The 144,179-nt window shown below is 37.3% G+C and overlaps 1 long non-coding RNA gene and 2 other non-coding genes across 3 annotated transcripts; 1 reads left to right on the top strand and 2 right to left on the bottom strand.

The window, feature by feature from the left end:
- Positions 1-23,329: 23,329 nt before the first annotated feature.
- Positions 23,330-96,435, bottom strand: LOC129641810 (uncharacterized). Its single transcript, XR_008709457.1, has 3 exons — positions 96,300-96,435; positions 50,334-50,505; positions 23,330-24,310 (listed from the first exon to the last, which is right to left on the bottom strand). It is a non-coding gene; the product is annotated as an uncharacterized LOC129641810 (long non-coding RNA).
- LOC129642507 (U6 spliceosomal RNA) lies at positions 86,551-86,654 on the top strand. The gene has a single exon (XR_008709776.1). It is a non-coding gene; the product is annotated as a U6 spliceosomal RNA (small nuclear RNA).
- Positions 96,436-130,482: 34,047 nt separating the features above from the next.
- TRNAE-UUC (transfer RNA glutamic acid (anticodon UUC)) lies at positions 130,483-130,555 on the bottom strand. The gene has a single exon. It is a non-coding gene; the product is annotated as a tRNA-Glu (tRNA).
- Between the last annotated feature and the right edge of the window lie 13,624 nt (positions 130,556-144,179).

The raw sequence follows: 144,179 nt of genomic DNA, 5'->3' as shown, positions 1-144,179 counted from the left end.
GTCCTTTCATGGCTTGTGCCTGTTCAGGATGTGAACTAGCCTTGCACTGAAGGGTATTCTGCCTGGTGCACTTAGTCATTCAGTCATGTCTGAATCTTTGCGACCCCCCAGGCTCTTTTGTCCGGGGAATTCTCCAGGCAAGACATGCCCTCCTCCAGGGGATTTTCCCAACCCAGAGATCAAACCCAGGTCTTCTGCTCTGCAGGCAGATCCCCAGTCTGAGCCACCAGGGAAGCCATTCTGCTTCTGTGATAGGAAAATATATCAGGGGGATAGAAGCTAACAGAGAAAACCTAGATTCTGTTATAAAGAGAATATACATTTTCCAAGTGTATATTGCAAACATCTAAACTAGTTCAGTGAACACAGTATTAGTAGGAAATGATTTGTTGTTAAATTCAACTAGATGATGGCAGAGTAGAACCTGAGCTCATCTTCCACTCTGAGAACTCCAAAATTGCAACTTGCTGCTGAACAACCATCGACAGGAGAATGCTGGATCTCACCAAAAAGATACCCCACATCCAAAGGCAAAGGAGAAGAGCCAACAAGATGGTAGGAGGAACAAAACTGTGTTTATTGCAAGCCCCATACCAGCCAGAGATGCCTGGAAGGAAGGCTCAAACAAAACCTTGTGTGCACCAGGACCCAGATACCCAACAAAAGACTGAGTCAGACCTGCCTTGGAGTGTTTGAGTGTCTGCTCAGGAGTTACGGATCAGCAGTGGCCACCATGGGGACAGGGGCTCTGGATGCAATAGACCTGGAAGGTGCTGCACATGTCCTAAATCCTCTTGGAGGATGTCACCATTAGGCCCACCATAGAGCCACCGAGCAAATGACTCACAAACTGGAGAACAATTGTATCAAAGAAGTTCTTGCACTGTTGCAAAAGTTCTATGGTCCACAATAGATTCCCAAACTTGGGGATCCAGCAAAGGGACTGAGAACCCCCAAGGAATTTGACTTTGAAGGCCAGTGAGATTTGATTTCAGAACTTCCACAGGATTGGGAAACAGATTCTTGGAGGGCATAAACAAAACTTTGCACACACCAGGACCCAGAAGAAAGGAGCAGTGACTGCACTAGAGACTGAGCCAGACTTGCCTGTGAGTGTCCAGGAGTCTCTGGTGTGGGTATGGGTCGACAGTGACCTGCTTCGAGGTTAGGGCACTGAATGCAAAAGTCCTGGGGGCTGCAGGGTGGTGCTGGCATAAATCTTTTTGAAGGAGGTTGCCTCAGGCAAAACCAAAGGGAGAGAACAGAGCCTGCTACATCAACAGAAAGTTGGATTAAAGATTTACTGAGCATGGCCCCACCCATCAGAGCAAGACTCAAATTCCCCTATAGCCAGACCCTCCAATCAGGAAACTTCCACAAGCCTCTTATTCTTATCCATCAGAAGGCAGACAGATGAAAACCACAATTAAAGAAAACTAACCAAATTGATCACATGGATCACTGCCTTGTTTAACTCAATGAAACTATGAGTTATGCCATGCAGGGCCACCCAAGATGGACGGGTCATGGTGGAGAGTTCTGACAAAATGTGGTCCACTGGAGAAGGGAATGGCAAACCACTTCAGTATTATTGCCTTGAGAACCACATGAACAGTATGAAAAGGCAAAAAGTTATGACATTGAAAGATGAACTCCCCCACTTGGCAGGTGCTAAATATACTACTGGAGAAGAGTGGAGAAATAGCTCAGGAAAAAAATGAAGAGGCTGAACCAATGCAAAAACAACACCCAGTTGTGAATGTGACTGGTGGTGGAAGTAAAGACTGATGCTGTAAAGAACAATATTGCATAGGAACCTGGAATGTTAGGTCCATGAATCAAGGTAAATTGGAAGTGGTCAAGCAGGAGATGGCCAGAGTGAACATTGACATTTTAGTAATCAATGAACTAAAATGGACCAGAATGGGTGAATTGAATTCAAATGACCATTACATCTAATACTGTGGGCAAGAACCCCTTAGAAGAAACGGAGCAGCCCTCGTGGTCAACAAAATATTCCAAAATGCAGTTCTTGAGTGCAGTCTCAAAAATGGCAGAATGATCTCTGTTTGTTTCCAAGGCAAACCATTCAGTATCGCAGTAATCCAAGTCTATGACCTAATCACTGATGCCGTAGAAGCTGAAGTTGAACAGTTCTGTGAAGACTTACAAGAACTTCTAGAACTAACACCAAAAGAAAGATGTATCGTTTCCACCATAGGAGACTAGAATGAAAGAGCAGAAAGTCAAGACATACTTGGAGTAACAGGCAAGTTTGGCCTTGGAGTACAGTATGAAGCAGGGCAAAGACTAACAGAGTTTTGCCAACAGAACACACTTGTCATAGCAAACACCCTCTTCCAACAACACAAGAGACGACTCTACACATAGACAGCAACAGATGCTCAAGGCCAAAATCAGACTGATTATATTCTTTGTAGCCAAAAATGGAGAAGCTCTATACTGTCAGCAAAAATACACCTGGGAGCTGACTGTGGCTCTGGCCATGAACTCCTTATTGCAAAATTCAGACTTAAATGGAAGAAAGTACGGAAAACCACTAGACCATTCAGGTATAACCTAAATCAAATCCCTTTGAATATACAGTGGAAGTGACAAAGATTCAGGGGGTTAGCTTTAATGGACACAATGCCTTAAGAGCAATGGAAAGAGGTTTGTAACATTGTATAGGAAGCTGTGATCAAAACCATCCCCAAGAAAAAGCATTGAAAAAAGTCATAATGGTTGTCTGAGGAGGCCTTACAAATATCTGCGAAAAGAAGAGAAGCAAAAGGCAAAGGAGAAAAGGAAAGATATATCCATGAATTCAGAGTTCCAAAGAATAGCAAGGAGAGATAAGAAAGCTTTCCTAAGTGGTCATTGCAAAGAAGTAGAGGAAAACAATAGAATGGGAAATACTAGAGGTCTCTGCAAGAAAATTAGAAACACCAAGGAAACATTTCATGCAAAGACAGGCACAAGAAAGGACAGAAATAGTGCAGACTTAACAGAAGGCACAGATATTAAGAAGACATGGCAAGGATACACAAAAGAACTATACAAAAAAGATCTTAATGACCCAGATAACCATGATTGTGTGATCACTCACCTAGAGCCAGACATCCTGGAATGTGAAGTCAAGTGGAAGCATCACTATAAACAAAGCTAGTGGAGGTGATGGAATTCTAGCTGAGCTATTTCAAATCCTAAAAGATGATGCTGTTAAAGTGCTGCACTCAATATGCCAGCAAATTTGGAAAACTTAGCAGTGGCCACAGGGCTGAAAAAGGTCAGTTTTCATTCCAAGCCTAAAGAAAGGCAATGCCAAAGAAAGTTTAAACTACTGCCCAATTGCAGTCATCTCATTCCAGCAGAGTAATGTTCAAAATTCTTCAAGTGAAGCTTCAACAGACAGTGAACTGAGAATTTCCAGATGTTCAAACTGGACTTAGAAAAGACAGAGCAACCAGAGATCAAATTGTCAACAGTTGTTGGATCATAGAAAAAGCTGGAGAATTCCAGAAAAAATATCTATTTCTGCTTCATTGCCTATGCTAAATCCTTTGTGTGAATCACAACAAACTGTGGAAATTTCTTAAAAAGATTGGAATACCAGACCATCTCACCAGCTTCCTGAGAATCCTGGAAGCAGGTCAAGAAGCAACAGTAAGAACCAGACATGAAACAACAGACTGCTTCAAAATTGGGAAAGGAGTACGTCAAGGCTGCATATTGTCACCCTGCTTATTTAACTTATATGCAGAGTACATTATGCGAAATGCTGGGCTGGATCAAGCACAAGCTGGAATCAAGATTTCCAGGAGAAATATCGATAACCTAAGATATGCAGATGACACAACCCTGATGGCAGATAGTGAAGAACTAAAGAGCCTGTTGATGAAATTGAAAGAGGAGCGTGAAAAAGCTGACCTAGAACTCAACGTTCAAAAACCTAAGATCATGGCATCTGGTCCCATCACTTCATGGCAAATAGATGGGGAAACAATGGAAATGGTGACAGATTTTCTTTTCTTGGGCTCCAAAATTACTGTAGATGGTGACTGCAGTCATGAAATTAAAATACACTTGCTCCTTGGAAGAAAAGCTATGACCAACCTAGACAGCACATTAAAAATCAGAGACATTACTTTGTTGACAAAGGTCCATCTAGTTAAAGTTATGGTTTTTCTGGCAGTAATGTATGGATGTGAGAGTTGGACTATAAAGAAATCTGAGCCCAAAAGTTCTGATATTTTTGAACTGTGGTGTTGGAGAAGACTCTTAAGAGTTCCTTGGATTTCAAGGAGATTAAATCAGTCAATCCTAAAGGAAATCAGTCCTGAATATTCATTGGAAGTTCTGATGCTGTAGCTCCAATGCTTTGGGAACCTAATGTGAAGAACTCAGTCATTGGAAAAAACCCTGATGCTGGGATGATTGAAAGCAGTAGGAGAGGGCATGACAGAGGATGAGATGGTTAGATGGCATCCCTGACTTGATGGACATGAGTTTGAACAAGTTCCGGGAATTGGTGATGGATAGGGAAGCCTGGCATGCTGTGGTCCCTGAGGTGCAAAAAGTGTACACACTTGAGCAACAAAACTGAGCTGAATTGGAATTCAACTAGCATTATTTTCAAATCCCGACAGAAGTTAGAGTCAGAAATTCATTAGATATTTTACTTTTTTAAAATTTTTATTATTTTTATTTTATTTAACTTTACAATATTGTACTGGTTTTGCCATATATCAAAATGAATCTGCCACAGATATACATGTGTTCCCCGTCCTGAACCCTCCTCCCTCCTCCCTCCCCATACCATCCCTCTGGGTCGTCCCAGTGCACCAGCCCCAAGCATCCAGTATTGTGCATCAAACCTGGACTGGCAACTCGTTTCATATATGATATTTTACATATTTCAATGCCATTCTCCCAAATCATCCCACCCTCTCCCTCTCCCACAGAGTCCAAAAGACTGTTCTATACATCAGTGTCTCTTTTGCTGTCTCGTACACAGGGTTATTGTTACCATCTTTCTAAATTCCATATATATGCATTAGTATACTGTATTGGTGTTTTTCTTTCTGGCTTACTTCACTCTGTATAATAGGCTCCAGTTTCATCCACCTCATTAGAACTGATTCAAATGTATTCTTTTTAATGGCTGAGTAATACTCCATTGTGTATATGTACCACTGCTTTCTTATCCATTCATCTGCTGATGGACATCTAGGTTGCTTCCATGTCCTGGCTATTACAAACAGTGCTGCGATGAACATTGGGATACACTTGTCTCTTTCAATTCTGGTTTCCTCGGTGTGTATGCCTAGCAGTGGGATTGCTGGATCATAAAGCAGTTCTATTTCCAGTTTTTTAAGGAATCTCCACACTGTTCTCCATAGTGGCTGTACTAGTTTGCATTCCCACCAACAGTGGAAGAGGGTTCCCTTTTCTCCACACCCTCTCCAGCATTTATTGCTTGTAGACTTTTGGATCGCAGCCATTCTGACTGGCGTGAAATGGTATCTCATAGTCGTTTTGATTTGCATTTCTCTGATAATGAGTGATGTTGAGCATCTTTCCACGCACATATGGACACCTTATCTTTGACAAAGGAGGCAAGAATATACAATGGATTAAAGACAATCTCTTTAACAAGTGGTGCTGGGAAAACTTGTCAACCACTTGTAAAAGAATGAAACTAGATATTTTAGAAAAGACATCTCTAAATACTTCTATAGGGCAAATAACTGCATTTCAGAAATTTTATAAATGCAGTAAAAGCTGTTTTCCTCTTGTATGTGCATTTTATTCAGGGAAAGGAAGATGATGAGCTTATATTGAACATCTTACTGAGAACCTTGAACTATGTTAGGTGCTTCACATACCTGTTACTTGATTCTCTTCACAAACCTTTCCAGTATTTTATACTCTCTCCAATTCAAAGATAAGGAAATTGTCATTATTTATTCAATCTGTCAGGAAGATAAGTAAAAAGTTCTGTGTACTGGCATGGTGCTAATTTCTAACATCCTATTGTAAATAACATGAAAGCAGTCTCTTGGCCTCATGGAGTTTACAAATGTCAGTGAATAAATATATTGTACAAATTAGCATTGTTTTAAATTTGTTCATTGTTTTTTTTACAAGCTTTGTATGTTTTGAAAATGTCCAGAAGAGATAGTTAAGAAATACTACAAAAACAGACATAAAGACCACCTAATTGGGTTTGAAATTTCCTTCATCATCCAGTGGTTAAGAATCTGCCTTCCAATGCATAGGATATGGGTTCAATCCCTGTTCAGGGAACTAAGATCCCACATGTCACAGGGCCAGTAAACCCATGGTGCAACCACTGAGCCTGTGTACTGCAAATGGAGAGCTTGTGTGCCCCAAACTACAAAGCCCAGATGCTCTGGATCCCTTGCACCGCAAGTAGGATACTGCATGCTGCAACTAAGACCTAACACAGCCAAACACAAACAAACAAATAAATGAATAAATATTTTTTAAAAAGATCACCTAATCTGGTTTAGATGATATGGAAAATTGTCCCATAGAAAATAATTTTAAGACTTAAAATAGTTAACCTGCCTTAAGTCAGACAGCAGTGTGTGGAAGAAACACCGTTTGAATTTCCATGTCTGACTCCACAGTTTTGTTGTTGTTTTTTTTTTTTAATGTAATTTGTTGTATTACATAGTTACTAAGGTAACTAATTAGTTGGCTGTTCAAAAAGAGTGAGTGTACATTTGCTACAGAGCTTCTCATGCCCCAAAGCTACCTTAACCACAACGCTGTACCAGCGGACTCCCCCTCTACCCACCCATGAAAAGAGAACCTGGGGAGACTCTCATGAGAACACCTGATGAATGAAAATATGATCAAGAATCTGGGAAAATCAGATAGTTCTCTTTTCAAGTCAGGTGTGTTTGTGGTTATTTTGGGAAATGTGAAGCTACAAGCTTCAAAGGCAGCAACTGACAGCCAGATGGCAACTGGACACCTTCCTCCTTTGAGACTACGCATGACTCTTCTGTCTCATTCACCCAGGAACTCAATGACCTACCCTGGTTTGTCAAATCTGAACTCAATATGATAATTAAGTGTGGCTTGCCAAATTCAATTTCAATCTGTATCACTTGCCTTTCAGACCTACTATGTGTTATATCTAAGTAGAGTTATATTTGTTTGAGTGTAAAGATTGCTTTTTATCACTAAATAAGTCCTACTTGATGGAATGAATGACTGCCATTTTAAATGAAATGGTTAATTAATACAGAACAAGAGTTTTTCTTAACATTTTTTAAAGAGATTTTTTGAGGTGGACCATCATTTTTTGTCTTTATTGAATTTGTTACAGTATTGTTTCATATATATATATATATATATATATATATATACACACATATATATATATATATATACACATATTATTATTTTTTTATTAGCCCTGGGATCTTGGCTCTCAGACCAGCGATGGAAACCACACACCATGCATTGGTAGGCAGAATCTTAACCACTGGACCACCAGGGAAGTCCTGTAGAAGACTTGTTTAAAGTTACCTCAAATTGTTGTTGATGTTCAGTCGCACAGTCATGTCTGACTCTTTGTGACCCCATGGATTGCAGCATGCCAGCCTTCCCTGTCCTTCACCACCTCCCAGAGCTTGCTCAAACTCATGTCCAGTGAGTCGGTGGTGCCATCCAACTATCTCATTCTCTGTCATCCCCTTCTCCTGCCGCCTTCAATCTTTCCCAGCATCAGGGTATTTTATGAGTCAGCTCTTCCAATCAGGTGGCCAAAATATTGGAGCTTCAACTTTAGCATCAGTCCTTCCAATGAATATTCAGGACTGATTTCCTTTAGAGTTGACTGGTTTGATCTTGCAGTCCAAGGGACTTGCAAGAGTCTTCTCCAACACCATAGTTCAAAAGCATCAGTTCTTCAGCACTCAGTCATCTTTATGGTTCAACTCTCACATCGGTATATGACTACTGGAAAACTCATAGCTTGGACTATACAGACCTTTATCAGCAAAATAATGTCTCTGGTTTTTAATACATTGTCTAGGTTGGTCATAGCTTTTCTTCCAAGGAGCAAGTGTTTTAATTTTCTGACTGCTGTCACCATCTGTAGTGATTTTGGAGCCCAAGAAAAGAAAATCTGTCACTGTTTCCATTGTTTCCCCATCTATTTGCCATGAAGTACCCAAGTAAGATGGTAGGTGTTGTGAGAGGGCATCAGAGAGTAGATGCACTGAAACCATAATCACAGAAAACTAGCCAATCTGATCGCATGGACAACAGCCTTGTCTAACTCAATGAAACTAAGCTATGCCATGTGGGGCCACCCAAGATGGGAGGGTCATGGTGGAGAGGTCTGACAGAATGTGGTCCACTGGAGAAGGGAATGGCAAACAACGTCAGTTTTCTTGCCTTGAGAACCCCATGAATGTATGTAAAGGCAAAATGATAGGATACTGAAAGGGGAACTCCCCAGGTCGGTAGGTGCCCCATATGCTACTGGAGATCAGTGGAGAAATAACTTCAGAAAGAATGAAGGGATGGAGCCAAAGCAAAAACAATACCCAGTTGTGGATGTGACTGGTGATAGAAGCAAGGTCCGATGCTGTAAAGAGCAATATTGCACAGGAACCTGGAATGTCAGGTCCATGAATCAAGGCAAATTGGAAGTGGTCAAACAGGAAATGGCATGAGTGAATGTCGACAGTCTAGGAATCAGTGAACTAAAATGGACTGGAATGGGTGAATTTAACTCAGATGACCATTATATCTACTACTGTGGGCAGGAATCCCTTAGAAGAAATGGAGTAGCCATCATGGTCGGCCAAAGAGTCCAAAATGCAGTACTTGGATGCAATCTCAAAAATGACAGAATGATCTCTGTTCATTTCCAAGGCAAACCATCCAACATCACGGTAATCCAAGCCTTTGCCCCAACCAGTAACGCTGAAGAGGCTGAAGTTGAATGGTTCTATGAAGACCTACATGACCTTTTAGAACTAACACCCAAAAAAGATGTCCTTTTCATTATAGGGGACCGGAATGCAAAAGTAGGAAGTCAAGAAACCCCTGGAGTAACAGGCAAATTTGGCCTTGGAGTACAGAATGAAGCAGGGCAAAGGCTAATAGAGTTTTGCCAAGGGAACACACTGGTCGTAGCAAATACCCTCTTCCAACAACACAAGAGAAGACTCTACACATGGACATCACCAGATGGTCAACACTGAAATCAGATTGATTATTTTCTTTGCAGCCAAAGATGGAGAAGCTCTACACAGTCAGCAAAAACAAGACAAGGAGCTGATTGTGTCTCAGATCATGAACTCCTTATTGCCAAATTCAGACTGAAATTGAAGAAAGTGGGGGAAAACCACTAGACTATTCAGGTATGACCTAAATCAAATCCCTTATGATTATACAGTGGAAGTGAGATAAAGATTTAAGGGACTAGATCTGATAGACAGAGTGCCTGTTGAACTATGGATGGAAGTTCTTGACATTGTACAGGAGACAGGGATCAAGAGGATCCCCATGGAAAAGAAATGCAAACAAGCAAAATGGCTGTCTGAGGAGGCCTTACAAATAGCTGTGAAAAGAAGAGAAGCAAAAAGCAAAGGAGGAAAGGAAAGATATAAGCATCTGAATGCAGAGCTCCAAAGAATAGCAAGGAGAGATAAGAAAGCCTTCCTCAGTGATCAATGAAAAGAAATAGAGGAAAACAACAGAATGGGAAAGACTAGAGATCTCTTCAAGAAAATTAGAGTTACCAAGGGAACACTTTATACAAAGATGGGCTCAATAAAGCACAGAAATGTAATGAACCTAACAGAAGCAGAAGGTATTAAGAAGAGGTGGCAAGAATACACAGACTGTACAAAAAAGATCTTCATGACCAAGATAATCACGATGGTGTGATCACTCACCTAGAGCCAGACATCCTGGAATGTGAAGTCAAGTGGGCCTTAGAAAGCATCTTTATGAACAAAGCTAGTGGAGGTGATGGAATTCCAGTTGAGCTATTCCAAATCCTGAAAGATGATGCTGTGAAAGTGCTGCACTCATATGCCAGCAAATTTGGAAAACTCAGCAGTGGCCACAGGACTGGAAAACCTCAGTTTTCATTCCAATCCCAAAGAAAGGCAATGCCAAAAAATGCTCAAACTACCGCACAATTGTACTCATCTCACATGCTAATAAAGTGATGCTCAAAATTCTGCAAGTCAGGCCTCAGCTGTACATGAACCTTGAACTTCCAGATGTTCAAGCTGGTTTTAGAAAGGGCAGAGGAACCAGAAAGCAAATTGCCAACATCTGCTGGATCATCAAAAAAGCAAGAGAGTTCCAGAAAAAAACATCTATTTCTGCTTTATTGACTATGCCAAAGCCTTTGACTGTGTGGATCACAATCAACTGTGGAAAATTCTGAAAGAGATGGGCATACCAGACCCCCTGACCTGCCTCTTGAGAAATCTGTATGCAGGTCAGGAAGCAACAGTTAGAACTGGACATGGAACAACAGACTGGTTCCAAATAGGAAAAGGAGTACATCAAGGCTATATATTGTCACCCTGCTTATTTAACTTATATGCAGAGTACATCATGAGAAATGCTGGGCTGGAAGAAGCACAAGCTGGAATCAAGATTGCCGGGAGAAATCTCAATAACCTCAGATATGCAGATGACACCACCCTTATGGCAGAAAGTGAAGAGGAACTAAAAAGTCTGTTGATGAAAGTGAAAGAGGAGAGTGAAAAAGTTGGCTTAAAGCTCAACATTCATAAAACTAAGATCATGACATCTGGTACCATCACTTCATAGCAGATAGATGGGGAAACAGTGGAAACAGTTTCAGACTTTATTTTTTTGGTCTCCAAAATCACTGCAGATGGTGATTGCAGCCATGAAATTAAAAGGCACTCCTTGGAATGAAAGTTATGACCAAGCTGGATAGCATATTGAAAAGGAGAGACATTACTTTGCCAACAAAGGTCCATGTAGTCAAGGCTATGGTTTTTCCAGTGGTCATGTATGGATGTAAGAGTTGGACTGTGAAGAAAGCTGAGCACCGAAGAATTGATGCTTTTGAACTGTGATGTTGGAGAAGGCTCTTGCGAGTCCCTTGGAGTGCAAGAAGATCCAACCAGTCCATCCTAAAGGAGATCAGTCCTGGGTGTTCATTGGAGGGACTGATGCTGAAGCTGAAACTCCAATACTTTGGCCACCTCATGCAAAGAATTGACTCATTGGAAAAGACCCTGATGCTGGGAGGGATTAGGGGCAGGAGGAGAAGGGGATGACAGAGGATGAGATGGCTGGATGGCATCACCGACTCGATGGACATGAGTTTGAGTGAATTCTGGGAGTTGGTGATGGACAGGGATGCCTGGCGTGCTGTGATTCATGGGGTCGTGAAGAGTCGGACATGGCTGAGCAACTGAACTGAACTGAACTGAACTGATTTGACTGGATGCCATGATCTTAGTTTTTTGAATGTTGGGTTTTAAGCCAGCTTTTTCACTCTTCTCTTTCATCTCCATCAAGAGGTTCTTTAGTTCCTCTTCACTTTCTGCCATCAGGTTGGTATCATCTGCAAATCTTAGGTTATTGATATTTCTCCTGAAATTCTTGATTCCAGTTTGTGCTTTATCCAGCCCAGTATTTTGCATAATATACTCAGCATATAAGTTAAATAAGCAGGGTGACAATATACAGCCTTGATGAACTCTTCTGCCAATTTTGAACAGTCCATTGTTCCAGGTCTGGTTCTAACTGTGGCTTCTTAACCTGCTTACAGGTTTCTCAGGAGGCAGGTCTGGTATTTCAGATGGTCTGGCATTTCCATCTCTTGAAGAATTTTCCACAGTTTATTGTAGGCCCCACTGTCAAAGGCTTTAGAGTAGTCAATGAAGCCAAAGTATAGGTTTTTCTGGAATTTTCTAGCTTATTCTATGATCCAACAAATGTTGCAATTTGATCTCTGGTTCCTCTGCCTTTCTAAATCCAGCTTGAATATCTGGAATTTTTTGGTCACATTCTTTTGAAGCCTGCCTTAGAGATTTTTGAACATCACTTTGTTAGCATGTGAAATGAGTGCAATTGTGTGGTAGTTTGAACATTCTTTTGCAATGCCCTTCTTTGAGATTGGAATGAAAACTGATCTTTTCCAGTCCTCTGGCCACTGCTGAATTTTCCAAATTTGCTGGCATATTGAGTGCAGCACTTTAGCAGCAGCATCCTTTAAAATTAGAAATAGCTTAGCTGGAATACAATACCTTCACTAGCTTTGTTCTAATACAATATTGTATTTTGAATACAATAACTGACTTCTGCATCTTTTCAGACATGAATAAACCTAAATATTTATAGCCAAATGAATATTTGAACATACTATAGACTCTACATTCCTCCTAAATGAGGGGGTTTTTCATTTTTAATTCAGTCTTGAATTTATATTTCCTACCAGCAGAGAAAATATAAATTTCATCCCCTGCCAAGACCTGTCAGCATCAGCAGGAAGGGGTGAAGTGGATGAAGTTGAAGGCAAGAAGGTGAAGGCCAGAAAGAGAAACACTTCTAGGAACTGAGAAAATAGTTTTGGGGATTTTATGAATGCCACAACTTTGAGATAACATCATTCAAGAAAAAGCAACATTGAAACACCTTAACTTTGAATAATTCCCCCTTGCAGATGGGTAGGTAGTTAAGAAAGGTGTTTCTAGCAAGTAGAAACAACCAGTAAATAAAGGTGTTTCTACCAAGAAGAAACAACAATGACAAATCTGATGAGGGCAGCAAACAACACAATGCACCCCAAAGAGGATAAGCAGCACTCATGTCAAAATAAAGTACAATCATTGCAGAGGATCCCTTTAGCCACAGGCAACCAATTACTATCAGAAAACTTTCTGTTAAGACAGGCCTATCTCTATATTATTTATAAACTTGTACAAAATTATATTTGGCAATGAAATCAACTTTATCTATTTCTCATTCCAATGTCAGCATCTACATGTATGGCATTTTCAATATTGAATTCTTTTATGTATAACAATTATTTATGACAATGATTGAAGTGATTGGGTTGAGGTTAACCCAAATGACAATTTTGATAAAAATTGTTATGCTGGGAGAGTGCAGAACAAATAAACACTTCTCTTAAAGAATGTGAAATTGGCCATACCTCTTCCTGTCTAATTTGCCACACATGACATTAGCATAGGATACCCCATATTAACCAATTCATTCAGAAAGAGATCCTACTAATGGGATGTGTGTGTTGACATCTTAATAATAACAATAATAACTAATTTGAAAGATAAGATTGTATTTAAAACAGCCACTGAGTAGATTCCACATATGTAAATGATTATAAAAATTACAAATCCAAAAACTGAAGAGGGGTGAAGACCAGTCAGTTAAATGAGAAATTCAGAATGTTTTGGAGGGGTCCCTAGTGAATTGGGGAGAGGTGCTCTAATGTGTATCTAAAAGCATATTATTAAAAATCTTTAATTTTTAAATTTTACTTATTTTGGCTGTGCCTCCTGGCTTGCAGGATCTCTGGCAAGTTCCCTGGCCAGAAGCAGGGACTGAAGCCAGGTTCCAGCAGGGAAAGCATTGAATTCCAACCACGAGACCAGCAGGGAACTCCCATAGCATACATATTTTTAAAAAGTAGAATGATATGTAAATCAAGGAAAACATGCCAAACAAAAGCAGTTTGTTTTCTATGCTTATGTTACTTAAGAAGGTTTAAACAACAAAATAAAGAGCATGTTCAGGGTACAACATTCAAGAGAACATAAAGACTGCTGTCTTACCTACAGGAGACTAGAGATGACATAGATTTGTATATTTTATGCAAATTTTAATGATAGTAGCATGCTGTATTGTAATAAATGCTGAGTTCACAGTTAAATCTTTAATGAGTTTGCCAGTGACAATGCGTTACTTAAAGGTAGTTATTCTACATAGTATCTGAATCAAACTGTTTCTCTGAATATTAAGAAGACAGAACCATTGTATGGTTGTAATTGAGGCTTTTTCCATAATAAAATAACTTTTAAAAAGGGAAAAGATAGAGCGTCACAGTATAATGAAAGTCTCTGAAGGGTAATTCTGTAGGGAGACAACTGATATTTAATTTAGTGAATCCTGATAATTGCTTATCTTTAAAGTTTGAACTGCAATTATAATTTACAAGATATAGATGAGCATCTCCTTAAGCAACTGGAGAAGTGATGATCACTGGCAGTTACATTCATTAAGTCTGACATCACCTTTGTTTTAATGAGGTATAAATTTAAACAACTTAGTCTTTAAATGTGCAAGTAAGTTTATTTATGTCTAGTAGATATTTAACTGGACATGGTGGTTAATACTGTTTACCACCTAATTTACCAGAGAGTGGAAGTCAAAAACCTTAGCTGTCTAAGCAGTTAGTCATTTGTATTATTTTTTATGCTATCTCAATTTTCCACTGATAAAATGATAGCAATTTAAAGTAATATTGCAGTTGGGGAAAAGCTGTCAAGTTCAGTTTGTATTGTAATAGAAAATATTCAATTAGAAATGCCCAGAGAGAAATCCTGATAGGTTATCTGTCTGGGTCATTTGGAGTAGTGAAACGTACAGTGTATAGCTTATTAATAAGATGCTTTACACACTTTTTATCAGAGCAAAATAAAAAGTGGAACAGATAGCATAAACCCAAGGAAAGATGATCCTCAATATTGCATTATGTTTTAAATCACATCAATAAACAAAATTTGATTTCCAAATCATTATCATGATGAACAATAAACATATATTGTTATATGAAATATAACCCTTCATCTTAGGCCATTAGTGAGATCTTCTATCCATCCCATAGTTTCTTTCCCAGTTTTTGTTCTTATTCTTCTGGGATATAATCATATCTATAGCATTTCAATCTCTATCGCTTTGATGTTGACTCTCAAGTGCAGAAGTTCATCTCAGTTCAGTGCCCTGAGATCCTGAATCAAACATCTCAATGCTTATCGAACATTTCCATGTGAATGGGACACAAGAATCTTACATTTTTATGCCCCCAAGTCAATTTTCCCCTCTACCCTGTCTCCCAACCAGCTTTTTTCCAATGCTTCCACCCTCATCATCTATTTATTTATTCTTGAATCACCTTTGACACAATTCAATTTTTCTTTCACATATAATCTACCACCAAGTTCTTTTGGATCTACCTCCAACATATACTTCAACTACATTTTCTCCGTACCACCTATGCTATTATTGCGTTTCATATCCTAGTGATTATTTGCTTTTGCCTACAGAGCTGTAATGGAGCACTCTTGCTCCCTTCTTTGGCACTCTCCACAATTAAGCCAGAGCAATAGCTATGGAAAAAAAAAAAAAAAATGTCTTTAAATGTGCTTGAAAACCTTCATTGTTTCTCATTAATCTTGAGTGCGATTTGAAGGATAGACTTCATTGCTCTCAACAAAGTCATAGTGGGTCAGATATGATTACAAACAAAAATAAAAGTGTCCATCGGGCCTCAGGTGTGCTCTTCTGTGTTTATCAGGCCTCTCTTCTGTGCCTCATGTACAGTTCACCTTTGCAGCTTCTATCCCACTGACCAAGAGCAGCCTCAGGTCCTTCCCTGTACCCCTAGATGTGTTCCCACAGAGGGAGTAGCTTCACAGAGGCAGCAGTTCCCACAGTCCTCTCTGCAGTGGCTACACCTGCTTCGCTTCTCAGATATTCTTATTATTCACCCCTTGAAAACCAAAATAAAGGGAAAATCTTGAGAATCTCAAGGGGAAAAAATGAAATATTACAAATAAGAGAACAGTGAGCAAATTAATAGCTTATTTCTCATAAGAAGTCATGGAGGTTAGAACAGATTAAAAGAAAAAGAATCCATCCAAGACTCTATAGCTTAGTGAAAATATTCTTCAAAAACTAGGCAAAATGAAGCCATTTTCATATAAAAGAAAACTGACATAATTCTTTGCCAGCAGATCTGCTTTATATGATACTATAAAGGAGGTTCTTCAGGATGAATGGAAATAGTGTCAGACAGAAACTCACTTCCACAGAATAGAATGTACAATACTAAAATTGGTAAGTGTCCAAGGCAAAAAAAAATTAATTTTTTTGGCTTTTATTCATCTTCATTTCTATATAAATGATATAACTATTATATTTCAAGCAAATATTATAACATTTTCTTATAGGGTTCATAGTCTATGGGGAACCAGAGATCAAACTGCCAACATTTGTTGGATCATCGAAAAAGCAAGAGAGTTTCAGAAAAACATCTACTTCTGTTTTATTGGCTATACTAAAGCCTTTGACTGTGTGGATCACAACAAACTATGGAAAATTCTGAAAGAGATGGAAATACCAGCCCATTTTACCTGTCTGTTGAGAAATTTGTATGCAAGTCAAGAAGCAGCAGTTAGAACTGTACATGGAACAACAGACTGGTTCTATATAGGAAAAGGAGCACGTCAAGGCTGTATATTGTCACCCTGTTTATTTAACTTATATGTAGAGCTGGGCTGGAGGAAGCACAAGATGGAATCAAGATTGCCGGGAAAAATATCAATAACCTCAGATATGCAGATGACACCACCGTTATGGCAGAAAGCCAAGAAGTACTAAAGAGCCTCTTGTTGAAAGTGAAAGAGAGTGAAAAAGTTGGCTTAAAGCTCAATATTCAGAAAACTTAAGATCATGGCTCCTGGTCCCATCACTTCATGGTAAATAGATGGGGAAACAGTGGAAACAGTGACAGACTATATTTTGGGGGGCATGAAATTAATAGATGCTTGCTCCTTGGAAGAAAAGCTATGACCAACCTAGACAGCATAGTGAAAACAAGAGACATTGTTTTGTCAACAAAGTTCTGAGAGGGTAACAGGCAGGAAGGCCAGGGGTCTCCAAATGGAGGAAATAGCCTGCAAGTGTCAGACATTTTTCTCTCTCTTAAGCGGCAGGAGGAAACAAACTAGCAATATTTTTTTCCTTCTCTACACAAATTTAAAGGGAGGTTTCTCTTAAAATACTGTGTTGTCATAATGACACCTGGTTTCGCCTGAAGTTAGCTATTCTTGAGCCTAGAGATAACCAATGCCTTTTTCTTATGAAAATGTTTGTCTTAAGCTATGCTAATGTACTACGCCTTTACCCCAAACTCTGTCTCCAAGTTGGTTCCGCCTCTTGGCCCAGAACCTACTTGACAAACCAGTATGTTATACTCAGATATTGTTCCCCTAATCTATGTAAATAAAACTATTTATATGGTGGTCTGCCCTTCTTTAAGATTCAAGTTAATTATTTTATGGCCCAGGATAAACCATTTGGTGCCATTCTGAATTTTAAGACATTCCTTTCTTTCATTAACAGACTGCTAGTGACTATATAACATCCAGCTGAAGACTAGCAAGGGGGTACTGTTTCTGCCCCCTTCTGATGCCTATGTCAGAAGCTTTCTCTATCTCCTTTATACTTTAATAAAACTTTATTACACAAAAGCTCTGAGCAATCAAGCCTCGTCTCTGGCCCTGGATTGAATTCTTCTCCTCCGGGGGCCAAGAATCCTGGTGTATTCGCGTGATTCAAAAACAACCTTTCAGTTCCATCTAGTCAAAGCTGTGGTTTTCCACTAGTCATTTATGGATGTGAGAGTTGGACTATAAAGAAAGCTGAGCACCGAAGAATTGATGCTTTTGAACTGTGGTGTTGGAGAAGATTCTTGACAGTCCCTTGCACTGCAAGGAGATCCAGCCAGTCCATTCTAAAGGAAATCAGTCCTGAATATTCATTGAAAGGACTGATTTTAAAGCTGAAGCTCCAATACTTTGGCTTCCTAATGAGAAAAACTGACTCATTGGTAAAGACCCTGATGCTGGGAAAGATTGAAGGCAGGAAGAAAAGGGGACGACAGAGGATGAGATGGCTGAATGGCATCACTGACTCAATGGACATGAGTTTGAGTAAACTCCATGAGTTGGTGAAGGACAGGGAGGCCTGGAGTGTTGCAGTCCATGTTCATGGGGTCACAAAGAGTTGGGTATCACTGAGTGACTGAAATGACTGACTGAGTCTATGTGGATATGATACATGTAATAATTTTAAGATGAAAATTTAGAGAGTAAATAAGTCAGTAAATGAGATACAAGGAATTAAAATTTTTTTAATGTATATGTAGATAAGAAATAAGAAAATGATAGGTCTAAAATCAAACATATGAAAAATTATATTATGTACTGGGCAACAACTAAAAGAGAGAGGTTGTCAGAATGGATTTAAAAACTAGACCCAAATGTAGTGTCTACAAGAGTAACACTTCCCAGCTTAAAAAGTAGAATGAAAGTAAATATATGGAAAACATATACCATATAGAGAGATCAGTAGGAAGACTACAGTGACTAAAGTAATGGCTGTTATGGCGACATTTGGGGCTTCCCTAGTGGTTCAGATGGTAAAGAATAGTCTTGCAATGCAGGAGATCCATGTTTGATCTCTGAATCAAGAAGATCCCCTCAAGGAGGGAATAGCTACCCACTCCAGTATTCTTACCTGGAGAATCCCATGGACAGAGGAGCCTGGCAGGCTACAGTCCATGGTGTTGCAGAGAGTCAGACATGACTGAGTGGTTAAACACAAACAAAAATACACAGTCACTTTCAGAAGCAGATGAACCCAATCTTAAATTTGGGTCAAGGTCAAGACTGATGGAGGCCATATGTGCACACACCTAAAAGCTAGAAGAGGTTTATTACTTATATAATTGAGGTGTTGCAGAAGCAGGAAAGACACTAAAGCAGGTCCAGAAGGGATGGTCTAGATCTATATTGTATCAATAGTTAGGCGCTAGTGCTGGGGCTTGAGTGAGAGATGCTGAGTACAGGCAGACACTTGTAAAGATCTTGTAATCTCCCACCTACACCAAGATGAATCATAAAGCAAAATATGAAAGCTAAAACCAGACTATAAGACAACAAAGGGGAAAACTTTTGTGACATTGTGTAAGGGCACATTTCTTAAGCAAAATACACACAGAATCCCACAATCTATAAAAGAATATAGCAATTAACAAATTGAACTTTGTTAAAAAATTAAAAATATTTACTCTATATATTGGTCAAGGTTTTCCAGAGAAATAGAAGTCACAGAATACAGATGGAAGATATATTCAAGTTTTTGGCCCACCAATTTAAATGTCAGTTGAATTCCCTTCCAAAGCAAGAAAACAAACAAAAACACCACAGAAATATCCAAAACCATGTTTGACCAAATGTCAGTGTACTGTAGCCAAGGTGACACATAAAATTAAATATCACACTCTTTAAAAAATGAGCTTCCCTGGTGGCTCAGATGGTAATAAGTTTTCCTGCAATGCAAGAGACCTGGGTCTTTTCAATCCCTGGGTCAGGAAGAGCTCCTGGAGAAGGAAATGGCAACTTTATCCAATATTCTTCTCAGGAGAATTTCATGGACAGAAAAGCGTAGTGTGTTCTGGTCCATGGGGTCGCAAAGAGTCAGACACGAATGTGCAACCAACACTTCACTTCACGTCACTCTTTCTTTTCATGTTTAGGTAAGCTAAAAGACAAGCCAGATTTGGGAGAAAGTGTTTGCAAAACCCGAATCTGGTTTGCATCCAGAACAAAGAACTCTTGCAACTCAATAAGACAAGTGGTCCCCTAAAAATAGGCAACATGTTTGTATAGACAGTTCAAAAGAATGTATACTGTGGCTATTGAACATATGAAAAGATGCACAAAAGCACTACTTATTAGAAAAAAATACATTCTAGAACTACCCACTAGATTCTTAAATTCTAAAATTCTTAAAGAGATGGGAATACCAGACCACCTTACCTGCCTCTTGAGAAATCTGTATGTAGGTCAAGAAGCAACAGTTAGAACTGGATGTAGAACAACAGACTGGTTCCATATTGGGAAAGGAGTATGTCAAAGCTGTATATTGTCACCTTGCTTATTTAGCTTATATGCGGAGTACATCATGAGAAATTCTGGGCTGAAGGAGGCATAAGCTGGAATCAAATTGCTGGGCGAATTAGCAATAACCTCAGATACGCAGATGACACCACCCTGATGGCAGAAAGTGAAGAAGAACTAAAAAGCCTCTTGATGAAAGTGAAAGAGGAGAGTGAAAAAGTTGGCTTAAAGCTCAACATTCAGAAATCTAAGATCATGGCATCCGGTCCCATCACTTCATGGCAAATAGATGGGAAAACAATGGAAACAGTGACAGACTTTATTTCTGGGGCCTTCAAAATCAATGCAGATGGTGACTGCAGCCATGAAATAAAAAGACGCTTGCTCCTTGGAAGAAAAGCTATAACCAACCTGCTGCTGCTGGTGCTGCTAAGTCACTTCAGTCGTGTCCGACTCTGTGCAACTCCATAGACGGCAGCCCACCAGGCTTCTCCTTCCCTGGGATTCTCCAGGCAAGAATACTGGAGTGGGTTGCCTTCTCCAATGCATCAAAGTGAAAAGTGAAAGTGAAGTCTCTCAGTCGTGTCCGACTCTTCACAACCCCATGGACTGCAGTCTACCAGGCTCCTCTGTCCATGGATTTTCCAGGCAAGAGTACTGGAGTGGGGTGCCATTGCCTTCTCCGATAACCAACCTAGACAGCACGTTAAAAAGCAGACATTACTTTGCCAACAAAGGTCCATCCAGTCACAGCTATGGTTTTTCCAGTAGTCATGTATGGATTTGAGAGTTGGACTATAAAGAAAGCTGAGCACCGAAGAATTGTGCTTTTGAATTGTGGTGTTTGAGAAGACTCTTGAGAGTTCCTTTGACTGCAAGGATATTAAACCAGTCAATCCTAAAGTCTTGAATATTCATTGAAAGGACTGATTCTGTAGCTGAAACTCCAATACCTTGACCACCTGATGTGAAGAACTGACTCAATGGAAAAGACCCTGATGCTGGGAAAGATTGAAGGCAGGAGGAGAAGGGGTCGACAGGGGATGAGATGGTTGGATGGCATCACCACCTAGATGGGACATGAGTTTGAGCATGCTCAACTCATGCTCAACTCCAGGGAAGCCTGGAATGCTGTTGTCCATGGGGTTCTAAGGAGTTGGACACGACTGAGCAACTGAACTGAACTGAACCCTCCAGAAGAACTAAAGCTGAAATAACTGATATTACCAAGTGATGGAAAGAACGAAGAACTATTAGAACTATCACACTTGCTAGTGAGAATGATAACCACTTTGGAATCTACTCTGTCAGCATACTAACTATATCTCAATATAACTAAAACAAGTGTGCATGTAAACACACACACACACACAATTCCTGCACACACACTTACCAAGCCACTCTATCCTTCTTCATTTACCTGAGTTTTGCATTTTCAAGAAAGAGAGCAACCACCCACATGTATGATACATTAACAAAGATGTCACTGTAGTGTGGGAAGGATTTTTCAAAATAAATGTTGATGTATCAAATGGATACAAATTTTGAAAAAAAAATTGGATCTTGATCCAAAATTCACACCACTCATTGCATATCTAATTGAAAAAGTTAAAACAACAAAATATTCAGAAGAAAACAGAAAAATATTTTCAGGACTTTGGAGAAGGCAAAATTTTCTTAAACAGGAAGGAAAAATAATCATAAATAATAACAAAATTTGATGAATTAGAACACATTATAATTGAGGACTTTTATTAATAGAGAGAAAAAGCCATGCCATAGAGTTCAAGAAGATATTTGAGATATCTGACAAAAGACTTGTATTCACAATATATAAATATTTTTTTGCAAGTTAATAAGAAAAAGTCAAAATAAAATTAAAATCTGGACAAAAGTTTGTTCAAGAAATTCATCATGAGTATATTCAAATGGCCAAAATATATACAAAATATACTTAAACCTCATTAGACATTAGGAAAAACCACAAAGTCATATAACTCTATTACCATTAGAATGGATACAATTTAAAAAGAAGAGGAAGGGAAAAGAAAAACAAGAAAATGTAAACCCAAATTTAGGTGAGAATGCAATACAACTATTATCCATACAATGCTGGTGGTGTGTATACTGATTTATTCACTTTGGAAAGCTCTTTAAAAAGACTAATGAACCTAAATATATGTAATGCCTATAACCCAGCAATCCCATCCTTAGGTATATATCCCATAGACTCACATTCACACTTACCAGAAGACATGCACAAAAATGTTCAGGTATCTGTGTCCACTATTTGTAAAAATGTTCCCTATTTTTAAAAACAAAAAACTAAGAAACTCAAGAGTTGAGTGAAAAAATAACCTATATTATAATCAGACAGTGAATCTCTATAAAGCATTGAGAATGAAAAAATTATAACTATATGCAATGAAATGAAAAAACACCATAAACTTAATGACAAAAAAGACTGCCTAGTTTATATTTCCGTTTATAAAAATTTCAAGAAAAGGCAAAACTATTCTACGCTATTAGAGATCAAGACAATAGCTCCCTTGGAATGGAAAGTCACTAGATGTAAGGATAGCTTCATGTTTTATTTCTTTATCTGAATGCTCTTTATACAAAAGTGGGCAATGTCATTAAATGGCACAACTTTTTGAATATTTATTATATTTCAAGAAAAGTTGTTTCTAAAATAACAACCCCAGGGAAAAAATGGTGGCTGGTTATTAAAAGCATGACAGCCAAAATTTGAAGGGCTAGAAGTAGGACAGAAGACAGAGATTTCAAGCTACTCAGAGAAATGTTATTTATGAATATACGAAGAGTGGTTTTCTAAATAGTCATCCCAGCTTCCCCAGAGATGTATTATAGAGTTGAATAGCATCATTTATTTTGCTTTGATTTTTGTTAAGTTGGTCCTGAATATTATAAGAAATCTGGATCTTCTCACTGCAAAAATACTCGAGATGCCTACCCATTACTAATACATGGCTGGCAACATGGTGTTGTGCAGGAACCATTTTCCTTAATAGCCAATATCTTGGTGTGAAATGCTAGTAAATACCTGTTTATCTGTCTCTTTTGTGCAAGGTGTTTTCAGTTCCTTACCATATCTTTCCAAATTGGAGTTTCCTTTCTGAAAGAGCCTGGCAAAACCTAGAGAAAAGTTCAAAAACTTAAATTTTTGAAAGTTGAAACTTTTAAAAGTTTTAATTGTTGAAAGTTTGGCTTTCAACAAATCAGAAAGAGATGAGAGGACCCTACACAGTAAAGAAAGAGGGGGAGAAATCTGCCTTAGATTGAATCTCTTGCTTGATGTTATAAAGAGAAAACTCACAATCATACTCATGAGAAGTTAACCAGGATCATTGCAAATATTACGTTGGTGCAAGTGTACTTGAGGTTTTGGACCATGTATTTTAAATCATTATAGCTTGGCTCAAACACATCTTTATTAATCAAAATAAAAACCATTACAATCAACACTTTTTTGCCAATGAGAAATAAATTCGTTTATTCCTGAGCATAAAAATTCATGCTTTGGGATTCGATGAACTCTTGGAAAGCATTTTCTGCCTCCTGCTGATTGAGGAAGCATCTTCCCAGCGAAAAGTTGTCGAGATCCTTGAGCAAGTGGTAATCTGTTGTTGAGAGGTCAGGTGAATATGGCAGACGAGGAAAAACTTCACAGCCCAATTTGTTCAACTTTGAAGCATTAACCAATCCGGTGTTGTTGTGGAGAAGAATTGGGCCCATTCTGTTGACTAATGCCAGCCAGGTGCAGGCATGACAGTTTTCAGTGCATCTCATTGATTTGCTGAGCATAATTCTTAGATGTAACAGTTTTGTTGAGAATAAGAAAGCTGTAGTGGTTCACACGGGCAGCAGACCACCAACAAGTGACCATGACCATTATTTTGGTGCAAGTTTGGCTTTGGGAAGTGCTTTAGAGCTTCGTCTCTGTCCAGCCACTGAGTTGGTTGTCACTGGGTGTCATATAAAATCCACTTTTCATTGCAGGTCACAATCTGATCAAGAAATGGTTTGTTGTTGTTGCATAGAGTAAGAGAAGCTTCAAATGCCTAATGACCATAGAATGCTCGACGCTGAGTTCTTTGGCAACTTCTCACATAGTTGTAAGAGGATCAGTTTCGATGATTGCTCTCAATTGTTGTTGTCAACTTCTGATGGCCAGCCTCTATACTCCTCATCGTCAAGGCTCTCCTGACCTTTACAAAACTTCCTGAACCATCACTGCACTGTACATTTGTGAGCAGTCCCTAAGTCAAATGTGTCATTGATGTTGCAAGTTGTCTGCACTGCTTTACAACCTGTTTTGAAATCAAATAAGAAAAATCACTCAAATTTGCTTTTTGTCTAACATCATTTCCATAATCTAAAATAAATATAAGATGAACAGCAAGTAATAAATCATTAGCAAAAAATAAAGTGAGAAATGTGCATTAAAATGATGTATAACATAACCACATTTATTAAGAATATATTCTGATATCAAATGGTGAAGTTCAACAATGCAAAACTGCAATTACTTTTGCACCGACCTAATAAATGAAAATGAGATGCAAATAATGTGAGCATGGAAAACAGTATGAAAAATATTAATCAAATACAACAGTTCCTATAAAAACAAAGCCAACTACATTCTCCCTTTGTGCAATTGATATCGCCAATTTTCAACACTCCTGGAAATCACACAAAATTTTATTGTCTGCTTTAAGTTGGTGAATAGGACAAATAAAGTATTAAAATAGGTAATCTGTAGTAAAAACCAAATGGCAATGCTATTTCTGTCAACATAAACATCTTCCAATTTACATGCTAATTCCTGGTAGTAAGAAAGGGAATTTACAAAAAAAAAAAAAAAAAATTACCTTGGTCCCAGTTTATTTGCAACCATCCTTCCTGTTAAATCATATAAATATTTACAACAGTTCAAAGTTTAATTTGAACATGTTCCAAGCATCTAAAATTCTTATATTAATGTCTTTGACAAACACCCCCCACTCAGTATTCAATATTTTAAACCTGCTTCAGAAACAAAAATGGTAAATATAATTTTATCAAAAAGATTTCCCCATCAAATGATTTTCTTCCATCAGAAATTTAGCACTTAAATCTTTGGAAATTATTTCTTAAGTCTACTGAAAACGAATTTTGTAAAAGAGATGGAGACACATTACTCCTGAGTTTCTTGAAGAAAAAACAAAAGTGAGTAGTAAAAGAAATCTCTGAGAGAAATCAGGGTGAATTTTATAGGTCACATATATGAGTCTTTAAATTATTGTATACATACACACACACACACACACACATACTCACACACACACAATTTTTCCATCTTAGTGACATAATTTTTGAGAGCTAAAAACTCAACTTAAGTGCCCTTGGTTCAACTTTATCAGTTTAAACAAATGGGAAAATGGATGCCTAGCAGAGTTAAACAAATTGCTCAAGGCACATAATAAACCTGTATCAGAAGTTGTCCTGGAACTCCAGCCTCCTGATTGTCTTATTCATTCCCCATTTACTCTTCTGCACCACCTCTCTTCATAGGTGCTCCTTTCAATCTTGAGCTAAGTGGCTAGACTTGCTAGAGGACACTAGCTATACACTGCTACAAGAAAATGAATGTAATTTATCCCAATCTCCCAGTGCCCTGGATCAAACCTTGTGGAAATAAAAATCAAATTATTCTCCCCAGGCTTTGCCATCATGCCATTGACTAGCATCACTGTGTTTTTTTCACTGTGATCCATGGAAGGTCAGTTTTCTTTCTTGTAAATAACTTTCTAAATATAAGAGTTCTATATCTTCAGTTTGTCAACCTACACTATAATGCCTTTAGTAGTACATTAGTTAGTGCCTATGAAATCCCTGTTTTTAATTACTAAGAAGACATGACTGAGTGAATAAACAACAACAACTCTACCATAAATTGAGTAAGAAAGCTGACAGAAGGATAGAGGTTAGCTGACAATATTTGAGTTAGGTTAATTGAAAAAGAAAACCATCTACTGGATGGAAAATTGTATTTGAGATCTATTCTCTCTCTCTCTCTCTTTTTTTTTTTTGAGATCTATTCTCTACTTACACTCACTGTGACCGATTCTGCATAGCAGCTCTTTTGCCTCCTTCCTTCCCCAGATAAATGAGACTAAGTAATGGGAGATCCAATCAGTTCATCCTAAAGGAAATCAGTCCAGGGTGTTCACTGGAAGGACTGATGCTGAAGCTGAAACTCCAATGTTTTGGCCACCTGATGTGAAGAGCTGACTCATTTGAAAAGACCCTGATGCTGGGAAAGATTGAAGGCAGTAAGAGAAGGGGATGACAGAAGATGAGATGGTTGGATGGCATCACCAACTCAATGGACATGAGTTTGAGTAAACTCCGGGAGCTGATGATGGACAGGGAGGCCTGGTGTGCTGCAGTCCATGGGGTCACAAAGAGTCGGACACTACTGAGCAACTGAACAGAACTGAATGACATTTGAGAGCAGAATGGCAAGAAGTAAAGAAGAAAGCAGCTCCTTTAATATACTTTCCATTTATCAAAGACACAGGGTAGCTAGCATAAACAGGAAAATTTATGGATTCATTTCACCTGAAAGATGAGCAGAAGGGAACAACAAATATATGCCATTTTCATTGCAAACTGTTTAATCTCTCTTCCCTAGATGTCTGGAAGAACCTATATCTTGGCTTCCCTAGTGGCTTACCAGGGAAGAATAGTGAGCCAGGAAGAATAGTGATAGTAAAGCATCCGCCTGCAATGTAGGAGACTCACATTCATTCCCTGGGTCAGGAAGATCCCCTTGAGGAGAAAGTGGCAATCCATTATAGGATTCTTGCCTGGGAAATCGTGTAGATAGAAGAGCCTGGAGGGCTACAGTCTATGGAGTTGCAAAGAGTCAGACAGGACTGAGTGACTGACCACACACACATCTCAAAATTTCAAACCACCTTTCTAATTGAGGTGACTGTCCTTCCACTCATCTCCTAAGTGTAGATACTGCTCAGTATTCTTCCGTAAACAGGTTCATGTTATGAAGGTCAATATAATTTCCATGCTCAAATTTTACTGAAAGTTTCCTCACTACAGAACATAGAGCAAACTCTGCATGGCAGTCAAATTCATATACCAACTGGCCCCAATATCTCTCTTTCTGACCCTACCTTCAACCCACCATGGAAATTCACACTATTTTACAAGTATAACACACATCCATAATACTATTCTTTTCCTTTTATTGAATTCTTTTTTTCTTTTTTTTTTAATTTTATTTTATTTTTAAACTTTACATAATTGTATTAGTTTTGCCAAATATCAAAATGAATCGGCCACAAGTATAGTAGCCCTTTCCCAACTTTTAACATATAAAGTTCCTATCCCCTACAAAACTTTCCTACACCTCTCTAGTTCAAGTATTTTTCATTTCTATATGCACTGCTCTGTTATGCCTCTCATGTTATTTCAATGTCCATCTTATATAAGTTGTGCACTTTTTTATCCTCCCACAGGTGTTCTTGTAGCTCCTGAAAATTACTCATCTTATGCTTTATTAGCACCACAGACAATGCTTTTCATAAATAGTACACACACTGGGGCAACCTGAAAAGTTTATATGTTATGTTAAATTGAGAAGTGAAAAAATAATGTCCTTTCTGACTCAGCAAACACAGAATAATCTAGTCTAGGAGGAAATTTACCATTTTTTTTCTGAAATGAAGGAAAGTATTATATCAATGTTTCATTAGGAAAAACATGCAGATAATTCAAGAAGGAAGGCATTCAATAAAGAAAATTTAGCAGCTCTCAAAACAATCTGGAGACTGAGAAATGAATGCCAGGAAAACGCTACTTACTGATGTTCAAGAAATCAGGTATCATAGCAGAAAACAATCAGTGAACTCAACTACCGTTTGCCCTGTGTGGGACAGCTGTGTGCATGCCCTGCACAGGGGGATGTTAAGAGTCACTGGAACTGACTGAGTCTTGCCCTTTTACCTGAATCTGCCAAGAGGTCATAATGGCTTCTGGTGTCTTCCACCTACCAAATTTCATGTAAGTACATCTAAACAAGTCCTCTGAGTTTTGGCAGAGGTTCTGAGATGTGCATTCATAGTTACAAGGATTGTAGGTGCTATTATGCAAGGAAACATTGAAAAGGGAAAAGATTGTTGATATGTAATAGCTAATTGGGCACACCAAGGACCAGAGGTCACCATGAATCAGGACTATTTTTCTGAGCTGTGGAATTCAGATACAAATATACACAGCTGAGTGAAAAATTATAAATTTGATTCATAAAGCATGTAACTGCCCAAACGTTAACCCTGCTGAGCTAAGTAAGTTGACCTAGGATGTCAAAGTCTAGTTATGTAGCTGACAGGGACCCAATTAAAGTCTCTAGAAAACTATGTATTTCAAGCTATGTATTTCTCAAAATGTTCCATATTGCAGATTCTGTTTGTAACACCATTTAAAATGTAAGGAGGAAATAAGATTAATTGATAAGAAGAAGAAAACTAAAAAAATTTATTACTTTCACATGAAATAAAGAAAAAAAATTTGACATAACAGTGATCACGGTATTTTGAGAGGCTGAGAAAGTTGCCAAATCAGTAATAAAAACTGCTATTTCTGTGTGGAAGAAAAATACAGGCCCTGATATGAATTCCACCAGAAAGTCACTAATGTTCCATAAATGGTTAGATGTAGGCAACATTTCCTTGCTTCTTTCTCTCAAGTAATGACAATATGCTTATTTTGAACAAATGCAACCAGTTCTGAATCATAAATTCAGTCAATTTTCATTCATTTCTTCAACCTGTCTATTTCTCTCTTCTTCAATACTTGCATATGAGAATGTTTTAGGAACCAATAAAATTTGGATTATGAGAATAGCATGAAATCCACAACTGTGAAGTTAAACACGAGTAACATTTAAAGCAAATAGTGCCAACAGAAAGACTAGTACATTTTTAGGAAAAATGTCCTCTTGTCAAATAGAATAGGGTGGGACAGAGGAGAGGGAAAAAAGATATATTACAAGGTGTATATAAGTCTGTAAAACATCATGAGATATTCTGGCTGCATCACTGGAGGTTGTGTGATATTTGACAAATTGTGTAATTTCTCTGTGCCTCTATTTCTTTTGTTTATTCTTTTTTTTAATTTTTTCTTCTCAGGGCTTTTATTTTATTTTTTATTATTATTTTTAATATAAATTTATTTATTTTAATTGGAGGTTAATTACTTTACAATATTGTATTGGTTTTACCATACATCAGGAGTGTAAAAGTGAAATTCCCTATAGCCCATTCAGGCACTTCTCTGACCAGGAGTGCTAAAATCAGTAAGACTTGCGGCTGTTACTCTGCTTCAATTTGAGCAATTGTTCTCCTGGAAGTCGTCATAGGATTCCTTTTGAAATGAGGATTTCTAGCTGAAGAATAGGTGTCCTGGGTAGCTCAAATGATCAAGAATCTGCCTGCAATGCAGGAGACTTGGGTTCGATCCCTGGGTAGGGAAAATCCCCTGGAAAAGGGCTTGGCAACTCTTCCAGTATTCTTTCCTGGAGAATTCCATGGATAAAGCAGCCTGGTGGGCTACAGTCCATGGAGTCACAAAGACTTGGACATGCTTGAACCACTAATACTCTCCCTTTTTCAACTGAAGAATATCTGAGATTCCACTAGTTTATACAAACTACAAGAGGTGAGAATTTAGGGATGTGATGTTTTCTTTTTGTCAGGTGCTGTTAGACAAAACTTCTCAAGGGATATAAATATCTTTATAGTTTAAACGTAGGTATGGGAAGGAAGACTTCATTATGGTTTTCTTGCTATATTGCACAGTTTCACCTTTACCCTGCATTTCTCTTTGGTGGATTTAATACACCCCCACAATAGTCAAATAAATTAATATATATACAAAAGATCATTTTTTTTATCATATGAGAGAAAACTTTAAAGGAGTAATGAGGAGAACATTTTTTTACAAACAAAATTTTAATGAGGAACATAAAGACTTGAACAAAAGTCGACAAAATTGTTCCTCTTCACGGCAAGATCCAATGTTGATAGGATGTCAGTTATCTCCAAATTATTGTAAGGTTTAAAAAAAGGAATAATGTCTTTAAGAATATGTATAGGCAGCAATTTCTCACGCCTCAAAAGTGTTTGTAAATTGAGAAAGACTTGTAGGAAAGAGAGCAAATTGGCTATATATATATATATATATATATATAAAATAAAGGATTTCTGTTCTTTGTATTCATATTTCACTTCTAATAATCTAATTAATAAAAATTATTTGCATATATAGATATTTTATGCATTATTTATGGAAATATATCATAACCAATAAAAATGAGCAATGATTATATGAATTGTGTTATATACATGCACATATTGGGATGCTATGTGGACATTAAATACAAGTTCTTGAGACTTAATGACATGGGAGACTTTTTTGTGATATAACATTAATTGCAAGTAAAGAGAAAAAATTTGGCAGAAAACATAAAATATTAACAGTGACCAATAAAGGGCAGTGACTATATGTATGATTTCCCTATTTATAATGTCTTCTCAGAGAAAAAATATTAAATTCATCATAAGCAAAATAATATTATGTGGAAAACTGAACCATTTTATACTCAGTGGAGTTGGGAAAAATGTTCACTCTCTCAGTATAATAAACTTATATTTAGATGGCTCATATTTTTGAAAGCCAAAGTGGAGAGCATTGTCAATATTTTTTATATTCTCTCAATTATCAGTATGATGCATATCATTTTTACCTTCTGCTATTCCTTATTAAATTTGATCCCTGGGTTGGGAAGATCCCCCAGAGAAGGGAAAGTCTACCCACTCCAGTATTCTAGCCTGGAGAATTTCATGGACTGTATAGTCCATGGGGTTGCAAACAGTTGGATATGACTGAGTGCCTTTCACATTCCTTATTAAACATTAAAATTGATGTTTCACTTCAGAGTTAACTGACTAATCCAGATTTAATTTCCTAGTACCTAGGTTAAAGCATATGTAAACGATTGTCAAAGATAAACAAAGCTGGATACTAGTTACCATGGGTAAGCACAGATTTTCAATCAGTAATAATTACTGCAATACAGAAACAAGCCCAGTGTCAAGTTAACTCAACTTCAAGTTGTACAGAGGTGACTGCATGTTTTAAAGGAAGAATGAAGGAATAGGGAAGGGATAAGCATGGGCTCAGTAGAATCAGGAAAGTAAAAATGCCAAGAGTCTATCAATATAAATGTGATTAAACCAGCTGTCTCTGCTAGTTGGCAATGATCAACTTCAGGATTCTATCCATCTAAGAGACTAAGAGACAGACACTATGCTTGCTGATGATGACACTTCAAAGGATGGTGTTCAGATCACTGAGAAAGACACTCCTGAGTTGTGGAGATACATAAACATCCCAAAGGGACAAAGGAAGGATTCACAAGCATAATTGTTTTTAGTAGACACTTTAATAAAGGGTGATTGAGGGTCCATCCTCAGGTGTTGGCTGAAACAATCAATTCTTTCAGTAGTCTGGAGCTTTCTCAGGGAGACACTTTATTATTATTTTTTTTAATTTTATTTCATTTTTAAACTTTACATAACTGTATTAGTTTTGCCAAATATCAAAATGAATCTGCCACAGGTATACATGTGTTCCCCATCCCGAACCCCCCTCCCTCCTCCCTCCCCATTCCATCCCTCTGGGTCGTCCCAGTGCACCAGCCCCAAGCTTCCAGTATCGTGCATCAAACCTGGACTGGCAACTCGTTCCATACATGATATTTTACATGTTTCAATGCCATTCTCCCAAATCAGTAGTCTGGAGCTTTCTCAGGGAGACACTTTAAAAGGGGTTGGGTCATTCAAGGGATGAGGCCTTGAGCTATCAGAAACTATGTTAGTGTTCAAGTCTTTATAGACCAGAGTTGAGACCTAATGGAGAAGATGACTCAGAGGTACCTGGCTAGAACTTGATTAAGGAGAGAATCTTTGTCAGTATCAACATCTTCCAAGTGCAGTCCAACACCATCATGCAAAACTACACAAGAATTAAGAAAGTATGTGCAGTTTCAGAAAGCCCATCTATATATTTTGACCTTATACCTACCTGGCACCTCCTTTCTGTTTTAGCTCCCAATGAACTTAAATAATTCTAGTTGATTACTTTTTAGAGCTTGAGTATGATCCATTTAAGTAATTGTTATGCTGTTTTTGCTAGAGCCCACATAAATTGCTAAGAACAATCAATAACATGAATTAATTAAGTACATACTACAAGTTCAGCAATGTGAGAGCAATATTTACATGCCACAAGCAGTTTTAGGAAAATGTCAAAACTTTTAACTCACATTCTCATGCACAATTAATCCATTATATTCAACTCAATAGTAATTTATTGAGAGTCTGTTTACAATAGGTGCTATTTCATAATTCAATCACTAACTACCTCAACAAGCTCTTTTTCTGTGGCTCCTGTAGTTGACTGAAAATGAATGTTTCAGAGAACAATGTTTCAACTGTATTCTAGAGCTAAAATGCATAGAGGAACAGGATTCATTCTGATCTTTTGTATGAATATTCATATACTAAGCTTAAGTGCCATAGCTGTTTTTTAAAAAAAGATAAATTAGAAGTTGACTAAGCTATTACAAAGGCATGTATAATTTACAACTCTCTAGAAATAGAGAGTTCCAGTAGTCACATATGGATGTGAGAGTTGTACCATAAAGAAGGCTGAGTGCTGAAGAATAGCTGCTTTTGAACTGTGGTGTTGGAGAAGACTCTTGAGAGTCCCTTGGACTGCAAGGAGATCAAACCAGTCCATCCTAAAGGAAATCAACCCTGAATATTCATTGGAAGGACTGATGCTGAAGCTGAAACTTCAATGCTGGTCACTGACATGAAGAGCCAACTCATTGGAAAAGAACCTCATACTGGGAAAGATTGAAGGGAGGAGGAGAAGGGGAGACAGAGAATAAGATGGCTGGATGGCATCACTGATTCAGTGGACATGAGTTTGAGCAAAGTCCAGGAGATGGTGAAGGACAGGGAAGCCAGGCAGTCCATGAGGTCCCAAAGAGGTGGATATGACTGAGAGACTGAATAACTAGAATTAGGAACATTTTAAAGGGGATATATACTACTGTGTTTAATAGCAAGTCTTTAGAGTCAGGTAAAGCAGGCTTTGTTTCCTCATTTGTTCTCTAGCTTTGTGACTTGAAACAAGTCACTAGGCTTCTATGGGACTTCAATTGTCCTGCAAAAGAAGGATAATGATTCCTACCACATAGAATGTTGCTCTGATTAGATACTGCATGTACAACTCCTGATACATAATAACCTCTCAATAGTAATTATTCTGAATTATTATTTTTCTTTAATTAATAGAGTTTCTGTGGGAGTCCTTAATTAGATCCATATCATGAAGCAGAAGAGACAGAACAATTGAAAAATTAATATATGAAAACACACTAATGTGCTAAATGTTCAAATGGAAGGCAAAATATGAGAGAGTATAGTTACTTTAGGGACTTCTCTGGTGGCCCATTGGTTCAGGTTTAACCTTCCAGTACAGAGGATATGGATTTGATCCCCAGTTGGGGAGCTAAGATCGCACATATTTCCCAGCCAAAAAGCCAAAGCTTAAAACAGAAACGATATTTCAACAAATTCAATAAAGACTTTAGAAATGATCCACTTCAAAAAAAAAAAAATCTTTAAAACAATAGTTAATTTAAATCTAATGCTGCCTAAATAAATTCAAGAATAATCATAGAAAACCTAACACTTGAATTTGGTCTCAAAAAATAAATATATTTTCTAAGTAAATTGCAAGAAAAATTTATGTGTAAGAAGCAGCATTTCCAAGATAGGAAGCTAGAAAAAGAATTCTGGGGAAAGATGAAATCAGTGAGGTTGGAGTATAGAGTTGGTTGGGGTTTGAGAGGGTGGGGGAGATTGAAGCCTCTTTGGGGTACATTTTATGGGTATTGATATAGGGTTGTGAATCCACTTTTTGGACAGCATGTTCCCAAATGGACTATTTATTTTATGCACATCTATATTTTCTAAAAGTGTATTTTTTAAATAAAATTCCCATTTTTTTCCTTTTGAGTCATAAATATATTGAATAAGTTCCTGACTCACAGAAAGGCATGAAGATCTTTCATTTTGCAAATTAGCAATGATAAAGGAGAATGTTTTTAATTGTTTGCTTTGAAATTTAAAACACCCAGCCTTAATTTGGGAGCTACAAAAAGTACGAGTTTCCTTTCTTTCATACTCCAGCATATAATCCACAACAAATAGACAACTGAAGATTTCTGACACATATTCAGGTATGCCCATAGAGAAAGATCCCCTGTAGAAGGGAATGGCTACCCACTCCAGTATTCTTGCCTGGAGAATCCCATGGACAGAGGAGCCTGGTGGGCTATAGTCTATGGGGTCACAAAGAGTTGAACATGACTGAGCCACTAAGCACATAGGGAAAGAATGAACATCTACAAAGGCACAGTCAATGCTGAATCTGTTTCATATTAGAAACTGTGCCATTGGTACAAAAGTTGGAGAAGAAATTTCCATGTCCATGTGAGCTGTGTTGCTGCTCTTTTGAACACTTGTGTGTGTAAGGACTGTTTCTCCATTTAAATTGTCCTTTTATTATTGCACCAAAATAAGTTGTCAAGTGGCTGGCAGTTCTATACTGTGTTCTATGTTATGAAGTTTATTTCTTATATAAAAATACGGTGATCTTTTCTACTTTTCCGAGATTTTACGTTCTTGAGAATTAATGGTTTTGTAAACCAACTTGTTCAGTGTCGGTTGCCTTGATGATCATCACAAAAGCTAGTGTGAAATTTCCAGTCCAGGTTTGATGCATGAGACAGGGCGCTCAGGGCTGGTGCACTGGGATGACCCAGAGGGATGGGATGGGGAGGGAGGTAGGAGGGGGGTTCAGGATGGGGACACATGTACACTCATGGTGGATTCATGTCAATGTATGGCAAAGCCACTACAATATTGTAAAGTAATTAGCCTCCAATTAAAATAAATACATTTATATTAAAAAATAAGAAAAATAAACTGCAAGAAGATAATGCTACATGTAATTCTAATAGTAATTTTCAAAATGTAGGTTAATGAGAAGGATTGATTTGATGCATTATCAGTTCAATTCAGTTCAGTTCATTTCAGTCGCTCAGTTGTGTCCGACTCTTTGCGACCCCATGAATCGCAGCACGCCAGGCCTCCCTGTCCATCACCAACTCCCGGAGTTCACTCAGACTCACGTCCATCGAGTCAGTCATGCCATCCAGCCATCTCATCCTCTGTCGTCCCCTTCTCCTCCTGCCCCCAATCCCTCCCAGCATCAGAGTCTTTTCCAATCAGTCAACTCTTCGCATGATGTGGCCAAAGTACTGGAGTTTCGGCTTTAGCATCATTCCTTCCAAAGAAATTCCAGGGCTGATCTCCTTCAGAATGGACTGGTTGGCTCTCCTTGCAGTCCAAGGGACTCTCAAGAGTCTTCTCCAACACCACAGTTCAAAAGCATCAATTCTTTGGCGCTCAGCCTTCTTCACAGTCCAACTCTCACATCCATACATGACCATAGGAAAAACCATAGCCTTGACTAGACGGACCTTTGTTGGCAAAGTAATGTCTCTGCTTTTGAATATGCTATCTAGGTTGGTCATAACTTTCCTTCCAAGGAGTCTTTTAATTTCATGGCTGCAGTCACCATCTGCAGTGATTTTGGAGACCAAAAAAATAAAGTCTGACACAGTTTCCACTGTTTCCCCATCTATTTCCCATGAAGTGATGGGACCGGATGCCATGATCTTCGTTTTCTTAAAGCCAACTTTTTCACTCTCCACTTTCACTTTCATCAAGAGGCTTATACTTAACACCTTATCAGTAAGAACTAGTGATAAGATGACAGCTTTACAATGTCCAAAATAAAAATCTGCCAATCACACAAATCTGACTGTGCTTCTGTTGCTTTTATCTCTTTTAATGGTACCGTTAGATGATCATCCTCCTTGATGTCCTCAAAATTGTGTTTAAGTTTCTCTTTCCCCTATCCTTGCAAAATATCATTAGTCACAAAGTCCTGTAGATTTAAATAAACTACTTCTAAAACTATATATGTGTGTGTGTGTGTGTGTGTGTGTGTATATATATATATCCTTCTATTTTATTCATACTGCTACTTCACAAGTTTAAATCCTTATTACTTTACTTTATCTGGACTATTCCAATGACTTTTAAATTGTCCTTTTGCCTCCAGACTTTCTCTCTTCAAGGCAAACTGCACACTGTTGCCATAGGAACCTTCCTCAAGAATAACTTTAATCTTTTTCTCACGGGATGAAACAGGTTCCATGAGCTCTCTTTTGCCTACAAAATACTCATTAACATAGCCTATCGAACTGTCCTCCTCCCAAACCAGACCCTACCATTAGTTTAGCAATCATCAACAGCATTTTGAGATTTTTTTTTGTTTGCTTACATTGATGTATATCAATGTGTGATAATGTTTCCTTCTTGAACTGCCATAAAATTTGCTTCTAAGTATTGCTGCACTTGACTTGACATGTTTTATTTTGCATTATACACACATGTATACATACACACACACATACACATATATATGTAAATTTATGTTTAGCTTTCCGTAATAGACTTTCTAAAACCTTTGTTCATTTGGTCAGAGATCATGGAGTTTACCATTGTGCCAGGCAGTAGCCTGGAGAGGACTGACTGCATAGCTCTTAAATCCCAATCCATCACCTCAAAGAGAATAGCTTGGACTTTGTTTTATTTAATAAAGTATCATATGGTATTTAATTTTATTTTTTAAGATATTGTCCACTGCTTTTTAAAAAAGTCTGAATTTTTGTTTCCAAGTTTAACAGATTTCCTACAGTTATCTCTTATATACCCACACTGACTTGAGATTCAAAGCAAAATGTCTTCCAGATTCAGCAGAACCAAACCACATCACGAAGGAGACTGTTCTCCCAAGAACTTCACATCAAGCATCTAATGAATTCCTTCTATTCAAGACCTTTAGATCAAGACCCTAGGCCTCTGACTGCCAGTCTCTTTAATCTTTTTTTTTTTTCCTTTTCCCATTGCTATTTCCCCTCTTCTCTCCCATTTTAAAATGCTGATGGCTAAAATAATACTCTTAAAGTTTCTCCTTTAAACATTGGTTCTGTAGACAAATCTAGAGGATGAACACAAATCCACAGATATTAAATCTGCCTTATCTATAAAATCCAGAATGGATGGGGTCTATTCTTTCAGACCCCAGGTGGGGCAGGATTTGATCTAAGAGGCATTGTCTCAAGCCTTTTGACAATTCTCATGTGAGTGCTTGTTTTCACTACTGTTCACTGTGTGGTCTCATGATTCTTAAACACTCCTGCAAAACTACAACTCAACAAAAGATTGAAATCCAACTACAGTGACAAACACTGCAAGAAGTCCTGTTGGCACTGAATTCTATTGAGACTGAGGAGACAAGGGATGCAGGTGAATAGCTGCATAGAGTCCAAGTAGAGCTACAGTTTTCCTGCTGACCAAGAAGAAGGCCCAGAAGAGACCTTATAAAACTTAAAGTTCCTCCCATGGTCCTAACATTGCTTTGATCCCTGCCATTGTTCCTTTACAGCACTTTTGTAAATGACTAGTCCCTGCAACAACCCCTGCTCCACCTTCTTGCTAAACCTAAACTGTCCAACCAGCAATCTCAGAACTGCAAGAATAATTCCTCCCTTTTCCAAAAATCATTTTGACCTGCTATTCCTAAAACTAGCTGAACTTCAGCTTTATTTCTGACAAAAACTGTATAAAATCTCTTCCTTTCTGTAAAGTAGGGCATTGCTTTGGAGTTCTTCTCCTGTCCCAATATTACAAATAAAAGTGTTAGTTGCTCATTTGTGTCTGACTCTTTACGACCCCATGGACTGTAACCCTCCAGACTCCTCTGTCCATGGAATCCTCCAGGCAAGAATACTGGAGTGGGTAGCCATTCCCTTCTCCAGGGGATATTCCTAACCCAGATATGGGACCTGGGTGTCCTGCATTGCAGGCAGATTTTTTACTGTCTGAGTCACCAGAGAAGATTTGTTTATTACAGATAAATATGTGTGCTTATTGTGCCCTGGATAATCTTTTTCCACATTACCTTGTTCAACTCATTTAAAAAATAATAGAACACAAACTCACACCCAGCTTTTCTGGTGACCAATAGCCTGCTTTTACTGATATGTGAATAATCATGATCATAAATAATTATAATCTCAATTGCCATATTAATTCAAAGGGGAGAGAGATAATTTTTTTCCTGGTAGTGTGTGGTTTTGTGTGGTGGGAGGTGCTTGGTGGTGATGGTTTAGTCACTAAGTCATGTCCGACTCTTGCAATCTCATGGACTATAGCCTGCCAGGCTCCTCTGTCCATGGGATTTTCCAGGTGAGAATACTGGGGTGGGTTGCCATTTCCTTCTCCGGAGGATCTTCCCCACCCAGGAATCGAACCCGGGTCTCCTGCATTGCAGGGAGATTCTGTATCGACTGAGGTCATGTGTGGTTGTGTGTGGTGGGAGATGCTTAGGGTAATACAAAAATCAGGACTGAAACTCTGAACACTAATGTGTGAGAGATACCCTTCTTAAACAAGTTTGTGAAACAACTAGAAGAAAAAATGACAGTATTTAGTAAGTAAGCTATAAAAATGTCACTGCAGCCTATTCCTATTTGCACTCATGGAGGATGGACTCAAAATTCCTTTGTTTAGGAATTGTGGTTCTTCATTTTCCCATGTGTAGAAATAAGGGAAAATTTGCCCTTAGTATCCAAAATATGGCAAAAGTATGTCAACATTTCATTTCTTCAAGGATTAACAATTTAAGCTCAAAGCAATGTAAATAAAGGCTAGGCCACTCCCACAGGTTGCTTGCTACTCCCAACAGAAGCTGAGGGTAAACACTGTCTAGAATCCTCTGCATTCTGCCTCCTTCCTTCCCACCCTTACAACAAACATGTGATAAGAAATGCCAGTTGTAGAGTTCAGGACTGTTAGGTCAGTTACAGTCTCCTAACTTCAGGAGGCTTGCTAGAGGCATGGCAAAATAAATATTAGAGTGATGGAATAGGTACTCTTTTATTTTTGGATGCATTGCTTTACTGTAGAAAGAGCTTTGCCTGGTTTCCTGGCTTTTGGTCCCATCTTATCATATAATTTCAGAATGAAAGCGCAGCACAGTTCAGAGAATATAAGTGCTAAATTTGACACACTACACAAGATGTGGTTAGAAAGAAAGCATCTACAGAAGAGATGAGAATGGTGCTTGAGCCTTGGTTGGCTGTAAGGCGCAAGTAGTTCAGCTGAGTGGTTTGTCACAGTCAGATTTAGAGTAACAAGTCTGAAATTATGAGATGCACAAAAAGGATAAGCATTGTTTATCACCACTGTTTGGAACTACAAATCAGAAAGCAGCCATACTGGATACCCATCCCTCCTCAAGCTCAAAACTTTCCTTCATCAACTGGTGAATGAGAAGTCTCATGTCTGAGTCCCTTTCTGGGTAGGGCCCTCAGAGTAAAGGTAGCTGCCATGCTCAAGGTTATAGCTCCATCCAGGGACACCCAGCAGGCAGTGATTGATAGATACAAAAGGGTGAAGACCAGATATTATCTCGAATTACAGCAGTTCTGAAATTGCTGAGACCTCTGCTTTAATTTTATTGCAGGTTAGATTTTCTATCAGCCCAGTACTGTTTCTTTCACTCCATTACAGTGTTACAATTGCTAAGAAGAGTACTCCAAAATAAACCTCTTGCACACAGTCTCCTTTTTGGAGTCTATTTCTTAGGAAACCTGACTTAAAACAACAAGTTCCCTATGGACATAGTTCTCAAATGACCAGTTCTTTGTAGGTGTTATAAAGCCAGCAGCAGGAGAATCTTTGATTAAAAAAAAAAGTGAAAAGTGTATGAATCATCAGAATATATTAACTTCAACAAAAATAATTGTATTCTGGACTTGTCTTGATCTTACTTTGGACACTCTGGAAGGAAGCCCTAGTTCTATTTTTGAAGCCCACTATTTTAGATAAATGTGCATAATTTGGAGAGGTTTTAAATAAAGGCAAGTCAAACGATTAAATAATGAGAATAAAATTAGTATAAAATGTGCTTGGAACACTTGCCCTTTAGAAAGGAAGGGGATGGGTTCATTTTAACAATATTCTTCAAATAATGCGTGTTTATTCAAGTGAGTAATAGATGTGAAAGATGGTTGAGAGCTCAAGCTGTGAGGACAGGCAAAGATTGGATCATCATAGACCAGGATTCCTTCCTTAGCCTCCAAAATCCTCTCCCAGTCTCCACACTTGACACCGTACAATCCAATCTCCTTGGTTCTTTCAAAGTAGTCCACCAGGCTCCTGTCCATGGGATTTTCCAAACAAGATACTGCAGCAGGTTGCTATTTCCTGCTTCAGGGGATCTTCCCTACCCTGGGATCAAACTTTCATCTCCAGTGTCTCCTGCATTGGGAAGTAGATTCTTTACCACTGGGCCACCTGGGAAGCCTGTTTGTGTGTGTAGCTGTGTGTGTAAAAATCTCCTATTTTAACAAGTGTAGCTATTGACTATACATTCATCTTTAAATACACCAATACACCTCAGGAATTTGTATACACAATTTTATTTTTTTCAATTTTAACTCCATTTTGACATCCACTCCTATCCATGGATTATTTTCAATAACTTGTCCCTTCATAATATATAAGGCATTAATATTTTCATATTGTATTTTAATTGTGGTGAGAGAAAGTTGTCTGCGTTATATAATTTCTTTGATATTAGCTGAGACTTCCTTAACTTTAAATATAATATGCTTTTAAATGTCTTCTGTTTTCTTGAAATAAATACAGAATTTCTATCTATTGCATACAATGCTCTGTATATAGTCACCAGATTAAGCTTTTTGATTACACACAATTCAAGTATGTACTTATAATATTTTTATTTCTTTGACCAGTACTTGTAGATTAATATTAAAATCAATAATATGATAGTAAATATGTTCTCAAAATTCTGTAAGATTTTTTATTTAAAAAATATTTTACTTCTTAGCACTCTGCAAATATTATCTCAAAGTCATGATCATTGAATTTTCTTGGAGGATTTTTCCAAATGTGACAAGTACTTTCCCTACCAGTTTAGGCTGAAATTGTTTGATTTTCAGTTTGTGCGTGCTCAGTCACTCAGTTGTGTCTGATTCTTTGTGACCCCATGGACAGTAGCCTGCGAACCTCCCCTGTCCATGGAATTTTCCAAGCAAGAATACTAGAGTGGGTTGCTATGCCCTCATCCAGGGAGGAGGCGATTCCACAAGTTCGAATCAACATTTCTGGGAGAAATATCAACAACCTCATATACACAGATGATACCACTTTAATGGAAGAAAGTGAAGAGAAACTAAAGAGCCTCATGATGAAAGTGAAAGAGGAAAGTGAAAAAGCTGGCTTAAAACTCAACATTCAAAACCCTAAGATCATGGCATCTGGTTCTATCACTTCATGGCAACTAGATGGGGAAAATATGGAAGCAGTATCAGATTTCATTTTCTTGGGCTCCAAAATCACTGTGGACGGTGACTGCAGCCATGAAATTAAAAGATGCTTGCTTCTTTGAAGAATAGCTGTGACAAACCAGACAGTGTATTAAAAAGCAGAGACATTACTTTGCCAACAAAGGTCCATATAGTCAAAGCTATCATTTTTCTAGTAGTTGTGTACGGATGTGAGAGTTGGACCATAAAGAAGGCTGAGTGCCAAAGAATTGACAAAGAATTGACACTCTCGAACTGTGGTGCTGGAGAAGACTTGAGAGTCCCTTGGACAGTTAGGAGATCAAACCAGTCAATCCTAAAGGAAATCAACCCTGAATATTCATTGGAAGGACTGATGCTGAACTTGAAGCTCCAATACTTTGGCCACTTGACGCAAAGAGCTGACTTATTTGAAAAAGCCCTGATGCTGGGAAAGAATGAGGACAGGAGGAGAAGTGGGTGACAGAGGATGAGATGGTTGGATGGCATCATCGACTCAATGGACATGAGTTTGAGCAACCTCAGGGAGATAGTGAAGGACAGAGAAGCCTGGTGTGCTGCAGTTCTTGGGGTTGCAAAGAGTCAGACATGACTTAGCGACTGTACTACAACAACAACCTCCAGAGGATATTTCCCAACCAGGGAATGAACCCATGTCTATTGTGTCTCCTGCATTGACAGGTAGATTCTTTTACCATTGCCACATCCATGATATCTACAACATACAATTATTGTTTTATCCATGAAACAATATTTTAGTAGTAGTAGTTTTAATGTCTTTGGGCATTTTAATCTCTTTTTTTTTCTGCCCACATTCTTAAAGAGTATTTTACCTGTGTTTAAATTTCTAGGTTAAACATATAGTTCTATTGCTTTTATGTCAAACCTACTATATGTCCTATATGACACTCATGTTAGTCAAGCTATTGTTGTATAAAAACAATCAATCCCAAAACTCAGTAGTTTAAAAGAGCATTCATTCATATTTATGAATCTACCGTTTGTTTTGGATCAGCTGACCTAGTTAAAATTTGGAAAAATATATTAATAGCACTGAGCTATAGGTCTACCCAGATGTAACACTCTTGCTTTTCTGCATGTACAACTGGGCAAAGCTAGACACATGCCCAAATAAAAAGTCAAGAGTTAAGAAGTATACTTTTCCTCTAAGTGGAGGGACTGTATAGCCTGATAAAGGGAGGATTTCAAGATACAGGAATAAAATTCATTCTATCTTAGTTTTTGTGGTTACTTCCAAGCTGAACACTCAGTATACTTATCATAAAAATTCTCAGACTTCATCCTTTTGAATATTGTTTCACACTAGTCTCTCCATTTTCATTTATTCAGAAATATGTTGCAGACTTTCGATCCTTTAAGTCTCAATTCCATTTTTGATCATTTTTTCTACTGACTTTTTTCTACTTCTTGCAAGAAAATAACATTCTGTCAAGAATTTTCCTTCTAGTTTTTAATATTGAAAGTTAGCATTTAAATTTCAATTACATAAATTATATAGTAATAGGTACTCATTCTACGGAAAATTTTAATGTATACAAAGTTAAATCTTCTTCAAATTTTTCTAGCCTCAATCCCAAACTCTGAAAGTTAATTTCCAACTCTAAAAATAATCACTCTTGTGCATTTACTGTATAATCTTTTGACTTGTTTGCTGTATATAGACAGCAATTATAGACATATATGTATTGTGAAAAACTATATTACATATGTGGTATTATAATGTACATATTTTCAGGGACAGATCTAAGAATTCGACAGTCCTTCAAGTAAAGAGCTCTGCATCTTATGTTTCATTAGCTTTCTGGTAAACTGGTCTGTCCGTATTTATACCAACTTCGTTTTTATCACCAAAAAATTTACACTGGCTATGTTTTCATTAAAAATAATATATAACTTACATAATTCATTTTACAGATTTCATTTAATTAATTTAGTATCAAATTATCACATTGTATCTTTAATCAAAAATTTTGAACCTACGTCTGTCCTAATGTGTATTTCTCAGCATAGGCAGCAGGAGCCCCACTCTTTGCATGAAAAACATACATATTTTTAACTTGAGCATAGATTGTGAAATTTTCCTACAAAGACAGTGTTATAATTTACACATTTTCAAAAGCTGATATGATTTGTCACTTTGTTTATTTTGAGCACTGCATTAACTGGTTTATCTTAATGCTCTGAATTCTATATTGATGAACTTACGGTAACAATAAAAATATAAATATTGATGGAACACAGTATCATATTAAAAACACAGCTCTTGCAAAATTAACAAACCTAGGAAGCAAAAGTGTGCTTGCATTTGTGAGTCATACATAATGTATAGTTGCATCCAAACAAGATGTACTATCCCAGTGACCTAGATAGAAACTGTGGTTGTCAAGTTTTACAAAATTAAACAATTTGAAGAACTGAACCATAAACTTTTTAAGATAAAGTTGATGTTGAAGACAAATAAAAAGTAATCCTTCAACACAGTGGAATGCACCACCCATTTGATTTTAGAAAAGTCTAAGCTTCAGAAAAAAATATTTTGTAAATCAATATAAATATACTACAATTGTATTAAATTATTTTCTAAATGGGTTTTCTAATGTTGGGCGTGTATGAACGCTAAGTCTCTTCAGATGTGTCCAACACTTTGTGAAGCCAAGGACTGTAGACTGCCAGTCTACAGTCCTCTGTCCATGGGATTCTCCAGGTAAGAATACTGGAGTGGATTGCCATACCCTCCTCCAGGGGGTCTTCCTGACCCAGGGATTGAACCCGTGTCTCTAATGGCTCTTGCACTGGCAAATGGGTTCTTTACCACTAGTGCCACCTGAGGAGATCCAAAGTTGGATATCCTTTGTTTTACTAACACCAGTAAAACATATTTAATCAAATTATTTAGTAAATATAGTAGTAAAACTGATTGAAGCCTTTTTTTGAATGTTGTTGAAAAAAAGATGCATTACAAGGTCAAGAGAGAAACTGAACAAATTAAATATAATTTAATTTCTAAAGTAGATAATTCTTTTCTATAAGATTTGGACTTGCAGAAGGACATTTTTCAGGAGATTTCTATTTTTAACAGAATAAGTGCATTTGTCATCAAAATGGAATGAAATTAAGAAGGTCCATAATATTACAGAGGATGAGATGGCTGGATGGCATCACCAACTCGATGGACGTGAGTTTGAGTGAACTCCGGGAGTTGGTGATGGACAGGGAGGCCTGGCATGCTGCAATTCATGGGTTTACGAAGAGTCAGACATGACTGAGCGACTGAACTGAACTGAACTGATAATATTACATCATGAACAAAATAATTTATTTAAAGAATTTATTTTCTAATGAAATTATTTGAAGGAAGAAAGTACTCTTAGTGGAAACCAAAAACTAATATGACTGAAAATATATAGGCTAAAATATTGAAAAAACTAATACAAAATATTCTCCAGTGAGCAAAATTTGCTCTGAGTATAGATTTATGTTAACTCCTATAGAAAGAATATTTTTTCAGTTACAGAAAAGAGTGGAAAATTAAGATTAATTAGCCCACAAAAAATAATTTTAAAGAATACATATGGCAATTTTATGGAAGAAGTTTGAAAATATGAAGATATTTTAAAAATACAGCATATACCTGGAAATTAATTAATCAACTGATTAATAAAAGTGATTATATCTAAATCTAAAGTTATTTTGCTTATTTATTTAAATGAATAAATAAAATATATAAAGTATTTTCCAATTTTGTTCATTGCACACAGATGCTGTTTCTATTTTTCAGATACAATTTTATTTCTAAAAAGCACTTTCAGTTTAGGACTATTTAATCTTCCAACCAACATACCTGTTAGTCAGTAAATATCAATTTAAAATTATATAGAGACTTCCATGATGGTCCAGTGGCTGAGACTTTCTGCTCCCAATGCCGGAGACCTGGGTTCAACCCCTGGTCAGGGAACTAGATTCCACATGCCACAACTAAGAGTTTGAATGATATAATGAAGACTCAACACAGCCAAATAAATAAATAAATATTAAAAATACAATAAAATTTTATAAATTACATAATTCATAAATTTAATAAAATATTAAAAATACCATAAAATATATATAACAATAAAATTATATCATGTGGCTGGTTTTAGAACACCTACAATAACTTATATGGTAACACTGCTTATGATTGAATAATAACATTCTTGTTATTTACCCAGAAGGATTTATGGACAGGAATTCTGAGGGACAAGCTCAAAAATGTCCACAGGTATAAGTGTTTAAAAATAGAAGCAATTTAATTGCTCAAAACAAGAAGGATGAGTATATAAATTATAGTTTTGTTATAGAGTCAATTACTATAGAAATGAAAATGAAACAATGCAACAATATGGATGAATCATCCAAATGTTAAACTATGGAAAACAGATAGGCAGAAGGGTTATATATGAGTACACAAACAAAAACTTCAAAAACGGACCAAACTATCATTGCTATGCAGACATCCATAGGTAGTAAAAGTATAAAGATATTTCAAGATCATTGCTATCTGAAAGGAGAGGAAAGAATAAAACATTTTGGGGTTCTATTTCTTTGATTGAGTTTATAGAAATATCTCCTTTATAATTCGTAAAACCTACATTTTGGTTTCATTTGGGTTTTTTTGTATATGTGTCAAATTTTTATCAAAAAATGTATATGGATGAACAGTCAGAAATATTTTGAAGATATTTATTGTAAATTCTCCTTTTCTCTTTTGCTTGTTGATACTTGTGAAATATGAGCCTGTTGAAAAACAATTATAAATCATATTTACATCAAGGCAATTCTTCTACTCTAAGTGAGGATGTGTGTATATCTGCTTGTTTATTTTTGTAGATGTATGCCTGTCTCCGTGTGTGTTTGTGTGCCTGAATGTGTACGTTCATGTGCATTAGCAGGAGAGCATATGTATGGTTTGGGGGAAGGTAGAAATATGTTTTTTGGCATGGGAGAATATGATTATCATGGAAAGATGAACTGAAATGCTGAAAACAGAAACTCCAAAACAGAAAGAAAATATCAAGTAAATGAAGAGACATAAATGTATTGTTTTCATCAAGTCACACATTTTAAAACACATACTTTAATATTAGTTTATTCCCAGCCATTTGTTTTTTAGTATGTGATTCAAGCAACTATAACACCTTAGTGAAAATAATGCCGTTAATTACAAGAGAAAGCACTCCCCATGTTATTTCCAGGTTATCTTCAATTCATAATTGTTTTTGTGAGTATCATGCCCAAACAAAAAGCAAGAAAAACCTACTATATTGTACACAATTTTCAGTCACTTCATCAGTTGTTTTAGTGTAAAAGAAATAAGTCAGGCAGATTACTAGTCCACTTGGGATCTGTGAGAACAGATTTAAAGGATGTGAGTATTTTCATTTCAAAGTAATTTGGCTTCTTCACTTTTTGTAATTATGGAACACAGAATTCTTTTTGGCTGGTTGCTTACACTTTCATCAATGCCTCTTATAATATTTACTGAAAAGGGGTATTCAAACATTGTGGACCGAAAAATACAAAGGCACATATACATACCATACCCTATGTGCACACATAACACAGTCCAGCATTTTATAAGAGATTCAAATTTCTTTATAATCATTCTGCCGTTCTCTCAAATTCCAAATTAACTCCATTAATCCTTTCAGCTTATAATTTGACACTTTGATTCTCAGGTAGAAAAATTCACTTAAACAAAGTTTTATTGACTGACTGTTACATAATATATTGGATAAGTACTCAAACTCTGAAGCTTACAGACCTGACTTTGAATAATAACTCAAGTTATAATTTATTATGCATGCTTTGGGCATATTAGTTAACCTCTACACAATTCCATTTCCTCACCTGTGGAATAGTCATAATATCCTGGGGTAAAACATTAGTTATCAAGAAACAAGCCATAAAAATAAAGGAAAAATGAAAATCTCAAGGGAAAGACATTTTCCTCTACCTTTCTAGGTTTTTCTGACTGTACTAAGAGTTAGACTGACATGAGACAGATTAAAGAAGAAAATCAAACAAGTTTGTTAACACATATATGTGAGTTAACAAAATAGCTGAAACCCTCACCTTAATAAGGTCTTCGGCTAAAGACAGAAAAGGATGTTTTGGGACTTCAAAAGGCAGAAAGGGGAAAAGCAAATATTTGGTAAATAAACGTTTGCTGTTTCATGGAAAGATAATGGGACACAGAGTGGAACTGGAACAAACAGACATTGCTAGGTTTCTCCCTGTCTACCTCAGCTGGCACGTAATAGAGTTATATACGGTGATAGCCCCTCTCCTGGGACAGATCTATCACCATTCTTTTAGGCAGTTGTGCAATATGCTCAGTTGCTCATTTACGTCTGGTTTTTTTTGAACCCATGGACTGTAGCCTGCCAGGCTCTTCTGGCCGTGGATTTTCCAGGTAAGAATACTGGAGTGGATTGCCATTTCCTTCTGGAGACTTCCTGACCCAGGGATGGAACCCATGGCTCTTGCAGCTCCTGCATTTGTAGGTGGATTCTTTACCATTGCACCACCTGGGAAGCCCCTTTCAGGCAGTTAGTGAGAAGGTCGAAGTTTCTTTCTGAGTAGCCTGCCAGACTACTCTGTCTAAGGATTTCCCAGACAAGAATACTGGAAATTGAAAGTGAAATCATGTCCAGCTGTTTGGTATCTCATGGACTGTAGCTTACCAGACTCCTCCGTCCATGGAATTTTCCAGGTAAGAATACTGGAGTGGGTAGCCATTTCCTTTTCCAGGGAATCTTCCCGACTCAGGAATTGAACCTGTCTCCCACATTGCAGGTAGACACTTTTACCATCTGAGCTACCACTGGAGTGGGTTGCCATTTCCTTCTCCAGGGTATCTTCCCAATGCAGGTATCAAACCCACATCTTCTGCATTGGCTGGCAGATTCTTTACCACTGAGCCACCAGAGAAGCCCTATTTTATGTATGCTGCTGCCGCTAATTCGCTTCGGTTGTGTCTAACTCCGTGGGACCCTATAGACGGAAGCCCACCAGGCTCCCCCGTCCCTGGGATTCTCCAGGCAAGAACACTGGAGTGGGTTGCCATTTCCTTCTCCAATGCATGACAGTGAAAAGTGAAAGGGAAGTCACTCTTAGAGACCCCATGGACTGCGGCCCACCAGGCTACTCCATCCATGGGATTTTCCAGGCAAGAGTACTGGAGTGGGGTGCCATAGCAGTCTGCTAACTTTATACTGTTAATCCCATACTCTGAATGTATCCCTCCCTCCCTTTCCCCTTAGGTAACCATAAGTTTTTTTCTATGTCTGCGTGTCTGTTTCTGTTTTATATGTACATTCATTTGTATTATCACATATAAGTGATATAAGATAATATTTGTCTTTCTCTGATGTGGTTCACTAAGTAACTATTGTCTAGGTCCATTCATGTTGCTGCAAATGGAAATATTTTATTCTTTTCTGTGGCTGAATACTCCTGTGTATAAATATACCACATGTTCTTAAGCTGTCTGTTGATAGGCATTTGTGTTGTTTCCATGTCTTGTCTATTACAAATAGTGCTACTATGAACATTCTGGTGTATATACTTTTTTAACTAGAATTTTCATGTTTTCCAGTTATATACCCAGGAGTGGGATTTCTGGGTCATTTAGTAGCTATAATTTTAGTTTTTTAAGGAACCTGCATACTGTTTTCCATAGTGACTACATCAATTTACATTCTGGGGTGCAAGTTTTGTTCTCCTATAAAGTTATTATTAGAAAGTTAATCAATTCAGATTACCAAGCAACTTTCATATCTCCAGGTTTGTCTAGTAATGCAAATATTTGGTGAAAACTTTTTTGCTATTGTTTAATTTCAACTTGAATGGACTGCAAATCTTAATATTTCTAGGATTACATGAAACTTTGCATATATGTATATTTCAGTAAGTTGAAAAAATAATAACTAGTGTCACTTTTCCACCAAAATAAGTTGTTTGCACTTCAGTTTTACACTGTCTAATGTACACATTATTTAAAGCCATTTTCTAATTGTTAGTGTATAGGTTTGGATATTTGAAAAAGAAAGTGAATGAAGGAAAGAAGTAGAATGAAATGTTTTACTACACCATCATCACTGAATAACTGTTCTCTATTTTTTAAGATGTTTGGAGCTTCATTTTATAAGTACATATCATCATCTCTCTACAACATAGTAAGGTTAAATAAAACAATTTATTGTGGAGTATATGGTCATATTCAAGGTCCATACTGAGTTTAAAAAATTTGAATTGATATTTCTAGTCATGAAGTTTATTTACTACAATAATATAAGCTGACAACTCTGAATATTCATTGGAAGGACTGATGCTGAAGCTAAAGCTCCAATTCTTTGGTCACCTGATGTGAAAAGCCGACTCATTGGAAAAGCCCCTGCTGCTGGGAAAGACTGAGGTCAGAAGGAGAAGGGGGCATGAGAAGAAGAGATGGTTGGATGGCATCACAGATTAAATGGACATGAACTTGGGCAAACTCTGGGAGATGGTGAGGGACAGGGAAGCCTGGCATGCTACAGTCCACGGGGTTGCAAAGAGTCAGAAAGCCTTGGTGACCAAACATCAACAACATAAGGTGTCAGTACCTTGTTCCTTGAGTGAGTGAGTTCAGTCGCTCAGTCACATCCGACTCTTTCCTTTGTACAATACAAATGATCCATCAGATTTTGCAAGATTGGGTAGCAGGTAAAGACATTTCACTGGTAGGAGAGCAAGAAGCCATCTGAATGAAGACTGTAATGCACAAACCCTGTAATGCTGGGGGCAAGGAGATAACTTTTAACTTCCACAGATCCCAGAAACAAGTCCAAACTAATTCCCCAAAGGCTGATGTTTTTCTCTGCAAAACACATGGAGGAAATATAATGGCAGTAATGTGGTCTGCGTTCTTATTTGGAAAGTGAATTTGCTACTTTTAAGGGAATTATGGGCTTGATACTTGGAACTGTGGACACTGAGGCCCCAGTGTAGACACAAATTAATGGTTTGTCACAGTCTGGGGCATTGCTGAATGACTGACTTGACCTGAGGGCTTGGGAAGGTAAGAATGGATGTGTATTAAGGGAAGAAGAAAGCTCAGTGTGAGGCAGTTTGGAATTCAATATTCCAATCCCATAACTGAAAACAAAAAAAGAAAGTAGCAGCAATACACCAACACTGTTGAAATTTTGGCAAAGGAATACTACGAGTGTCTCAATTGTTCCTTAAGGATCCTGTAAAATATACCTCTAGCCTCAGACCACAAGAGCTACAACATGCAAGAAAGATATAGGATGTGGCTGCTGTGACTGGTGTCCAGTTCCTTGAGACCAATGTGTCTTAGATCATCATAATACAAAGGCTCATCTATTTCACTGAGAAAAATACCAGCCATCAGGGAATTAGTCTAGACTTGCCTTCAATAATGTATAGAATTGAAAAGTTGTCTCTTTTCTCTCAAGTACTGGTTGGTTCCAGTCCTTAGTCAATTATTCATAAAGTAATATTTAGAAATATCTATACCCAAGGCTTTGATATAGGTACACCATTGCAAATGAAACAGACATAATCTTCTTTCTTAGAGCTATTGTCACATACAAGTAACCAATCAAACACAAATTTGAAATAACCTGGGAATGATAATATAATGGAATCAAATTATAAGGCAGGTAATCAGAGGGATTAATTAAATTCAATAATTAATAATAAGTTATTTAATAAGTTAATTAAATCAAGGGGATTAATTAAATTAAATTAATAAAAGAAATGCAAAAAAGCAAAATGGTTGTCTGAGGAGGCCTTACAAATAGCTGTGAAAAGAGGGAAGCAAAAAGAAAAGCAGAAAAAGAAAGATATATCCATTTGAATGCAGAGTTCCAAAGAATAGCAAGGAGAGATAAGAAAGCCATCCTCAGCGATCAGTGCAAAGAAATGGAGCAAAACAATAGAATGGGAAAGACTAGAGATCTCTTGAAGAAAATTAGAGATACCAAGGGAACATTTCAGGCAAAGATGTGCTGAATAAAGGACAGGAATGGTAGAGAGCTAACAGAAGCAGAAGATATTAAGAAGAGGTGGCAGGAATACACAGAAGAACTGTACAAAAAAGATCTTCACGACCCAGATAATCACAATGGTGTGATCGCTCATCTACAGCCAGACATCCTGGAATGTGAAGTCAAGTGGGCCTTAGGAAGTATCACTATAACAAAGGTAGTGGAGGTGACAGAATTCCAGTTGACCTATTTTAAATCCTGAAAGATGATGCTGTGAAAGTGCTGCACTCAATCTGCCAGCAAATTTGGAAAACTCAGCAGTGGCCACAGGACTGGAAAAAATCATTTTTCATTCCAATCCCAAAGACAGGCAATGCCAAAGAATGCTCAAAATACTGCACAATTGCACTCATCTCACACGCTAGTAAAGTGATGCTTAAAATTCTCCAGGCCAGGCTTCAGCAATACATGAACCATGAATTTCCAGATGTTCAAGCTGACTTTAGAAAAGGCAGAGGAACCAGAGATCAAATTACCAACATCTGCTGGATCATCAAAAAAGCAAGAGAGTTCCAGAAAAACATCTATTTCTGCTCTATTGACTATGCCAAAGCCTTTGACTGTATGGATCACAATAAACTGTGGAAAATTCTGAAAGAGATGGGCATACCAGACCACCTGACCTGAGTCTTGAGAAACCTATATGCAGGTCAGGAAGCAACAGTTAGAACTGGACATGGAACAACAGACTGGTTCCAAATACGAAAAGGAGTACATCATGGCTGTATATTGTCACCCTGCTTATTTAACTTATATGCAGAGTACATCATGAGAAACGCTGGGCTGGAAGAAGCACAAGCTGGAATCAAGATTGCCGGGAGAAATATCAATAAACTCAGCTATGCAGATGACACCACCCTTATGACAGAAAGTGAAGAGGAACTCAAAAGCCTCTTGATGAAAGTGAAAGAGGAGAGTGAAAAAGTTGGCTTAAAGCTCAACATTCATAAAACGAAGATCATGGCATCTGGTCCCATCACTTCATGGGAAATAGATGGGAAAACAGTGGAAACAGTGGCAGACTTTATTTTGGGGGGGCTCCAAAATCACTGCAGATGGTGATGTCAGCCATGAAATTAAAAGATGCTTACTCCTTGGAAGGAAAGTTATGACCAACCTAGAAAGCATATTCAAAAGCAAAGACTTTACTTTGCCAACACAGGTCCATCTAGTCAAGGCAGCGGTCATGTATGGATGTGAGAGTTAGACTACAAAGAAAGCTGAGCACCGAAGAACTGACGCTTTTGAACTGTGGTGTTGGAGAAGACTCTTGAGAGTCCCTTGGACTGCAAGGAGATCCAACCAGTCCATCCTAAAGGAGATCAGTCCTGGGTGTTCATTGGAAGGACTAATGTTGAAGCTGAAACTCCAATACTTTGGCCAGCTGATTCGAAGAGCTGACTCATTGGAAAAGACCCTGATGCTGGAAAAGATTGAGGGCAGGAGGAGAAGGGGATGACCTAGGATAAGATCTTTGGATGGCATCACTGACTCAATGGACCTGGGTTTGGGTGGACTCCGGGAGTTGGTGATGGACAGGGAGGCCTGGCGTGCTGCATTTCATGGGGTCACAATGAGTCGGACACGAGTGAGCGACTGAACTGAACAGAACTTAGTCAGAGGGAGAGGATCAAATTAGTTTAGACAGAGCAGGATTCAGAAAAATTGAAATAGAAGAGAGATAAAGATGCCACCAGTTCAAAGTGCAGGGAGGAGTAAGAGGTACCTGTTACACATCTCAGGAACCACTAACTCATCAGTTCTCATAGCATTCTATCAGTTTTTTGTGTGATTTTGTTAATCTTCACAAATTTTCTATATACAACCTAAAACTTATGACCAATAATGTGAAGTGAGCCAGAGGTCCCCAACCTCCAAGATCCAGTGCCTGATGATCAGAGGTGGAGCTGATATAATAACAATAGGAACAAAGGGCACAGTGAATGTAATGCACTTGAATCAGCCCCAAATCAGGCCCCGACATCCCGTTGGTTGAAAAATTGTCTTCAAGGAAACTGGTCCCTGGTACCAAAAAAGTCTGGAGACCACTGAACTGTGTTATTTAATTAATTATTTTACCCTTACTTTAATTTGCTTTGCAAAAAACAAACCATTATGGCATCATCCCATATTCAAAGAATGTTCCATCTCAAAATTCAAATTTTCTATGACTATCAATGATTTAAGTCCATACACGGAACCAGGCCTAAAACTCAGGAGTCATTCCAAAGTTGGAACTTATTATCAAGCCTTGTTGGAACTATTTTATGTTTTTCATGGCTTAGGTTTCATAAAATATTTGACATAAAAGAATTACCACATGTATTTTATATATGCATATATAAAATAGTATTTATTATAAAGCAAGAATACACAGAAGAACTGTACAAAAAAGATCTTCACAACCCAGATAATCACGATGGTGGGATCACTCACCTAGAGCCAGATATCCTGGAATGTGAAGTCAAGTGGGCCTTAGAAAGCATCACTATGAACAAAGCTAGTGGAGGGGATGGAATTCCAGTTGAGCTATTTCAAATCCTGAAAGATGATGCTGTCAAAGTGCTGCACTCAATATGCCAGCAAATGTGGAAAACTCAGCAGTGGTCATAGGACTGGAAAAGGTCAGTTTTCATTCCAATCCCAAAGAAAGGTAATGCCAAAGAATGCTCAAACTACCACACAATTGAACTCATCTCACACGCTAGTAAAGTAATGCTCAAAATTCTCCAAGGCAGGCCTCAGCAATATGTGAACCGTGAACTTCCTGATATTCAAGCTGGTTTTAGAAAAGGCAGAGGAACCAGAGATCAAATTGCCAACATCTGCTGGATCATCGAAAGAGCAAGAGAGTTCCAGAAAAACATCTATTTCTGCTTTATTGACTATGCCAAAGCCTTTGACTGTGTGGATCACAATAAACTGTGTGGAAAATTCTGAAAGAGATGGGAATACCAGACCACCTGATCTGCCTCTTGAGAAATTTGTATGCAGGTCAGGAAGCAACAGTTAGAACTGGACATGGAACAACAGACTGGTTCCAAATAGGAAAAGGAGTTCGTCAAGGCTGTATATTATCACCCTGTTTATTTAACTTATATGCAGAGTACATCATGAGAAACGCTGGACTGGGAGAAACACAAGCTGGAATCAAGATTGCCGGGGAAATATCAATAACCTCAGATATGCAGATGACACCACAGAAAATGAAGATCATGGCATCCGGTCCCACCACTTCATGGGAAATAGATGGGGAAACAGTGGAAACAGTGTCAGACTATTTTTCTGGGCTCCAAAATCACTACAGATGGTGACTGCAGCCATGAAATTAAAAGACGCTTACTCCTTGGAAGGAAAGTTATGACCAACCTAGATAGCATATTGAAAAGCAGAGACATTACTTTGCCAACAAAGGTTCGTCTAGTCAAGGCTATGGTTTTTCCTGTGGTCATGTATGGATATGAGAGTTGGACTGTGAAGAAGGCTGAGCACCGAAGAATTGATGCTTTTGAACTGTGGTGTTGGAGGAGACTCTTGAGAGTCCCTTGGACTGCAAAGAGATCCAACCAGTCCATTCTGAAGGAGATCAGCCCTGGGATTTCTTGGGAGGGAATGATGCTAAAGCCGAAACTCCAGTACTTTGGCCACCTCATGTGAAGAGTTGACTCATTGGAAAAGACTCTGATGCTGGGAGGGATTGGGGGCAGGAGGAGAAGGGGATGACAGAGAATGAGATGGCTGGATGGCATCACTGACTCGATGGACGTGAGTCTGAGTGAACTCTGGGAGTTGGTGATGGACAGGGAGGCCTGGCGTGCTGCGATTCATGGGGTCGCAACGAGTCAGACACGACTGAGCGACTGATCTGATCTGATATAAAAAACAGAACACTTCAGATATTATTAATGCCTTCACAGTGCTTCTCTCCAGTTTTATCATCTTCTCTACCCACCAAAGGTAACCTATCTTTTGAATTCTATATTTGTCATTCACTTTTTTTTTATTGCTTTCATCTTGAGATTTGTGTTTCATTTAGAAGATATTGTTTAGTTTCACTTATTCTCAGGCCTTAATAAATATAAGTATTTAAATTCTTCACTAACATTTTTTTCATTGAATTTCATCCAGTCCAATGTTGTGTGTCCAAGACTGTTAGAATGTGCAGCCAGAATTCATTCAATATCATTGCTGTATACTATTCATCATATGAATTCACCAAACTGGGTGTATTAATTTTCTAATTAATAGACCGTTGGTGCTTTCTATTTTCTTGTAACTATAAACAATGTCAGTATAAACATTCTCTTTGTGCACATGATAATAGTTTCCATGTAGTAAATGGCAACCCACTCTAGTGTTCTTGCCTGGAGAATCCCCGGGACTGAGGAGCCTGGTGGACTGACATCTATGGGGTCGCACAGAGTCGGACACGACTCAAGTGACTTAGCAGTTAGCAGTACCTAGCCAGTAGCAAAATTACAAGGTCAGAGTGTTGGTTCGTATCCAAATTACTAGGTAATACCACTATTTTTTCAAAAATAAGTATACTGATTTAATTCCACAAGTGGGGCTTCTCTGGTGACTCAGTGGTAAAAAATCCACCTGTCAATTCAGGAGACATGGGTTCGATCCCTCTGTAGGGAAGATTCCCTAGAGAGTAAATAGCAGCCCACTCTAGTATTCTTACCTGGAAAACCCATGGATAGAGGAGCCTGGTTGGCTACAGTCCACGGGGTTGCAAAAGAGTCAGACACAACTTAGTAACTAAAGAACAGCAATTCCATAAGCATGTTCCAAGTATTCTCCTACCCCACATCTATAACATTTTCAGATTTTTAAATTTTTGCTGATGTATCACATGTAAACTGTTATTTCATTTATTTAAATTTGCATTTTCTAATGATTCTCTATGTGTAGAGTATTTTTATCTGTTTTCAGTGTTTCATACGTCTTCTGTAAACTGTCTGAACATGTCTTTAACTTCTTTTATCTATTGGATTTATTGTCAATTTCTTGTTGTGTTTTAAAGATTTTATATACTCTTCATATTATTTCATTGTTGAAAATGAATTTCAATTTGAATATAATTAAAAAATTCAGTGTTTGTCTTAATGTATTTTGTTTCTTTGTTTGATTTACAGATTTCTCCCCACAGCTAGCTCAAGGTTCATTTTCTGGTAAATTTTTATATTTTGTGTTTCATATTTATTTTAACCTATCTAGAATTTTTTAAATGTATTTGTATATGATACAGGTCCCATTAAATAATTATTTCAGATGTTATTGAGAAATCTGCCCATTTACCACTGATCTAAAATGTCACCTTATTCATACACCACATTCTTATGTGTGCATGCATCTGACCCTGAGCTCTTTTTTTCTGTTCCATTTCTCACATGTCTTATCATTTAACCAAAAGCACACTGCCTTAGTTGCTGAAATTTTATATTAATTTTTATACCAAGTAAGAAAGTTCTACCTATTTATTCTTATGTATGTATTTTAGAATTAGCCTTTAAAGTTAAAAAAATAATAATAACTGTCATTCTGTTTGGAATTACACAGACTTAAAATAATGTGTTTTATTTCAAGTGGTGGCACAAGTGGTAAAGAATCCACTTGCCAAAGCAGGAGACACAATACATGAGGGTTCCATCCCTGGGTCAGGAAGAGCCCCTGGAGAAGAGAATGGCTATTCACTTCAGTATTCTTGCCTGGGAAATCCCATGGACAGAGGAGGCTGGTGGGCTACAGTTCATGGGGTCACAAAGAGTTGGACATGACTGAGCACACACACACACGCACATACATTTTAGAAGTACCCTTTCAAGTTAAAAACAAATGGCATTCTGTTTAGAATTACACAGACTTGAAATAATATTTTTAGTGAAAATGACATGAATATGATACCTAATGAGCATTTTATGTCTCTAGTAAATTTTTCCTATTTAGTACCATTCAATAAAATGTTATACTTTAATTCATAAAGGTTTTGCATGACTTTGTTAAATATATTCCTTGTTAGTTACTACTGCTATTATTATGAAAAGTGGATTTTTAAAAAAAAATCAGCAGTCACATAGAGTAATAGCATTCAGACATATTCTTTGGTACTTCAGTATTCTTTTGACATTGCTATGCTAAGTGAAATTTTTATTTTGATAAATAAGAAATGAAATTCACCATTGTATATTGATCTTACCCTAAGTAAGATTGCCATTTCATTAATTTTAAAGATTTGTAAGTTCTGTGGCCTTTCTCTTTGAAATGTTCTCACACCTGTCCCTTCTTCATACCCAATTAGCTTATGCACTACCTTGTCCTTTCTTACACCAGGCCTCCATTTACATCAGTCCTGAATTTCCAGACTAGCTTTTCAAATGTCTTCATTGTCTAGGGCTTTATCAAACCCTTATCTAGCTTATAGAGAATTTCTTAATTAAAGGAAATAGGTTTAAAATGTTCAGGAGTTAAATTCATATATATCCTACTAGATTTCCTCTACCCCTAATTTAACTTCCTCTAAAAACACTTCTCTAATCTATATTGACAATCTCAGTTTTTCATTTCAGTATTGTTCTGTCCCATCAAGTTGGCAAACATCTTGGTGCGCTCTCTCTCCCGTGATTCCAGTATTCCACCTTTTCTTGTATCTCTGAATGATTTTGCTTTAATTCTTAGTCCTAGTCTTCTAATGTTTTTTCTTATTTCCTATTAAAAAAAAATCTTCTCACCTTTGAAATCCAAGTAAAACCCTACTTCTATCTGAGATTTTCTCCTTCATTCCAATTCACTTTGGTAGCTCAGTGTCCTGAATTCCTTAATAATTATTATTTGCATTCTTAGGTTGTTAGAGTACAACATAATGTGTTGTCTTCACCTTTTCATGTATTATTTATCAAAAATAATCTATTGAATTTGTAATGTGTAAGACACTATATTTTAACCAAGCCTCTCGGATAGTTTCCAATATGACTCTTTGCATCCATCACAAAGGTAAGAGAGCAAAATTTGTTAAAATATGTCTCTTTAGCATGAGGGTTATATCAGGTTATTCTTTTTCTTTTTCTAAAGAAACAAAAGGCTCATGAAGAGCTTTCACCTCCACCTCTGAACTTCATTAAATAATTTAGATAGGGCTCTAGTCCCAGGAAGAGAGTTTTCAGCAGAGCTAACCACAAGGGATGTGAGTTAGATGTGGTAGACTGGGGGCACTTAGCAAGGCTGGTTCCATCAAAGTCCTCTCTGTGTCCAGTTTTCTCTGCAGAACATGGAAAACATTTATTTACCCAACATTTCTTTCTCCCATCTTCCTATAAATTATTTTCCTCCTATTGGAGATCTCAAATTCCTAACCCCTTTTCCTCTTAGATAGCATAGAAGCCTCGATTGCCTAACTTGCCCTTAAGCCTCATTTTCTTATGAAACCTACATATGTACAAAGTTAAATTTGATTTTATGTTAATCCATCTCATAACAATTTGATTCTTTGACTAGCTGAAAGAACCTTGGATGAGTAGAGGAAGCTGTTTTTCTTCGTTGACATTAACCTGACAAGTAATAGGTGTTCAGTGTGTTTATTAATTTCTCTTTTTAAATTCTCAATTCCTATGATAGAGCAATTGTGCACAAGATAAATATTTAATGTACGTATTTAAGGAATCAATGAATAAATTTTATTAAGAAAATAACATGTCCTCCTTTAAAGTGAGCTGCATTTTCCTTTCTAATATGGAAAGGTTTTACAAAAGATGATAGGTTTTTTTTTTTTTTTTCTCTCAGAAAAATGTATATATGGTGCAATGAAAATACCAAAATACTAATACACATTTTCTGGTTTGCCTACTCTCTGTTAATATAAGCTGTCTTATATTTCAAATGAGTTTTAACAAAACATCATGACTTTGTTTGGTGTAAACATTAAGTGGGCTATATTAACATTTCATTACCAGTATATCTTGCTTATTTCTCTCTACAAAGCTTTATCAATAATGGGGATATATGCCTGTGATTACCAAATATCTTATCTAGAAAAGAGAATATTTTAGTTTAACATCTTCCCGAGAACCAGTCATTTATAAGGTACAGTTTTTACAGGCTGTCTGTTTACTTAAAAATAAATTAATTCACTTGGAACCATCTCCTTTAAAGCCTGCATTATTTATAACTTCATCTAGAGTTGAATCTGTTTGAACTTTAAATAAAGACAGGAAGCAGTAATGCATGATATAACACATAATAAACTCCATAAATGGAAAAGGATTTTGCAATTCTAAGTGTCAAAGTTTATAATACAATTAAATGACAAGTATTTGGGCAATTAAAAAAAAAACTATTCATTTCATTTGGCGGAAATGGTAGATGCGGAAAATGCATGTTTCCCATTTTAGGTCCTATCATTCTAGGAAATATAGATGTACATAGCTAATGAAATTCTGTATAACTACCTTCAGAAGTACCAAAACGTTACAAGTCATTAGTTTATACCTTAATATCTTCCTGTAAGCTAAAATAATTTTCTACCAAAATGTAGTGACTATGACATTTCATCATGCTTTTAGCTAGTGTTAGATTTTCTTTTACTATCAAGGATAGTTAACAAACATCTCCTGTTATTTTCCCCTATCCTTCCAAAAAAAAAAAAAAAGCCCCATTTAAAAGAGATATGAGGGGACTTCCATGGTGGTCCTGTGGTTAAGAATCTGCTGCCAATGCAGGGAACACGGGTTCACTCCCTTCTCCAGAAAGATTTCATGTGCTGCAGAGCTACTAAGTCCCTGAGCGACAACTACTGAAGTCTGCACCCTCCAGAGCCAGTGCTCTGCCACGAGAGAAGGCACTGCAATGAGAAGCTTGAACAGCACGACTAGAGTAGCTCCCACTCACCACAACTAGAGAAAGCCTATGCACAGCAATGAAGACCCAGCACAGCCAAAAAATAAACATATTACAACTTAAAAAAAAAAAAAAAGAAGAAGATATGAAAACTGAAAGTGAAAGTCGCTCAGTTGTGTCCAACTCTATGATCCCATGGACTATCATGGGATCAGGCCAGAATGCTGGAGTGGGTAGCCTTTCCCTTCTCCAGGGGATCTTCCCAATCCAGGGATCAAACCCAGTTCTCCTGCATTTCAGGTGGATTCTTAACCAGCTGAGCCACAAGAGAAGCCCCTAAGTGTTAGTTACTCAGTCATGTCCCACTCTTTGTGACCCCATGGACTGTATGTAGCCCACCAGGCTCCTCTGTCCATATGAGTCTCCTAGCAAGAATACTGGAATGGGTGGCCATTTCCTTCTCCAAGGAATCTTTGTGACCCACGGATTGAACCCAGCTGTCCTCACATTACAGACAGACTCTTTACCAACTGAGCCACCAGGGAAGCCCAAAGTGAAGTTAAAGTCCCTTTGTTGTGTCTGACTCTTTGCAACCCCATGGATTGTGTAGTCCATGGAATTCTCCAGGTCAGAATACTGGAGTGGGTAGCTTATCCCTTCTCCAGCAGATCTTTCTGACCCAGAAATCAAAGCAGTGTCTCCTGCAATGCAGGTGGATTCTTTACCAACTGAGCTATCAGGGGATTGGGATTAACATATACATACTATTATATACAGAACAGACAGTCAACAAAAAACTACTACATAGCATAGGGAACTCTACTCAATATTCTGTAATAAACTATATAGGAAAAGAATCTGAAAGAGAATGGATATATGTATATGTTTAACTGAATCAATTTGCTGTACACCTGAAACTGATGCAACATTGTAAATCAACTGTACTCTAATATAAAATAAAATTTAAATTAAAACATTAATTATACAAAAAAAGAGAGGAAGACTGCAACAAACCACTTTTGAGAAATGCTGACAGGAAGTTAGAACAATTGCTTAACTAAAAGTTTTATCAGAGATTTTAATATACTTTATGAAATTGCAGGAGAGGCAGCACTGCATATTGGATTTCCCAAAAATCTGTAACCATAGGACCCTTCTGTCTGTTAACCTTATCATAGGACTGAGGCTTTCCTGATAGCTCAGTTGGTAAAGAATCCACCTGCAGTGCAGGAGACCCTGGTTTGATTCCTGGGTCAGGAAGATCCCATGGAGAAAGGACAGGCTACCCACTCCAGTATTTTTGGGCTTCCCTTGTGGCTCAGCTGGTAAAGAAACTATCAGCAATGCAGGAGACCTGAGCTTGATCGCTGGGTTGGATAGATTCCCTGGAGAAGGGAAAGGCTACTCACTCCAGTATTCTGGCCTGGAGAATTCCATGGACTATACAGTGTATGGGGTCGCAAAGAGTCGGACACGACTGAGTAACTTGCATTTTCACTATCATAGTTACTGAAAACATATTCTGAAAAATCATGGTATAGTGGAAATATTATGGATTCTGGACTCCTGAAGACTGCATTCAAATCCCAGTTCCTCCCAGTTCTGCCTGTTATTACATTTTTGAGCCTTGATATCATCATATGTAAACAGGAAATATTCCTGACCTAATAGAGTCATGGGATGAATTAATTAAGCTAATTCAATTAACTTAGTTCAACAAACATTTACTTAGGTCCTAGGCAATGACAGAATTTGCTTAGGAGATAAAGATAAGGAGATGAATAAAACATACCCCCTGACCTCAAGCAGTTCATTTTTTTCAATCTAGCTGGCTATGTGGTGCTATGGGAATTTTCTCTTATCTTGGTTCTCATGTATTTACACTCTTCTTCATCTCTCCCTTTATGCTAACTACCAGCTCCAAATCATTGCAATTCTAACGAGAACAGTTTACCTCTCTATTTCCCCAAACCAACTATCCTTGAACACCAAAAATCCGAAGATGGCCACGCATTCTGGACATTTATCCATATAAATGCAGGGGATGGCAAAATATTTGAAATTAGAGCTTTTTGTTGAACAGATTCCAGATCAAATTTTTAAAATTCTTTTAGACAGTCTTCTCAGAAATAGAGTGAAACAATTGAAATGCAATTTATCGAAGGCTCTAGGGTAATGTGGATGTGGTTAATAGCATTATCTTAACCATTTTTATTTAGTTGTTACTATATAAAATATTTTCAACCAAATAATATACATACAAAAAGATCTCTTCTCCTTAAAAATCAGCAGTTTTTCCCATTAACATAGCAGTACTTTCCAATGAAGAAAAGGAAGAAAAATAGACATAAAACTGAAAATTAACAAAAAGGACATATTCATCTGAATATTGAATGTTTCTTAAGTAATAAGATAGAATGAACTCAACTAAAGAAATTACGTACTGTGGTGTGCTAAGTCCCTTTAGTCATGTCTGGCTCTGAGCAACCCCATAGATTGTAGCCCCCCAGGCTGCTCCGTCCATGGGATTCTCCAGCAAGAATACTGGAGTGGGTTGCCACGCCCTTCTCCAGGGCATCTTCCAAACCCAGGTATCAAACCCAAGTCTCTTATGTCTCTGGCTTTGGCAGACAGGTTCTTTATCACTAGCATCACCGATTTATTTCAATTCAAAATAAATGTTGGAGCATCTACTACATCCAACCACTAAAGGATGTTGCAAAACTTAAAAAGTGATGATACATCCCCAGCTTTAAAATAAGATAAATGTTATACTAATGATAAACAATTAAGTAGTTATTTAAGTTCTATTGTCTGTGAAGCACTGTTACAGTTTTTTTTTTTTTTTCCACTTGCTTTGTTTTATTTTGGCTGTGAGGGAAAGTATGAATGCTAAAGCTTCAGATTAGAATTTGTAGGAATGAAAAAAGTAGTGAAAATTGGATGATTTGAGCAGACAACGCTTACTTCTACCTGTTGACAACAATAAGCATAGAAAGCTTTAAGTATAAATAGCCTAAAGGAAAAATCCACTCAGTCATTATGCAAGTTTTGGTTGATTTGTGTCTTCAAGGTTGATTGGTAATTGTAATTGACTATAAGTTATGTTTTGCAGGAAAAAAAATAAAATAAGAGATATAAAATATGTTAAATAATGAACATTAAAATTAAAGTTGCAAATCACATCTGAGTTGGCATCAAAAATATTTCCAACAGTATTCCCCTTCTACCACTATATTAAATCTTGCACTGAATTGCAATAGCAGAATAAGTAAGCCATTGGCAGCCATGCCTTTACCCTAATCCATAAAAGTCTGTTAATGGAAATGACAATTTATGAAATAAGCATTATAGCATCAAGATTGGATTCTTGAGTCAATTATCTAAAGACATAAGAAGATAAGCACCCCCCCACTACATTTCATGAATAATTTTATTCCTAAGTCCAACAAAAGCCTGAAAATCACTATGTCTCATCTTATAATTTTTCTTTTGCAAAAGGGAAAAATATTATTGGTCACTTTTCTCTCTGGAGGTAATGTATGAAAAGAAAAGAATTTTCTATACCATTTTAGATTTAATTACTGGAGCCTACAAATAAAATTGACAAAAGATTAATAGGAGAAAAGCATACAAACTTCACTGTTGTTAATATTTATGCATATTTTCACAGAAAAGAAGAGAAAATTCAAAGAAATGGTTAGACATAAGAGTTTATATACCATTTCAACAAAGGGTGATAAATTCTGAAGAAGTGACTAAACAAAAGAAAGGGGGCTTGGCCTTCTAGGAACAATAAGTTGTGGGAAGGTAAATATATGAGGAAATTAATGGAAGATAAGGGTTTTTTCCAAGGTTGTTTATTTTGTTTGTACAGAGTCATATCAGTGCTTCTTCTCCTGGAGAGGGGCTTTATGGCAGTCTTTATTTCTCAGAAGTTTCTGCATTTAGTCAGATAAGGGAAGACATAAGGAGACTTCTTCCTGAATCTGTCAATTCTCAACTGACTTCAGCTCACAGTAATCCATATTCCAGTATGGCATACTTCAGGGTAGGACGCCTGATCCCCTTAAGTAGCAAAGCTTTACGTGATAGTTTCAAACAAAAACGTTGCCACTCTACTTTTACAGTTTCTGTTATAAGAAACTAAAATTATCTCTTGCTTATGAACAGTTGTCAGGAGTCATCTTTAATTAAGATTCCAGCTATATTTTCATTTCCTGGGATAGTATCAGTTCAAGATAGGTCAGATTCCCTCAGGGCCACTTGTAAAATTCTGACTATTTTAGGCAATTCTAGAGGTTCCTTCCTCCTTCACTTGAATTTTCAAGGATCTTACAGAAAACAAGTGTAACCATCTATTCAGAACATAAGCTCAGAATTTCTGAAAATACCTTTCTGGTGTGATGTAAATATTTGAGAAGAGAAGCCTCCTTACTCTCTTGTTTCACACATTATGTGATGCTTTGGACTCCAGAAGAGGATTGATTACTTTAGTCAGACACCATATAGAGATCAGAGATTAAAAGCTTCCCTTTCTCTTCCTTCTTTACATCTTGCTCAAATGCCAAATGCCTCTTTTTAATAAAATCTATGTGGAATACTGCTGGCAGGTAAGTCTAAGAAAAAGTTTCCTGGGCTTAGCTTCCTCAGCAGAGGGGAGAATTGAGAAGGGTGAGGGTAATAAAGATTATAAATAAAACTTTCTGATGTTTTATGTAGGTATAACTTAGAGTTATCAGAACAATTCACAAATATTATCAAGTAGTGTCCTTAACATTTTTTGTTCTAGACAACAAAACATCAGAATTATTTTATCCTCCTTCTTAAAACCTTTTTTTAAATTGTACATCATTAAAGCAAATTTTCTTAGGGTTAGCTTCTTCCTGGTGAAGCTAATAAAATGGCTAAACCATCAGGTACATTTATCCCCAAAATGTAGTACATCTTTTGACCAAAAAATCAGGGTTTACACGCCAAAGCAATTACATGTAGGTTTCAGAGATAACTAAATATAGTAAGTATCCCAGAATCAAACCCATTGAACTCCTCCCTTAGGTAGCCAGTGAATCAAAGGCTGTTGTTCTAGCTAATGCCCTCAAAACTTTTTACTAATTTTAAGAAAATAAAGTGTGTGCCTGCTCCTAATACTCTATGTTAAAATTTGCTGAGACATTGCTTGCTATTAGATTGTAAACATAAAATAAGCATCATTCAATGAATGACTAACATCTGTAACTTTTGTATACCCCTTATATGACATCAATGAATGTGAAAACTGAAACATACAGTATATGAATCTAGCTCTCTCCTATTTGGGTCAAGGGAGTCTTTCTTAGCACACTCAGACTATAAATGATAGGAGGGCAAACTCTACCCATTTCTTTTTTGTGTGCAGGATCTAAAAGTAAACAATGGTTCCCAGACCAGACTACAGTGTATATTTTACTCCTTTTTTATAAGTGTATTGTATATAGAAACTATAGCAATGTATAGCTTTTAAAATGCCATTTCTGTCATTTTGAATCAAAAAATGTGGGAGCAGCTGGGTAATTACCTTTGAAGAGAGAGAAGATGTGTAAGAGGATTATCTGATGACTGGGGAAACACAAGACCAATGCAAAATTTAGTTTTGGTTATGACTTTTCTACTCAGTCTGTGTTTTTGTTTGGTTTGAAGTTACTGCTGATAATTTAAGGATAGAACATTGAATCAAATCAACATTGAATCCAGATGGGTATTAAAATGTTGCTAATGGAATTGAGTATAATTATAAATAAGAAAATAGGCATTTATTCAGCACAGAGTGTATTATCTGTTAGGTTGGAAGTTATAACCTGTATCATCAAGGCTGTCTTTAGCAGCTTCTATCTGTAGGGTGTTTGGCAGTCAAAGTTACTAGCTATTCTTCATGACCAAACAGTGAAACATGTCAATAATTTTTGCTCTGTTGTATAGCAACAGAAACTGTGATAGGCTATACAAACCTTGGAATAAGGCAATGGCAACTCACTCCCCTACTCTTGCCTGGAAAATCCTATGGGCAAAGGAGCCTGGTAGGCTGCAGTCCATGGGGTCGCTAAGAGTCGGACACGACTGAGCTACTTCACTTTTACTTTTCACTTTCATGCATTGGAGAAGGAAATGGCAACCCACTCCAGTGTTCTTGCCTGGAGAATCCCAGGGACGGAGGAGCCTGGTGGGCTGCCGTCTATGGGGCCGCACAGAGTCGGACATGACTGAAGCGACTTAGCAGCAGCAGCAGCAGCAGCAGAGGGTTTAATTTAAATATGTTGTTGCTGTTCAGTCAGTAAGTCATGTCCAACTCTTCACAACCCCATGGACTGTAGCCCACCAGGCTCCTCAGTCCACAGGATTTTCCAGGCGAGAACACTGGAATGAGTTACCATTTCTTCTTCCAGAGTATCTTTATGACCCAGTGATGCAACCCGTGTCTCCTGCGTCTTATGAGTTGGCAGGCGGATTCTTTACCAATGAGCCATCTGGAAAACCCTCTTAAATATTTTGAAAGTTAAATAAGCTATATATGTTTGTGTATAAAGTATCAAATGAAGCAAGGAAATTAACCTCTTAATTTGGAAGGCCTTTTTAATTAAGCTGGAAATTTCAAACAGTATCAGAATGTCAGTGCTCGAGGTTTGGAGATTAATTTAACTAAAGTGGTTTGTGGAATCTACAAATTCCATTTACTATATTGATGTGATCACTGGAAAAATATATGATATAAAGTAAAATTATAATAGTGAATAAGATAAATATTACATATGCTGTTCTTTCTATCCAAATATGTTGATTATTTAGTAACTCTTGATATTTCTGGTTTCACCTCAGTCATGTAAAGAGCTCAGAAGATATTAGTCTCATCTTTACAAAAGGAAAAAATAACTGAACAAACTTAAAAAAAAAAAAAACTAGCATGTCTCTGTCACTCATAATCTTGGTTGACTTCTGTCATCTTTTGAACATTTATTATCAGTTTTGAAAAAAATATATCTCAAGGAGTGCCTAGCCCTTTCTCTACAGTTGCTTTCTCTCAAATTCACACACACACACACACACACAAACTCCTTGTCAATGAAAAGGCCTGATAACAAAGGAAAACTGTTACCTTTACTCAATCCTTGCTTGAAAACACCCTTCCTTTCTGCTCTTTCTGCCACTCATTGTCAAGATAAAAGAAAAGTTATGGGCTTCTGAATCTTTTGGTTAATGCAAAGGGCATGGCAAGAAAGGAAAGTAGATTTTTACACTTTAAAAGACTAGATAGAAATCAGATGAATCAAAAGTAAATAGTATAGTTTTAAAAAACTGACTTCAGTTTTTATTTTTGCACAGTTAAACTGGATAGGATTTTTCTGTTTCTTTATTTCTCTATAGAACCATGAGAACAATAACACATGACATTGTGTGTATGTGTATATGTGTGTGTGTGTGTGTGTGTGCGTGTATGCAAAGCACAACTGGCTTATTTACATGATAAATTCAGTTCTCCCTTCTGATCACAATGTTCATAGTCTCATTTAATATTTGAGTTCTACTAACACTTTGTTAAGCCTCCACAATCAGACTGAAATATAAATTTCCCTTCAGAGTCAAGAGAGTTCTTTACAAGAATATCTTCCACAAAGGTCTCATCCTTACAACTAAAAAAAACTAGATGCAAGTGCACAGTTGTTCATTTATTCTTCCATCTTATTTATTAATCTTTATAGAATTTACTAGACTTAGTTATTTTATTTTGTAATAATAGCATTATTGAGTATATACAGTATAGTATGTGAATTGTAACTCAAATACCATAAAACTCACCCTTTTACAGTGTACAAGTCAGTGGTTTTTAGTAAATTCACAGAATTATGATCACTATCTAATTTCAGAACACTTTCATTCCCCAAGACTAAATCTTCATTTATAGTCACTCTCCATTTCTCCCTTCTTCCAGTCTCTGGAAACCACTCATCTACTTTCTGACTCTATGGATTTGTCTCTTCTGAACATTTCATATTGCTCTTTTTCCTTTACAGCTTTACATAACAATCATCAACATTGTTTGCCTGACATATTTCACTTGGACATTTCAGTCAGATTTATATCTTCTTAAATAGAAAAATTATATATTAAAAATCTCTTTTAAGGGGAAAAATTGTTAGCTCATTTCTTTAAGAATAACACATTACAAAATGGTGAATCTTTTTAAATGAATTCATTTCAACAAATATTATTGAAGCATTTAAGCAGTGTGTCTGTAAGTGTTAATTTTGGGTGACCTAGCTATATCATAATCACCTGGGGTGCTTTTTAAACATGCAAGTATTTGAGATCCACCTCATATATATTGAATTAGACTTTTATGAAGAGGGGAAAGAATCTTCATCTAACAGGGCCTCTGGGTTATTCTTATGCACAGTAACATTTAGCTCCTCAGAAACCTACCCTGAGTAGGATCTAGCCATAATACAGATGAGTAAGACACAGTATCTGATCTTAGATGGTTTCAACATATTTTGTCTATACATTTGGTCAATGGTTTTTTAGTAAAATTATAGAAATAAATTGATAGAAATAGAACTAAAAGACTCCCAGTGATCAGTCACTATTTGCTTTTTATAAAATATTCTACAGATACTCTTTTGTTTACTTATTAAGAGTATCATATGGTACTAGATGTTGTGATATCTATATCTATATCTATATATATAGATATTAATGTTCCATATTTGCTCTTACATTAAATATATGTACATGAGTATTAATTCGTTTATTTGCTTAGTAAGTGAATATGTATTAAGTTACTATTCTGTGGCAAGCACTGTTTATGGCAGTAAACTAAATTAAGTCTTCAAGCTGTAAAACTAAAGGAAGAGGGAATGAAAGCAAGAGATATTTACAGAAGAAAGCAATGTGAATAGGCAAAGCCTTCATGGAAGGAAAAAAAAGGAACTAGTTCTCTGATGATGAATAGGCTTACTCTGGAAACCAATAAATAGAGGCCTCTCATAGGGTAAATCCCATGGACGGAGGAGCCTGGTAGGCTGCAGTCCATGGGGTCGCTAAGAGTCGGAAACGACTGAGCGACTTCACTTTCATTTTTCACTTTTCACTTTGATGCAATAGAGAAGGAAATGGCAACCCACTCCAGCGTTCTTGCCTGGAGAACCCCAGGGACAGGGGAGCCTGGTGGGCTGCCGTCTATGGGGTTGCACAGAGTCGGACACAACTGAAACGACTTAGCAGCAGAAGCAGCAGCAGCATATAACGAAAGATACATAAATAAAAGAGTGGTGATGGTTTAGTTACTAAGTCATGTCTAACTCTTGCTACCCCATGGACTGTAGCCCGTCAGGCTCCTCTGTCCATGGAATTTCCCATGGTAGAAATAATGGAGTGGGTTGTCATTTACTTCTCTCCAGGGGATCTTTCCGACCCAGGGACGGAATCTGCATCTCCTGCAAGGCAGGTGGATTCTTGACTGCTGAGCCACCTTCAAAGCCCAAATAAAAGTATACACTTATATATACCACCAAAACACTGGAACTTTTCATTCAAGTTAGAACCAACTATCAATAATAAACTACTGGCCCCTAAGTATAGAATCCTGTTAATTCTGCCACAAATGTGGCTATTTCCTCTGAAGGTACCCCAGAAGAATGGTGTTCTGCACGAATAAACCACAGCAATACATCTAATATGACTGAGCAAGCTGAGAAAGAGGGGAAAGTGTTCACTTGGATTAAGCACTAAAACCAATCAATTCATATAGAAGTGATAGACCAGACCATGAATCATAGCATTTAGGGAATTTCATGCATGGTACAAAAGTTGTAGGAGTTCTGCAGGGAAGGGCCAAAACAGATAGAGGACAGGAAATAAAGCATGTATCTAACCTGAGCTGAAAAAAAGCCAAGTCGACAGATGAAAATTATTCCTTTAACAACCAGGCAAAGTTAGTGATTTTTTAAAAAGCTTAGAGAAATTCCAGAACTTCAAAGAAAATGAGAAAACTCTTGCAAGCTTCCAGAGAAGAAACAGATTACCTAAAAAGGTAAAAAGGATCAGACCAGCCACAGGCAAGTTATCTGTCACACTGACAATGAGAAAGTAGATGAAAACCACCTACAGAATTTTGAGGAGTAAGAACTGTAGCCTGATCAATCCATTACTGACTGGGGGTTGGGGGAAGGAGGCAAGACATATATGGACTTGTTACACTTTAGGAAACACACTGTCTTGTTCCTCATCTAACCAGTAACATTGTATTAAGGGAAAAAACCATCAGAAGTGGGAAAGTAAAGAAAAGAAGAACAATCTTTTCTTTAGAAGAAGGTGGAGTGGGATGAATCTCATATTTCCCATATATAGTTTATATGTATCTCATATTTGTCATATATATATATTACATATGATGGGCATTGATAAAACACTAGGAATGCAACAAAATGATAAGAATTAAGGAAAAATCCTGGAAATCAAATGGATGTAAATTATAAAAATTGAAGATTAATTCTTGCCATTGAAGGGAAAATATAGAATCTGAGATTAAAAGTATTGAACTATCCTAATGAAATTCTAAGTTGAGGTGTATTGAAGAGAGACAAAAGAAAAAAAAAGAATGTCTCTTTCAGATTGTGGTAATAAAGGACAGTGAGTAAGTTTAAATAGCACAGCATGTGGAAAATGGTGCTGGAGAGCCAGGGCCACAGTCCTGATAAAGGAGTAGTAGCTGGAGACTTGTCCCGAGGTATAACAGGGAAACGTGAGTGTAATTACAGGCAGGCAAGATAGAGGTGATGACTATCAATGAAATAAGAGCTTCAGGAAAAATGAATATAAGGTGTTCAGTGCTTTCAAAACATTTTTAAGATAGAAAAAAATAAGTGTAGAGAAACAGATTTATTAGTATAAATAAATAAAATGGAGGAAAGCAACTGGATAATCAACAATGTTGAACACACACACACATATGATGTATATTCAAGAGAAAGAAATGTGTATTATGTTTTCATTACAAAAGACATGAAATTGGAAATAAATTACAAAAACCATACTAACATAATTTTACCTACTTAGAAATTAAGCAACTCTTGGAACAAAATAAAAAATGAACACCTTTTATAAAGGTACGGAAAGAAGAATACATCATACCTAACCTACAAAATAAAAATAAAACTGTAAATAATAAAACAGTTTTGCCTTAAATGCCTTAATTATTAAAGAAAACAATTACTCTGCTGAAATTTCTCATTATCAAATCATGATTGTTAATACTTTATATTGGACTTAATTCATACAGTATGTGGTAAGATTCATATTTTCAGTCATTTCAATATCTAAATTTAACCATCCTGATTAAACTGAATAATATTAGCAGGAGTTTGTCTTAAGGCAGAGAAGGCAATGGCACCCCACTCCAGTACTCTTGCCTGGAAAATCCCATGGACAGAGGAGCGGAGCCTTGTAGGCTGCAGTCCATGGGGTCGCTAGGAGTCAGACACGACTGAGCGACTTGACTTTCACTTTTCACTTTCATGCATTGGAGAAGGAAATGGCAACCCACTCCAGTGTTCTTGCCTGGAGAATCCCAGTTACGGGGGAGCCTGGTGGGCTGCTGTGTCTGGGGTCGCACAGAGTCGGACACGACTGAAGCGACTTAGCAGCAGCAGCAGCAGCAGTTGCTCTTAAGGGAAAAGAAAAGGCATTCATAAAAATTCAATAAAGTAGTTTATTGGATGAAAACTGAAACATTCATTAGAATGTCAAAATCAGAACATTTGAAATATCTGGATAATTTGGTAAATTTTTGAAACGTGTCGGTCAGCCAAGGGTGTCATAAAACAAAAACAAAAACAAAAAACATAAATTGGGTGGCTGAAGCAATAGGAATTTATTTCTCACAGTTCTGAAAGCTGGGAATTTCAAGGTCAACATGTCAGCCAATTTTGCTCCCCAGAGAGAGATCTCTTTCTTGCCCTTCTCACTGTATGAAGAGAGTTCTGGTCTCTTTACCTTCTTATAAAAGTACTAATCTCATCATGGTTGCTCCATTCTCATGATGTCATCTAAACATACTTACTTCCCAAAGGTCACATCTCTAAATGCCTTCACTCTGGGGGTTAGAGCCTCAACACATGAACTTGGGGGTGACAGAGAAACACAGTTCAACCCATAGCAATATCCATCATGGATTTCATATTTTCATTGCCTTTATCAAGACCTTCTATTCAATTTATTTATTTATTTTTTTAAATTTTATTTTATTTTTAAACTTTACATAATTGTATTAGTTTTGCCAAATATCAAAATGAAATTAACCCAGTGTTTTACTTAAAGTGAAAGTCTCTCAGTTGTTTCTGACTCTGTGACCCCATGGACTGTACAGTTAATGGAACTCTCCAGGCCAGAATCCTAGAGTGGGTAGCCTTTCCCTTCTCCAGCAGCTCTTCCCAACTCAGGTCTCCTGCATTGCAGGTGAATTCTTTACTAGCTGAACCACAAGGGAAGCCCAAGAATACTGCAGTGGGTAGCCTACCCCTTCTCCAGCAGATCTTCCTGACCCAGGAATTGAACTGAGGTCTCGTGCATTGCAGGCAGATTCTTTACCAACAGAGCTATCAGGGAAGCTCTGTTTTACTTAAGCACAACAACAATTTCAATGATACTGTAAATGTTTACATGTAAAGTGAGCTAGCTAGTCATTTTATTAGTTAAGGAGTAATTTTAAACATGCTTCCCACAGACAGTTTAAGACGGTCTTTGATATCTAGGCAGTCATACACCTTTAAGTCTGTTCTTTCTTCAAAAGCTTTCTAAAAACTAACATGGCCAGCTGTTGAAAATATCCATTAAACATTAACTGCTCCAGGTAAAAATTATCATGATCCATGCCTTACAGTGAAAAGCTATCTTTGAGATTATTATTGTAATGCTTAACTATACCGCTAACAGTGGTCGAGAACTAAGCAGCTCATAAACTTGCCACTCCAGCTATTACAAAGTCAAGATAATGTAGTTGAAAGCAGAGCAATAAAATAACCAGGGCATCATAAACCTAAAGTAAATAAAATCACATAGTAGTAACTAATTAACATAACACATACAAATCTTCAATATTATTCACTGTTTGAAGTCCTTTATATTGAATGATTATATGAATTCTTTGTATGAAATGATTTTATATAGTCCTTTATATGAAATTAAGTTTCTTCCTCTTTTCTGTGGGAATAAATGCAGCTTATTAAATGAAAACAAGTGAAGGCTTTATTCAGAGCTTGCAAAAGAGTCAGTCACTACCACTTGTACTTGTCAGAGGCTCATAAGGCAGGTGGAGGAGTGAGAAAATTTTATAGTGGGAAGAAATGCTTCAAGTTTGCCTTAATTGGAGTTTGTTGGCACGTAGAAGCTGGAGATGGGCTAAATTAGAAGGGCATTCTTTTTTGTTCTTTGTAAGTGTATGTTTATTGCAGATTGTACATATGACAAAAATAATCAACATATAACTGAAAACAAAAGTAATAACTATCAGTAAAGGAATGATTGCATAAATGATAAAATAACCTTAAATAAAAAAACCTATAATGATAAAAAAACTTCCATCATATGGAAGGTAATACAGCAAATATAAAAAACAAAAACAAAAAATGAATGAGTGCTAAATCAGATAATTTGTAGGGATTTCCAAGAGGTTTTGTTGATTAAGAAAAGAAAACTGCAGACAAGTGAATATAATACATTTTCATTAAACAAAAACTTCCAGTATATGTGTATGAAAATATGTTTATGTGTATGTATGTGTCTGTGTATTAAATTAAATGAGCATGGAAAAGTATTTTTAAAGCTATATAAAATATTATTAAAAAGACAACACAGGACATTAAAGCTTGAATTATAAGTATGAATGGCAAGGAAGTTATGTTATTTTGAATAATGTTCCCTCCAAGATGTCCATGTTCTGATCTAGAAGAGAGGCATTTTAAGCAATTGATTAGGGGAGCATATTTGGCTTTCAATGGTTGGCTGTAAATTAGAAGTGGAAGCAGAAATTCAGGAAACTGGCAGTTATTGATTACTCCATTTTGGGCTGATTTCACTTACTCCTGGACTAGCTGCTGCAGATTGTGGGTTGTGTTCTACTTTTACGTATGGTCTGGCTGCTCTCCATTTGTATATTCAGTCTCTCAGTTTCTACTCTGACAAATATTGCCCCAGAAAATTTGAATTCATAATGGTTTGGAGCAGTGTTAGAGGAAATAACCCAGGAAATAACTTCTAAGAAAATGCAGTCAATCTGATCACCTCATTTTAGACACATATTTTCTATAATAGAAAGGGTTTTTTTAAATTGTTATTACACTTTCTGCTAACTGCTATATTAACTAAATTACTTCTAAGCATAAAATTTCAAACTGATAAAAATACATACACAGAGGACCAAACCAACTTTATTTCATTTTAAAGTATGTGTGTAAGTTGAAGAAATGTTTCAGACTATAATTCATGTTGTCTTTTTACGATTATCACCAAAGAGATTCTTAAGTGCTGAAATATATGACTTCTCTTGATAGGAATACATTGAAGGTGTAGTTTTTAACTTCACTTGAATAAGGCTTTCAGTAGCCTTAGGGAAGATATGAATCAACAGAGGTATTCTAGTCTCTCACTTCAAGTTGAAAGGCCAGGTTAGCTTCAGAATATTAAAAGCTACCACTAGCATAGCAATTATTATTACCATTTATCTAGCCATTACTGTCTGCCAGGGTCTCTATATGTTCACATTTGAGTTGATTTAATTTTTGCAAGACTTTCAATATAATTTAAAATAGGAGGCCAAGTTATATCAATTCATTTATCCATTAAAAAACCATTTGCTGTGTCTCTCTGAAACCCAAGGATGACTGGCTAAAGTGGATGATGTGTCAGGGGTCAAATCCAAACCTGCCTGCATCCACTTTCTGTGTTCTCATCCAAATGCACCCAAATTTCCTCATGCATTAAGGCTTACTCACAGGAAAGAAATCTTGACAGGCTCTACATTATGGACTAGGACGTTCCTGATAAGTTTTCCTACCACCAAAATTAAGTGCAAATGGCACATAAAAAGAATTCAAGAAGTAGAAGTCTATACTTTAATATTTTATTCTGAAGTGATTTTTAGAATTTTTTTCCAGTTAGCAAATAGTAATCATGACATACTGCTGTAGGTTGTTAAATTAATGTCCATATGATGATAAACATAAAGCAACAAAAAATTGATTCCTTGTGATGGTTGATTTTATGGGTCAACTTGACTAGGGCATGGAATACTCAGGCATTTACTCAAAATGGTAAGTACTTCTGCAAGGTTGTTGATGGATAGGATTTTAACTTTATTTGCTTAGTTATTTATGTATAACTTCTTAGATACCAAAATAAATATAATTAAATATCAGGGTACAAATGCTTGTTATATTATTTTATGTGTTTGAAATACACTTTATTTAGTGAAAAAATATGCTGAAGTTACCTGAATTTCTAACAGAAATAAGGGAAAATGTGTAAGGTGAACTTGCAAATGATTATATGAAATATAAAATGTTAGCCAGTTATAACATATAATGAAATAAAACATTACATTAAAACTAAGTACAAGATATAAAATTCCTAGGGATATTTTAATGAGAAATGTGCATCACATGTAACAATCTTAATTGAAGAAACAGAAATGTATACCTGAACAGGTAGAAGGGAATTTTTCAAATTTTAATTCTTCCATTAAATAGTTTTAAAGAATTTCAAATCAATGTCAGTGGTGGTTAACTTGATATCCTATAGTGAGACTGCAAATTCAATGAAATTTTAAATGAATAAATAACTAAGATATTTAATACGGTGTAAGAAGGACGTTGAAATTTCAATGAGTAAAAGAACAGGTTACTTATGTAAAGGTGTTATTAAAACGTCAATGGATTGTGTTTCTAAAGAGATGTACCAGTGATCTACCTATAAGAATTTCTCTTTATAATTCTTGTTCATATGAATTTAGTACATAATTACCTTTTCATTACAAATAGCTAAGGAATTAAGTCAATCAAGAAATAGAGCATAGTCAATTAACTGAAATTTAAGGGGGGGGGGGAAACAGGCTTCACTGATAGCTCAGTTTGTAAAGAATCCACCTCCTATGCAGGAGACACCTGGGTCAGGCAGATCCCTTGGAGAAGGCATAGGTTACCCACTCCAGTATTCTTGGGCTTCCCTTGTGGCTTAGCCAGTAAAGAATCTACCTGCAATGCAGGAAACATGGGTTCAATCCTTGGGTTGGGAAGATTCCCCTGGAGAAGGGAAAGGCTACCCACTCCAGTATTCTGGCCTAAAGAATTCCATGGACTCTATAGTCCATGGGGTTGCAAAGAGTCAGACACAGACTGAGCGACTTTCACTTTAGGGGGAAAAAAAATCAGTTCTCCAGGATCTCCATCAAACATTTGAATGCAGAATAGCTGGGTGCTGAATCCTCTACCCTGAGCTCTTGCCACAACCACCACCATTCCAGGCTTTACTCAAACACAGATAGTGCACTAACAAAGTGGAGATTTGTGGTCACTGACCCTGCTGGAGAAATCATCCCTGGGTCACAGAATCACTGGAAGAACCAGCATCAGCAACCCAGACTAGGAGCTATCCTTTCATTTTTCCTTTTAATATGAGCAGTCATTATACAACCCTGGGCACACAAGGAAAATAACAGCCAGAAATGATAATTTCATACTCTAAAATGAGTGAATATCTACCAAAGAAAAGAGAATTATTTTAAAAAAGTAAGAGGACTTAAAAAGTATCTGACTAGCATTCTCAGTCAGATTCAAGAGAATCGCAGTGATAAATACAAAAACAAGTTATAAAAAAAAGAAAAAAGAGAGAGTCAATGTGGCTGCAAGAAGAATTCTTGGAAGTAGAAAGCATGATTGAAGAGTGTCCTAATTCAGTAACAATTTAAGAACAAAATGTGTATTTCTAAAAACTAAATTTGTGAGGATCAATTGTATTAAAATTATGGGAAAGTGAAAAAATGAAATACATAAGGGATTGATAGAATATGTGCTTCTTGGCAAATCTAGGTAAGCCAACACACATTAAGCAGCATATAGAAAGAACAAATAATGGAAATGAATAATCAAGCAAACTGTGTATGTCAAATATCTAGAACAGAGGAGAACATTTTGGGAACATACACAAACAGATACAAATCCTATCAGAAATTTGGAATTACTAAGAAAATTTAAATGTGACAAGCTTCCAGAAACACATATAAGCACACACAAAAAATGGTACCAAAATAAACAAAAATAGCAAACAAACAAAAACCCAGGTTTACAAAGGAGAAAGAATCAAAGTGGCTCTGTAGTTCTTATCTGCAATCTCCCAGCTCAGCATAATAATCAGCAGAAGTCATTGCAAATCCCTCAAACCAGAGTCCAGTTGGGAAGATAAAAAGCAAGAAAAGCAGATTAAGAGTATCAATCATGTCTCAATTCTTTCTTTTTTTTTTAACTATATATGTAAACATTGTCACTCAGCAAAGTGAGAAATTTGACTTTTTAGCTATTTTAACATATGAAGGTCACGACAAGTGTAAACATTTATGGAATCTAACGGGGTATTCTGGAACCAATTCCAATACCTGGAGAAAGGGGGAATTCCCTAACATGGAGCCATGCTCTAACACCAGAGTCCTATGATTTAACTCAATTCTGACTCCCTACTTGGAGATAATATCAGATTCCACAGGTTAAGAACTCAGGCCCACAAAACTGTCCTGTCCCCTTTAGACCCCAATCCAAGACCTGTTTGTCAACTGTGCTTCTGACTGTTTAGCTGTAACTCTGAGGTTCCCACCATCTCTTCCTCAGGTTTGATTAATTTGCTAGAGAGTCTCACAGAACTCAGAAAATCTGTTTGTACAATGTTTACTTTTATTATAAAAGCATGTGATTAAATATACAGATGAACATCCAGAGGAAGAGATGTATAGGACAAGGTATGTGAGAAGTGAAGCAGAGTGCCACTCTCCCCTCCTCCCCATGTTCACCTACCTGGGAAGCTCTCTGAACCCCATACCATTGGGACTTTTATGGAGGCTGCATCATGTAAATATGAGTGATCACTAACTCTGTTTCCAGCCTCTCTTTCTTCTCAAAGAATGGGGGATAGGGCTGAAAAGTCTGAGCTTCTAATCAAGGTTTGACCTTTTTGGTGACCAGCCCTTCCCAGGTGGCTCAGAAGTTAAAGAATCCATCTGCCAATGCAGGAGATGCAGGTTTGAACCCTGGGTTGGGAAGATTCCCTAGAGAAGGAAATGGCAACCCACTCTAGTATATCCTTGCCTGGGAAATCCCGTGGACAGAGGAGCCTGGCAGGCTACAGTCCATGGAGTTGCAAAAGAATCAGATACAACTTAGTGACTAAACAACACCCTCATCCAGGAGCCAGCCAGGAGCCTACCCAGAGTCATTTCATTAGAAAAAAGATAGTTCTATCTCAAGAAAATTAGAAGAGGTTTAGGAGTCCTGTGTCCAGAACCAGGATCAAAGACCAAATATGAGTCCATTGACAGATGAATGGATGAAGAAGATGTGGTACATAAATACAATGAAATATTACTCAGCCCGAAAAAAGGAACAAAATTGGGTCATTTGTAAAGATGTGGATGGACTGAGAGTCTGTCATACAGAGTGAAGTTAGTCAGAAAGAGAAAAACAAGTATGATATGTTAATGCATATGTGTGGAATCTAGAAAAATAGTACAGATGAACCTATCTGCAGAGCAGGAATAGAGATACAGACGTAGAACAAAGATTTGTAAACACAGGTAGGGGAAGGGGAAGGTGGGACAAATTGGGAAAGTGGGTTTGACGTATATATATATATTCTACCATGTGTAAATAGATATCTAGTAGGAACTTTCTATATAGCACAGGGAACTTATCTTGGTGATCTGTGATGACCTAAATGGGTGGAATGAGGGGGTAGGATCGAGGTCTAAGAGGGAAAGGATATATATATATATATATATATGTATACACACATACACACACACACACACATATAGCTGATTCACTTTGTTGTATAGCAGAAACTAACACATTATTGTAAAGCAATTATACTCCAATTAAAAGAAATAGAAAAATAAAAACACCAAGTTTGAGAACAAAAAGATATTCCTAGTGCTCTCATCACCTAGGAAATCATAGTTGCTTTGTGCCAAAAATGGAATGAAAACCAAATATATGTTTTCTATTGTAAATCAAAACATTACAGACTGCCTGTTAGGGGCCAAGCATTGTGTTCCTCTACCTTCAAGGAGTCCCCCTTCAATTAGGATAGACAGGAAAACCAATGCAAAGCCAGTAAGGATGCACTGAGGAAGCTTTCTTTCCATATGGTTTAAGGAAGCCACTTTGAAGTGATCCTAAGCCAGCCAAGTGAATGTGTCGGGGAGGGCATTGCTAAGGATTAATCTTAAGGGATAGCAAGACTTCACCAACTCACAGGAGAGGAGATAGCTTTGCAGGCAGATTAGAAAACAAGAGGCAAAAACAATACATTGTGTAGGAAGGAAGAAGTAGGGCTACAAACTTAGCAGTAGTCAGGATGTTTAGAGAATGAGTCATTATGTAGACTGAAATGAGGCCAAAGAAGTGGGTTGGGCTTCAATCATAGAAGGTCTTATAATCCTATGGTAAATGATTTGAAGCATATTCTGTAGGGCATTGCTTCTCAATCTTTTAAAGGAAAACAACCCTTTATTCAAATAACATCTACCTGGAGATCTAATACATAAAAAGATGAAAACATGTACCTTATTAGCATAATTATAGAAGCTACAGTTGTGTGCTTGTGTTAGTCACTCAGTCGTTGGTGACATCAATCTTATAGTCAGGCAATATGTACAATGAGGCAATCCGATGAACCCCCCCAAATCTCACCCTTGGCTTATAATTTATTTCTAAGTTTACTTTTAGTTGTATATTAGCCAAAAAAGCCTTAAATCACAGAGATAAATACATGCAAATAGTCATTCAACAACTTTTATAGACAGAAATGGGAAAAGAAGCATTATTCTGGTATCTGGATGGAAAAAGAGAGAGCTTGAACACTAGCAAACATGAAACACAGGTTAATAAGCTGAACAGGAATGGGTCCTACAGGTGAACCCCCAGGACAGGTCAAGGATTTCATAGTCTTTCATCAACAACGTTTAACTACTTGCTTAACATTTGTTAATGGCAGTGGTGAAGGATGAAGGAAGAGAAGTTTTGTTCAGGAAATAATGTGTTTATTTGTATCCAAAAATTCTTATTAGCAAGTAAGAAAATTCAAATCTAGACATTTAAGCAAAGCAAGAAATTATCGAAAAGTATGGGGGTTCCCAGAATTGACAAAGTGATGGAAAAGCCAGCCTAAAAAGTGCACAGAAACAAAAACAACCTTAAAGTTCCCAAATCAGGAAAAATGGAAACTTTACCTTCAGTAGGGACAGTCCACCCAGGATGCATTCACACACTCTCCACAGCAGGACACAGCAGCATGTGTCATGGGTCATTCCCAGCCCACCCAGGCATGAATGTGTTTTCAGTTTCAGGAATATGTTTTCATTCCTGTCTCTCAGACAATGGGGAGCAAGAGGCTCTTTCCCTTGAACCCCTGGAATGGGAAGGTGAGCAATGGTGGCTGACGGGGAATGAGACTGTGCCCAGCATTTGGAAGATAGACGTCAAAGATGAAGGAATGAGATCCCAGAGAATTTCCCTTGAAACTCAGAAGGGAATGGGAATATTATGTATTCTGTGAATAGCAGGGTCTCAACTTCTTTATTTCCACAACATCCTAGGGAATTCAGTGGACATTGGAAAGAAGTAGTTGATGATTTTTTAAACGTCTTCACTGAATTTGTTACAATATTTCTTCTGTTTTCTGTCTTGATTTTTGGCCACAAGACATGCTTAGCTCCCTGGATTAGGGATCAAATCTGCATCTCCTGCATTGGAAGGTAAAATATTAACCACTGGATCACCAGACAAGTCTTTGACCTTTAACAGACAATGGCCATAACAGAAAAAATGCCTGAGATTGGTACAAAGATAGGAAAACAGTTAATTCCCTGCTGCTGCTGCTAAGTCGATTCAGTCATGTCTGACTCTGTGCGACCCCATAGACGGCAGCCCACCAGGCTCCCCTGTTCCTGGGATTCTCCAGGCAAGAATACTGGAGTGGGTTGCCATTTCCTTCTCTAATGCGTGAAAGTGAAAAGTGAAAGTGAAGTTGCTCAGTCGTGCCCAACTCTTAGCGACCCCATGGACTGCAACCTACCAGTGTCCTCCGCCCATGGGATTTTCCAGGCAAGAGTACTGGAGTGGGGTGCCATTGCCTTCTCCGGCTAATTCCCTAAGAATTGCTATTCTGACTACATACCAGCTATTACCAAGAGATACTGAGCTTCAGAAGGACTTCTTCCTTGAAATTTCTGTATACTCTGTAAATCTCTGGAATCTCCAGAGAGGGCAAGTAATCAGAGTATATCATAGAGTTTTGATGTTGGAAAAAATCTTACTTTCAAACACTTATTGTGGGCCAGGCAATAATAGTCCTATCACTTTACATATTCAAGTCATTTTACCTTCACACCAACCCATAGAATAGTTCCAGTTGACCTTAAACAGGAAGGGGATTAATCCAAGCATAATTTATAGTCAGTACCCTGTAATAGAGGTTCTTATAAATACACAGATTAACCAAGCGTATGCAATACATACAGTGTAGTACTGTAGCATTTACTATTGAGAAATATCTGGATATAAGTGCATCTGTGCAGTTCAAACCTGAGTTATTCAAGAGTCAGCTGTCCTAGTCTTATTCCTATTTCATGCATGTGGTATTGAGAAACATATTAAATAATGGAGTCATACAGGAGAAGGCAATGGCAACCCACTCCAGTACTCTTGCCTGGAAAATCCCATGGACGGAGGAACCTGGCAGGCTGCAGTCCATGGGGTTGCACAGAATCAGACACGACTGAAGCGAATTAGCAGCAGCAGCAGCAACACTAAATAAAGAATAGAACCAGATTTCAAACCCAGGCAGCCTGCCTCCTGAGTCCATGGTTTTTTTTTTTTTTTTTTTTTAATGGCCTAAAGGCTACAATTCTCCTAACAGTCTACAAACTAAAACATATCAATTCAGTTCAGTTCAGTTGCTCAGTCGTGTTTGACTCTCCGTGACCCGATGAACCACAGCACACCAGGCCTCCCTGTCCATCACCAACTCCCGGAGTCCACCCAAACCCATGTCCATCGAGATGGTGATGCCATCCAACCATCTCATTCTCTGTCATCCCCTTCTTCTCCTGCCATCAATCTTTCCCAGCATCAGGGTCTTTTCCAGTGAGTCAGCTCTTTGCATCAAAAGGCAAATTATTGGAGTTCCAGCTTCAACATCAGTCCTTCCAGTGAACACCCAGGACTGATCTCCTTTAGGATGGACTGGTTGGATCTCCTTGTAGTCCAAGGGACTCTCAAGAGGCTTCTCCAACACCACAGTTCAAAAGCATCAATTCTTCAGTGCTCAGCTTTCTTTATAGTCCAATTCTCACATCCATACATGACCACTGGAAAAACCATAGCTTTGACCAGATGGACCTTTGTTGGCAAAGTATGTTTCTGTTTTTTAATATGCTATCTAGATTGGCTATACCTTTCCTTCTAAGGAGTAAGCATCTTTTAATTTCATGGCTGCAATCACCAATGCAACGATTTTGGAGCCCAGAAAAATAAAGTCACCCACTGTTTCCACTGTTTCTCCATCTATTTGCCATGAAGTGATGGGACAAGATGCCATAATCTTAGTTTTCTGAATGTTGAGCTTAAAGCCAACTTTTTCACTCTCCTCTTTCACTTTCATCAAGAGGCATTTTACAGTTATGTAAAGTTAAAAAATAAAATAAAATTAAAAAAAAAAAAAAGAGGCATTTTAGTTCCTCTTCACCTTCTGCCATGAGGTTGGTGTCATCTACATATCTGAGGTTATTGATATTTCTCCCAGCAATCCTGATTTCAGGTTGTGCTTCCTCCAGCCCAGCATTTCTCATGATGTACTCTGCATATAAGTTAAATAAGCAGGGTGACAATATACAGCCTTGACATACTCCTTTTCCTTTTTGGAACCAGTCTGTTGTTCCATGTCCAGTTCTAACTATTGCTTCCTAATCTGCATACAGGTTTCTCAAGAGGCAGGTCAGGTGCTCTGGTATGCCTATCTCTTTCAGAATTTTCCACAGTTTATTGTGATCCACTCAGTCAAAGGCTATGGCATAGTTAATAAAGCAGAAATAGATGTTTTTCTGGAACTCTTTTGCTTTTTTGATAATCCAGTTGAGTTGGCAATTTGGTTTCTGATTCTTCTGCCTTTTCTAAAACCAGCTTGAACATCTGGAAGTTCATGGTCACATATTGCTGAAGCCTGGCTTGGAGAATTTTGAGCATTACTTTACTAGTGTGTGAGATGACTGCAATCGTGCAGTAGTTTGAGCATTCTTTGGCATTGCCTTTCTTTAGGATAGGAATGAAAACTGACCTTTTCCAGTCCTGTGGCCACTGCTGAGTTTTCCAAATTTGCTGGCATAGTGAATGCAGCACTTTCACAGCATCATCTTTCAGGATTTGGAATAGCTCAACTGGAATTCCATCACCTCCACTAGCTTTGTTCATAGTGATGCTTCCTAAGGCCCACTTGACTTCACATTCCAGTATGTCTTGGCTCTAGATGAGTGATCACACCATCGTGATTATCTGGGTCATGAAGATCTTTTTTGTACAGTTCTTCTGTGTATTCTTGCCACCTCTTCTTAATATCTTCTGCTTCTGTTAGTTCCCTACCATTTCTGTCCTTTATTGAGCCCATCTGTGCTTGAAATGTTCCCTTGGTATCTCTAATTTTCTTGAAGAGATCTCTAGTCTTTCCCATTCTATTGTTTTCCTCTGTTTCTTTGCACTGATCGCTGAGGAAGGCTTTCTTATCTCTCCTTCCTATTCTTTGGAACTTTGCATTCAAATGGATATATCTTTCCCTTTCTCCTTTGCTTTTCACTTCCCTTCTTTTCACAGCTGTTTGTGAGGCCTCCTCAGACAGCCATTTTGCTTTCTTGCATTTCTTTTTCTTGGGGATGATATTGATTCCTGTCTCCTGTACAATGTTGCGAACCTCCATCCAAGTTCACCAGGCACTCTGTCTATCAGATCTAGTCCCTTAAATCTATTTCTCACTTCCACTGTATAGTCATAAGGGATTTGATTTAGCTCATACCTGAATGATCTAGTGTTTTTCCCTACTTTCTTCCATTTAAATCTGAATTTGGCAATAAGGAGTTCGTGGTCTGAGCCACAGTCAGCTCCTGGTCTTGTTTTTGCTGACTGTATAGAGCTTCTCCATCTTTGGCTGCAAAAAGTATAATCAATCTGATGTCCATGTGTAATGTCTTGTGTCTTGTGTTGTTGGAAGAGAGTGTTTGCTATGGCCAGTGTGTTCTCTTGGCAGAACTCTATCAGCCTTTGCTCTGCTTCATTCTGTACTCCAAGGCCAAATTTGCCTGTTACTCCAGGTATTTCTTGACTTCCTACCTTTGCATTCCAGTCCCCTATAATGAAAAGGACATCTTTTTTAGTGTTAGTTCTAGAAGGTCTTTTAGGTTTTCATAGAAATGTTCAACTTCAGCTTCTTCAGCGTTACTGGTTGGGGCATAGATTTGGATTACCATGATATTGAATGGTTTGCCTTGAAAATGAACAGAGATCATTTTGTCTTTTTAGAGACTGTATGCAAGTACTGCATTTTGTACTCTTTTGTTGACTTAATGGCTACTGGATTTCTTCTAAGGGATTCCTGCCTGTAGTAGATATAATGGTCATCTGAGTTAAATTCACCCATTCCAGTCCATCTTAGTTTATTGATTCATAGAATGTCGATGTTCACTCTTGTCATCTCCTGTTTGACCACTTCCAATTTGCCTTGATTCATGGACCTAACATTCCAGGTTCCTATGCAATATTGCTCTTTACAACATTGGACCTTTCTTCTATTGCCAGTCCCATTCACAACTGGATGTTGTTTTTGCTTTGGCTCCATTCCTTTATTCTTTCTGGAGTTATTTCTCCACTGATCTCCAGTAGTATATTGGGCACCTACCCACCTGGGGAGTTCATCTTTCAATGTCCTATATTTTTGCCTTTTCATACTGTTCATGGAGTTCTCCATGCAAGAATACTGAAGTGGTTTGCCATTCCCTTCTCCAGTGGACCACATTCTGTCAGACCTCTCCACCATGACCCGTCTGTCTTGCGTGGCCCCAAATGGCACAACTTAGTTTCGTTGAGTTAGACAAGGCTGTGGTCCATGTGATCAGATTGGCTAGTTGTGATTGTAGTTTCAGTCTGTCTGCCCTTTGATCCTCTGGCTCAGTGTCTACCATCTTACTTGGATTTCACTTACCTTGGATGTGGGGTCTCTCTTCATGGCTGCTCCAGCAAAGCGCAGCTGACACTCCTTACCTCAGATGCGGGGTAGCTTCTCTTGGCTGTGGCCCCTGACTTGCCTCCCTAGGTAGCTCCTTTTGGATATGTTCATGCACCATCACCATGCTCAAAACATATCAATTATGTTTGATGAAAAATAAAGAATTTGTATACACCAAAAATAACTTTTAGAATTATTTTTCAGGTTGTTCATCCCTGTGTAAAAGATAACATTTGTTGCTCATATCCATGAAGAACAGTGACTAATAATTCTCAAAATTTTCTTTAAAAAAATATTTTTTCTGTCATTTATGTGAAAAAAATTCATGCTATTCTATTATTCTTATTTTCTTTGATTTTTTAAAAATAATTTTCCAGTAGTCGCTTCAGCAGCACATATACTAAAATTGGAATGATACAGAGATTAGCATGGCCCCTGAGCAAGGATGACACACAAATTCAAGAAGCATTTCATATTTTTTCTGTGTAACCCTGTGAAGATCTCAGAGGGGTTCAGACTGTGGAGAGCACATAGGGAAGTGATTACTGGCTAGCTTGCTCTCACGCCAAGACATATATTAATCAAATTAACAAAGATTAAACAGAAAGAGCAAATATTAAAAGCAGCAAGGGAAAAACAACAAATAACACACAAGGGGATTCCCATAAGGATAACAGCTGATCTTTCAATAGAAACTCTTCAGGCTAGGAGAGAATGGCAGGACATATAAAGTGATGAAAGAAAATAACCTACAGCCCAGATTATTGTACCCAGCAAGGATCTCATTCAAATATGAAGGAGAAATAAAAAGCTTTACAGACAAGCAAAAGCTGAGAGAATTCAGCACCATCAAACCAGCTCTCCAACAAATGCCAAAGGATCTTCTCTAGACTGGAAACACAACAAGGGTGTATAAACTTAAACCCAAAACAATAAAGTAAATGGCCAAAGGATCATACTTATCAGTAATTACCTTAAACGTAAATGGTTTGAATGCCCCAACCAAAAGACAAAGACTGGCTGAATGGACATAAAAACAAGACCCCTATATATGTTGTGTACAAGAGACCCACCTCAAAACAGGGGACACATACAGATTGAGAGTGAAGGACTGGAAAAAGTTATTCCACGCAAATAGAGACCAAAAGAAAGCAGGAGTAGCAATACTCATATCAGATAAAATAGACTTTAAAACAAAAGCTGTGAAAAGAGACAAAGAAGTACACTACATAATGATCAAAGGACCAACACAAGAAGAAGATATAACAATTATAAATATATATGGACCCAACATAGGAGCACCACAATATGTAAAACAAATGCTAACAAGTATGAAAGGGGAAATTAACAATAACACAATAATAGTGGGGGACTTTAATACCACACTCACATCTATGGATAGATCAATTAAACAGAAAATTAACAAGGAAATGCAAACTTTAAATGATACAATAGACCATTTAGACCTAATTGATATCTATTGGACATTTCACCCCAAAACAATGAATTTCACCTTTTTCTCAAGCACACACAGAACCTTCTCCAGGATAGATCACATCCTGGGCCATAAATCTAGCCTTGGTAAATTCAAAAAAATTGAAATCATTCCAAGCATCTTTTCTGACCACAATGCAGTAAGATTAGATCTCAATTACAGGAGAAAAAATATTAATATGGAGGCTGAAAACACGCTGCTGAATAACCAGCAAATCAGAGAAGAAATCAAAAAAGAAATCAAAATTTGCATAGAAATGAATGAAAATGAAAACACAACAACCCAAAACCTATGGGACACTGTAAAAGCAGTGCTAAGGGGAAGATTCATAGCAGTACAGTTATACCTCAAGAAACAGGATAAAAGTCAAATAAATAACCTAGATCAGATCAGGTTAGTTGCTCGGTCATGTCCGACTCTTTGTGACCCCATGAATTGCAGCACGCCAGGCCCCCTGTCCATCACCAACTCCCGGAGTTCACTCAGACTCACGTCCATCGAGTCAGTGATGCCATCCAGCCATCTCATCCTCTGTCGTCCCCTTCTCCTCCTGCCCCCAAGCCCTCCCAGCATCAGAGTCTTTTCCAATGAGTCAACTCTTCGCATGAGGTGGCCAAAGTACTGGAGTTTCAGCTTTAGCAGCATTCCTTCCAAAGAAATCCCAGGGTTGATCTCCTTCAGAATGGACTGGTTGGATCTCCTTGCAGTCCAAGGGACTCTCAAGAGTCTTCTCCAACACCACAGTTCAAAAGCATCAATTCTTCCGCACTCAGCCTTCTTCACAGTCCAACTCTCACATCCATACATGACCACAGGAAAAACCATAGCCTAACTCTACACCTAAAGCAACTAGAAAAGGAAGAAATGAAGAACCCCAGGGTTAGTAGAAGGAAAGAAATCTTAAAAATTAGGGCAGAAATAAATGCAAAAAGAAACAAAAGACACCATAGCAAAAATCAACAAAGCCAAAAGCTGGTTCTTTGAGAGGATAAATAAAATTGACAAACCATTAGCCAGACTCATCAAGAAATCAAGGGAGAAAAATCAAATCAATAAAATTAGAAATGAAAACGGAGAGATCACAACAGACAACACAGGAATACAAAGGATCATAAGAGACTACTAACAGTGATTATATGCCAATAAAATGGACAACTTGGAAGAAACGGACAAATCTTTAGAAAAGTGCAGCTTTCCAAAGCTGAACCAGGAAGAAATGGAAAATCTTAACAGACCCATCACAAGCACAGTAATTGAAACTGTAATCAGAAATCTTCCAGCAAACAAAAGCCCAGGTCCAGACGGCTTCACAGCGGAATTCTACCGAAAATGTAGAGAAGGGCTAACACCTATCCTACTCAAACTCTTCCAGAAAATTGCAGAGGAAGGTAAACTTCCAAACTCATTCTATGAGGCCACCATCACCCTAATACCAAAACCTGACAAAGATGCCACAAAAAAGAAAAATACAGGCCATAGCAATGAAGAAGATAGATGCAAAAATCCTTAACAAAATTCTAGCAATCAGAATCCAACAACACATTAAAAAGATCATACACTATGACTAAGTGGGCTTTATCCCAGGGATGCAAGGATTCTTCAATATCCACAAATCAATCAGCAAAATACACCAAATTAACAAATGGAAAAATAAAAGCCATCTGATTATCTCAATAGATGCAGAGAAAGCCTTTGACAAAATTCAACATCCATTTATGACAAAAACGCTCCAGAAAGCAGGAATAGAAGGAACATACATCAACATAATAAAAGCTATATATGAAAAACCCACAGCAAACATTATCCTCAATAGTGAAAAATTGAAAGCATTTCCCCTAAAGTCAGGAACAAGACAAGGGTGCCCACTCTCACCACTACTATTCAACATAGTTTTGGAAGTTTTGGCCACAGCAATCAGAGCAGAAAAAGAAATAAAAGGAATCCAAAATGGAAAAGAGGAAGTAAAACTCTCATTGTTTGCACATGACATGATCCTTTACATAGAGAACCCTAAAGGCTCCACCAGAAAACTACTAGAGCTAATTAATGAATATAGTAAATTTGCAGGATATAAAATCAACACATAGAAATCCCTTGCATTCCTATACACTAACAATGAGAAAACAGAAAGAGAAATTAAGGAAACAATTCCATTCACCATTGCAACGAAAAGAATAAAATACTTAGGAATATATCTACCTAAAGAAACTAAAGACCTATGTATAGAAAACTATAGAACACTGGTGAAAGAAATCAAGTAGGACACTAATAGATGGAGAAATATACCATGTTCATGGATCGGAAGAATCAATATAGTGAAAATGAGTATACTACCCAAAGCAATATATAGATTCAATGCAATCCCAATCAGGCTACCAACGGTATTTTTCACAGAGCCAGAACAAATAATCTCACAATTTGTATGGAAATCCAAAAAACCTCGAATAGCCAAAGCAATCTTGAGAAAGAAGAATGGAACTGGAGGAATCAACCTGCCTGATCAGACTCTACTACAATGCCACAATCATCAAGACAGTATGGTACTGGCACAAAGACAGAAATATAGATCAATGGAACAAAATAGAAAGCCCAGAGATAAATCCACGCACCTATGGACAACTTATCTTTGACAAAGGAGGCAAGAATATACAATAGAGAAAAGAACCTGTGGCAGATTCATTTTGATATTTGGCAAAACTAATACAATTTTGTAAAGTTTAAAAATAAAATAAAATTAAAAAAAAAAAGAAAATCTATTAAACAAGTGGTGCTGGGAAAACTGGTCAACTACTTGTAAAAGAATGAAACTGGAACACTTTTTAACACTATACACAAAAATAATCTCAAAATGGATTAAAGATCTAAATGTAAGACCAGAAACTATAAAACTCCTACAGGAGAACATAGGCAAAAGAGTCTTCAACATAAATCACAGCAGGATCCTCTATGAGCCACCTCCCAGAATATTAGAAATAAAAGCAAAAATAAACAAATGGGAACTAATTAAAATTAATAGCTTTTGCACAACAAAGGAAACTATAAGCAAGGTGAAAAGACAGCTTTCAGAATGCGAGATAATTATAGCAAATGAAGCAACTGACAAATAACTAATCTCAAAAATATACAAGCAACACCTGCAGCTCAATTCCAGAAAAAATAAACGACCAAATCAATAAATGGGCCAAAGAACTAAACGGACATTTCTCCAAAGAAGACATACAGATGGCTAACAAACACATGAAAAGATGCTCAACATCACTCATTATCAGAGAAATGCAAATCAAAACCACAGTGAGGTACCATTTCACACCAGTCAGAATGGCTGTGATCCAAAAGTCTACAAGCAAGAAATACTGGAGAGGGTGTGGAGAAAAGGGAACCCTCTTACACTGTTGGTGGGAATGCAAACTAGTACAGCCACTATGGAGAACAGTGTGGAGATTCCTTAAAAAACTGGAAATAGAACTGCCTTATGACCCAGCAATCCCACTGCTGGGCATACACACTGAGGAAACCAAAACTGAAAGAGACACATGTACCCCAATGTTCATTGCAGCACTGTTTATAATAGCCAAGACTTGGAAGCAACCTAGATGTCCATCAGCAGATGAGTGGATAAGAAAGTCATCCAGATGAGTGGATAAGAAAGCCGTGGTACATATACACAATGGAGTATTACTCAGCCATTAAAAAGAATACATTTGAATAAGTCCTAATGAGGTGGATGAAACTGGAGCCTATTATACAGAGTGAAGTAAGCCAGAAAAAAAAAAACAAAACACCAATACAGTATACTAATGCATATATATAGAATTTAGAAAATGGTAACGATAACCCTATATGCGAGACAGCAAAAGAGACACAGATGTATAGAACAGTCTTTTAGACTCTGTGGGAGAGGGTGAAGGTGGGATGGTTTGAGAGAATGGCATTGAAACTTATATATTATCATATGTGAAACGGATCTCCAGTCCAGGTTTGATGCATGATACAGGGTGCTCGTGGTTGGTGCACTGGGATGACCCAGAGAGATGGGATGGGGAGATTTTGGGAGGGGGTTTCAGGATGCGGAACACATGTACACTCGTGTGGATTAATGTCAATGTATGGCAAAACCAATACAATATAGTAAAGTAATTAGCCTCCAAAAAATAATTTAATTAATTAATAAAAATTTCCAAAGCAAACTTTTTCCTATTTTATATTAAAGATTTTTTTAATTTTAGAAATATAAAATTAACCACTTGTTCCCATAAATATAAATATAATTTCCCCCAACTAAATAAATATCAAAATAAGGGTGAGTGGTAACAGATCTCTTAGCTTAGAGTTCATGTTTATGGGCCCAGTCAACTTCAGGGAGTCTTGGCAGGAATTTTATTTTATTGGTAGTGAGGTCTTATATTGAGTATTCATTGGAAGGACTGATGCTGAGGCTAAAGGTTCAATACTATTGCCACCTGATGTGAAGAGCCTACTCATTGGAAAACACCCTGATTCTGGAAAAGATTGAGGACAGGAGGAGAAGGGGGTGACAGAGGATGAAATGCCTGGATGGCACCTTCAACCAAATGGACATGAGTTTGAGCAAACTCTGGGAGATGGTAAAGGACAGGGAAGCCTGGCGTGCTGCAGTCCATGGGGTTGCAAAGAGTCAGACATGACTTAGCAACTGAACAACAATAAAATAAAGGTCTTTTATGGTTTGTAATTTATCTTGAAATATTTCAACATAGATAGTTTCATATGTAAAATAAAATATTCCATGAAAACTCTCATTTAATTATGAATTGACTAGTGATAGCCTCCCATCTTCTGTCCAGCCCTTTTTCTGATATTAGTCAATATTTCTATCTGGAAGATTAGGCAGCATGCTACATATTCACTAGGCCCTATATCTCAAGATCACCTCCATATGATACAAATGGATTGTTTGGATACTACTTACTCATTCTGGTGGGGCTGGTGTTCAGGTTCATTTTCACTTTCTGTCTCAGAGGTGACCAGTTAACAATTTCACTTTTAGTTATGATTAAAAGCCTATTATTCAGAAATGCAGAATCCAAATACGGCTACCACAAATGCTAACACTACCTCTATCCAGGATGTGTTCATTAGCATTCTGTACTTTAACACTCCCCAAGATATGTCCCTTCACTAGAAATATTTAAGAATTCTACCTTTTCAAGAATCCACTGAGCCCAGTGTCCTACACCTTGTGGAGCAGAGCCCTGGGCTTAGGATTCAGAGGTAGACCCAACTGTCGCAAATTAATCAGAGAAATAGTTCCTTTCCCTAACCTAAACTTCAGGTGAATTTTTCTGCTAAAATGCTTTCACATCTACCTGGAGAGACTGCTTTGTGTAATGTGTGAGGAAAGAGAGCAGAGACTTCTGATAGCACAAGTTTTTATAATTTCTTGCTAATAGATGCTTTTACATGTGGTAGAATTCTGCCCAAGACTCACCTTCATTTTAAGACCTAAGATCTATGGTGCCACAGTTGAAGGATTAGAAACCTTAGACATCAGCTATATCTAAAATTAAAGAATGCTCCATACCCATCAAAAAGAAGTGATAGTTCAGAATATCTGAGTCAGTTATGACAATTTGCTGCAGGACTGAGATTGGGTCATGCAGTGAGCCTTGTCAGTTGTAACATATTTAACATAGGTCATATCAGTGAAAATTGATTTTTTTATTTATTGATTTAGTTTGTTTTGTTTTAGAGCACTAAATATTTTGGAGGAAAAACAATATGCTTACATTTTGCTGTTGATGTAAAGGGTCTCATACAGATCTAAGTGTAGTAGCATCATGTGTGCTCAGTTGCTCAGTCATTACTGACTCTTTGTAACCCCATGGAATATAGCCCGCCAGGCTTCTCTGTCCATGGGATTTTCCAGGCAAGAATACTGGAGTGGGTTGCCGTTTCCTTCTCCAGTACTGGGATCACACAGCCAGTGTGTGTGATGCTCTCATTCTTATGAGGGCAATTTTAGTGTCCCTTATTTGTAGGCACCATGACCCAGATATTTGATAGTCTGACCCTTCATCCTACACCAACGTCAAGGGGTTAAAAACAAGTTTTACTACAACAATTTTGATCTATAAAAATGTATAGAACTTTAACAGTATTTTAAACTAAAATTGTCATTGGATTTGGCCACCTGATGCGAAGAACTGACTCATTTGAAAAGACCCTGATGCTGGGAAAGATTGAAGTTGGAAGGAGAAGGGGATGACAGAGGATGAGATGGTTAGATGACATCACCAACTTAAAGGACATCAGTTTGGGTAAACTCCGGAAGTTGGTGATAAACAGGGAGGCCCGGCTTGCTGCAGTCCATGGGGTCACAAAAAGTCGGACATGACTGAGCAACTGAACTGAACTAATTTGTAGAATCCCTAAAGTACCTGCTTGCAAAAACAGTTTGAAAACTGCTAGTGTCGGTAAAGGGAAATTACCCCAGGATTTTAAGGAAGGGAATAATACTATTGGTTTACGCTTGAAAGATATGTCTAGCATCTGTGGGAAGAGCAAACTTGACAGAAAAAAAACAAAATACAAAGCCCCATTAAGAAAGAATTAGAATGAGAGTAATGGTGATAGGAATGGAGAGAAACTAGATTGAAGCCTTGTTTAGAAAATAAAACTGCAAGTATTTAAGTCATTCTCCTATCTTTTAGTCTCATTTGTAGTCTTTCCTAAAAGCCATTAGATTAACTGATGTTTCGAATAAAACTGGCTGCTTGGTAATGTTAAGAAACATAGACTTCTGTTTAAACTCGAGTCTGGGACTTATTAATTCTCTGTTGTTGAGCAAATTGGTTAACTTCTTGATCCTCCATTTCCTCATCTGTAAGATAGGAATAATAATTCCTACCTCACATGTTTAATAGTGAGAAAAGGAAAGTAGTAAATGTCTGTGTTAAAGTATTAGAACAGTGTCTACCCAAACAATGAAAGATCACTTTTTTCTTAAGAAACGAACAGTTTAACTATGACTATACAATAAAAGCAAAATGGTGTGTTAAAAGTCTACATGCATCGTTTAAAGTTTGTGTTTCCTTGTTAATTTTCTGTTTAGTTGATCTATCCATAGGTGTGAGTGGGGTATTAAAGTCTCCCACTATTATTGTGTTATTGTTAATTTCTCCTTTCATACTTGTTAGCAAACAACTAATCTCGAGAATATACAAGCAACTCCTCCAGCTCAACTCCAGAAAAATAAATGACCCAATCAAAAAATGGGCCAAAGAACTAAATAGACATTTCTCCAAAGAAGACATACAGATGGCTAACAAACACATGAAAAGATGCTCAACATCACTCATTATCAGAGAAATGCAAATCAAAACCACTATGAGATACCATTTCACACCAGTCAGAATGGCTGCAATCCAAAAGTCTACAAGTAATAAATGCTGGAGAGGGTGTGGAGAAAAGGGAACCCTCTTACACTGTTGGTGGGAATGCAAACTAATACAGCCACTATGGAGAACAGTGTGGAGATTCCTTAAAAAACTGGAAATAGACATGCCTTATGATCCAGCAATCCCACTGCTGGGCATACACACTGAGAAAACCAGAAGGGAAAGAGACACGAGTACCCCAATGTTCATCGCAGCACTGTTTATAATAGCCAGGACATGGAAGCAACCTAGATGTCCATCAGCAGATGAATGGATAAGAAAGCTGTGGTACATATACACAATGGAGTATTACTCAGCCATTAAAAAGAATACATTTGAATCAGTTCTAATGAGGTGGATGAAACTGGAGCCTATTATCCAGAGTGAAGTAAGCCAGAAAGAAAAACACCAATACAGTATACTAACGCATATATATGGAATTTAGAAAGATGGTAACAATAACCCTGTGTACAAGACAGCAAAAGAGACACCGATGTATAGAACAGTCTTATGGACTCTGTGGGAGAGGGAGAGGGTGGGAAGATTTGGGAGAATGGCATTGAAACATGTAAAATATCATGTATGAAATGAGTTGCCAGTCCAGGTTCGATGCACGATACTGGATGCTTGGGGCTGGTGCACTGGGACGACCCAGAGGGATGGAATGGGGAGGGAGGAGGGAGGAGGGTTCAGGCTGGGGAACACAGGTATACCTGTGGCGGATTCATTTTGATATTTGGCAAATCTAATACAGTTATGTTAAGTTTAAAAATAAAATAAAATTTAAAAAAAAATAAAATAAAAAAAAAAAAACAAAAAACAAAAAAAAAAAAAAAAAAGAATTGCAAAAAAAAAAAAAAAGTCTACATGCAAATACAAAATAAGGGTGTAGGAATTAAGCAATATATTCATGTGGAAGCAGGGCTATTTAAGGGAGATAAAGTGAAATGAGTAAAACTGTGTTACTCTTGTTTTGTTTTGCTTGATTCAATTTATTTTTCCAAGTGGGATTGTGTGAATAGCAGAAAGTTCTCCTGCCAAAATAAAATAAACCGGAGAAAGGAAAGAAGGTAAAGATGAATTACATGTGCCAACATATAATCCTTTTCAAATTTGGAAAAAGAATGATACCCTTGCTGGCAAGTAAGTTGGCCTCATTAGAAAGAAAAGCAAAGGTGAAGACAATGGATGAGATATATTAATACAGTGACTTACTTTGATCAGAAGCCAGAGATGGGCAGCCAAATGCAGCTGTTTCACCATATGAGTTCCTTTTCATATCTTGAGTGCTGTATCTCCCTGGGTATGAGGATAAAATCTCTTCCATGAGAAGCCAGGAAAAGTTTCTTTAGTCTTCCTAAAGGGATTGAGAATGAAATGAATTATCAACACGGCAAATTTAGAACTTCTTTATGTGTCTCGTGGATATTTAATTCTAAGTCACACTTCAGAGGCTGGATTTTGAGCAGAGAAGACACAAGTCTGCATGTGAAATCAACTTTTGCCTCTATTCTAGATGCACCTGCTTGATACTAAGCAGTGATTTCACTAAGATAAGTGGAACCACTAGTAATATCCTAGCACCCTTCTTATGTTTGCAATCACAGGCAGCCAGTTACCCCTAGGAACAAATACTCATTTTTTATCATTTTATTTCTTTTTTGTCATAAAGTATCATTTTTGGTCACATAATATAAGGATAAATTGTGTTGACCTTTGAATATCACCAAAAAGCAGAAAATCTAGGTTTTGATTTTTTTTTCTGACACAGGTGATAAATTTTCATTACTTTTTTTTTTAGTTCATCTCAGTCCTGGACTCCTATTAAAATGGTTTATTGAGAAATTCAACATAATGGCATTGAGATCATGTGGCACTGAGCCTCAGTATTATCCCTACAACTTATTCTCAACTGTTTTTTTATTTAAATATTATCATTAGAATAATTGGAATCTAATATAAAAAGCAACACAAAGATCTGTCCCCATTAAAAAAAATAGTATTTATTTGGCTCTGTCAGCTATTAGTTGTGTCAGGGGAAGCACACTGAGTGAAACCACCCACCCTGGCCAGGCGTGGGTTGTTTTACAACAGGAGGTCCTGGTAAGGAACATGTAACTAATAAGCCACCACCAGCCAGAAGAGTTCTGGAAAGGTCAAAAGGTGACACCATGCATCCAACCACCTTCCAGAATCCTTCTCGTGGCATCCGTTTTGGCTGAGAAATGCGTGAGCCACCAGGAAGGACTCTGAGTCATAATGACTGGCCAAAAACAACCAGAAAATAATCCCATCACCATAAAACCCAAGACTGCTAGCCATGTGGCAGAGCAGTTCTCCTGGGTTCCCTTACCCTAATGCTCTCTGCCTGGGCACACCTTCCCAATAAAATTTCTTGCTTTGTCAGCTCATGTGTCTCCTTGGGCAATTCATTTCTGAGTGTTAGAAAAGAACCCACTTTCGGGCCCTGGAAGGGGGTCCCCGTTCCTGAAACAGTTGCATCATGTGGGATCTTCATTGCATTAGGTGAGATCTTTGGTTGCGGCACATGGACTCTAGTTGTGGACTGAGTTTGGTTCCTCTGCGGCACGTAGGATGGTAGTTCCCTGACCAGTGATCAAACTCACAACCGTTGCATTGCAAGGCAGATTCTTAACCATTGGACCACCAGGAAAGTCCCTTGCCCAATTTCTTAACCTCATACTAAGTACCATCATACTGTGCCTTCTGGAGTTTCTCTGGATGCCTTCACACACAAGTTGCCAGGTAGGCAAATACATCTGCCCTAGGCTAAAATTTTTGAGCATGGTCCCAAGATTGGGTGTTTCTTTAGCTTTGCTGAGATAGCTGTAAATGCATGATAAAGGACTTTGAAAGAAATCCAGGTGAAGTGACAAAAAATCTCTGCCTTCATGGAGGTTACATTTTAGTTGGATTGTGGGAGACTGTTCACAAGCACATAAATAAAATATATGTTATAACTCATAGAAATAAGTACTACAGAGAGAAACAAAGCAGAGAAGGGGACAAAGGACATAGACAGAAGAATTATAATTTTAAACAGTGTGTCCTGGGAAGTGTGAAATTAGAAGACACATGTGAGCAGACCTGGAGGGTGTACAGAAACAAACCATGAAAAGCGTGGAGGGTTGTCTTTCAAGCAGAAGTGGGTGCTTCCAGTGTGACTGGTAGTGTGTTCTATGCTGGAGGGGTAGCAAGGAGGCCAGTGTGGCCACAGGGATGTGAGCCAAGGGAAGAGGAGTCAGAGATAAGTACAGAGAATTAGTGAGCAAGACAAGAAAGCAGTGGAGTAAGACCGGAGAAAGAGCAGGTTTGGGGGAAAAGATTAAGAGGTCAATATGCAGCATCTTTAGGACCAAGATACCTACTATTAGCCATCCAAGTGGAATAAGTAAGCTGCTAATGATCAGGATAAAATTCAGGGAGCAATGACTCTGAAGGAAGAGCTGTGATTAGCATTGTGCTAAAACCCAAGCCATGTAGGATAGCAGAGTGGATTAAAAAAAAAAAAAAATCGTTCTGCAAGAGGACTAATGGTCAAATGAAGCAGAGAGACCATGGCATTGGAAAGCTTAAAGCCACCTCTGGAAAAAGAATGGGGTTGGTGGGACATTTAAAGATCCAGGTGGAGGCAGTATGTTAATTCTAAGGTGGAAGAAGAAATCTAATCCTAGTGTGGGTAAAGAATTAAATTTGTTGAATTCTTCTCATTGTATTTCTCTGTTAAAACCAACAATAGCAACAAAAACAAAACACTCAATTCTTCTGTGAGATGTGAGTGACATTTTGATATATGTCTATTATAATCTGGGGAACACTGAAGAGGCAGAAAGTACTAAGGAAAGGATGCTAAGCACTTTCGAAGCATCCTGTGAAAGCAAGGATGTGTAGATTAGGACGTGTGATCACTTAGAGACCCTCATCAGACTGAGCCATAAAGGAGGAAAGCAGAAATAACCAATTCTCTTCAACAAAAGGCAGCAAAAACCTGGATTGCCTGCTGATCCCACACATACAGAAGATATACACTAAGAGACAGAAAAGAACCACTTTTATTATGATAAATAAAATAATTATTCCTCTACTTGATCACTTTCTTTTGTTCTAAAGAGTGCATGTACATGCTCAGCCCCTCAGTCATGTCTGGCTCTTTGTGACCTCTTGGATGGTAGCCTGCCAGTCTCCTCTGTCCATGGGATTCTCCTGGCAAGAATATTGGAATGGGTTGCTATTTCTTCCTCCACAGGATCTTCAGAATATGAATGGGTTGCCATTTCCTCCTCCTCCAGAGGATCTTCCCAACCCAGGGGTCAAACCTGCATTTCCTGTGTCTTCTTGCATTGGCAGATAGATTCTTTAGCACTGAGCCACCTGATAAAGTCTGTTCTGGGATGACCCGGAGGGATGATACGGGGAGGGAGGTGGGAGGGGGGTTCAGGATGGGCAACACCTGTACGCCTGTGGTGAATGCATGTTGGTGTGTGGCAGAACCAATACAATATTGTAAAGTAATTAACCTCCAATTAAAATAAATAAATTTAAATTTAAAAAAATAAATAAATAAAATTAAAATGATACAACACCTAAAAAATAAAAAATAAAGAGCAGTATTCTTTCAAGAGTCACAAAAAACAAAACTCTAAAGTCCACTTGTGTAGTAAATTTCATAATGTATCATCTTCAAAATAATTTCTTTTCTCAGTGAATGATTCAAAATTTAGCCTTACTTAGAAGGAAATGGCAACCCACTCCAGTATTCTTGCCTGGAGAATCCCAGGGACAGAGGGGCCTAGTGGGCTGCCATCTATGGGGTCACACAGAGTCGGACACGACTGAAGCGACTTAGCAGCAGCAGCAGCAGAGTAATCTAGAATCAAATCTACAGCAGTGAAGTCTGGTTTACATATTTTTTATGAAAATATAACATTTCTCTTTTGGTTGTGGTCTGTTGTTCTGATCATCTTTGGATGAGGATTGGAAGAAAGGAAAAGTCCATGAAATAGAACCCTATTATGAGAATTACTACATATAGCAGGAGTTTTTAACTTATTGGGGATCAAAGAGTCTATTGAAAGTCAGATAAAAAACTATGGACATAAACTAAATGAAAATAAAAATAAAATGGTTAGCCCAGAAATATAAACTAACATTTCATGAGGCTCACAGTTACTTTACCTAGAAAACATTCATCTGCCTCATTAAATCAAAGGTAAGTCCTGAAGATATCAGCAGCTGCTGCTGTTGCTGCTGCTGCTGCTAAGTCGCTTCAGTCGTGTCTGACTCTGTGAGACCCCATAGATGGCAGCCCACTAGGCTCCTCTGTCCCTGGGATTCTCCAGGCAAGAATACTGGACTAAGTTGCTATTTCCTTCTCCAATGCATGAAAGTAAAAAATGAAAGTGAAGTCGCTCATTAGTGCCTGACTCTTAGCAACCCCACGGACTGCAGCCTACCAGGTTCCTCCATCCATGGGATTTTCCAAGCAAGAGTACTGGAGTGGGGTGCCATTGCCTTCTCTGAAGATATCAGTTAGTGGCTAGCAAACCAAAATGAATACAGGGACGCCTCTTGGCTATCCACTGTTCCACAAAGCCTTTTTTAGAGGAGAAAGGGAATAGAGTGTCGAGTTAATAAACCTATTGAAAAATATGGACTTCTCTAAATTTAGTCCTTTAAACCTGAAAAGCCATCTACCTTTTAAGACAAAGGAATTTTTTCTGCACATCTTTAGAGAAGAGCTGTTTAGTAATGATGCTTAATTTAAAGCAGCTGTTGCTTCTCATAAAGGAGACTTGACAGCACTGCTGGATGAGCCATGAGTCACACATGAATATGGAATCAGCCAGATGATCATTTGTTCAGTTGTCAAGATCTGTCCCTCAAGAATGAAAGTTTGTTATGCATGTGCAGTCTTTGTGAAAACACCAAAGAAGGAACACACTTTTATTATGGACTAGGGACTTTGGATTCATCCTCACTAAGGTAAAACACTATAGAGAACACCTGGTAAGGATGCAAAAAAGAATTTGAATTTTTAAAAATTATTATAGAATGCAACTAGTTCTTCTCTACTGTCCCCAGGGCATGGTTATGAACCAGGGCACTCTGGTCCATTGCAGCATAGATGGCCCTTCCTAGGATCTTATACCAATCTGGCTTCTGGAGTAGGGGACTTGTAGTTGAGAACAGAGATGTAGAACTAATTTGACATGACAGATATAGAACTAGATCAAAGAGTTACCCCCTCATATGTTCTATGAATAAATATTAACTTAGCTAAGTTTAAATGACTCTTACACTAGATGAGGCATCTTAGACTGGACTTAGGCAACCTTTCCTTCAGAGAAGAGCATGATGTATAGAAAATGGTCTGAGTGATTGGGGAGGGGATGAGGCCTCTCAGATCTTTAAATATTTAGATGTATGTCTCTGATTATATCATTAGAAATCACATTCTTCAAAGCTTAGAGAAGATCATGTTCATTAATGAAGCCTGGGAGTTGTCTGAGAGAGTGCATTATGTTTTTCCTGAGGAACACACACACACACACACACACACACACACACAACAAAGTGAATTTTGACATTTTAAAAAAGTTATTCTTAATGAACATTTTTTCTTAGGGAGAAATGTCTATGACAGAATAAACATTAATGTAACTAAAGAATGCATTATTCTTAAATCAAACAAATCACATTCAAAGCTTGGAAATTAATAGATTTTTTAATGGTTTTAGGCTTCCCTGTTTAGCTCAGTTGGTAAAGAATCCACTGCAATGCACGAGACCCCGGTTCAATTCCTGTGACAGGAAGATCCACTGGAGAAGGGATAGGCTACCCACTCCAGTATTCTTGGGCTTCCCTTGTGGCTCAGCTGGTTAAAATTCCACCTGCAATGCAGGAGATCTGGGTTCGATCCCTGGGTTGGGAAGATTCCCCTGGAGAAGGGAAAGGCTACCCACTCCAGTATTCTGGCCTAGAGAATTCCATGGACTATCCATGGGGTGGCAAAGAGTCAGAAATGACTGAGCAACTTTCACTTTAATGTTTTAAGTCAGTATTGAAGGCAATTTTAAACCTATTCTTTAAATTTAATTTACAATTTTACACTGTTGATATGAAGACCACATGCTAATGAGAACTTAAATGCTATGAAATACAAACCATGATACTATTGAACGTGTGTAGTTTTAATAAGCTCCTAAAAGTTAACTTGTACAATCTGTGCAGACTGGTTAAGACTCTAAACTTGAGATGGTTGCATTATGCTCTCCAGTTTGTGCTATTCTAAGCTGTTCAGTTTATCATTTCTATGATACTCTAAGCCAAGTGAGGACAGCTTGATTTTGCTGATAGCTGATGAAACTGTAGAATGCTGCATAATTAGATAGAAGGGAAGTATCTATTTAAGAAGGAAAATAAACATCCAGGAAGTTATTCTATGGTGGGGGAACAGTTGGGTAAAGGAATGTGGAAAATATTTCGTGCCCTGTTACCCGACTTTTCCAAGAACTTTGATTTAGCTTTTGTTTACAGCATTAAGTTCAGCATTCCTAAAATACTTTACTTAAATAATTGCCATTTGAATGGTGCTTTATGATTATGAAAGTGCTCCACACATATTGTCTCCTCAGGACTCCAAAATAACTATGAGATAGATAATGTTGCTACCCATCTTAATAAGGATGCTTGGGCTGCCTGAATTTAAATTATTTCCCCAAGATTATACATGGTAAGTGATAGAAGTGGGAAGTAAATCTTAAAGTATTCTGCCCTTTTATCAGTGCCATGCTGTCTTTCACTTGGGAATTTCCAAGACTGAAAAGAAGAAGGAGCTGTCATCTTGACTTGCCCAAACTATGGTAAAATCTCCTTGACTTGTATCTCCCCTTGCAGCCTCTCCTACACAGTGGTGATTTCTAAAGTAGGAGCAATGAATTCACTGCTGATTTGGGATGCTTCAAACATTTAAGCTCAAGAAGAAAGCTTCTAAAAATCAGCCACATATATATGTGTTAATATACGATATTTGTTTTTCTCTTTCTGATTCACTTCACTCTGTATAACAGAATCTAGGTTCATCCATCTGAGTTCAACTGACTCAAATTTGTTCCTTTTTATGGCTGAGTAATATAAATATACATGTAATCTAGAAAAATGGTACTGATGAACCTATTTTCAGGGCAGGAATAGAGATGCAGACATGGAGAATGAATTTGTGGACACAGTTGGGAAAAGAGTGGATGGAGCAAACTGAGAGAGCAACACTGGCATATGCATACATTGAAAGTGAAAGTGGAAGTCGCTCAGTGGTGTCTCACTCTTTGTGACCCCATTATACAGTCCATGTATTCTCCAGACCAGAACACTGGAGTGGGTAGCCATTCCCTTCTCCAGGGGATCTTCCCAACCCAGGGATCGAACCTAGGACTCCCTCATTGCAGGCAGATTCTTTACCAGCTGAGCCACAAGACATATATAAAATAGAGATCTAGTTGGAAGCTGCTGTATAACATAAAGAGCACAGCGTATATATATATATATATATATATATATGTATATATATATATATATACACACACACACACACACACACACATATATATATACACCCACACACACACACTTAAGGCTGATTAATGTTGTTGTATGGCAGAAACAATACAACATTGCAAAAGAATTATCTTCCAATTAAAAATAAAAAAACAAACACAGCCAAACCTCATTTGCAGTAATAATAATAATAGTAATTACTTACATATATTTCCATTCATTATGTGGCAGGCACTACGTCAAACATTATATGTACGTATTATCTCATTTATTCTAACCAGAAAGCTTATGAAGCTGCTGATATTATTATATCCTTCTTCCAACAGAGGGAATATGGAAAGCTGCAAGATCAAGGTACCATTTCAGGATGCCTTATCTTCTCTCTCACTAGGTTCATTCATTAAAAAGGTCAAAAATAGAAGGGTTGGGGGTATACTGCGTCTGAATGTAAAGAAAACTGTTTTCAAGTGAAAAGCGGGAGGACTGTAGCCGTGATACATCTTGGAATCTGAAGCTCAGGCAGGAGGTGTATGAATCCCCCAGAGTGAAACAACTGGAGCTTCATTCCCTATGGACTTAACCTCCAAAATATCAGTAGCAGGACAATTGAGAGAGGATACTGGGCCCTGCCCGGATAGAAGATAAGAGAGCACGTATTTTTCATTCTCAAAGTCAGGAGACCTCTCCTACTACATATATGCAGAAAGGTTCCTTGGAGTTCAAAAGAGGAGTGATGCTAAGTGATCGTCTACCTACGGGCCTGGCTAAGAAATACGTGTGCGCATGCACACACACACAGGAGGATCCTGAAATATACCAAATATGGACTTACAGGCAAATTAAAATGATTGGCCAAAGGAAACCCAGAAGAAATGCCCCATACAAGTAATTCAAACTACCACATGGGCATAACTAAGCAATTCTGAGTCTGCCCATGTGTCTGTCTACATGTACTGTACTTTTTTTCCCTTCCTAATAAATACTTTACTTGTTTACTACTTTCCATCTTTGTGGAATTTCTGCAAAGATGAAGAGCCAAGGTCTTGTTACTGACCATTGGTCTAGTGCTTAGGATTCCGTGCTCTCACTGCTGCAGCCCACAAGCTGAAGCCAGTGGAGATCAAACTGTTTTATAAATTTTGCTTAAGATTAAAGAGAAAACTTAGAAAGTTTCAGATTACGAAGAAAATTGCTATCCTCAAAATCCAAGAATGAGACACAATGGGTACAAGATGACCATAACCTTGATAAATTGGTATAGAACTCAAATTAGTTTACATAACTACATCCAACTAAATGCTGATTACACAAAATGTTTCTGAAATATTCTAAACAAGTAAAAGTAAAAATAGAGGGGCAATTAAGAGATGAAAGAAAAGAAAAATTGGAAATATAATGGGATATGGCTCAAATTAATTTACATAAGTAGATCCAATTGTATACCAGTTATATGAAACACTTCTGAAACATCAGTTCAGTTCATTTGTTCAGTCATTTCCTACTCTTTGCAACCCCATGGACTGCAGCACACCAGGCTTCCCTGTCTATTACCAACTCCTAGAGCTTGCTCAAACTCATGTCCATCAAGTTGGTGATGCCATCCAACCATCTCATCCTCTGTTGACCTCTTCTCCTGCCTTCAATCTTTCTCATCATTAGGGTATTTTCCACTGAGTCTGTTCTTTGCATCAGGTGGCCAAAGTATTGGAGTTTCAGCTTCAGCCTCAGTCCTTCCAGTGAATCTTCAGGACTGATTTCCTTTTGAATGGACTGGTTGAATCTCCCTGCAGTCCAAGGGACTCTCAACAGCGCAGTTTAAAAGCATCAATTTTTTGGCGCTCAGCTTTGTTTATAGTTCAACTCTCACATCCATACATGACTACTGGAAAAACCATAGCTTTGACTAGATGGACCTTTGTTGGCAAAGTGATGTCTCTGCTTTTTAATATGCTGTCTAGGTTGGTCATAGCTTTCCTTCCAAGGAGCAAGCATCTTTTAATTTCATAGCTGCAATCACCATCTGCAGTGATTTTGGACCCCAAGAAAATAAAGCCTGTCAGTGTTTCCATTGTTTCCCCATCTATTTGCCATGAAGTGATGGGACTGGATGCCATCATCTTAGTTTTCTGAATGTTGAGCTTTAAGCCAACTTTTTTGCTCTCCTCTGAAATTTTGTGAAACAGTGAACGTTTTAAAAAAATAAAGCAAAAAAAGAAAACAATCAGCAAATGAATACTGGGGAAAAGGAGAAACTGAAGTATAAATATCAAACTGCTTTGATACAGCCAAGAGAGAGATTTGGTACTTAAACCATAACTGACTTTTGTCTTGAATGATGGAACATGTTTGTGACTAGAGGAACACTGTCTTTATAAAGCTGTATAGTCTTTTTGCAACTAGAGGAGGAAAAATAAGAAATCTTAAAAGGAGAGTAGAGCAGTTTATCTTTTGTATAAGTTAGGACCAGAGAGTCTCAGAGCTGGTGTTGGTGGTCTGAGCTAGAAAGAGATCCTTTTAATTATATGAGGGTAGTTTTAAAAAAAATTGCTTGTTGTTTATAGCTTCTAAAAGGGATGTTTACATTTTTACTTATTTCTATTTGAGCCATGTAAATGAGCTCACTTAGCTCCAGGCTATCTGTAAAATACAGCACAGATACTTGTGTACATGCTGCTGGGTGTGCAGGGCTCCAAGTGTGTGGCTGTGTGTATGTGTGTTTACTTTGGGTGTTTTGAGTGACTATTGGTCAAATTTTGACTTATCCAAACACCTCCTAAGTTTCTCAAGATTTTGTCCTTTTTCTCTTGGGGTAATAATAGCAATAATAAATTGTGACTATAAACTATTATCCTCAGATATGTTACATGAATATATCTGTGCACATTTCTTAGGTATATAAATTTCATGTGATTGTTAGAAATTGGGTATGGAATGCATGTAATTCATCTGAGAAATTTCTATCCAAATTTGTGATGTTGTTGTTAGAATAAAGCAGAGAGAATGCAACCATTACACATAAATACAACCATTATGCATACATATGTTGTAAGATACAGTTAACCTTACCATGCCCAGTAATTTCTGCCTGGAGAAATTGCTAGAGTCTAAGTGTTCTCCACAGCTTTGGATCAGATACCTAGGTTTGAGGAAAGCCCCTGTGCCTGCATCCACACCTCCACAAACTGAGTCTTTTTCATTTTTAATCATTATTTTTTCATTAATAATCTCAAGAAATAAGAAAATACCATAGAATCACAATAAGTGATAAAGGGCATTCTGAATTATAGATACCAGACATACAGACATAGAGGATGCTTATAGTTGTTATTCTCCAATTTTAACCAAGAATAAACATAGAAGCACAAAAATTCACCAGTCTGGATACTAAAGAATGTTTTTTCCCCCACCAGTGGTCATAAAATTCTTAATTGATTTAAACTCAAGTAGACAAATAGGCAATCAAACAAATTAAGAGAAACAAAATAGATTCTCTACCATTTCTCATCCAAAAGATGAAAGATCTCAATAAACCTTTAGTCTATTTACAATGATTAGCAAATAATAAGACCATAAAACAAATTATTAATCATTGTGGTCATCAGTGAGGAATAATAACTTATCTGTCTTTAACAAACCAAAAATACACCATAACAGAAAACAAAATTATTGGAGAGGAGAAATCAAATTTTAGAAAAATCAGCCAAGTTCCACTATGATTTGGAATCACTGGAAAGAGACTTGCCCACTTCTCTGGTAGGGAAGTTTATCCAGTTCTGTCAGGTAAATCCATTGAGTTATCTCTGAGGAAGACTTCTAAAATTAGATAAAATTATTATATTTAAGCTTAGTACAAAAATAGGAAAATAATTCAATAAAAGGTGAAACAGCCTCAAGTTTGTAGAGTATATAGTATAATTTAATATATATTAACAGAGATATTTGGAGAAGGAAATGGCAACCCATTGCAGCATTCTGGCCTGGAGAATCCCAGGGATAGAGGACCCTGGTGGGCTGCCGTCTATGCGGTTGCATGGAGTCAGACATGACTGAAGGGACTTAGCAGCAGTATCAACAGAGATATTACAGATCAGTGGAAAAAATAAGAATTATTCAATAAAAGGCCGAGAGATTTAGTTATTTAGAAAGAAAATAAAATTAAGTCATAGTCTTATACTATCTAGCACAATCCAGTTCAAATATATCAACTGACAAAATTTTAAAAAAATCAATCATTTAAAAAACTACCAGACAAAAAAAATCTGGTTGTTTTTACACTGGGGTTTATAAGAGTTTATAATATAGCTGTTGTGTTTTTTTTTGTTTTGTTTTGTTTTTTTTTTTAACTCAAATAAGAAAGCTTGATTCTATGGTACTCTTGGTCTGTGGCATATTCTTGTCTTTGGTAACTTCTAAGCTCTCATTTTATTCCATTTTTTTTTTGTTTGTGCTAATGTTCATGTCTCATATTCCTTCCCACCCAGAAAATAGTTTTATGTTTTCAAATATTGATAGTTTCCATTTATATGTTCATATGTATACATATGTTTTTTAGTCTTCATGGATGCCCTTGTTATATATCTCATTATTTTGTTTTCTTCACTCAGTATCATGTTTTTAAAATTCTGCCTGTTGCCATGTGTACTATTATGATATTGCTTCAAACTGCTTGCATGATACTCTATGTTGGGTTGGCATGGAGTGATTTTGTGTTTTGTTTTTGGTTTAATAAAGGAGAATAAGTTATTGTTCCCCATTGGTGGAAGCAATGATTGAAGATTTGATTTTATGCTCTGATTATTTGATGAGCACTGTAAATGGATCAATGGTTTATAGATATCTTTCATCTCTTGAATGAGAGATAAACAAGAATTTTTGTTATTGATTACTTTGACTGCCTACTAGTCTGTTTGAATTCAGTAGACCCTTTGAAATGCTACTGACTGCATTTCAATTATATCCAACTTCTGAAACACAGTTACACCTAAATGACTTCATACATGGTCCTCTGTGCACTTACTTGCATGAATGTTTCTTTGGCGTATATACCCAGGAGTATATGGTTGTAGGGAAGGCTTATGTTTAATTTGAATAGATGGTGTCAGTTTGTACTATAGAATGATTCAGTTCAGTTCAGTTCAGTCGCTCAATTGTGTCCGACTCTTTGTGACCCCATGAATCACAGCACGCCAGGCCTCCCTTTCCATCACCAACTCTCGGAGTTCACTCAGACTGACGTCCATCGAGTCGGTGATGTCATCCAGCCATCTCATCCTCTGTCGTCCCCTTCTCCTCCTGTCTCCAATCCCTCCCAGCATCAGAGTCTTTTCCAATGAGTCAACTCTTCGCATGAGGTGGCCAAAGTACTGGAGTTTCAGCTTTAGCATCATTCCTTCCAAAGAAATCCCAGGGCTGATCTCCTTCAGAATGGACTGGTTGGACCTCCTTGCAGTCCAAGGGACTCTCAAGAGTCTTCTCCAACACCACAGAATGATTTCAATTATCCAAATGAATTTGATAACCTTACAAATGGTATAAATAGACTAACAATCTTTACCTAAGTGAGGCTACAGGAATAGAAGGAAGTTATTAGATTTTAGTTAATCTCAGTCGGTAAAAGGGGTGAATTCTCTTGCCTATCACTATAACGATGCTGCATTATTAACCACCCTAAAATCAATGGCATACAAGCCAAGGCCTTTCTTTCCTTATGTACAGGTTTGTCTGGGGCTGCTCTGCTTGAGTCTACAGATCATTTGGATTTGCTTCCAGATTCTGGGTTACATTCTGATCAGTTTTAGTCATCTCTTCCCTTTCTTTGGATCCACAGTTACCTGAGGCAAGTTATTGGTGGATGATAATTCTGAGTAGGAGAACAAAGAGGATCATTAAGGCTTTAGCTTGGAACAAACTGTTAGGTAGGAAGACAGGCATGAGCAATGAGGGGTGGCCTCGCTGAAAGGAATCCAGGTGATTCCTAAATTCTCTAAACTGATCTCTAAACTCCATCCCAGACACACCCAGGAGAGCTCACAGATATGCTACAGAATAACCACAGAAAATTTTCAACTCCTGCACCCTAGGCACACAGTGCATACAAAATAACCATAGGGGCTTCTCCAAGTGACCTTAGGTAGTTAGGTAGTTAGGAGTCTATTAAGGGCTCATGAATATTCTACATCTAATTATAGAAGACTGAATTATTGGAAGACAAACAGTACAGCCTGCTGTTAAAACTTGCAATTGTCAATTGGCCTTGAGTGTATGCCTATTTGCATTCCCTTTCATTGACTGGTGGTGGATAGAAGCCTTACTTTGCACCAGGCATAACCAAAAAGAGACAACTGGAAGTATAAATAGGGGAAACCAAGAGGCCTTGACAAGAAGAGCAAGAAGGACTTCTTTGGAATTAAGCTTGTTCCCATACCTTAGGAATCTCTGTCTAATAAAAAATCTGTTTGAGCTGAACTGAGGTATAACTTATATATTCAATGTTCTTTAGTCAATTGCTCCACGTTTTTGTTGTGAGGAGATAAAGACCAAGGCAAAGAAATAAACTGACATGACAGATCCTTATTTTTGTAACTAAGATGTATAAGGGGTTGGAGACCATAATAAAAATTAGACCTGGCAGAATAAATGCCCTTTAATTCAAAATTTTTTTTTAAGTAGAAATACTTAACAGACTTTTTTCTGTCCCCTTAGAGTATTCCACATTTCTTCGAGAGTTACGGGCACTGGGCCTAAATGAGTCCCTTGGCTTGTGGGGCTCAGTTGTCACTGAGTTTGAGCAGCACTGTGAAAATTATCCTAGCTTTTTTCTTTTACTTCTGGATTATGTTCCTGTTAACTGAATTAAGCAGAATGAAATGTAAAATAATTGAATGACTATGCCTTAATTAAAAAGAAAAAAAAAAGAGCACTTACTTTCTCATTGTTCTTCATTTGGAAAAAGCAATTAGTTACATTTTAGAATACTTCTAGTTTAATCAGAACTACAATGATATTCATTTATTCAATCCTAAAAGCATGGGCCTGGTAAGATTAATTCATTTTTTAAACATCAGATTCATTCACCAGTATATGCAAATGATGTCACATATAACACTATCTTTCCCATTCATGCCTGTTCACATTTTCTAGATGCAAATAGATCTGCTCTTCATTGTAAGTGTATTTAATCACTACATAAGCAACACTTTACTATTGACAGCTGAACAAATGAGATCTCAATGCTATGTTCAAAAGACATCTTGATTAAAAACATTTAATGACTTATATATATATATATATATATATATATATACTTTCTTGAATGCATGCCTAAATGATTCTTACAAATTCAAGTTTCTTCTATTTTAAGAAGGGCAAAATTGATGGAGTTGGTGAGGCATTGTTGAGAGAAACATAATTGTAACAAGACCCCCAGACTCTTTGTCACCTCACCATTCCAAACAGAAGTATCTAGCACTTAAAACATCCTTATCCTTTAACCCTAAATTTAAAAATATCCTCAGGAGATTTCCCTGGTGGTCCAGTGACTAAGACTCCACACACCCAATGCAAGGGGTCCAGGTTTTATCCCTGGTCAGGGTACTACATCCCACATTCCCCAACCAAGTGTTCCCATGCAGCAACTAAAGATTCCTCATGCCTCAAGGAAGACCCATGGCAGCAAAAAAAAAAAAAAGAAACACTTGGTATGGTGGTTGATCTAAATTTTCAGATTCTTATCAGCGATCAGAACTTAAAAATATTTTCTGAATACAAAAAACCCTCTCACTGGAAGAGCTATGTTCAGCAGGACACTCCCTTGCTTGGTTTACATTGCTGGCCCTACCCCAAACCAGGTATCTGCTCTTTCATCCCATTTCTGAAATGGGGCCAAAGTCTCTCCTAAAGTGTTCAGTAATCCATACTAGACACTCATGAAATACACATTTACACTCATGGCTGATTCATGTCAATGTATGGCAAAAACCACCACAATATTGTAAAATAACTAGCCTCCAATTAAAAGGGGAAAAAAAAAAAAGAAGACTGAATGCTGCTTTCCTCATGTGTTCTATCTCTGTCCTCAGAAACAGAATCATAGCTAAAACTGCTGTGGACTCTGTAGGAAATTTTCCCAACTAGCAATTAATATTCTCAAAGGAATGCTTTTAAGGCCAATTTTACTGCTAGTATTTTCACTTCTAGCAGTGTTCATTACAAAATTAACAGTGACAATTATTTGCATATTTTTTCATTATTTCCTTCCAAGTAACTCAGTCACTGCCTACAATGCAAGAGACCTGGGTTCGATCCCTGGATTGGGAAGATCCCCTAGAGGAGGGCATGGCAACCCACTTCAGACTTCTTGCATGGAGAATCCCCATGGACAGAGGAGCCTGGCGGGCTATAGACCACAGGGTCACAAACAGTTGGCCACAACTGAGCAACTAAGCTCAGCACAGCACAGCTCAGTCACACCCACCTGACAGAGCTTGACTCTAAGTTCCTGACCTTTACAGAGAGATGGGTGCACAGTGGGTGCAATGAAGATCAGACTTTTCATCTAACAGATGGAAGATACTATCAGTCTTACCTTCAAGGTCCATGGAATCAAACAACTCGTTACCAGAGGTGGTGATCAAATTGATAACATGGTCTTTAATGGATTTTATCTCCTTCCCACTTTCATTTTCCTGTTCCTAATTCCTCCTCCTTGTGATGGGCTCTATAATTAATCATCCACATTTAATTTTTTATCTCAAGCTCTACTTTTGTGAGAACTCAAACTAAACCTGTACCTTCACTTCTCATTATTTCCCTTCTGTTGAGTTGTCTGGTTATCTTTCTATTTACTCATTTGTCTTAGAGACATTGTGTTTAGATGAAAATCATGGCATTGAGAGAAATAATAGGTTCATGCATTAGTAGTATGTAATGCTAATAAATGTCAAGATACAAACACTTTTAATATTGTAAGTATGCTCTTCCAGGATTTTTCTTCAGAATATTTAAATAGTTATGCATCTATAGAATATTTTTACAAGAAAATGGGATCCTACTATCTTATATCCACACATATATATATATAGAGAGAGATTCTGCTTTTCAACTAATCCTAACATGGTATTTATTTCAATAACTCTAGATATAAAATCAGAGAAGGCAATGGCAACCCACTCCAGTACTCTTGCCTGGAAAATCCCATGGATGGAGGAGCCTGGTAGGCTGGATTTAGAAAAGGCAGAGGAACCAGAGATCAAATTGCCAATTTCAACATCATTGAATGGGTCATTGAAAAAGCAAGAGAGCTCCAGAAAAACTTCGACTTCTGCTTTATTGATCATGCCAAAGTCTTTGACTGTGTAGATCACAAAAGCTCCAGAAAAACATCTACTTCTGCTTTATTGATCATGCCAAAGTCTTTGACTGTGTAGATCACACACACAAAAAAAAAAACCTGGAAATTCTTAAAGAGAAGGAAATACCAGACCACCTTACCTGCCTCCTGAGAAATCTATATGCAGGTCAAGACGCAACAGTTAGAACTGGACATGGAACAACGGACTGGTTCCAAATCAGGAAAGGAGTATATCAAAGCTGTATATTGTCACTCTGTTTATGTAACTTAAGTGAAAGGAAGTGAACGTGAAGTCGCACAGTTGTGTCCGACTCTTTGTGACCCCATGGACTGTAGCCTACCAGGCTTCTCTGTCCATGGGATTCTCCAGGCAAGAATACTGGAGTGGGTTACCATTACCTTCTCCAGGGGATCTTCCCAATCAAACCCAGGATCTCCTGCATTGGAGGCAGACGCTTTAACCTCTGAGCCACCGGGGATGCACAGAAAATCATGTGAAATGCTGGGCTGGATGAAGTACAAGCTGGAAACAAGTTTTCCAGGAGAAATATCAGTAACCTCAGATATGCAGATGACACCACCCTTATGGAAGAAAGTGAAGAACAGTTAAAGAGCCTTTTGATGAAAGTTAAAGAGGAGAGTGAAAAAGTTGGCTTAAAGCTCAGCATTCAGAAAATGAAGATCACGGCAACCAGTCCCATCATTTCATGGCAAATAGATGGGGAAACAATGGAAACAGTGAAAGACTTTTTTTTCTTGGGCTCCAAAATCACTGCAGATGGTGACTGCAGCCCTGAAATTCAAAGATGCTTGCTCATTGGAAGGAAAGCTATGACCAACCTAGACAGCATATTAAAAAGCAGAGACTACTTTGCCAACAAAGGTCCATCTGGTCAAAGCTATGTTTTTTCCAGTAGTCATGTATGGGTGTGAGAGTTAGACTATAAGCACAGCTGAGTGCCAAAAAATTGATGCTTTTGAACTATGATGTTGGAAAAGACTCTTGAGAGTCCCTTGGACTGCAAGGAGATCCAACCAGTCCATCCTAGAGGAAATCAGTCCTGAATATTCATTGGGAGGACTGATGCTAAGGCTGAAACTCTAATACTTTGGCCACGTGATGCAAATAACAGACTCATTTGAAAAGATCCTGATGCTGAGAAAGATTGAAGGCAGGAGGAGAAGGGGACGACAAAGGATGAGATGGGTGGATGGCATCATCGACTCAATGGACATGAGTTTGAACAAGCTCCAGGAGTTGGTGATGGACAGGGAAGCCTGGTGTGCTGCAGTCCATGGGGTCACAAAGAGTTGGACATGACTGAGCGACTGAACTGACTGACTGATCTTAGTTGTGGCACTTGGGATTTCATTGTCATGTGTGGAAACTGTTTAGTTGAGATACGGGGAATCTTTAGTTACAGTATGTGTGATCTTGTTCCCCCATTAGGAATTGAAGTCAGGTCCCCTGCATTTGGAATGTGGAGTCTAAGCCACTAAACCACCAGGGAAATCCTCCTTGCAGTACTTTAAATATTTTATTTTCTTTCAAACTTCAAAAACTTTGGAATGAATTTGGTTGTAGTTTTAAAATGGATATCTCTTTTTAAGATGAATTTATAATCATTTTTTCTTCAAGCTTACATTATCCAAAAGACTCTTATAGTTAACCATAGAATTTTCTTGAAGCAAATGTATGTCTTCTGTCACATATTGGTTCAAATCACAGTAATCAAACACGCCCAAACATTACCAAGTCTCTTTCTCTGGCCCAATATATGCTTCTCTCTGCTCCTTATTCCTAAAAGACATCTCAATAATTTTGTAAAATCCTTACAAAGTGCTCGGTCCATGACAGTTTCCCCAAATTAATATTTTATTAATATTAATAAAAATAATACTTTTATTAGTCAGCTGTGAAAGTGACAAGCTAGAGAACAGAAATTAATATCTATTTGGTATTCTTTGGCCATATGTGATTTGATAAAAGTGTTTAGTAATTTTTTAATAATATTTCAAAAATAAAACCAAAGAACTCACCCATTGGTTAAACTTAGACTGCATAAAATTGGCACAGTGAAACAAACAAAATCATTCAGAAAGGGTACATCATCAAAATAAGATAATTTGTATAGTCAGTTTCCACAAGGAGGATTAGACTCTCCCTAAAGCAAAGATACTTTGTTGATCTTGAGAAACACAAAATACTTTTGCTTGTAGAAGCTTGAAGTCTGGCAGATGGTCACAAAATATTACCAGAAATATGAAATAAACATTGTCAAATGCATTCCGTATTTTACAGGCAGCTCAACCAAAGTAGCTTACAAAAATCTAGGGTCATTAAATTATATAACTAAAAGTGTTATTATTTTGATGACAGTAATAAGAATGCAGTTATTTCCCCCTTCAATTTTGTTTTCTAATTTTAAATACATTTTACATAAACTCTCAAATTACCTGGGAGATAAAATTAGCTTTCATATTAAAAATATGAAAAAAGAAGTGATTACTCTTTTCCTGAAGAATTGTTGTCTGTGATGAATGACAAGATGCTGATATAGAATGCAGTCACATTATAAATACCTATCCCTTCTCACATAAGGTTTAGATCCTAATTAATTCGGTGAGGTGGAAGAAGAAGGGTTGATGTTAGGAACCAAAAAAGTGATTAATTTGTCACACTGATCTGAGGATCAGTCGTTTCATTTTGGTGGGGAATCCTCAGCCATGAAGCAATGATTAGCAGAACCTGTAGCAAAGTCTAGATTCAAACTTAGGAGTGGCTCAAGAAAGACAGCGAGTCTTGAGTCCTAGGAAGCTAGTGAGACTCATGAGGAGCTGCCAATGCCACATCCAAGAAGATCAGGACCAGAAAAACATAAACCGTTTGGCCTAACTGCACAGTTTTGGCCAGGAATCATCCTAGCCCTTTGGTAAAAGGTACTCTTGTACACTGCCTTGTCCGAAGAATTGCCACACATCTCCCTGGTCTGAGCTTTGGCACCATGTTGTGTATTTTTGAGAAAGAAAGGGCTTGGAGCCATAAACAGAAGAGGCAGCTGAGATAGAGCTGGACTGCCAGGTACTCAGTGATAAAGAATCTGCCTACCCATGCAGGAGACATGGGTTTCATCCCTGGGTTGGGAAAGACCCATGCAGGAGGAAATGGCAATCCACTCCAGTATTCTTGTCTGGGAAATCCCATAGACAGAGAAGCCTAGAGGCTACAGTTCAGGGGTTCACAAAGAGTTTGGACAGGATTGAACAACTGAGCATGCATACACACACGCTGTAGAAAACCGCTTTTGCTCATGAGCACAGGGGTGCTTGGTGGGGTGCATGAGGAAATGTACTCTAAAATAATACCTTTATTTTATCATTTATCTTCCTGAAGAATATAAATATCCACTTTAAGGTAAGATGTAGTATTTGCCAAAATTGTAAACCACACTGAAGAGTCAATTCTGGGGTTTAGCAAAACTTCTCCTCCCCCTCCCCCATCTAATCTAGTATCTAGTTGTCTAAATTTTGTTATGTGGTTTAGCATCTATGTTAAGACTAGAATGAGAAAAAGTGTAGAGAGAGCAGAGGAGTATAGAAAGAGGAATGAGGGGCTGTATTCCATTGCTAAGACTTAAATTGCAAGTAGGGGGGATTATCTTGAAAGACACACAATATCTCAAATTATTAAAATTTGATTCTTGTGCCCTAATGATGTACATCACCTTCCTAACTCTAAATTGCTGTTCTCTTCACTACAAGCCAGTCTGCAACTCTTCCATTGACTGCAGCATTTGCCAAACCTATTCTATTCATTCCCTGATGTCAGTTTGCTATGAAAACAAGGCACTAGATGTGGTAGTGAACTGATGCAAGTTCTGATGTAAGAGATGCCCTAAACCTGTAAGATGTTCAGGAATACACGCAGTACCAGCCCTCTCCACACAGAATAGTGGTACCCATTCTCTTCTCAAACCAATTCTGGAGCCACCACTGATATTGTTGGTATCTCCATTTATATCTTATACAAGGAAACAAACAAGAAACATATGGACTTGTCCAAAAGATAGTGCATTTCAAGGTGGAGCCCCTTACATGACAAAGTAATAAAAGGTACTTCACTAACCCTATCCACATTGACTCTTAAAGGGCAGAAGAATCACTTTGGCTGAATCAAAATCCACAACTCTTAGGAAGAACATAATGCTTCTGATGATGTCAGTTATTCAAGACAGGATTGAAAACTATGAATGACTGCTAGCATTTTCTCAATAAAATGCTAAATAACCCAAGGATATCATTTTAACAAGCAGAGAGGAGGTGATTGTGAGCCTCACACTTGATAAGGAATGCCAAGGTGACAATGGTTTTATTACTGATGGTTAACACTGACAGCTTTCCAGGGAAATGTTTTGACTGACTGCATCACCAAGCTCATTAATGAATTTGAAATTGAGGTTAATTCTAAATAAAACTGCAACTGAGAGGAGGAAAGTCAAGTTCCAATAACCAGCTCCATTTCAGCAGAAGTCTAAATGTCAGAGGACCATGCAGATATAACAATGGCTGCCTCTTATTTCTTATCAAATGTTGGCAAGGAAGCAATTATGGACATGTACAGACAAATAGACCATGATTCCTGCCTGCCCAACACTTGGGAGAGTGGTTGCAGAATCCCAAGATAACAGAAATTGACTCTGTTGATAGATAAATAGGCCTCTGCTGCTGCTGCTGCTGCTAAGTTGCTTCAATCGTGTCCGACTCTGTGTGACCCCATAGATGGCCTCCTACCAGGCTCCTCTGTCCCTGGGATTCTCCAGGCAAGAACAATGGAGTGGGTTTCCGTTTCCTTCTCCAAAAAATAGGCCTGTAGAAGAGAATATCCAGGGGCTGGCAGCCTCTTCATACCAAACACCATGCTTGATGTCTTCTGATTAGAAAGCTCCTTATATAACCTTTATAATGCTGCTTCCATCTGAGGACACTCCTCCAACCCTATCTGCTCCTCACCCATGGATTCCAGATCTGGGCTCCAACAAAGTTGGGCTTACTTTTGAAAATGGGTTTCCCTGGTGACTCAGATGGTAAAAAATCTGCCCGCAATGCAGGAAACCTGGGTTTGATCCCTGGGTAAGAAAGATCCCCTGTAAAGAAGGGAATTGAAACCCACTTCAGTATTCTTCCTTGGGAAATCCTGTGGACAGAAGAGCCTGGTGGGTTACAATCCATAGGATTGCAAAGAGTTGGATACAACTTAGCGACTAAACGAAAACAACAACAACCTGTACTGTGTACCATAACCCAGTTCACACTCAGGTCTTAAGAGATTTTGGGCTTCTGCAACAATAATCCCATGGGTTGTGCCTCATTATACCTGACATTGTTTTGTTTTATAGAAGGAGATTAATTGGTTGCCAGATCACTGATCACAAGATAAATGAAGACATAATGAAAATAGCAAAAAGAACCAAGAAACTCAAGATTGTATTGCCATACTTTATCTCAGTGGACTTCTGTGATATCCTCATGTCAAAAAAATGTTAATTTATGTCTGTAGATTCTAAGTGCAAGCTGTTAATTTGTTTTTGTGGTTTCTAGATAAACAGAGATGAGGTGGGGGAAAATAAGGTAACTACCAGAGAGTAAGCAAAAGGGACTAGGACCAGGAGGCTAAGCAAGTTTCACTTTATTTGCCAACTTCATTTGATTTTTAGGGATTTCCTGAAGCACTAGGCGGCCAAGGAGTGTGAGGCTGTATCCAGACTAAGTCAAAAAGAGGCAAAGGCTGACTAGTGATGTTGTCAAGGGAAAAAGCTGGGTCAGGGAGAAAGTAGAGAAGGAAGAGTTAGGAGCAAAACTTGGATCCTGTATTTACTATCCCTTGATGAAGAAAGTGGTATTGCATGTTAAGGACTAGAGACCCTAACTGCACTAATAAATCATAAATAGCTCACTCATAAAATATTTTGAATCTTACTGAATAAGGACATACTTGCTGCTTTTGCAGACTGAGCTACATAACTACTTAATACTTGAGCTGAATTCACAGAAACCAACATAGCATCATATGGAAAGAGATTCATTTAATAGGCTTCCAGTATAATATATTGTTTGTTTGTAATGTGATGCATTGTTTGAAAGAGGAAATCTTTTAATCTATACTTGATTTCTGATGTCAACAATAAATTTTTAAAGAATGACAAATAACTCCATTTGAAATAGAAAGCAAAGGCAACAAAAGCAAAATAAACAGTGTAACTACATCAAACTAAAAAGCTTCTTCACAGCATATTAAAATAGAATATTATTTTACTTTTAGGTGTATGACAAAAAGGTTCAATATTTGTATATATTGCAATATCATCATAAGTAAGTTTAGTTGACATCTGTTACCATATATAGCTACAGAATTTTTTTTTCTTATAATGAGAAACTTTAAGATCTATTCTTTCAGCAACTTTCAAATTTGTAATACAATATTATTAGCTATACATTGGTATGTGTTTAGTCTCCATGCTATACATTACATCCCACGTTTTTTTTTTATCTTATCACTGGAAGGCTGGAAGTTTATACCTTTGATTCCCTTCACCTATCTGCCCACCTCCCATCTGTGCCTCTGGTAGTGACTACCTTATTCTCTGTATTTATGTGTTTGTTCATTTTTTTTTTTTTTTTTTAGATTTCATATATGAGATCATATGTCATTTGTCTTTCTCTGTCTACCTTATTTCACTTAAAAGAATGCCTCCAAGGTCCATCTATCTTTTCACAAATGTCAAGACTATATTCATTTTTATGGCTGAATAACATCCCACATTAAATCTATAAAAAAAAAAAGTCAGACATGTCCAACTCTTTGTGATCCCTTGGGCTATACATTCCATGAAATTCTCTAGGCCAGAATACTGGAGTGGGTAGCCTTTTCCTTCTCCAGAGGATCTTCCCAACCCATGGATCTACAATAAATCTATATTGATAGATAAATACAAAGACAAACAGAAAGATAGCTTGTTATCCATTCTGAACACATAGGTTGTTGTTGTTGCTTGGCTACTGTAAATAATGCTGCAATGGACCTGGGGTACATATATCTTCAAGTTAGTATCTTTATTTTCTTCAGATAAACATTAGAAACAAAATGGTTGAATCATATGGTAGTTTTATTTTTAATTTTTTGAGGGACTTCCTTTCTGTTTCCATGATGCCTACTCTAATTTACATTCCCACCAACAGTGCCCAAGTTTTCCTTTTCTCCACATTCTCACCAAAACTTATTATTTTTTGTCTTTTTGATAATACCCATTCTAGAAGACAATAGCACCCCACTCAAGTACTCTTGCCTGGAAAATCCCATGGATGGAGGGAGGATCCTGGAATGCTGCAGTCCATGGGGCCACTGAGGGTCGGACACGACTGAGAGACTTCACTTTCACTTTTCACTTTCATGCATTGGAGAAGGAAATGGCAACCCACTCCAGTGTTCTTGCCTGGAGAATCCCAGGGATGGGGGAGCCTGGTGGGCTGCCGTCTATGGGGTCGCACAGAGTTGGACACGACTGAAGCGACTTAGCAGCAGCAGCAGGTGTGAGGTGATATCTCACTGTGGTTTTGATTTGTATTTCATTTTATAATTAATGATATTGAGTACGTTTTCATGTACCTATTGTCCATCTGCATATCTTTTTTGGGAAGAATGTCTATTCAGATTTTCTGCCCATTTTTTTAAATCAAATTGTTTTGTTTTAATATTGAGTTGTAAAATATGATTTGCAAATATTTTTTTCTCCCATTCAGTCTTTTGCCTTTTCATTTCGTTGATGATTTTCTCCCTTTTTCAGTCTTTTTCATTTCATTGATGGTTTCCTTTACTATGCAGAAGTTTTTTAGTTTCATGTAGTTGCACTGTTTATTTTTGCTTTTGTTGCCTTTACACTTGGTGTCAAATACAAAAAGTCATCACCAAGATTAATATCAAGGAGATTACTGTCTATATTTTCTTCTAGGAGATTTATAGCTTCAGGGTTACATTCAAATTTTTAATTCATTATGAATTATCTTTTGTATGTGATGTTAGATAGCAGTCCAGTTTGATTCTTTTGCCTGTGACTAATTTTCCTAACATTGTTTAGTGAAGAGACTATCCTTTCTCGATTATATATTCCCGGCTCCTTTGTCATAATTGGCCAAATATATGTGGAATGAACCTTCTATTATATGATACAGGGTGCTCTTTATTGGAATACTTGATTAGAAGTCAAGTATCCTGGCAACACCTCCTGCTCTGGGCCATTAATTAGCTCTGTGACCCAGCACAAGTCAAACTTTAATTCTTTAATTACCTCCAGTGAAAAATTAGGGGATTAGGCAATTAAACAATAAGTTCTTATTCAGCTTAAAATCTATAGAATTATAAGTTCAGAGAAATTTATATTCTATAACAAATGAAAAATTTTTTACGGCAATGGTTTTAATACATTGATAGATCTGTAATGTTTATAACACTGTAATTCACTAGCCATATGTTCTGAATACAGTTTTTCCTGGGTGGAGGTGGGGGTGGGAGGTAATACAGGCTATTAGTATGTGAAAAAGATGCATGATCTTCCTTGTCAACAAGAAAGAATTGCAAATTAACATTTATTTATTTTAATTGGCATGCCCCCCAGGCATATATTTATCATTTCTAATTTGAATTAGTTTTTTAAATCTGATTTTTGACACCAACCCACCAAATTGAAACATTTAGAGAGCAATTCTTGGGAGGCCTTGATAGTATAATATGTCTATATTATGTCACACAACAGGTATAATTCCAACATATTCTGGTTACAAGGAAAGCCTCATGAGGAACCCCCTAGTAAGATTTTTTTTGCTTCTAAGTTTTGTTCTTCATCATGCAGTCAAAGCCAAAACACAAACAAGGGGTACGATAAAGGAAAACTGCATGGCATATTTGACACCAGACCTAAACTGCAATTTATGCAAATTAGAAAATCCTGATGTATAATCAAGGCTTTGCCTGTTTGTCCATTCACTACACAAAGCACACTGACCATAGTAGTCAGTGAAGTTTATCTTAATGCATTAATGAACAAAATTATAAATAAGTGATAATAGATGACTAAGGGAAGAAGCATCATTAGATTCGTTTAGACTTCTCCCTTTACAGTCCATAATCCATCTGTAAAATTCTGAAGTACATTGCTTTACTGTACAGAAATGTCTTAGCTTAAGGTAAAAATTGTTATGTTTCTTTTCATAGTATAACATGATAGCTAAAAGTATATACTCTTAGTTTCCTAACAAATTCACATTAAAGTTTATTACAGAAGCCTAAAAATAAAAAATAAATCAAACACAAGCAAAACAAAAAAGAGACATTTGCTGAACTTAGCAGTTGTGATCAGTTCAGTTCAGTTCAGTCGCTCAGTCGTGTCAGACTCTTGGTGACCCCATGGACTACAGCATGCCAGGATTCCCTGTCCATCACCAACTCCCAGAGTTTACTCAAACTCATGTCCATTGAGTCTGTGATACCATCCAACCATCTCATCCTCTGTTATCCCCTTCTCCTCCTGCCCTCAATCATTCCCAGGATCAGGGTCTTTTCCAAGGAGACAGTTCCTCATGTCAGGTGGCCGAAGTGTTGGAGTTTCAGCTTCAGCATCAGTCCTTCCAAAGAACACCTAGAACTGATCTCCTTTAGAATGGACTGGTTGGATCTCCTTGCAGTCCCAGGGACTCTCAAGAGTCTTCTCCAACACCACAGTTTAAAAGCATCAGTTCTTCGGTGCTCAGTTTCCTTATAGTCCAACTCTCACATCTATATATGACTACTGGAAAAACCAACGCTTTGACTAAACGGATCTTTGTTGACAAAGTAATGTCTGTGCTTTTTAATATGCTGTCTAGGTTGGTCATAGCTTTCCTTCCAAGGAACAAGTGTCTTTTAATTTCATGGCTGCGGTCACCATCCACGGTGATTTTGAAGCCCCTCAAAATAAAGTCTGTCACTGTTTCCACTGTTTCCCTATCTATTTTCCATGAATTGATGGGAGCAGATACCATGATCTTAGTTTTTTGAATGTTGAGCTTTAAGCCAACTTTTTCACTCTCCTCTTTCACTTTCATCAAGAGGTTCTTTAGTTCTTCACTTTCTGCCATAAGGGTGGTGTCATCTGCATATCTCAGGTTATTGATGTTTCTCCCGGCAATCTTGTTTCCAGCTTGTGCTTCATCCAGTCCAGCATTTCACATGATGTACTCTGCATGTAAGTTAAATAAGTAGGGTGACAATATACAGCCTTGATGGACTCCATTTCCTATTTGGAACCAGTCTGTTGTTCCATGTCCAGTTCTAACTGTTGCTTCTTGACCTGCATAACAGATTTCTCAAGAGGCAGGTCAGGTGGTCTGGTATTCCCATCTCTTCAAGAATTTTCCAGTTTGTTGTGATCCACACAGTCAAAGGCTTTGGCATAGTGAAAAAAAAGGCTTTGGTGGTTGTGATAATGGAGAGGAATGGATAGAAGTGCTTTTGAAACCCACCAATATATTTTTTTACTATCAGTTCTTAATTACAAGCACTTAGAATGTCAGAGTAGTCTACATGTAAATAATGCTGATGACACCACCCTTATGGCAGAAAATGAAGAGGAACTAAAAAGCCTCTTGATGAAAGAGGAGAGTGAAAAAGTTGGCTTAAAGCTCAACATTCAGAAAAAAAAAAAAAGATCATGGCATCTGGTCCCATCACTTCATGGGAAATAGATGGGGAAACAGTGGAAACAGTGTCAGACTTTATTTCTTTGGGCTCCAAAATCACTGAAGACAGTGACTGCAGCCATGAAATTAAAAGATGCTTACTCCTTGGAAGGAAAGTTATAACCAACCTAGATAGCATATTCAAAACCAGAGACATTTGGACCTTTGCCAACAAAGGTCCGTCTAGTTAAGGCTCTGGTTTTTCCAGTAGTCATTATGGATGTAAGAGTTGGACTGTGAAGAAAGCTGAGCACCAAATAATTGATGCTTTTGAACTGTGATGTTGGAGAAGACTCTTGGAAGTCCCTTGGACTGCAAGAAGATCCAACCAGTCCATTCTAAAGGAGATCAGTCCTGGGTGTTCTTTGGAAGGAAGGATGCTAAAGCTGAAACTCCAGTACTTTGGCCACCTCATGCGAAGAGTTGACTCACTGGAAAAGACTGATGCTGGGAGGGATTGAGGGCAGGCGGAGAAGGGGACAACAGAGAATGAGATGGCTGGATGGCATCACTGACTCGATGGACGTGAGTCTGAGTGAACTCTGGGAGTTGGTGATGGACAGGGAGGCCTGACATGCTGCAATTCATGGGGTCGCAAAGAGTCAGACATGATTGAGTGACTGAACTGAACTGAATGTTCAATCTTAGTCCATTAGAATCATCATATACACTGCACAGTTGCTTTATTTCCTAGAGAAGCTTGCCTTCTTGCATTTCATTTTATTAAAAAAAATTTTTTTTTTAGTTGATTTATTTTTTTTTCTTAATTTTATTTTATTTTTAAACTTTACAATATTGTATTAGTTTTGCCAAACATCAAAATGAATCCGCCACAGGTATACCCGTGCTCCCCATCCTGAACCCTCCTCCCTCCTCCCTCCCCATACCCTCCCTCTGGGTCGTCCCAGTGCACCAGCCTCAAGCATCCTTAGAGCATTAGCACACACACACACACACACATATTCACAGACATATTGTAGAATAAGTTATTTTAGTCTCAGCAGAAGTTCCCCCTGGAGGAAGGCATGGTAACTCACTCCAATATTCTTGCCTGGAGAATCCCATGGACATAGAAGCCTAGCAGGCTACAGTGCATAGGGTTACAAAGAGTTGGGCACGACTGAAACAACACAGCACACGCACAGGTGCCACATTCTCTACAGAACCTTGGTGGACTCCTTAAGACTGAAATTGACTGTTTTAGGAGAACAAGGCACTCAGAGCTACCATGATGGCTCATCTCCCCAGTTTTGACCATGAGCTTTCTCCCTTTTGTAACCCCAGTGCTAAGAACAAACATAGCCCATAGATCTGTTCAGTAAATATTTTAAAATGAATAAATGACATCATAGGTGGACAAAAGTGATACAGGACATGGCTAAAAATTTCTCTATGGACTTAAGGCAATGCATCCCATGATCACATAAATACTTACTATTAAAAATTGTCAAAAGAAAATAATACTGGTGATTACACTCTTCATTAACACCATGTACAAGATTTGCATAATGCTTATGCCTGAAGTTTAATATGATTTTAAGACATATATTAGGAAAGAAAATTTTTAATATCGGCCTAACTATTTTAATGAACTGCATTTTATAATTGGAGTGGTCTTAAAAATTATTACTTTAAAGGTTGAGAGACAAAGGTAAACTAAAAAAAAGAAAAAAGTGGATCCCATGAGAACTTAGTAAGAGAAGTTTAGTGATTAGATATTCTCATGGAAGAAATAGAGAATTTTTAATATCACACTTTTGATTAAGACATGAGTTTTATGTCTTTACACAGTCTCTAAAATTCATCTGTAAAAATTTAAATAATCTAATGTAATTATTAATTTTTTACAAAAAGTTATTCATAAAGTGGATCCACTGAATTAATATTCCAATAAGTACATAACTAACCTCTAGGATTTAAAAATGGAGTTTGGTCATGCTTTCAGTGAGAAGTTTATTTTAATTTAAAATACTATGGTTTACTTTTTTGAAGAAATATAATTTTGAGTAGCTTAGAATTATTTCATACCATTTGAAGAAATCTTGAAATGTGTGTGAAATATCTACAGTTTATAACTTTTCCTATATTCTTACATATTTCAGTTTGTATAGAACTTTCTACCTTAAAATTACTTCAAAGAAAAAATGGTCTACTTCAAACTGCTTTCTTCAAAAATACAGATAGAATTGTGATAGCTGGTATGAGCAGTTTTGCTTTCTAGAATCCAATTTTAGAGTTGAAGATGGAATGAGGTGGGATGCCATCTGTCCCTTTTCTTACATTCAGAGCTTAAATAAATACTGTATCATTTTCAAGACTAATGATTCCTCATAAAGCATATTTGTCCACTGTGAGAAGAGTGGGGCATTCCATTTGGGAAGCAGATTGATGGCCAGTCAGCAGAGAGCAATTTCAGCTAGTAAAAGCACTTGGATAAGTTTTGCTCATATCATCCCTGTTCTTTTTGTTTGTTTTATTTTCCCTATGACATAAAGGGTCCTGTACTTTAAGTTATTTATCACTTCCACGGATTGGTTTATGTACTATTTATCTTAGCTATTCTATTTTTCATTTTTACCTTGTCTAAGGCCTTAGAGAAAATAATCTTTCACACACAACATGTGGTATTCTTTCTCAAATGACTCTTTGGGGATTTTGCAATGAAGTTGTATTTTTATGTATTCCGTATTTTGCCATGATATGTTCTTCATATGTCTGTCCTTAAGGCAGGTTTTATTTCCTTTAGTTAAGAATATCATTTCCACTTCTCTTCACAATACTTATTTATAAGGCAGTTGTTAATTTAAGAGAAAAAAGAATTTAGAATATTTGCTAAATCCTCTTTTAATAGAAAGTAGTGTGCTTAGAAATACATAAAATTATGAAGATAATTCTTTTGACACATCTGACCTCATCTTTATTCACATGAGAAAGTGATCTAATGAAATTCTAAGCTGATGTGCCAAGTGAGTTTCTATTATCAGTAAATCTTTGCTAGTATTGTTACTTTCTTCTAAAAATATAAAATAACTTATACATGGAATTCCCGGAGAAGGCAATGGCACCCCACTCCGGTACTCTTGCCTGGAGAATCCCATGGACAGAGGAGCCTGGTAGGCTGCAGTCCATGGGGTCGCTAGGAGTCGGACACGACTGAGCGACTTCACTTTCACTTTTCACTTTCATGCACTGGAGAAGGAAATGGCAACCCACTCCAGTGTTCTTGCCTGGAGAATCCCAGGGACGGGGGAGCGTGGTGCGCTGCCGTCTATGGGGTCGCACAGAGTCGGACACGACTGAAGCGACTTAGCAGCAGCAGCATACATGGAATTTATAGAAACTTCTATAAAAATGTAGAGTCTAGGGCAAGCTCCCTACAGTAAATTCTTAATCAAGTGGAAGTGTTAGTCACTCAGTCATGTCTGACTTTTTGTGACCCCATGGACTGTAGCCCAACAGGCTCCTCTGGACATGGAATTCTCCAGGCAAGAATACTGGAGTGGGTAGCCATTCCCTTCACCAGGGATCTTTCCAACCCAGGGATCGAACCTGGGTCTTCTGAATTTCAGGCAGGTTCTTTTACCATCTGAAACATCAGGAAAGCCCAATCAAGTGGAAGTATACTATGATTTTTGGATGGACTCTCAATAAGGTAAAACATTACTTTAAATTCATGATAATTAGGATGAAAAGAAGTTAACAGACACATATGAATGCATATATAAATATGTATAGTATACAAATATTGAAATTTCAAATCCCAGAACAGGTTAATATTTTTAATGTAAGTAAGACTAAACCAGAGAACTAATTATTTTCTGCATTGACATTGACACAGAAGCATCTAAGTGTTTATTTGATGCACTTGTTGCCTAACAGATTATCTTTTTACCTCTTTCAATGCATGAGGTTCACTTTGCACTTAAAAATATTGTTTTACAAAAGAACACCCATTTGTATTCATACATGTAATGTTTAATAAAACAGAAAATATAATTTACCCCCTAAAAATGGCAACTATAATGATGAGTCAGTATCTTTCCCTACTATAAGCACAATGAAATATTGGATTAAAATATTTATATGTAAAAAATTATCTGGTTGAATGCAAACCAAAATGAAAAGTCATGAAATCTTCATCAAAGAAAAGGGTACTGAAACCTTGGTATCAGAAGATCAAGCCAAAAGTCTCACATGATCATCAGCATTGGAGTTAAGCCTTAGAAGCTGCAATGTGAATGTCCTTAGAGACACAGCCAATGTGTCTTTAGTTAAATCCATTATCAAAATGACATGCAAATGTACTTTCCACATAAATCTTGGAGTCAAGGACTTCCCAGTTGGTGCTAGTGGTAAAGAATCTGCCTACCAATGCAGGAGATGTAAGAGATGTAAGATCAATATTTGATCCCTAGGTAGAGAAGATCCCCTAGAGAAAGACATGGCAACCCACTCCAGTCTTCTTGGCTGGATAATCCCAAGGGCAGAAGAATCGGACATGACTGAAGCAACTTATATGCACACACACACGCTTGGAGTCAAAGACAGCTAATGTGTCTTTAAAGGAGAAAACTGGAAAAACTCTGCTAACGATTATGGTATGGATATTGACTCTGGCCTAGGGTGTGAGTTTGTATCATGATTAAAACTGCATTTTAAATTCTCAGTGTCTTCAGCTTTGGATATTAATATGAAAACTGAAGATAAAGAACATGAAAACAAGAAAAATACTTTTCTAGATTGAAAAACACAGCAATTAAAGATAATGTACAAATCTTGAGTTGCCCTTGACTTAAGGGGAGGGAAACATTTTGCAACAATGTGAAAAATTCTAGACTAGATACTGTTTGATGTTACGGAATTATTGGTAGTTCTCTAAGGTCTGATAACATGGCATTGTGGTTGCAGGATAATATTCTTATACTTGGGAGCTATGAGCTGAATCATTTGGTAGTGATGTATCCTAAGCAAAGACAGTTTGACTTTAAAAAAATAATTAGTGTGACTCAACACTTTAAAGGAAAGAGAAAAGCATGTGTTCATCTCAATATTCAAATTTGAAAGGCTTATATCAGTCATGATTTCAAAAATAATTTCATAGCACAAAAGATATAGAATAAAACAAAAATTATTATTCAGCCCATCAACAATTAATATTCAAGTATCTTGACTATATAAAAATCAAGAATAAAGAAAAGGTAAAAGCTAGTTCATAAATATAAAAATATGGGAGGGGCTATGACATATAGAGCATACTTTTTTTAATTTACTATTTCCACATTCTCCAAAGGGGGGGAAAAATTATCCATACTAATTGTAACTAAGGTGATCCTTAGCATCTCTGAAACAGGAGGACACTAGAAACCACACGCCATTTGCAACCTTGGATAACTTATCTAACCTTTGAAAGCTTCAGGAGCCTAATGATAAGTAAACAATAAAATTTAAACTCTTGAACTCACTCAAAAACATTTGCTTTATGAAGGACAAATTCCCATCCCTTGAGATTATGAGGTATACAGGCACTCAATGAATATTTGTTAAACAAATTAATAATAGTATTAACAAATAAGGCACTATAAGGATTCAAATAAAAGAGATAATACCCAAAAGCACTAAATACAAGCCTTAGTATATATAAGCATTCAAAATCAAAAATTGTAGTTAACATCATCATCATTATTTTCTATTACTATTATTATAAGTAATGTAATTAATACCTTCACATCCAAGGAGATATAATTATTCTCTCAAGCTTTGATAAGACTTTGCAACATACCAATTCCAGTGGACTGGGAATGTTTGCTCCTGAGACAAAACCTCTGAGCAAATTATAATGGAGTGAATTTTCTCAAGTGTACTAACAATACTGGTGGCTGAGACTGATCATGAAATCTTTGTTGAATTCTGAGATTGAGTGATATTAGTAATGAGAAGGTATTTTAAGTATTTTTAATCTAACAACTTATATACATTTGACAATATGCTGATAATTTTGTCCAACTCGGGTGTTTGTATATACTAGAGCCTCTGGGAATATTCTTTATACATAAATTTTGAAGCTTAGTAATTTTCTTACAAGTGAAAAATCATCCAAATATCTGGATAAACCCCAGGCTCTGAAGACCACTTATACTAGTCCACAGAGAAGAAGGTTTATTTTTTAATGTATCTTTTTGGTAACAGAGCTGCCACCCTTCAGGAACAGAAGTGATATGCTTTCTAACTATTTTTCTGTACTAAACTGACTTACTGTAATCAGTAATTTTAAGTTATAAGATATAATATCCAAGAAAAATGCAGATGCTTTCTTGTAGATTAAATTCTGAGAATGACAGCCTAGTAAAATCAACTACCTAATGAAATATTCAGATTGACATTTTATTTTACTGTATTTATAAGGGATATAAACAATATGACCTTTAAATGTTATACGTTTTCTTCTTTAGTTGAAAAAATGCCACATTCAATATAGATTTGCAGTTTTAACACTATATATGAGAATCTATAAAAAGCAACCATAAAAGCTTGAATAGTGTATAATAGGTTGCCTATTATAAGCAACTCAAACAGATAAACACAATTTTGACTGAAGTGTATGATTAATAGCAGTCTTAGTCTGTAGAACAGAAAATAAAATAGGAATATTTCACCTCTACTGTAACTGTACTTTTTTTTTTTTTGAACACACAGCCTGTGGGATCTTAGTTTCCCAACCAGGGATTGAACCTGGGCCCTCGGCAGTGAAAGTGCAAAGTCCTAACCACTGGACTGCCAGGGAATTCCCTGGACTTTTTAAAGCATAAGAATTTTTGTAAAGGATGATGATGATACTAATAATAACAAAATGATCTCTCGCTTGTATGGATTGCTTGCTAATTACTAGGTATTTTTATTTTCTTATATAAATTATCACATTTAATCTCACAATAACCCTATAATATAAAACTATTATCATTTTATAGATGATGAAAAAAGCACAAGACTCAGATCTTGAGCTTGTGCTACAAAAGATGTTTTGCGATAATATGTGATACTATGATCAATCAAATATTTCTGAATATTTCTTCTATATATAAAGTCTCAGATATACTAATCAATAGATGTGTTAACATGGCAAGTTGCTATTCTCCATATGCTCAAATCAAAGCTAAATCAATATCAGGTATCACAGTCCTACCTTCATATAATCTGCCTAGAGATCTCCTGCTCAGTTACCTCCAGCATCAGCATTAGTGGGTTTGGGCTCATCTTGTTCTTGAGGTAATTCTGACAGGGGCAGTGATTAGATTAAAGCTTCAGATTTAATTCCACCCTCTTCTTTCCCCTGTATTCTGGTGTGACTTGAGTCAGGCTTTCCAAATCTGAACTCAGGCAACCCTGCTAGGTTTTTACTAAGAACCAGAGCCAGGTACATCTGCAGGAATTATTCTTGAGCGCTCACATTTATCAAAGCTCACCTGGTCTTCTTTCTCTGATGCCATGCTTGCCCAAACATAAAAATTGTAATCCTTTTGCTTTCATCCATTTATTCAGCCTGGTTCTTCTATCCCCTTTTATGGCAGGAGTTGTGTTCTGATTATTTTTTGATGATAATTGGCTTCTCTAAGGTTGTCTTGTCTTGTATCTTCAATGTCACAGGCTACTGACCTACTCTATTCCCATTTAGAAATGCTAGTACCAGCCATTGCTTGAATCTTATCTGAGCATTCTACATACTCTGAACTTTGAGTCTACCCATTCAACTCTACACAGTCTGGAGTCAGTTGCACTTTTTTCTTATTACCTTTCTAGTCTTAAAGGGCAGTTGTACTACTTCCTGGTTTTGGAATCCCTCTATCTTGTCTCATACCCCTATGTCTAAATGTAATCAGCCCCCCAATAACTATGATACTAAACCAAATGTAACAATTTATAAGTGTCTACACATTGTTAAGGGTCTTCAGAGATTAAATAAAATTTTTTTTCATTGTAAAAAGCAATGAGAGTGCAATCGATGAAATGTGTGGTACACGTTTTAGAATTTTGTGACAAGCAGAGGTGGTGAATGGCATGCTAGTAGAGGAATAGCCTCTGGCAACTGTATAGAACAACCAAAGTCTGTTAACAGTGCTGACCCGAGGAAATCCCTGGCGGTTCTGTGGTTAAGAAGCTGCTTCCAAAGCAGGGGACATGAGCTCCATTCCTGCTGGGGAACTAAGATCCTACCTGCTGCTAAGTTGCTTCAGTCGTGTCCGACTCTGTGCGACCCCATAGGCGGTAGCCCACCAGGCTCCGCCGTCCATGGGATTCTCCAGGCAAGAACACTGGAGTGGGTTGCCGTTTCCTTCTAAGGGACAATTAAGCCTGAGTGTTACAAAGAAAGGTCCTGCATGAAGCAACAAAGATCTCATGTGCCCCAACAAAGATCCAAGGCAGCCAAATAACTGAATGCTTTTTTTATAAAAAGCAATATTGACGTGAAACAAACAGATTGCCATATATGTCTCTGGCAAAGATGGGCTCATTTCAGATCAGCAGAAAATTGCAATCAAGGGGCTGAAATCATGGTGAGCCATGTGCAAGTTCCTGCAAAACAAGTGAAGGAGGACCCTTTTATAGAGGGGAAAAGGAAGCTGGGAAGGCTCCAGTGAACAAAAAGTTCATGGCTTTTCACTGGAGAGTCCTTCCAGTAAAGAAGAAACTTTTTTCTTCCTCTTAGCCTCTGCTGTAAACCCAGGGCATGAGAACTCCCCCTGCTGGTCTCCCAATTTTGTTTAATTGAATTTTCTGTTTATTATTATTTTTTTTTCCCAACAACAAGACAACAGGCCTAAAACAGATTTGCTTATGCTAAGCCTCACATTACCAAACCAAGACTAAAGTTAATTAGAGTTTCAGTTGTTTCAGAAATGGAATCTTGAACCAGTCAGTCAAGACTCACCCAATCAGTGCTATTAATAGTTGGGTAATCTCCTTTCCATTCCCTAAAGGAAAGTAATCTTGTAACAACCAGTTGACTTTCTTTTTTTTTCCCAGTATAACTTCCTTTTTCCTGCCCCCTTCTAAAAATTCTTTCCTTGTTTACAGCTTCTCAGAACTCCTTTCTATCTACTGGATTTGATGCTTCTCTATTCATGAATCACTGAATAACGCCAATAAAATATTTAAAATGGACTCAGTTGGTTTCTTTATTTTAACAAGTCCAAATCATATACCACAATTAAATAGTTCAATTTAGTTTCTCTTTGTGGTATATGGGACAGAGTAATATGAGGCAAATCTAAAAAGGCAGACTAAAATCATATTGGGAAGGATCTTGAATTCCAGATAGATGAGTGTGTATAAAATATTTTACACAGCACAAATTAATGAGAAACTTTGGTTACTCTTTATTTCACTTTCTCCATCTCTTTATCTTTTAGAAGTTAATATAAAGAGAATTAGGGCAGAAAAATATTAGAAGCTGTAAATACAGTTAGGAGACAATTGCAACAACACAAGCAAGATGAAAATTTAAATAACAGCCTGAAATTAGCTGTTGATAATATAAGAAAAAATAAAGCAAAAAGTAAAAAGTTGGTATTTGAAAGAGTCTTCTTGTTTCAAGAACCAGAAGAATAACTAAGCCCAATTTTCCTCCACAAAATTTAGCTTCCCTCTGGGTCCCCGTGATGATCACTCTCATAAGAGTGGATGGCCAGTGCCACGGCTCTGCCTCTATTCTTTGACCCTAGAGTGGAGAGCTAAGTTTTCTTCTCCACAGACTGCATAGCACCTCAGAGATGAGATTGGAACAACTAAGAAATAATATACTGAAGACTCATCTGCACATTGATGCCGAGTATAAAATCTGGATAATTTAGCATATAAAATACAAACATCATCTTTAGCTTGTGACCCACTAAAGAGGACCTAGCCCACAGGCTACCAAATTTGGATAGATTCTTGGTAATTATTCAGAATTACACATCTGAGCATAATTCAAGTCAAAGGAAGGCTTCAACTACTTAGGTCAGTACTTTCATTTCTAGCTTACTGCTTTAGAAATTACTTCATTTCCTGGCCAGTTTGTACTAAGAACTCATCTTGTTCAATTACTTGTCCATTGTTTTACCTATAACCTATTTAGAACAACTATATCAAAGAACAACACTAATAAAGCAAACATTAGTGGTATGCTAGTAAATTTTTAGGAGTAGGCTCTTTAGAAAAAACAGAAACAAAAACCAAACTGTTTTGTATTGTGTCCCAATTTCTATGGCTTAATATTGCACAATGTCAAATTTCAAGCTACTAATAGGAAGCCACTGAATTAGGAGTTCAGAAGAGTGTGTGTGAACTCTTCATGTACAACAACTACCTATTCATGTACAGCGCTAATAGCTAATATTTGTTAAGTTCTCACTAAGTGCTAGGAAGATTACTATGCAATGAACGTACATTCTCCCCTTTACTCTTCCAATTGCTCTCTAAAATAGGCATTATTTTTTATCACTCTTATGTACAGGGATGAGGATTTTAAGGATTAAAAGGGTAAATCTCTACATTTCACAAAACCAGTAAATGGAAGAGCCAACACTTGAGTCTCATTCTGTTATTAGACTTCAAATATCTTTGTCTATCTCTTAATCAGCAAGTCCTAATGTTAGCATCATTTTTTCTACCCAAGAATATTTCTCCAATGCTTATATTCTTGAATATGTCTCTATACTTTTTCTTATAAAAGAGAAAACACCAATATAAAGATTATTGCCATAAAAGTAATAAGCTGTAAAATGATATAATTTTATAAATATTGCAGGTATAAACTCTATATAAGTAGGCAATGTATTAAATATGGTGATGAAAGGGACAAATAAAACACTGTATTTTTATTCCTAGGTGACTGATAGAATGGAACAATCTTTAAAATTCTGGAATCTGGAAAAAGTCTCGCTTTATGAGAAATATATTTTAGGAATATTGGTTTGGGAAGAGTTTAAAGATTTACAAGGAAAATATATTTAGTAGTCCTCATTCTGGCAAGATAGATGAGAAGTCTGCTGGAATCAGATTGGTCAAGGTGGGAATAAGGCAATTAATTTCCATGACCTTAAGTTTCTCAACTTTAAAAACCCAAAGCCACAAACTCTGCTCAAATTCTGTTTTCAGAGAACAATAGGAAGATTAATGTGCTTTTATCAAGGAAGCTCTTATATGTATCTCTAGGAGTTGCTGGGGGAAGTTAATGCCAGCTGAAATGACAATCAATCCCTTTCTCTCCATGAAAGAAACTATCAGTTGTAACATCATTCTACTTATCACATTAATTCATTTTCCCATATTTATTCACATTCCTTTTTTCTTTCTCACCATGATATTTGGAAAAAAATCTCTTAGCATGAGAGAAGGCAATTTTTAAAAATAGCTGTACAATTAATGCAGTGGCTTTTTAGCAAAGGTTAGCAGTTTCAGAATTATCACAGATTTCAAGCCTCACCTGACTTGCAGTCTCATATTTACCAATATTTTCATCTATGATACCTTTAAAATGTACTCCCCAAACTTTTTTTATTACCTCAATCAGAAACAACATATACTGCATAACACTGATAGCCTTCTTGCTCTGAAATTTCACTTATGATATCCAGAAGGATGACAGAAGCAGGAAACAAATTTTTTTTTTAATATTCAGGAATGTTTGATTCACAACTAAATCACTGCCACATTGTTGCTGCCTAGGATAGACAGAAGAGAAAAAATTTATTCAAAGGATTTTTTTTTTCTAGGATATAGAGACTAGAATACGGGTGGGTTGAGAATGGAAGTGTACAGTGTTGTGTTGAAGTCAGTATGTACAGGCTTACAGCAGCTAACTGAGTACATCTCTTCCCAATGCATTTTCATTAATGTATGTTGGCATTTTGAAATGGACCGTGGTGGGGTTCTTCACACAATTGAAATAGACAGTTGCTACAACTTAGGGCTTTTTTTACCCAGAGAGTCTGTTGATAAACATTTACAAGTGCACCACTGAAAAGTATGCCATTAAGACATCAGTGATGTTTTCCTAGGCAGATAACTAGGCATGAAACAAATAATCCTGAGTGTGAATTCAAGGATGGGTAAGAACAAGAATGACAGCAGAGAAATAAAGGCTGGCAGTGTGGAGGAAGTTCAAATACTGGATAGAGAATTTGGTAGGAATGAATGAAAACTTAATGTAGTGCTGGTAATTAAGAAAGAGAAAGAAGTGGGCAATCTAAATGTAGGTTCTGGTGTTAGTCTGAGTCCTCTAAGAAGCAGATGCTAAAATGAGATTAGACATTCAAGAGATTATTAACTGACTGTGATGGATTAAAAGGAGGAATAGGAGTATGTAGGGAGACTCAGCAGACCATGATACATATCTGATACTTGTGAAAGGATAGTGTAAGGAGGGCAGATTAAATAGCAATAGTCTCACACTCTACCTCAGTTCTAAGAAAGTTTCAACCAGATCCATAGGTACCCTTGACTCAAAAGCCTTCATTAGAAAATTCCAGGTACTATAACAATAGGCCAACATAGTTTTTCTGTTATTCTTTATCTGTTATCTTTATTCTTTATCAGTTATTCTGTTATTCTTTTATTTGATGGGAGAAACTGAGAGAAGCATGGCCTTGGCATGAATGCAAGGAAACCCCATGCAGGATGTGAGTTGAACAACACAGTAGGTCCCCTATATATGAAGCTTCAAGTTTTTATGAATTTTCAAAGATGCAAATGTGCATTCTCATGTCCAGGCACATACATTAATTCACCTGTCTGGAGTACACTGCTACATGTTTTCAGCCTCTACCAGTAGTTGTGCTTTTGTGTACTTTACTGCAGCCATGAAATTAAAAGACACTTACTCCTTGGAAGGAAAGTTATGACCAACCTAGATAGCATATTCAAAAGCAGAGACGTTACTTTGCCAACAACCTACTTTTGTGTACTTTACTGCAGCCATGACATTAAAAGACGCTTACTCCTTGGAAGGAAAGTTATGACCAACCTAGATAGCATATTCAAAAGTAGAGACATTACTTTGCCAACAAAGGTTCGTCTAGTCAAGGCTATGGTTTTTCCTGTGATCATGTATGGATGTGAGAGTTGGACTGTGAAGAAAGCTGAGCACTGAAGAATTCATGCTTTTGAGCTGTGGTGTTGGAGAAGAGAGTCCCATGGACTGAAAGGAGCTCCAACCAGTCCATTCTAAAGGAGATCAGGCCTGGGTGCTCATTGGAAGGACTGATGCTGAAGCTGAAACTCCAATACTTTGGCCACCTCATGCAAAGAGTGGACTCATTGGAAAAGACTCTGATTCTGGGAGGGATTGTGGGCAGGAGGAGAAGGAAACAACAGAGGATGAGATGGCTGGATGGCATCATGGACTCAATGGACATGAGTTTGAGTGAACTCTGGGAGTTGGTGATGGACAGGGAGGCCTGGCGTGCTGCAGTTCATGGGGTCACAAAGAGTCGGCCATGACTGAGTGACTGAACTGAACTTATCTGAAGTGAATACTGTATTAGTGTTTTTCTTTCTGGCTTACTTCACTCTGTATAATAGGCTACCTCATTGGAACTGATTCAAATGTATTCTTGTTAATGGCTGAGTAACATTCCATTTTGTATATATACCACAGCTTTCTTATCCATTTGTCTGCTGATGTGCATCTAGGTTGCTTCCATGTCCTGGCTATTAAAGACAGTGCTGCGATGAACATTGGAGTACACATATCTCTTTCAATTCTGGTTTCCTTGGTGTATATGCTGAGCAGTGGGCTTGCTGGGTCATATGGCAAAATATATCTACCTAAAGAAACAAAAGATCTATATATAGAAAACTATAAAACACCAGTGAAAGAAATCAAAGAGGACACAAATAGATGTAGAAATATACCGTGTTCATGGATCAGAAAAATAAATATAGTGAAAATGAGTATACTACCCAAAGCAACCTATAGATTCAATGCAATCCCTATCAAGCTACTAATGGTATTTTTCAGAGAACTAGAGCAAATAATTTCACAATTTGTATGGAAATAAAAGAAACCTTGAATAGCCAAAGCAATCTTGACAAAGAAGAATTGAACTAGAAGAATCAACCTGCCTGACTTCAGGCTCTACTACAAAGCCACAGTCATCAAGACAGTATGGTACTAGCACAAAGACAGAAATACAGATCAATGGAGCAAAATAGAAAGCCCAGAGATAAGTCATCACACCTATGGACACCTTATCTTCAACAAAGGAGGCAAGAATAGACAATGGAAGAAAGACAATCTCTTTAACAAGTGGTGCTGGGAACTCTGGTCAACCACTTGTAAAAGAATGAAACTAGAACACTTTCTAACACCATACACAAAAATAAACTCAAAGTGGATTAAGGATCTAAACGTAAGACCAGAAACTATAAAACTCCTCGAAGAAAACATAGGCAAAACACTCTCCAACATAAATCACAGCAGAATCCTCTATGACTCACCTCCCAGAATATTGGAAATAAAAGCAAAAATAACGAATGGGACCTAATTAAAATTAAAAGCTTCTGCACAACAAAGGAAACTATAAGCAAGGTGAAAAGACAGCCTTCAGAATGGGAGAAAATAATAGCAAACCAAGCAACTGACAAAGAATTAATCTCAATATGCTTTCTCATTAATACCAGGAATGAGGCAAAGATGTCTACTTTACCACTTATATTCAGTAGTATAATGGACATTTTAGCCAGTGTAATCAGGCCACAAAAAAAGAAAAGAAAAAAGAAATAAGAAAAGAAAAGAAATGAAAAGAAAAAGGCATTCAGAGAGAGGAAAATACGTAAACTGTCCTTATTCAAAGAAGACACGATTGTTTATGTGGAAAAGCCTTATAATCTATGAAGATGCTAATAGAAATTGTTCAACAAGGTCTCCGGATATAAGATAAAAATGAAAATGAGTTTTGCTTCTATATACTAGTAATATACAATAAGAAATTGAAACTAATAAACAATAACATTTACCATAGCATCAAAGAATGTGAAATAGTTGAGGCTAGCCCTGAAAGAAGATTTCTCTACTCAAAACTATAAATCATTCCTGAGAGAAATTAAAAATAAATAAATGAAGATATATACCCTTCTCAATAGATCAGAAAATAAATTTTGTTAAAACAGAAATCATTGAATTGATCTATAGATATGGTGCAATCATAATTGCAATGAAAGCCAGAATTTTTAACACAGGTGACAAGATGGTTCTGAAATTTGTATGGAAACACAATGGACCTAGAAAAGCCAAAACAATTTAGGAATTATTTCAAATTTAGCATCATCAAAACTGTGTGGCCTTTAACTAGACAAACATATTAATGACTTGGAAAAAAAAGTATGGTATAATACTGATACATATACAGTCAATTCATTTTTGAAGAAGTTTCATAGATAATTCAATTAATAAAGGATACTCTCTTCAGCAAAAATCCTGAATAGAGTGTCATTCTCAAATGAATTATTTATCATAAATTCAATAATTAGGAAAATGAATTATTTATAATAAATTCAATAATTTAGTGAATAAAGATAGAGCTTAGTGGTCTAGAATACATAAGGAAAGACTTCATGTAATAGGTCCTGGCTTCATCTCTTAATAAGTGAAATATGACTTTAAAGTTATTTAATCGTTCTAAGCCTCTAACCCATGATCTTCCTTTTTATATCCCACCTCAAGTCAAACTTTGTCAGAGAAGGAAACAAATAGAAATTTAACTTAAATTCAATCTTTACTTAGCAATGTCCCTAAAAATTAGATCATTAAGGATTATAGATTTATACATGAGAGCAAAGACTACAAGATTTCTTGAGTTTAGTTCAGTTCAGTTGCTCAGTCGTGTCCTATTCTTTGCAATCCCATGGACTGCAGCACGCCAGGCCTCCTGTCCATCATGAAACTTCCAGAGTTTACCCAAACTCATGTCCATTGAGTTGGTGATGCCATCCAACCATCTCATCCTCTGTCGTCCTACTCTCCTCCTGCGTTCAATCTTTCCCAGCATCTAGGTCTTTTCAAATGAGTCAGCTCTTCGCTTCAGGTGACCAAAGTATTGGAGTTTCAGCTTCAACATCAGTCCTTCCAACGAACACTCAGGACTGATCTCCTTTAGGAAGGACTGGTTGGATCTCCTTGCAGTCCAAGGGACTCTCAAAAGTCTTCTCCAACACAATTCAAAAGCATCAATTCTTCTGCATATAGTCCAACTCTCACATCCATACATGACTACTGGAAAAACTTGACTAGACAGACCTTTGTTGGCAAAGTAATGTCTCTGCATTTTAATATGATGTCTAGGCTGGTCATCTTTCCTTCCAAGGAGTAAGTGTCTTTGAATTTCATGGCTGTAGTCACCATCTGCAGTGATTTTGGAGCCCCCACAAAATAAAGTCAGTTACTGTTTCCACCGTTTCCCCATCTATTTGCCATGAAGTGATGGGACCAGATGCCATGGTGTTAGGTTTCTGAATGTTGAGCTTTAAGCCAACTTTTTAAAAGAAAAATACTGTAAATCCTGATGGCTGAATTAGCTCCAGAGACAGTGGGGAAAAAAAGTGTTAAGTTGCTCAGTTGTCTTTGCAACCAAATGAATTGTAGCCCACCAGGTTCTTATGCCTTTGGAATTCTCCAGGCAAGAATATTGGCGACTGTAATCATTCCCTTTTCCAGGGCATCTTTCCTTTCCAACCCAGGAATTGAACCCAGGTCTCCTGCATTGCAAGCAGATTCTTTACCACCAGAGCCACCAGAGACAGTGAGGAGTTTCATATTATCCAAGAGTTATCAGAAAAAGTCACGTCACTGCCAGGAAGAGAGACTGAAAATTGTTGGATATGCACCAAATATAAGACACCTTCAGCTTTCACCTATGAAGAACAGGATGTTTGGTTTAACCAGTATCAGAGAAGAATATTATGAAAAGGTAATCCTTAATCCTATTATGCAAAATTAAAACAAATCAAAATCATCTCACTCATTCTGGTTTCTCAATGTTTATTATTATTTTTTTTTACTTTATTATTTTTTTATTTTTTAAAATTTTATTATTTAACTTTACAATATTGTATTGGTTTTGCCATATATCAACATGAATCTGCCACAGGTATACACGTGTTCCCCATCTTGAACCCTCCTCCGTCCTCCCTCCCCATAAGTCTTTCAATTTCATGCCAAGCTAAAGGCATGCCTACATTGTTTGTCCATTTTAAGTTGACAGCAATCTAGAAAGTACCTTGTTTTTGAAACCATGTAAGGTTGAGTTCAAATATTAGCTCTGCCATTTATTAGTTGAGTTACCTGAAACAATCCTTTTAAACATTCTTTGTCTCAGTCTTCTCAAAAAAAAAAAAAAAATGGAGTGGGGTGGGGTGGAGAATAGGTTTTATTGTGAACAGTGAATGATGAAGCATGGTGAAAATGTGTGTCTCACAGTAGTCATTAAAAAAAAATAGTCTCCTTTTTTTTAAAATTTTATTTTATTTTTAAACTTTACAATATTGTATTGGTTTTGCCAAACATCGAAATGAATCCGCCACAGGTATACACATGTTCCCCATCCTGAAACCCCCTCCCTTCTCCCTCCCCATACCATCCCTCTGGGTCATCCCAGTGCACCAGCCCCAAGCATCCAGCATCATGCATCGAACCTGGACTGGTGACTCATTTCATACATGATAGTATACATGTTTCAATGCCATTCTCCCAAATCTTCCCAGCCTCTCCCTCTCACCGAGTCCATAAGACTGTTCTATACATCAGTGTCTCTTTTGCAATATCAAACTTTACATTTTATTTGCAACTCAAGCCAGCCCAGCTTCTTTTTAATTCCTCAAGAAATTTTCAGAGCAAAAGTTATTTTAGTACTACTCTAAGTAAAACCATTGTATAACATTTTTGTTCTCCCCTTGTATTGTCCTTCAGCCATTTAAACTTTGGTTTTGGTGAATTCATACATCAGGACTGAGGTAAAATGGTCCATTTTGTCTTATTTGTGCTAATGGGAACAACCAGTGAAATAGAAACAATTGAAATCATTAGTAGTAACCCATAACATCCTTGTAACAATCTTGGTTGAAAACAAACCATTTATCATATAGGAAACAAGTAAAAATTAAACAAATATCTCTCCTTTATGTGCTTCTCTTCTCCCCAGATCTTGTCTCATCCTCTTTTAAAGCTGTAAATTGTTGTAAAAGCAATCAGACATTTTTAGCAAAAGAAGGAGGGAAGGTAAAGTGTTTATATTATCAACAACAGGAGATGAGTTTTTAATAATAAGGAACAACCTCTTTCTCAGGAACCAGCACAAGAACAGTTAGTGGTGTGTTTGTGGCCATGCTTCATTAGCTAAAACACCTTCACAACTATTACCGCCAGCAGCAGCAGCATCCAAAACCCTTTCAGTGACAAGAAAGTATGTCTAATGGTATTTTTCCTCTCACTAGTAATAGCTATTATGATCCTTCAAGGTCAATATACATAAAAGGAAATGGAAATTTAGAAGAAAGAATGTGAGGGGTTTTTTTGAGAACGGAAAAAATACTCAAAGGCTTTGTACAAAAGTGGCAAATTATTGTAATATTTCATAGACACGATTGAAATAACAAGTATATAATAGAAAAACTACTTTTTAAAATTAATAATAATCATTCTGGTATTAAGTTTCCAAGGGAGAAAAAAAAATTCAACCTAGCTGTTAATTTTCTCTTGGTGCAAAGGATTCATGGTATTTTGATAATGCAGAAGGATATGTGTGTGCCCAGTCATGCCCAACTCTTTGTGATCCCTTGGACTGCAATCTGTCATGCTGCTCTGTCCATGGGATTTTCCTGGCAAGAATATTGGAGCAGGTTGCCATTTCTTACTCCTGGGGATCTTCCCAATCTAGGGATGGAAACTGCATCTCATTAATTGTATCCATGACATAATAGGAGAAATTTTCAAATATTAGGAACTCTTCACCTTTAAATCTAACAGGGTTATTTGCAATAATTCTATTATTATTTCCTCATATCTCTGGGTACACATATCTGGTATCTGTTGTATTTATCAGTTATCTAATACTTACTACATAACAGGCATTCTGCTAAATTACATGGATTTTTAAATTTAATCCTCACAAACCTTTGAAGTAATTTTTATTTGTACTTGAGAAAAAAGATTGTTTTTTCTCAGATCACTCCCTGAGAAATTAGAGCAGGTTACATTTTAAAATGGTATCTGTCTGGTTACCAAGTTTAGGTCATTGACATAATGTCTCCAGGACAAAGCTTCTTTCCTTCATTATCTTACTTTATTTAACCTTCATTTATGTTAGGCATTCCACAGTCACTATTTCTTTTTTAATTAATTATTTATTTTTGGCTGTGCTGGATCTTCATTGCTGTGTGCAGGCTTTCTCTAGCTGTGGTGTGTGGGCTCACATTGTGATGGTTTCTCTTGCTGCAGAGCACAGGCTGTAGGGCAGGAGGGCTTCAGTGGTTGTGACTCCTGGGCTCTATAGCACAGGCTTAGTAATTGTGGTGCGTGGGCTTAATTGTCATGCAGCATGTGGGACCATACCAGACAGGGATTGAATCTGTGTCTCCTATATTGGCAGGCAGATTCTTTACCAATGAACCACCAGAGAAGCCTGTCACTATTTCTTAAATAATGTTTCCACATTGAAAATAGAAACATGAATCTATAATTTCACTCATAAAATCATATAACAAAAACTATTTTCTAGGATTTCAAAAATCATAAAATTCATATTGCTTTAGCAATATTCTTTAGAATATTCTTTAGAATAATTTTTAAAAGATAAAATAATGACTCAGAGAAACCTGAAATGGACACACATCAAATAATAACTCATTAATTTGGGGATATATTACAAGGGTTTCAAAGGAGAATTCAAAGAGTACACACACATGTTTGGGAAGTCAGACATGCTGACATAAAATTCCCTAATAGATGGAAAACCAGACAATATTAAAAAGGCAATAATCTACCCTATCTACAAGGAAATTTACATTTCTCTGATGAATATTTGATATTTTACAATTTTCAGAAGAACTTAAAGAAAATGAAAGACTTAGAGAGTCCACAGAATCACAAACTCAGATGGCACCTAGGTTTCTTTTGAAGACACACAATAATCTTTTCATCCTTCTTAAAGTCCTTCACAATTTTCCCCTAACTTCTCTAATTTCACCTAAATTGTAACACCAAGAAAAAAAAAAGGGTGGCAGCGGGGGGTGGGGGGGTGGGGCTGGTGGTTGTCAAACTTGCTTACCACAGCTAGTACACTGAAATAGAGGAATTCTCACATACATTTATCTCCTTTCTCTCTGAAATCTCACTGGAATTAAAATATAGAAATGAAAAAGTATAATCCCTCAAA

The sequence above is a fragment of the Bubalus kerabau genome, chromosome 1 (genome assembly GCF_029407905.1).
Source record: "Bubalus kerabau isolate K-KA32 ecotype Philippines breed swamp buffalo chromosome 1, PCC_UOA_SB_1v2, whole genome shotgun sequence".
NCBI lineage: Eukaryota > Metazoa > Chordata > Mammalia > Artiodactyla > Bovidae > Bubalus > Bubalus kerabau.
This window is presented reverse-complemented; position numbering and strand designations above follow the sequence as displayed.